General features: G+C 38.0%; 1 protein-coding gene and 1 long non-coding RNA gene across 2 annotated transcripts; one reads left to right on the top strand and one right to left on the bottom strand.

Annotated features, from left to right (window-relative positions):
• Positions 1–16,071: 16,071 nt before the first annotated feature.
• LOC121968303 lies at positions 16,072–16,621 on the bottom strand. Its single transcript, XR_006108053.1, has 3 exons — positions 16,560–16,621; positions 16,394–16,462; positions 16,072–16,276 (listed from the first exon to the last, which is right to left on the bottom strand). It is a non-coding gene; the product is annotated as an uncharacterized LOC121968303 (long non-coding RNA).
• Positions 16,622–21,078: 4,457 nt separating this feature from the next.
• Positions 21,079–83,883, top strand: LOC122056496 (proteasome activator subunit 4-like). Its single transcript, XM_042618474.1, is given in 39 exon segments — positions 21,079–21,327; positions 21,793–21,895; positions 22,019–22,131; positions 37,209–37,331; positions 37,775–37,876; positions 37,952–38,117; positions 39,072–39,188; positions 39,269–39,336; positions 39,432–39,533; positions 39,612–39,725; positions 39,727–39,781; positions 42,484–42,714; positions 42,828–42,955; positions 43,030–43,144; positions 43,241–43,459; positions 43,525–43,674; positions 43,780–43,856; positions 43,941–44,149; positions 44,352–44,568; positions 44,630–44,709; positions 44,818–44,935; positions 45,017–45,187; positions 45,863–46,031; positions 46,127–46,170; positions 46,257–46,299; positions 46,385–46,530; positions 46,719–46,813; positions 46,952–47,158; positions 47,161–47,249; positions 47,251–47,297; positions 47,299–47,776; positions 48,687–48,968; positions 49,056–49,151; positions 49,469–49,647; positions 52,823–52,904; positions 82,857–82,981; positions 83,051–83,143; positions 83,401–83,554; positions 83,648–83,883. Coding segments are annotated over 39 exon segments (5,307 nt in total). The 5' UTR covers positions 21,079–21,166; the 3' UTR covers positions 83,687–83,883.
• Positions 83,884–144,179: the final 60,296 nt, after the last annotated feature.

Here is a 144,179-nt window from a genome sequence, read left to right on the forward strand (position 1 = left end):
CTGGTGCATTTCTGAAGTTGGTTAAAAAAGGTTGATTTTTTCAGAAATATGGTACCAGTCAACTGGTGCAGATACCAGTCGACTGGTAATAGTATTTTTGAGCATATAATGTCTCTGTAAGCTCATTTTATCGAGGGCAATCGACTGGTGCCGATACTAGTCGACTGGTAACAGTGTTTTTCGACCACAGAATGCTTCTGTAAGATTGTGTCGAGGGGATCAGTTGACTGATACCAGTCTGAACTTATTTTTCAACGCTGTTCTTGACCGTGTCAACTCGTTTAGATGTATGGGATCCATGGGGGATAAATACATGAGTTTAGGGTTAGTTTGGATGATAAATTTGCAACAATTGGGATATTGTTGGAGAGTTTTTTGAATGTTAGACAAAGGGGGAGAAGTCAGATTTAGTTGGGAAAACCTTAAGTGTCTTTGCGTAGGGGGAACCTTGTGATAGATTCTTAAAAATCCTTGTGGGAAAATCCTAGCTCATTGGGGAGCTTAGGTGTAGGGGGAGCCTTGGGATAGGTTCCAATGCATTATGCATTTTGTTTCGGCGGTGTAAGTCCAAGTGTGTAGCCTTGGCAACATAAATCCATTCGGCGGTGTAAGTCTAAGTGTGTAGCATTGACAACGTAAGTCCATTCGGCGGTATAAGTCCAAGTGTGTAACCTTGGCAACGTAATGTTGGGATCTTAGATGGCTAGAGGTGGTGAATAGCCTCTTAAAAACTTAAACACAAATTTCTACAAAGAAACTTGTTAGCACAGCGGAATTAGGAAACTAAAACAAAGAGGAAACAAGCACACTAACACACGAATTTACGAGGTTCGGGGATAACTTGCCCCTACTCCTCGGCGTGTCCGTAAGGTGGACGACCCCTGATCTTCGGTAGATCGCACCCCGGATAAATTCCGGCTAAAGATCCTCCTTCTCGGTGGAGTAACCTCTCCACAAAGTCTCAAGAAATATATATGTTAAAGCACAAGAGTTACAGAGCTCGGTGGCAAAGAAGAATGAACTAACGCTTACAACCACGCGAGGATCAGTGGAAACAGAGAACTCACAGATCGCAGTTTCTCACCCGAGAGCTCAAGAACTTAGCACACCTCAACGATCAACAGAACGTTTTTCTTTTTTCACTTTCTTGCTTGTTGTTCTTCTTTCCTCTCGCTTTTTACTGCTTCTTAAGCCCCTGTTCTCTGCTGTCACGGATCGTGGTCAAACTGCACAGGATCATCGCTGCAGCCAATCCCTCTTCCTCCTTACCTGGTTCTCTGAACTCACACCAATGAAATCATAGTCTTCACTGGTGTCTTCTGAGCTCGAACCAATCACCAGGAGTCAAGCGGATCGCAGCCAGATCACACCAGTAGCCGTTGATGCTTCAAATGCACCATGCGCCGCGAATCACAGCAGAAAGGCCATTTGTCGTATTCCTCTTATGGACTTAATTTGAAATTAGGCTTGGAATGATACCTGTGATCCTGCGAACTCAAAAGCTAACAGCACAGAGGGTTATGTCACATGAATCAGGCAGATCAAATGCAGTGGAGGAATCGTAGAAACATCGAACAAATCTGATTATGTGTGGATCGGTCACCAGACCGATCAGGACATATCCTGATCAGTCCACAGCTTGTCTGATCGGTCGTGGAGACCGATCAGAGTGCAGGTGGATCGGTCTCCACGACCGATCCCCTGCCTTCTTCTCTTCGCAATATATCTCCTGATCGGTCTCCAAGACCGATCAGATTGCACTCAGTGCGCTACTGAGTGTTTCCTGATCAGTCTACAGACCGATCAGATTACACTCAGTGTGCTACTGAGTGTTTCTTGGTCACCGACCGATCCATGAAACTTAGTTTGGATCGGTCTGCCGACCGATCCATCCACACCTGGATCGGTCTGCCGACCGATCCAATGTACCATGGAATGTCCACTTAGGTCCCTCTCTGACCTAGTCCGGAGAACGAGCTACCGAGCCCTCTCCGACTTCGTCCGGTCCAGAGAACGAGCTACCGAGCCCTCTCTGACCTAGTCCGGAGAATGAGCTACCGAGCCCTCTCTGAGGCGAGCTACGAGCCCTCTCGACTTTGTCCGGGAGCGAGCGAGCCCTCTCGGACCTAGTCAGGAGAACGCAGCTACGAGCCCTCTCCGACTTCGGGTCCAGAACGAGCTACCGAGCCCTCTCTGACCTAGTCCGGAGAACGAGCTACTGAGCCCTCTCCGACTTCGTCAGGTCCAGAGAACGAGCTACCGAGCCCTCTCTGACCTAGTCCGGAGAACGAGCTACCGAGCCCTCTCCGACTTCGCGTGCCAAGTTTCCAACTTGGACTTTTCCCTTCCACTTGATCAACCTTGATCATTAATCAAACCGAGTTTAATTAACATCTGATACAAACTTAAATCCGTGTCAACATCAAAACAACAGCCAGGTCAGACTGTATCAACACGTAAGTCCATTGTTTCTTTTTAGTTTCCCTAACTTAAACGTATTGCCAAACATCAAAAAGGGGGAGCTTATTGGAGCAATCCCAATGGTACGTGTGACCATATGTTTTGGTATTTTGGCAAAGAGTTTAAGTTAAGTTTACCCTTGTTATTTGATATGTGTATGTGAGTGTGCAGGTTTGCAGGATACACATATGACTTAGCTTGATAGCTTCGGGTCTGGTGAAGGATGGAGCATTCAAGGGACCGTGGATAAGGCAGCAAGGACAAGGGTCGAGGGAAGCGACTTCGAGGCATACGCGAAGGATGACATTGGGGACGAGCCGCGGGCTTGGATGCATCCGAGGGACGAGAGCCAAAGGAAGTAGGCTTGAAGGCAAGAGGTCAAGGGTGTAAAGAAGAGTAAAGTGAGTCGTGAGGGTACGAGTGCATGAGAGATTGTACTCAGGGGAAAATCCCGTGGGGGGTTGTAGCAGTCAACGACACTGTAGCAGGAACTGTAGCAGTCGACTGGTGCATTGTAGCAGCCGACTGCTATACTGTAGCAGTCGATTGGTGCATTGTAGCAGACGACTGGTAGAGAGCCGTTGAGAGAGTCGTTGGGCTAGCACCAGTCGACTGGTGCAAGGACCAGTCGACTAGTAACGGTAAAACAGCAGAGCTATTTTCTTCCAAGCAATATAAGAACGAGCTTGGGATGGTCGGCCAAGGTGACGAAATTAGACTTGGTTAAAGCCTAATTAGTTGTCACCAAAGTGCTCAAGGTTCTCTTGTGTCCAAGTGTTCTTGGTTGGAGTTGTGGTGAGGTTTCTCTGTTGGTTGCTACTCGGAAAACCTAATGGTTCCACTGTACAAAAATTTTATACAAAGGTCTAAACCTTTTCCTAGCTACCATGTGTTCTTTTAAATTAAACTTGGATCGCCTGCAGAACTTAACACGTTTGATCCAAAGTTTAATTTATTTGTTCTTTTAGGTTTAGACTTGGATCTCTTGCGGAACTTAACACATTCAATCCAAATCACCTAGGTTATTAATTCCATTAAACATTAATTTCCAAAATTGGCTTCCAGGACTGCATGGCGAGACACATGACCTTCTTGGATATGGGAACAATAACCACCGCCTAGACAAAGCCTTTTAAGAAAAGCTAATATTTAATTTCCTTAAATAACTTTAGGTCAACCAAAAAGAACAATCAAATCACAAGGAAAAGAAAAATAAAAGCACACAACATCGAAAACTAATTCGAAATACTAAAATCGCATGCCTCTTGTATTTGGTATTTTTACAAAGAAATAAAACTAGTATGATGCGGAAATTAAATACTAGTATACATTTTCTTTTGCAAACAAAAACCTCTAGATCTTCTACCGTATTCCTCTTCTAATCCCGGACGTTGTGTGGGCAACGATCTTCCGAGACGAGAATCACCAAGGCACCTTCTTCTTCCTTCCTTCAAGTTTCGGCCAAGCATATCTTCTAAAGGATGAAGAACTTTTTTCACCAACCAAGCTCCAAGGGATGCAAGCTTTCTCTTCTTCTTCCTCAAGCTAGATCCAGCCACCTACTCCAAGCTCCAAGAGAGAAAGGATTTCGGCCACACAAAAGGAAGAGAGAAAAGGAGAAGGGCCGGCCACACCAAGGAAGAAAAGAGAAAGAAAATAGAATAGAGTCGTTAGCCCTGAAGCCTCCTCTACCCCTCTTTTATAATCCTTGGTCTTGGCAAATAAGAAAATTTAATAAAAACTTCCTTAATTCTTTTGCCATGAAAAAGAAAAATTATTTAATTAAAAATAATTTTCTTTTCTTAATAACAATGGTCGACCACCTCAAGCCCCAAATCAGGGAAAGTTTTAATTAAAACAAGAATTAAAACTTCCTAATTTGTTTCCGGAAATTTATAAAAATTTCTCCAATTATTTTAATCCCTTCATGATTGGTTAATAAAAAGGAAATTTTATAAATTAAAATCTTTCTTTTAAACATGTGGATAAAAAGAAAGTTATCTCTAAGAATTAAAATCTCTTTTAATATATAAATAAGGAAAGATATCAAATCTTTTCTTAATCTCTTGTAGAAACTTATAAAAAAGAATATTTAATTTTTAAACTCTCTTTTAAATCATGAACATGGTTAAAAAGGAAAGTTTTCTTAAAATTTAAAATCCACCTTTTAATCAACAAATAAGGAAAGATTTCAAATTTTAAACTCTCTTTTAAACATGTAATGATTTACAAATAAGGAAACTTTTTGACAAAAATTAAAACCATCCTTTTAATCTACAAATAAGGAAAGAGATTAATCTCTTCTCTTAATCTTTTGTAGAAAGCTATAAAAGGAAATTTTTAATTTTTAAACTCTCTTTTAAAACAATGATATCCACATAAGAAATAATTTTAATAAAAATCCTTTTTAATATTTTAGTGGCCGGCCACCTAAGCTTGGGACCCAAGCTTTGGCCGACCACCAACTTGGCTCATCCATTTGGTCTTGGCCGGCCCTAGCTTGGGTTCCAAGCTAGCTTGGCTGGCCCCATTGGATGGGTAAGAAGGTGGGTATGTGGTGGGTATAAATCTCTTTATACAAGAGGCTACGATAGGGACCGAGAGGAGGAATTGGTTTTGGTCTCCCGATGAAATTAAGCTTCCCGTGTTCGCCCCGAACACACAACTTAATTTCATCAATAATAATTCATTCCACTAAAGAACTATTATTGAACTACCGCACCAATCCCAAATTACATTTTGTGCTCCTTCTTATTATGAGTGTGTCAGTCTCTCTGTGTTTAAGATGTCAAATGTCCACTAATTAAATGAGTTACTGACAACTCACTTAATTAATATCTTAGTCCAAGAGTAGTACCACTCAACCTCATCGTCATGTCGGACTAAATCCACCTGCAGGATTTAACATAACAATCCTTATGAGCTCCTCTTGGGAACATTATCAACCTAGATTACTAGGACACAGTTTCCTTCTATAATCAATAACACACACTATAAGTGATATCATTTCCCAACTTATCGGGCTTATTGATTTATCGAACTAAATCTCACCCATTGATAAATTAAAGAAATAAATATCAAATATATGTGCTTGTTATTATATTAGGATTAAGAGCATACACTTCCATAATAACTGAGGTCTTTGTCCCTTTATAAAGTCAGTATAAAAGAGACGACCTCTAATGGTCCTACTCAATACACTCTAAGTGTGCTAGTGTAATTATATAGTTAAGACAAACTAATACCTAATTACACTACGATCTTCCAATGGTTTGTTCCTTTCCATCTTGATCGTGAGCTACTATTTATAATTTATAAGGTACTGATAACATGATCCTCTGTGTGTGACACCACACACCATGTTATCTACAATATAAATTAATTGAACAACTACATTTATCATAAATATAGATATTTGACCAATGTGATTCTTATTTCTAGATAAATGTTTATACAAAAAACTAGGCTTTTAGTATACATCCTAACATTCTCCCACTTATACTAAAAGACTAAGCTGCTATATCTGCTGTCATACATCTGAATCTCAACCCTTCAACATGCCCATCAAAAGCTCTTGCCTTAAGGGCCTTAGTGAAAAGATCTATAAGTCATCATCTGATGCAATCTAGGCAGCAACAACTTCTCCTCATTTATACAATTTCTCGTATTGGGTGGTACTTGTGCTCTATTGTGTTTACTTGCTTTATAGACTCATGGTTTCTTCGAGTTTGCTACTGCACCACTATTATTACAATAAATTGTAATAATCTTTGGACAAACCAGAAATCATATCTAAGTCTATCTTGAGGTTATTGAGTCATTCAACTTTTATGTCTACCTCAGAGGCTTGCCATATACTCAGCTTCTATGGTGGAGTCTAGAAAAACACCTATGCTTATCACTCTTCCATAGTTATGACTTTACCTCCTAAAGTAAACACAAAACCCCGAGGTTGACTTAATATTGTCCCTTTCCGATTGGAAGTCAAAATCCATGCAACCCACAGGGACCAAATTAACTGCCTTGTAAGCTAGCATATAATCTCTAGTGCCTTTAAGGTACTTCAATATATGCTTTACTGCAGTTCAATGTCCTTGTCCAGGGTTACTTTGATATCTGCTAACTATGCCCTTGGCAAAACAGATTTCTGATCTCGTGCATAGCATACATTAGGCTTCCGACAGCCGAAGCATAAAGAACTGCCTTCATTTCCTCTATCTCCTTTGATGTCTTCGGAGACATCTCTTTAGATAAAGCTACTCCAAGCCAAAAAGGTAAGAAACCTTTCTTGGAGTTCTGCATGCTTCAAACGAGCAAGGATTTTTTTTTCGATATATGAAGCTTGGGATAAGTAAAATATTCTTTTCTTGCGATCCCTTATTACTTTGATCCCAAGAATATATACATTCTCCCAAGTCCTTCATATCGAATTGTTTGGATAACTATACCCTTACTTCTGACAACATTTTGATATTGTTTCCAACTACCAAAAATGTTATCTACGTATAGTACAAGAAATACCACCACGTTTCCATCACACTTTTTGTATACACAAGACTTATCCAGTTACCAAATAAATCTATATGTCTGGATTACTTTGATAAACCGGATGTTCCAAGACCTTGAAACTTTGCCTCAGTCCATAGACTGATTGAGCTTGCACACAAGATACTCTTTGCCCTTTGCAATTAACCCTTCTGGTTGCTTTATATGGATGCTTTCTTCAAGACTTCCATTAAGGAATGTTGTCTTGACATCCACTTGCCAAATAGATAAAAGAATCCGGATAGACTTAAACATGGCTACCAGTGAAAAAGTTTCCTTTTTCATCAAGCCTTGCTTTGAAAGTTTCTACCTTCCTGTCTATCCATCTTTTCCTATTGTAGACTTATTTTCACCAAATGGCTTTTACACCATCTGGTGGTTCTACAAGCTTCCAGATTTTATTAGAATATATATATTCTAATTCTGTATTCATTGCTCTTTGCCAAGATGCTGCATCTTTATCTTGGAGTGCTTCATCATATGTCCGGGATCAGGCTCATGTTCATTTGGGATCAAGTCCAAAATACTCTCCCAAAACATGAATCTTTTAGGTTGTTTGACAACCCTCCCACTACGATTAGGCACTGTCTATAATTGTGTATCAATTATGATACGTGTTACAGTTTCTTGTGATATTTCATCTTATACAGTTGGTACTAGATTAGACGTGTCCTTTATTAAGAACAAATTTACTTATGGGCTTGTGATTCATTATATAGTCCTCTTCTAAAAATTAGTCATTGATGCTAACAATGACCTTCTAATTTTTAAGACTATAAATCTACTTTCATTTCTCTAGGATAACCCACAAACAAGTGAATTCCTATCCAACTTATCATTGTCTCTCTTCAGCATATGTGCTGGACTACCCGAATCCGAATATGCTTCAAAATAGGCTTACGCCTATTCAACAATTCTATATGAGTAGAGAGTTCTGACTTTGGAAGGTACTATGTTCACTTTCTTTTTCAGAGTATATCCTTAAAACAAACTTTGTAATTTTTTGAATAACTCATCATCAATCTAATTATTTCCATAAGAGTCATATACCTTCTTTCTACTACACCATTCTGTTAGGGTGTACCAGGTGCAATTAGTTGGGAGTGAATCCCTACTTTTGATAAGTAACTCCTAAATTGTCCCAAGAGGTACTTGCCACTACGATCTTACCATAGTGACTTGATACTTTTACTTTAACGTTTCTCCGCATCAGCCTTGTACTCTTTGAACTAATCAAAGCACTTAGTCTTGCGGCACATTAAGTAAATGTATTTATATCTTGAATAGTTGTCTATAAAATAGACGAAATATTTGATACTACCTCTTGTTTGGATATTCATAGGATCACACAAATCAGAATGAACCAATTCCAATATATCTTTGGCTCCATACCCCTTAGACTTAAAAGCTTTTTGGTTTTTTTTCCTTCCAAGTAAGACTCACAGGTTGAAAAGATTTCCACTACTAATGAACCCAAAAGTTCATCAGCTACCAATGAATCCTACTCAAGTTAATATAACCTAGCCTTAGATGCCAAAGATATAATTGGTTCATTTCCGAAGGTTGCTTTCTCTTTAGAAGATGTGTTACTAATTTCCATTTGTTGCATCATGGGAGTTATTGGATTTATAAATTGCCAACCAACGTAGCAGAACAGATAACTTCCCTATTTTTCTTAATAATAACTTTGTTATTAAAAGATGCAGAATATCAAGTTCTTTGAATAGTTTAGAAACTGAAAACTAGTTCTTTCTAAACTTGGTATGTAAAGACAATTACTTAAAATCCATATTTTATTCTTATCAAAGGATAAACATCTCCCACTGCAACAGCTGCCACTTTTACAGTAGTGCTCATGTGGATGGTATTTTTATTTTCATTTAGTTGTCGGATTTCCTGGAACCCTGCAATGAATTGCGGACATGATTAATGACATCTGTATCTACACTCCAGGTTCTGGTAGATAACACCACTAAACATGTTTCAACTAATGAATTAAATACACTTATATTGTTCTTAGTTCTAAGAAGACAGTCTACCTTAATGTCCAAGTCCTATTTTCAATCATTACAATTGGGACTACTAAGTCTTTTCTATAGTATAACAATTAGGGAATTGACAAACATTTTAAATCCTAAGAATCACAAAAATATTTGGTCAAGATCAATTCTTTAAAATCCCTATGAATTTTGTATGCCACGATAGTGTGGACGTATACAAAATCAAAGAGGAGATTTTATCCATTAATTTTATTATCTTGTCAACTTTTACTTTATGACGAATAAAATTAATAGTTGATCTGTCTTTGATCAAATATTTGGTCAAAACTTTTTGAATTTAAAATAACATTGATTCCTCAAACAATATTATTTAAATTCACCAACACCTCAAACACCATGAATTTTGCATGCCACGATAGTGTGGACGTATACAAAATTTAAACATTTGTAAGAGGAGGGTTTTACCCATTAATTATCTTGTCAATAAATCTTTATGACAAAATAAAATTACCTCAAACACCTTGAATTTTGTATGCCACGATAGTGTGGATGTATACAAAATCAAACATTTGTAAGAGGAGTTTTTAATTTTATTATCTTGTCATCCTATTTATTTGACAAATTAATAGTTGGTTTTCTTCGGTCACACAAATAATAGCAGTGACTCCGATGGGGAGGATACTATTAGACGTGCCTAAGTGTATACCATTACTTGACACTAAGTCCATTAATAAGATTGTGCCCCTTCCGATGGGGAAGATCACACGCTCTTAATTAACTTCCTATAGTCATCCAAAATGGAAGTTTAAGCTAGTGATCCCAAACAAGCTCATCCGATATGGAGGAAGGCACTCAGAGCCAACGCGCAAGCTTGTTGCATCACTTATAAACCAGTAATAGAGACCGTGGGATTTATTTAAAAATAAATCTCTCTCCCACTTAGTTATTTAAAGTGAGGAATTTTGACTATGCTAGCCTACTTAACATGCATACTAACAAGCACACACAGCACAGCATAAAAAATAATAAATAGAAAAACTAATTTTCAACTATTATGGCTTTTATCTATTGCTGTCCTCCGTGTGTCGCCAACCCTAGCTGCTGCCATCTTTGGCCACCGCCACCGGGTCTAGTTGTCGCATCCATCTTGCTCCTTGTTCCGCTGCGCCTCTGGTCCTCAAAAGGTTCCACGCCTTGCAAGATTCGATCCGCGACATAAATAGAAATTTACATTTTTCGATCCTATATTCCTCGAAGGAATGTACATGTATCTAGATAAAAAAAAATAAAATCCTAATAAAACTAAATACAGCTCCTGCTGTATTTTATAATACAATCATGCACACACAATAAAATGCCTTTGACATGTCCAAGGGTCCAATCACATACACAATATCTATAAGTCATAATAGTTGGATCCTACATCCACAAAGTTAGCACATCCTACTATTATCCTACCTAAATTATGTATGACATGTGCATGTCTCTTGTATTTGGTATTTTTACAAAGAAATAAAACTAGTATGATGCGGAAATTAAATACTAGTATACCTTTTCTTTTGCAAACAAAAACCTCTAGGTCTTCTACCGTATTCCTCTTCTAATCCCGGACGTTGTGTGGGTAACGATCTTCCGAGACGAGAACCACCAAGGCACCTTCTTCTTCCTTCCTTCAAGTTTCGGCCAAGCATATCTTCTAAAGGATGAAGAACTTTTTTCACCAACCAAGCTCCAAGGGATGCAAGCTTTCTCTTCTTCTTCCTCAAGCTAGATCCGGCCACCTCCTCCAAGCTCCAAGAGATAAAGGATTTCGGCCACACAAGAGGAAGAGAGAAAAGGAGAAGGGTCGGCCACACCAAGGAAGAAAAGAGAGAGAAAATAGAATAGAGTCATTAGCCCTGAAGCCTCCTCTACCCCCTCTTTTATAATCCTTGATCTTGGCAAACAAGGAAATTTAATAAAAACTTTCTTAATTCTTTTGCCATGAAAAAGAAAAATTATTTAATTAAAAATAATTTTCTTTTCTTAATAACAATGGCCGGCCACCTCAAGCCCAAAATCAAGGAAAGTTTTAATTAAAACAAGAATCAAAACTTCCTAATTTGTTTCCGGAAATTTATAAAAATTTCTCCAATTATTTTAATCCCTTCATGATTGGTTAATAAAAAGGAAATTTTATAAATTAAAATCTTTCTTTTAAACATGTGGATAAAAAGAAAGTTATCTCTAAAAATTAAAATCTCTTTTAATCTACAAATAAGGAAAGATATCAAATCTTTTCTTAATCTCTTGTAGAAACTTATAAAAAAGAATATTTAATTTTTAAACTCTCTTTTAAATCATGAACATGGTTAAAAAGGAAAGTTTTCTTAAAATTTAAAATCCACCTTTTAATCAACAAATAAGGAAAGATTTCAAATTTTAAACTCTCTTTTAAACATGTAATGATTTACAAATAAGGAAAGTTTTTGAAAAAAATTAAAACCATCCTTTTAATCTACAAATAAGGAAAGAGATTAATCTCTTCTCTTAATCTTTTGTAGAAAGCTATAAAAGGAAATTTTTAATTTTTAAACTCTCGTTTAAAACAATGATATCCACATAAGAAATAATTTTAATAAAAATCCTTTTAAATATTTTAGTGGCCGGCCACCTAAGCTTGGGACCCAAGCTTTGGCCGACCACCAACTTGGCTCATCCATTTGGCCTTGACCGGCCCTAGCTTGGGTTCCAAGCTAGCTTGGGCGGCCCCATTGGATGGGTAAGAAGGTGGGTATGTGGTGGGTATAAATCTCTATATACAAGAGGCTACGATAGGGACCGAGAGGAGGAATTGGTTTTGGTCTCCCGATGAAATTAAGCTTCCCGTGTTCGCCCCGAACACACAACTTAATTTAATCAATAATAATTCATTTCACTAAAGAACTATTATTGAACTACCGCACCAATCCCAAATTACATTTTGGGTTCCTTCTTATTATGAGTATGTCAGTCTCCCTGTGTTTAAGATGTCAAATGTCCACTAATTAAATGAGTTACTGACAATTCACTTAATTAATATCTTAGTCCAAGAGTAGTACCACTCAACCTCATCGTCATGTCGGACTAAGTCCACCTGTAGGGTTTAACATAACAATCCTTATGAGCTCCTCTTGGGGACATTATCAACCTAGATTACTAGGACACAGTTTCCTTCTATAATCAACAACACACACTATAAGTGATATCATTTCCTAACTTATCGGGCTTATTGATTTATCGAACTAAATCTCACTCATTGATAAATTAAAGAAATAAATATCAAATATATGTGCTTGTTATTATATTAAGATTAAGAGCACACACTTCCATAATAACTGAGGTCTTTGCCCCTTTATAAAGTCAGTATAAAAGAGACGACCTCTAATGGTCCTACTCAATACACTCTAAGTGTACTAGTGTAATTATATAGTTAAGACAAACTAATACCTAATTACACTACGATCTTCCAATGGTTTGTTCCTTTCCATCTTGATCGTGAGCTACTATTTATAATTTATAAGGTACTGATAACATGATCCTATGTGTGTGACACCACACACCATGTTATCTACAATATAAATTAATTGAACAACTACATTTATCATAAATATAGATATTTGACCAATGTGATTCTTATTTCTAGATAAATGTTTATACCAAAAGCTAGGCTTTTAGTATACATCCTAACATTCTCCACCCTCAAGGAGTTGCTTGAGTAGCCGGAGTTTGCCGGAGTCTAATCCACCGACGGATCAGGATCGTCCACCTTACAGACAACCATGGAGTAGGATCAAGTTATCTCCGAACCACGTTATATTGACGTGTATTGGTTTGTGTTAATTAGAGCCCTAGAGCCAATCATTTGATGATTGTTGTATGGACTCATTGTATCATATTCTTGTATATAAATAAAGGCATTTGTTTTGGTTATTATACTTACTTGTATTGGTGCCAAATAACTAAGTATAATAGCGTCCTTGAGTAGAGGGTTCTTACCTATATCACTCGGTTAGTTGAACCGATAGTGAGATGATATAGAGAACACTACTCTTAATCATTCCTAGTCAAGTATTAACATTCAGGGACAATGTTAATGCGACGAGACTAGCATGTAGGTCAGCTAGATGACTTGATCTCACAAGTCATAGATATAGAGATATCAAGTTGACACATGAGTATGCATTGGAGAATGTATACTGAATGACCCACCATGAGAAAGTATCATGGATCGTTATATGAGTGTCATATACTTTCTCATGTGGTTATTAGTTTGACTACTAGTCCTTGGACCTGAAGTTACCATGGTTCCCTACATAAGGAGTTACATACTTTGGCTTCAACAAACGTCACTCGTAACTGGGTGAACTATAAAGGCGATTACTGGGTATGTAACAAATTATGCGGAGGGATGTGAGTGATGTAGATGGGATCTATCCCTCCTATATGACAGGAGTGACATCGATATTCTTGATAGAGTGAGACCACTAAGTGCATGGTCATGCCCAAATGAGTCAATATGAAATATTGAGCTCATTTGATTGAGTGAGTCTACTTGGAGTTCAAGATTTAGATTGATTAGAGGATGACACGGTATATGCCTCATATTGATCAATCTAGATGTCAAGGATAGAAGGACAATATCATATATTGTGAGGAGTGACAATTAGTAGTCACAAGGTGATGTTGGATCTCAACATTCTTATAACTTGGGTAGTAATGATGTGTTGCTAGATATCGCTCATTACTTATGCTTCTAAATGAGTTTAGGAGCATTGCCAACGTTATAAAAACCTATAGGGTCACACACAAAGGGCAATTAGATGGAGATTATGTTCATTTGATGAACCTAAAGGATTAGGTCCATGCGATGAACCAAATTGGATTAAGGGTAAGCCAAATTAGGCTAATTGAGTTGAACTCAATTTGGTTCATGTGTTAGATGAATCTAATTTGGACTTAGATTCATTAAATTAAAATTGACTTGAACCAATGGTTAGATTAGATCAACCAAGGGAGAGAAGTGGTCAAGTTTGACTTGACTTAAGTAGGAAGATGAAGAGTCAAGTTTTGACTTGACTTTTACTTGACCAATGCCACATCATCAAGGCTTCTTCATTTGGTCAAGTTTGATTTGACCAAATGCCACCTCATGGAGGAGATCAAGAGACTTGACTCTTGATATTCCATGGGAGTTTATAAGCCTAAAGTGGCCGGCCACTTGGTAGTTACACAAGGTGAGAATTGATTCTCATTCACTCCTTCTTCCTCAAGCTCTCTCTTCTCTCCCTCTCCTCCTCCTTGCCGAGACCATCAAGGGTGCTAGCACATCCTAGTGGTTTCTCTCAATCTCTTGCTTATGTGGATACACATAGAGGAGTATCTACTTTGATACTCTCGAGATCCGGCGAACCTTGGACGAGCGGGATTACGCGAAGGGCTTTGCATCAAGGGTAACCTCTTTTCTTTTGTAGATCTGGTGTAGATCTAGGTTAGAGAAACTCAAAGTTTTACTATTTTTATAAACTTCGCACGGATCCGGTGGCATGGGGATTTCGGGGTTTTCGCAACGCAAAAAGCGATTTTTGCGGCCCGAAAAATCCAACAGTTTGCATTTCCCTTCTTTGTCTTTATCTTTTGTATTCGTATTTTAGTTTTGTATTATTCCGCTGTGCAACTAACGAATACGTAGGAAACGATTAATTTGGGGGCGTCGTCCATTCAACCCCCTTTCAAGCCGGTCGCAAGATCCCCAACACCAAGTCCTTTCTTTTAAGACTTTCAGCCACCAAGGGATTAAAGCTAGGAACACCACATCTTGTTCTTCTTTCTTCCTTGCAACTCACCGACCACAAGATGGTTGAAGCCTCTTGATGCCGCTGGCCTTATGTGAGAAAGCAAGGGGAGAATAAGAATATGAGGGGGGCGACTACAAGGAGAATAGAAGAGGAATAGAAATTGTGTAGATGATTATTTCCTCTAAGACACCATCTATCCTCTTTTATAATCCTTGATAATGGCTAAAAACGAAAGATTTTAACAATAATTAAAATCTCTCTTTTAAATTTCCATTGTAGATGACTGCAAAAGAAAGATTTAAAAAATTAAGAACCCACTTTTAAACCCATCTTGGCCGGCCCCTTGCTTGGGCACCAAGCAAGGGGTGGTCAGCCCCTTGCTTGCACTACAACAAAAATGACTTTTCGCAGCGTGCAAATTCGCTTTCCGCGGCGCACATTGCACGCTGCACAATTAAAAGCTGCTGAAAGTCTTAGATTATCCGCAGTGTGTGTTGTGCGCTGCGGATATTATTATCCGCAGCGCGCAATGCACGCCGCAGAAAATATTATCCGCAGCGATCAATGCACGCCACGAAAAATATTATTCACAGTGCACAACGCACGTCGCGGAAAATATTATCCGCAGCATGCAAAGCGCGCCGTAGAAAAAGTGATACCTAACATTTAAAAAAAAATAAAAAGATCATTGTTTTATTTTATTTTTATTTATTTTATTCATGTGTGTGAAAATTTGGTCAAAGATTCAATTAACCACACATTAATGCATAGAAACAAAATGACATAAAATATTCTCTAATATTCACCATAAAACATATTGCTTGATATATATATTTCAATTAATTACACCAGAATTGTCCAAAACCATATTTTTATTGTTTACATAATATCTTTGAATAAATATTACAAAACTTGATGACTATTAATAATCTCACGGCATCTGAATTGATTGCAACTTAAATCTCAATGGTTTCTTCACATGGAGTTTTTAAGGATTTGTTGTTGATGGAGTTAGAACCTGTGCAAAATGAGAACGGAGTTAGAACCGGTGCAAAATGAGAACCATATAAAAGTTTCATAATATTATACTAACACGAGCAAAGTTGTTCTCAATGTACTGATTGGAACAAAGTATCGACAGCTAATGATCCTGGTAGAGATTGAACAGTATTCTGATCTCCAAATGAAAACAACTAGTGATGCACAAGAACATAGGAGACAATGATACAGATTAAGCAGAAAGACTAGTTCAATAAATGGAATGAGAAACAAGAAAGAGTTTGAGCAAAATACTTGACTCATGCTTGGGCGAAGAGCTGCAGCATGGCACAAACAAGCAGCAGTGCATGCCACCATTCTCCCTGCCTCAACAGGACCGTAGTCATTGTATAAGAATGGATAGATAAGGGCATCGTATACTGCATCTTCCATTGCTATCTATAGCAAGGGTCTCACCTGAATTGAACATATCAAATAGAATTCTCACAGGATATACATATCAAGAGGTTGTTCATGCAATTTTGAAACTTAAGACTGAAATGAAGAGAAATTGATCCTCTGTTGTAGTTCTACCTCAACTTGCCACTGCAAGCACTGCACGTAGTTGATGATCTCATCGAGCATAATAGCCTTGCCTGCCACCTTTCAATTAAAAATCATATGGATTCGAAATCATTAGATCAAGAACAAGTTATTTGTAGTAAACAAACTCCAAACTACTAGGAGGAAAGTTTTTTACCTTGTTGCAACCTGGCACAAGATTTTGGAGAAGCTTCATTCTCTCACTGATCTTTTCTCTCCTGACCCGGTGAAGAAGACAGTGACATGCTCAAATTAGCAAAGGAGGGAGATAAGAAGAGCAAATCACTACAGAAAAGTGTGTTCTTTGCTTACCCTCTCGGCTAGGCTGTGGTTGTCGGTGGCTTGCCCTCTTCTTGCCATGATATGGATGTAATCCTTCGGCGGCTCAAACGGTTTGCCATCTTCTCCCAGTTCCCGGCTACCATTGATGTTCTGCTCATGCCCTCGTGCAGTTTGCATTTCTTTGTACTAGAAATTACCTCTTGTGGTAAGATAATTCTCCCTTTAATGCACCATCAACGCCCTAAATTCCAATGAAAGATCAAATCTTGGTAGGTACCTTGGGAGGATTCATGTTGGGGGAAGACAAAGGTGAGATTTTTCCTTGGCACTTTGGAGCCGCTTTCCGCTTCCTCCCATTCCTCTCGGCACCAATCATCACCAAACTATCTGACATCGGTGAAGCTCCTAGCAAAGACGAGTATGAAACCCTACCGCTAAATCTGGGCTTTTCCATTATCGCGTCAGATATTGTTACCCTTTTTCCATTGTTGGCTGACATGAGAGACTGGCTGCTCAAAACCCTAGACAGCTTTCCCGCCTCCACGATATTCCTCACGCCGAAGCAAGGGAACCTCGCGGCTTTTTCCTCGAGCCTCGGTTCGTCGGCGAACGACGTGAATTGCGAGGCCACCATTTGGTTCCCCTGTGTGGGAATGCCCTGCAATTGGTGATTCGTGGCGAGGAGAAGGTGGAGATTCGAGCGGCAAGGAGGAGCCGGAGACTCAAGCGGCGAGGGGGACAGAGAGAGGTGGCAAGGATGAGGCGGAGAATCGAGCGGCGAGGAGGCAGCGGAGACTCGAGCGGCGAGGAGGCGGCGAAGACTCGAGCGACGAGGAGGGCAGAGAGTCGCGCGAGGAAGGTGGAGAGTCGCGACAGGTTTGGGAAAGAAATAAAAGAACGAGAAATAAAAGAAAGAGAAATAAAATCGTGATTCTTGTAGTTCCATTTGCAGCGTACTACGCGCTGTTGATAATAAATGGATGATAAAAATAATGGCGTGCATTTAATGTGTGCCGTTAATATCTTTTTTTCCTTTAAATTTATGTTATTAATAGCGCACATCAATATGCACGCCGTTAATAATACTATTAATGGCATGCTTTTAATGTGCGCTGTTAATAGCATGCTGCGGAAAAGTAATTTTGTTGTAGTGTTGGACACCAAGCAAGGATGTGGCCGACCATAAGGATGACTTGGGTGGATGCGAGGCTTTATACATAGAGGCTACAACAGGGACTTAGAGGAGGAATTGGTTTTGACCTCCTGATGAGCTTAAGTTTCCTGTGTTCGACCCGAACACCCAACTCAAGTTCATCAATAATAACTCATACCACTAAAGAGTTATTATTGAACTACCGCACCAATCCCATATTACATTATGAGCTCCTTCTTATCATGAGTGCATTAATCTTCCTGTATTTAAGATATCGAATGCCCATTAATTAAATGAGTTACTAACAACTTACTTAATTAACATCTAGCTTCAAGAGTAGTACTACTCAACTTCATTGTCATGTCGGAACTAAGTCCACCTGCAGGGTTTACATGACAATCCTTATGAGCTCCTTAAGGGGGCATCATCATCCTAATAAATAGGACACATTTTCCTTCTATAATCAACAACACACTATATAAATAATATTATTTTTCAACTTATCGGGCCTATTGATTTAACGAATAAATTTCACCCTTTGATAAATTAAAGAAATAAATACTAAGTACATGTGCTTGTTATTATATCGGGATTAAGAGTACGCACATCCATAATAATAAAGGTTTTGTTCTTTTATGTAGTCAGTATAAAAGGAACAACCTCAAATGATCCTGCTCTATACACACATAGTGTACTAGTATAATTTTATAATCAAGATAAATTAATACCAAATTATACTACAATCATTCCAATAGTTTGTCCCAATCCATCTTGGTTGTGAGCTTCTATTTATAATTTATAAGGAACTGATTACATGATCTTTTGTGTGTCACCACACACCATGTTATCTACAATGTAAATTAAATGGACAACTACATTTAACTAAATGCAGACATTTGATCAATGTGATTCTTATTTCAAAATAAATATTTATACAAAAGCTAGACTTTTAGTATACATTCTAACAATCGTGATATCTTTCTCCTTGATACACCAATCTCTTCATTGTACCTCCTCTCCACTTCATCCACCATTTGCTTCGATCATCCTCCTTCACCACAAGCACCACCAAAGGGGGTAAAGGGGATTCCCTTCCTTACTTATCTCATCTTTCTCCCGACGCACACTCTCATTTCTTATCTCACTATCGACTATTCTTCTTGGAGCTTGAGGTTTCCCATCATCGGAAAGTAGTCTGACATCTCCACTTCATCTTCTCCATCCCTCATCCCACAACAAGCTCCAACTATAGCTCCATCTTTAGCCACCGAATCTCACAGTAGCTCCTCCATCCAACACCGACAACTCTCCTTCATCTGGATTTGATCATAATCTCACGAAGGGAGGTTTCAATCTCACAAACATATTTGAACAAAAAAGGAGGAAACACAACTTCTTCCATTGCCATCTTCTTCAACTGACGACATCTTTATCACACCACCACTAGAGAGGAAAGGGAATTCCCTTCCTCGTTGAACCATCCATCTCCATTCACCTGAAGCTTTTTTCAATGTGTTGATTTGATCTACTTGGTTATTGATTAATTGTAATAGAGTTTAGTTTTATATGATTATAATTTTCCCCACTTAGCTTTGATTGTAGCAAAAGATAACTATGCTCATCACAGGTGCCCTTCATAACCTATCCCTAGGTTATGTGATGGAAGATAAATCTTAGAGTCAATTTATAGTCGACAGTCAAGTAGTTACGAGGTGGAAGGAGTTTTTTCTAAAAACATGCACCCCGCACATAGCTTTGATTGAATGATGCTTAAGTTGTGTTTGATTAAAATCCTCTTTCATTTCTATTGCTTTAGTTAATGCAATTTAGAGTGTTCAATTTCTGCATTGTTAGTTAGCATTTAATTGTGTGTTATGTTGCTAGTTCATTGGATCAAAGAATGTTGGCAAATTAGTTGAGTTTAGAATGGGTTACATGTCTTTCCACGAGTCCATTTCATTTGGTCTTGACCTTAGTATAGTTACCATGTGATTAGTTGCATTGCTTTTCATTATTTGTCTTGAGCATTTACATCTCAAAATCAAACCCCATTTTGAACATCAAACCCCCAAAACCCTTATTCGTTAATAATTGATCCTAAGATTATCACTCGTGGGTTACATTCCTTATAAGAGATGATTCGAACAATTCCCTATACTATATTAGTGTAGAAGGATTGGGTAATTTGCTTAATACTGTAGTGCGTCACAAAACATGTGTTATCACCTCATGTGCGGGGGGTGTCATTCGTGATCGCACACGAGGCCGTTGTTGGTGGCCGTGTGAGGTTTCGAGGTGTCCTCCCTCGCGGGGGCATCATCGATGGTTGTGCGAGTCAACCTTGCAAATGCACAACATGTTCATAGTTGTGAGCACATTGGGAGAAAAATTGAAGAACGAAGAAAACGTTACTTTGCATCTAATTTGGACAGATGAAAATATATTAAAAATGATTCGCAAACATGCTAAGTAAATAAGATAAAGAAATATAATTCAACATTTTTGACAAAGTAAATAAGAGGAAGTTTTTCATAATAAAAATATTTTCACAATTTTTATTTCTATCCTTTCAAGTAAATCGAGGCTTAGCATTCTTTCTTTCAAAATGCTAAGTAGACCTAATTCAAGCAAGCAAAGAATTCAAAGAGCTTTGGAGGGAAAGATATTTACAATAATTGATTATTTATATATAAAGTTGGATGCAAACCTGATGATCTACCAATGAAGATGGTAAGCCACTTAGGAATGAATCACTAAGATCTAGAACATTGCTCTGGGTTATATAGTGTAATGATAAAAATACTTTCATAATGCACTATATAATTAATTTTCTCCAACGAAAAGATAACTTTAGAATGTTAACTATAGAGTGATAAACAATTCATACTTTTGGATTTACCATAATGTTGGTAATCAATAGAAGACATCTGTGGAACTGAAAACTTCCCGATCACGAATTATGACACCTTCCTTTTGTTTTTATTTAGATTGGAAGACCTATATCATTATATATTTATTTTAAAATTTAATTTTCTATTCTTAAATTTTTGAAAATAGTTTATAGATAAATATTAGGTTGTATGGCAGTTCCAATGTCTGTTTTTTTGGCATCCAGATTTCGGTCGAGTGCGTTGGCAATTAGGCCGTATGACTTACAGCTACCCGCGGCGCACCGGATCCCACACTATGCGATCCTCTTCTGTGTGTCTTGGGGAAGAAGAAAGTTCCAAGAAAGTTATATATATACTTATGTTACTCCACCTTGCTCTCCTCATCCCTAAACACAAATCCGAGCTTCGGTGAGAGCGACAGGGAGCAGAACACAGGCGATGCATCTCTACAACGCATGGCTTCCTCCGGCGGTGGCGGCCGAGACGAGGCGGGAGACGGAGTCCTTCGCGGCCGTTGTGAGATCGGTGAAGGAAACGTGGCGACAGGACGACCCCGACTCCGTTTTTGCTACCCTTAAGTGGATCGCCGTAATCGAAGTGTTAGTACTTTCCTCGTTCTTCGTTTCCAATTCCTGAGTCCTTTGCTTGGTTTGATCGGTGCTGTTGTTCAGTTCATTTTGTATTTGGTGTTGGAGCTCTAATATTCACTTTTATGAACGTTTAAGTTTCGCGAACTCGCTATGTTATGGTTGAATATGCCTATTTTTTTTAAATTTTTTTTTGCTAGTTTAGCTTCATCCTTTCTGGTTAATTATTTTCGATCCTTTCCCCCCTTCGTAGAACTTGACTGAATTTTACTTGTTGCTAATTCTGAAAATTTTAGTTTGATAAAGATTGTCGATATTGTTAATTTTTAAATTACTTCTGATGCGAACCCATCGGAGTGGATTTCAATGACTGTTTCATTTATCTTGATGAGTTAGATTACTTTATCTAATCTTGTTAATTTCAGTGCTTTGAAGTCGCGATTTTGATTGACTTTTAGCTATAACCTATCCTGACAGTTTCGTTAAAGCAAAGAGTGAAGTTTCTCCAGAAGACGTGAGGGAGCTCCTGGTGTTTGGTTTGGATTTGTTTCATTCATCCCAGAACAAACTACATGTCCAGGTGATGATGCGGATGATAATATTGAAATTTATGATTTTGAAAGGAAATGCGATTCAGTATGTTCTTGTTTAATTGGTGGCAGCAAGTGTTTCATGATTTTAGTATTGCGTTTCTCGCAATTAGGTTAGATGGGGAAATGTCTTGGTCAAGCTTTTAAAGAAGCATGGAAAGAAGCTAGAATTAAGCATTGATTGGAGACCCTTCTACGACTGTTTGACAATCACACATTTTAAGAGGTGATATAGTTTTTATAATTGATAATGTTGGGTTTTCACTCTCTGTATCTCTATATTTGTGTTTGTATATATTTCTCTCTTGTGTTAATTGTTGGAGATCAGATGACTGAACTGAGGAAACTAGAGGGAGGTGAATATCAAACATCCTGGTCATTAATAAGACTTCACAACACTCACTTATGGATTAGCTCTTAGTTCAAATAAAATACAGTGGAAATAAACTAAAATCAATCAAACCATCAATACCGAGATTTAATGTAGTTTGCTAGCCTCAGCTCCTACTCCATGATCCTTTGACGTTTCAGGTGGATCATCCTCAAACAACCACTAATCCTTTCTCCAAAGACTAAAAGAAAATTACAATGCTTGTAAGTATGTTGGGAATGTTAACCTTCAAAGTTGTTCCATCTCCTCTTATAGCTTCTGATTTGGTTATTTGCCATTGTTTATTGACGCCTAACAACAACCACCTAGCTTTTATTCATATAGTGAGGTTGACTATATGGATCCTTCTATGTTATTAGGCTCGATCCGCTACTATATCATCTATATTTAAATGTATTTTATTCTATTTTATCTTGCTAACTAAATATTTTTTGGTTTCCCTCTTCCTCTATTAATTGAGATATTTATTGGATGTATCAAGATAACATGTATTGGATGGATGTGGCTAATGTGTTAATCTATGATGATTGTAAAAAAAATATAGACTTAGGGTTGAACCTTAATGATAATCATATCTTTATAAAAAATGCTTAAGTTAATCTATATAGAGTCTTCACTCTTGTCGTTATATCCTTATATATATCCTTAATTATTTCAATATTCGCTATGCTAACACCTTTCTTTTCTAGAATTCTTTGTATAATTTTTTTTGGAATTTTGTCATAAGTTTTTCTAAATCAATAAATACCATGTGTAATTCTCATTTTTTTTCTGAGACTTCTTAATCAGTTATCGAGAAGATGTATACCTTCTATTATATATGAATCCAAATTAATTTTCAGTCACCTTGTCTCATTCCTCAATCTTATTTTTATCACTCTTTTCCATAGTTTTATTGTATGACTCATTAGCTTAATGCCCTATAATTCACATAATTTTGTACATCTTTTTTGTTTTGTATAGGGAACTAGAGTACTTATGTTCCATTGATTATACATTTTCTTCATTTTTAATATCAAATTCAATACCTTCTTCCCTAGGCACTTTCATACCTTTATTGAAATATCATTTAGTCAACTACTTTTCTATTTTACATCCTATTTAATGTTTGTTCTACTTTTGAAATTTGATTTTTGATTAAAAATTAATTTTTTCTACTCCTTTGACCTATTTAAGTTTCCTAAACTAAGTTAGTCATCTAGACCTTTATTAAAATGTTGAAGAAAATAGTTCTTTCATCATTCCTTTATTTCCTCATTGTTCACTAATGCATCTTATTTGGGTAAAATCCCTTGTTTTCCTCTCTTGTTTACCTATTTTATAGATATCCTTTCACTTTCTTTTGTATTAAACTGTCGAAAGCTTCATTTTTGGTATCCCTCACTACTTTCTTGACCTCTTCTTGGGCTACTGTATATATATTTTTTTAAGTTCTTACTTCGTACAAGTATACAAAAACCTATTGATTTTTTGTGTTTTCTACTTTTTTTTTTAAAATATTTTCTCATTCCATCATCAATATTCTTGATTTGGTGATGTTTGTCCTATTAATTCATCGAGTATACTCTTAGCCATGATTTTCAAATTTTCTTATCCCATTCGTGTTAGAGTTGTCATGCATTTTCTTAATACTTGTGTTCCTATCTTCTCCTTAAAGATACTTTATTTTTCATTCTTTAACTTTCACCACTTGATTCTAAGAGTTATGCATTCTTTCCTTCTATTGATAGCTTGAGTCACATATCTAACACCATTAACTTATGTTGGGTTTTTAAAGTTTCTCTAGTGCTTTATAGATTTTTCTATCCCTCTTTATGATTGCTTGAAAAAATTAAAGAAAAGTTTTTAAAATTGCAAAAAAATAAGTTCTTATTATATTATTATTTTTTAAATTGGAAAAAGAACTTAATGATCGCCGTGTGGTGCCTTCCACGAGGCCTCTATGTGGCTATAGGGCCTCGTGTCAGGAGTCTGCCTGGTCATGGGGCCTTGAGTGAGGAGCCTTGGCACAGGGCCTCGCACGAGGACTCCGCTTGGCCACGGGGCCTCACGTGAGGAGTCCACCTGGCAGCAGTGCCTCGCGTGAGGTGTCCGTGAGGCCTTGCTGGTTGTGTTGATGTCATATTTTTATTTGCTCAAATTCATTGGCCATCTTATGATTAGTAACAATCTCACACTCATTTTATTTTTTCATTAAAACAAAGGGATAATGAAGAAAAGTATACTAACATAAAGAATTTTATGAAGTCATTCTTCATTGCCTTCTAAATTAATAGCTTGGTTAAATGAATTTATATCAAAATTAAAGGTGATAATTACTTTATATTATACTTTTAGGTAGATGACAATTAAAGTAACTTTAGGAAATTTAATACAAAGAACTTGAGGAAGTGATCTTAGGACGTTGACCTATGGAATAGTAATTTTTTCAATCTTATTATATTTAAACACTTCTAGGGAAATTTGGCTGTAGTCATGCAAAATTAATTGTTACACCATATGATTCTTTTGATTTTATTTTTTAAAAACGAAACTAGTAAACAATACTGCTTATTTGTTTACACTTGATTGATAGTGCTACCTCTTCGAGGTGTGTTAAGTAGGTGTTGATCATACTACTATACAAGGTTTTAGATCTCGAGCTGTGTTGAAGTTTTAGAATTTCACTGAAATGGTATACGTCCATTTACATGTCATATCGCATCATGTTGGTATGATTTTAAGATATTTTATATAAATTTACGTTAGCATTTGCATTCAGATTGAACACTAATATATTTGAATTATGATATGAATTAATAAGTTGAATATTTATATTAATATTTTAAAACTTAGTATAACTTAAAAATAATTATTTCCTTGTAATTATTGTTAATTATAAGAATAATTAATTATAATACTAACTAAAGGGAATCATAATAATTCAAATTAATTAACATATGTTTTAATATACAACATAATAACAATTAATTATAAATTATACGTGAGTAATATATGTAAATAATTATACTTATAATTAAATAGTATTTGTCATTTAATTAAATACTATTAAATACATATATAATCAATTGATTCCAAATATTATATATGTATCAATTATAAATATATATGAATTAGTTAACCGTGTTAATTACATATATGTGTATCAATTAGTTAAATTGTATTAATCATATGTATATAAGCTATCTCTCTATATGCATCAATTATATTATGTATCTGTATTAATTTAATTTATTATATCTATACATTAGTTTTTTATTTAAATGATAACCCTTAAAAAAAGAAAAACACAACTTTTCTTTTCTTCATAACTGTAATTGTGTCTCAATCGTGTGATTCATTGTTCATAATCGTTAAAATGAGACTCTAGTGAGGTGCGCTATATAGAGAAAATTCTTTTCGCGACCTAGCCTCTCACTTGTTTGCATCTAAGTCCCCAATTGCTTCAAATTCGATGTTGAGCACCTCCATTATTCATTATTATCCGGCATGGTTTAAAATTTTGATTCGTACCAAAGTTTTGATCCCCGATCGAAAGATACGATTTTGGTATCGTATTGTGCCGATGAAGTTTCAATATTTTTTTTAATTTTTAAATACAAGTGTATATTAATTTTATTAATATTTGATTATTAAATATGTTCTATATTTTGATATGTTGAATTTATATTTCAATATTTTAATGTTCTAAATGGCATTCGCTTTGGCAGTCTAGGCAGAAGGCGGGTATCAACTGCACCGCCTTTGCCTTAGGCGGTGTTTTTAGGCCGTCAAAGATAAGGGCAGGCGGGCGTAGTGGATGAGGCGGTCAAGATAGTAGGTTAGGCGGTCAAAGTCAACAAAAATAAAAAAAAATCTTAGATATATTAATACACTCTCCCTTCCAAAACTTAAATAACTCTACCAACTCACCAAGTTACCCATAACCCACCTTTCGCCTATAATCACCCCCACCACCATACTGCTGCACCGCCGCTTGCTGCCCTTAGGTTAGCTTTTATATATTTCTAATAAGTTCTTGTTCTAGTTTTTGATCTTTTATTTAATTATTGAAGATTAATGGCGGAAAATAAGAAACAATCGGAGGTGAAATTGAAGTGAAAGAATAGTGATATTGTTTGCGATTATGAGGTGTTGTATTGCAAAGAAAAAAGAGATTGGATCCTATTCAAATTGTGTAAGAGGCTTATTAAGGGAGGAGTTTATCAGAAGAAACATTATATTACGGGTATTGTAGGATAAGTTGAAGCATGTCCTAAAGCATCCGATGAAGATGATAAAAAAGATAGTAAGTGCTTATCTTGAAAATAGCAAGAATAAGAAGCGATAATGGGTAGATGAACTAAAATAAGAGAGGATAGAAGTAAATATAGGTATTATGGATGAACTAAAAGAAGAGATGATAGAAGTAAATATAGGTATTAATGTAAGGATGATAATTGTTAAGTAGAGGGAGATTCTTCTAAAAAGGAGTCAAAGCATCTCAAGCCTATTGATAAATAGAAATTCACAATCAATCCAACAAAGGCAAGACAACAAAATTTAAATGATGTATTAAAGTTAAAGTTTATAAACGATGTGCATAAGTACCTTGCAAGATGGATTTATGAGGCAGAGATTTCTTTTCATGCAATTGACAATCAAAGCTTTAAACAATTTGTAGAGGCGGTTGGCCAATTCAGCTCGGGCTACAAATCTTCATATCAATATCTTCTAAGAGAGCAAGCAAGAAGTTAAAAAAAAAGAAGCTTTTTTTTAAGCAAGAAGTTGAGAGGACTAAGTTATCTCTAAAAAAGCATGAAGAAGAGTGGATGAAAAATGGATGTTCAATTATAATCGATATATGGACGAATTGTAAGAGGAGAAACATTATGAATTTATATGTTAATTGCAAACTAGACACTTTATTCCTTGGTTCTGTTAAAGAATCCATGGAGGCACACCCCAGGCTTACATTTTCGAGTTTGTGAAAAAATACATTAATAAAATTGATCCTCAACATGTTGTTTAAGTAGTGAGGGACAATGCAATAAACAATATGGTGGCGACGAAGTTGGGTTATACAACCTCAATTTTTTTTAACATCTTGTGTGCCATATAATTAACCTCATGCTTGAAGCAATTGAAAAACTATCCAAGTTTAGCGGAATACTTGAGAAAGCAAAAACCTTAAGGGCGTGTTTGGTTCAGGGTTATCATGGATAACCTTGGTTATCTGTATACGGTTATCCATGATAACCATGTTTGGTTCAAGGTTTTTTTAAATTCCGAAGTTTTTCTCAATTCCTACACGTCATCAAACGTCATCAATTTGGGCATATCACCAGGAATCAAAAAACCTCCTTCTGCCTTGGTTTTTGTCGATTCTTGAGGTTAAGCAAAAAATATTCCCAAATTAACCTTTGATCGGAGCGAGCCGAGGTCGTCGATCTAGGCGGTCTCGTATCAACAGTGAGGCAGTGTTGAGGAGGTGGAGCAGGAGCGGGCGGTGGGAGCTGAGCAAGTGGCGCGAGCGGGCATGACGGCCGGAGGTGGTAGCAGGGGGTGGGAGTGGGGGGTGGCGGCAGGCGGCGGGAGCCGGAGCGGGCGGCGGGAGTGTGAGCGGCGACGTGAGAGGGAGAGCAGGCGGTGCAAGGGGGCGGCGGGAGCGTGAGCGGCGACGTGAGAGGGAGAGCAGGCGGTGCGAGGGGGCGACGGGAGTGTGAGCGGCGGCGTGAGAGGGAGAGCAGGCATGGCGGCCGGAGGTGGCAGCAGGGGGCGGGCGAGGGGGGTGGCGGCAGGCGGTGGGAGCTGAAGCCGGCGGCGGAAGCAGGAGTAGGCGCGTGAGAGAGAAAGCAGCGACGCGAGGAAGAGGGATTTGTTTTTAACTTTGTTATTTTAATTAAAACCTTATTAAATTCAGATAAATTGAATAGATTTAATTGAAATCTAATTAAATTATCTAAAAATTTCCTAAAATAATAATAAACAATTAAAATATTATCCAATTTTATTTATATATATCATTATTAATATTAATATTATCATTATTAAACTAAGGATAATATGGTAAATATCATACTAGGTTATATACTAAAATCTCCAAACAAACAAAGTTTTATTGCATTACCTAAATTAAACCAAACAACATTAGGTTATGTTTCATTCCTCATAACCAAGGTTATGTGATTACCAGGTAATCACATAACTAAGATTATATGTGATAACTTGAACCAAACGCACCCTAATAATATTCATTTATGCATATATTAGAACTTTAGCTATTATAAGAAAATATACCAAGAAGAGGGATATTGTGAGGCCCAGGTGACTAGATTTGCTACTTCATTTTTGACCTTGGAAAGTTGCAAAGGCAAGATAGATCAATTAAGACTTATGTTTACATCCGAGAACTGAAGCAAAATAAAATTAATGAGTAATGTGAAGGGGAAAGCGACAGTAATAATGATCTCTTTTTTGGAATGATATTTCTTTGGATTTGAATGTTTTCACTCTTTTAGTAAAAGTTTTATGCTTTGTTGACGGTGACAAAAAGCTTTTTTATTAGGTTCACTTATGTTGGGATGTATACTATAAGCCTAACTTTTGTATGAACATTTGTTTTTGAGATATTTTGAAATGAGAATCATTTTGGTCAAATGTCTGCATTTTATATTTGTATATATGTCGATGCAGTTGTCCATTTAATTTATATTGTAGATAACATGGTGTGTGGTGCCACATAGAAGATCATGTTATCGGTTCCTTATAAATTATAAATAGTAGCTCACAATCAAGATGGATAGGGACAAACCATTGGAACGATTGTAGTGTAATTTGGTATTAGTTTGTCTTGACTATATAATTACACTAGTACACTATGTGTGTATTGAGCAGGACCATTTGAGGTTGTTCGATTTATACTGACTATATAAAAGAACTGAACCTCTATTATTATGGATATGCGTACTCTTAATCCCGATATAATAACAAACACATATACTTAGTATTTATTTCTTTAACTTATCAATGAGTGAGACTTATTCGTTAAATCAATAGACCCGATAAGTTAGGAGATAGTACCATTTATTTGGTGTGTTGTTAATTATAAAGAGAAATTATATCCTATTTATTTAGGTTGATGATATCCCCTTGAGGAGCTCATAAGAATTATCATGTAAACCCTGCAGGTGGACTTAGTCTGACATGATAATAAAATTGAGTGGTACTTCTCTTGGATTCAGATGTTAATTAAATGAGTTGTTAATAACTTATTTAATTAATGGACATACGATATCTTAAACATAGGGAGATTAACACACTCATGATAAATAGGAACCTATATTGTAATATGGGATTGGTGCGGTAGTTTAATAATGACCCTTTAGTGGTATGAGTTATTATTGATGAACTTGAGTTGAGTGTTCGGGTCGAACATAGGAAGCTCAAGTCCATCAGGAGGCCAAAATCAATTTCTCCTTGTTGTAGCCTCTATATATATAAAGCCTCACATCCACCCAAACCCTGCTTCTTACCCAAGCAAGGGTCCGGCCAAGCCTTGCTTGGTGCCCAAGCAAGGGGCCGACCACAATAGGAATAAAAGGGAGATTTTATTTAAAACAGAATTTTGTTAAAATTTTTCTTTTTATAGCTATTTATAATGGTTTACAAGAGAGATTTTAATTTTGTTAAAATTTTTCTTTTTTTGTAACCATCCACAATAGGAATAAAAGGGAAATTTTATTTAAAACAGAATTTTGTTAAAATATTTCCTTTTTAGCTGCCAGCAAAGATTATAAAAGAAGAGAGGGTGGTGCCTAAAAACTAACCTAAGAATCCTCTTCTATTCTCTTGTGGTCGGCACCCTTCCTCTCTTATCTTCCCCTTGCTTCTTTCCCTAGGGCCGACGACATCTTTCCCTTCCTCTTCATTAGGGCCGACACCCCTTTAGAGAAGAGTTTACTTTGTGGCCGGTTGCTTGGAGGAGAAGAAGAAGAGAAGGAGGCATCCTATTCTAGCATCTCTTGGTGGCCGAAAGTTTGGAAACAAGAAGGAGTCGGGTGGTTTAGTTTTGGTAGATCGTCACCCACACGACGCCCAAGAGGAGGAGAGGAATACAGCAGAAGATCAAGAGGAGCATACGAGGAAAGATACAACTAATTCTTATTTCGCAGCGCAATTAGTTTGTTTTTTTTGTATGGATCCTGAACACCAACAAAAGAGGCCAGTGATCTTGTGCTTCGATCAAGGTGCGCTTTGATCAATCAAGAACTTGCTTGATTGATCAAACACATGTCTGATCCAGCATGTGGGTTGCTAGGAAAGGTTATGTGCTGTACAGTGGATTTACACAGAACGAAACTTCCAACGCTAACAACTTAAACAAGCCAAGGAAGAGAATAGAAAGACTTTCAAAAAATAAGAAAATGCCACTCCTATTTTAAAGATCATTGATGAGAAGTCTTAAGAATAGACTTGATAGTCCTTTGCATTATGTCATTTGTTGAATCTGGTTTTTTTACTTCAAAGATCCAAGCATACAAAATGACACCAATGTTTTGAATGAGTTTTTGAATTATGTTGAGAGAATTTTTTCCACCGATGAGAACATGCAATCCACTATTTTTAATGATGAATTGTCGAAGAATAAGAGTAAATTTGGAAATTTTGGAAAAAATGATGGTTGAGGCATACCATGACTTTGATCCGAGTACATATTTTTCATTTATTTTTATTCACTAACATACATGTCTCTTTTACCTATTTTTGGTTTATTATTTTTTTGCCTCTTTACATTTTAAAGTTGGACGGTGGTCTAATTATGGTGGTGACACTCCAAACTTACATGGCAAGTAGTTTATCAGGTGTGAAAAAAATTAGAGTAAATTTGAAGGGACAAGTAGTAATTCATAAATTATGTTATCTATCTTTTATTTTTGTTAGTTTTTAATAATTTTTTAATTGTTAGATACATACTAAGAAGAGGAATATGCTCGACACATCAAGATTGAATAATCTTGTATATGCTAAATTCAATGTCAATCTTATGAAGAAGAAGAGTAAAAGAGAAATGGATAGAGATTTGCTTCAATTCTCTCAAGCTAGTGAAGCTCAATGTTGGTTTATTGATAGTGGTGATCAAGATAAGGTTGAGCCGAGTTCGGAACTCACTTGGAGAATGGTGGCGAAGGTCTCGGGAGCGGATGAAGAGCTACAACCAAGGAGTGCAAGGAACATCCCCATTAGAGAATTTGATGAGGATTTTAGATACATTGAAGGAGGATAATGAAGATATTGATTTTGAGTCCGATGATGAGAGAATTATGAATGTGTAGTTGATGATACATGTGTAGATGATTTATAAGATTAATTATGTTTAGTTTAGTCCATATTGGCTTATTTCCATATTGGATTAAAATTTTGAATTTTAAATTTAGGCTTTTAGTAAAAGTAATAATATTAGTTTTTTAATATTAATATTGTGAAGAGGAAGATGGTATGTGCATGTACTTAGATGACCAATAAATACTCCAGTTAGCGATGTGAAATTATGACAAACACACATATTAAACGAGGAAGAGGAAGATAAAAAAAGACTTGGTTAGTAACAGTAAAACAAGATAAACTTTATTTAAATATAGATAATGATATACTTAGAGATAAATTTTAATAATGTAAAAGGATCCATATAACAGACCCCACCTACTTGGATAAGGCTCGGTTGTTGTTGTGTATTGAGAAGAATCTTTATTAATAATCTTGTTAGTTGTATTTATATATTTATTTGTATGTTATATAAATTGTATTGTATGAATCTTAATTATGTATAAATAGGAAATAAGTGGTCATTGATGGACATGCCATCACCTACCATGATTTACAACACTGATTTTCTCACCATGTCTATTTAAGTTTTATAAAATTTATTTTAAAAAATAAGTAATTCTCAAAATTAAAAATTAAACTTAAAATACAAAATTATGTGAAAGACTTAAAGATAATTATAAAATTATTTGATGGTTTTAAATTATTTCTTGAATACATTTTTAAATTTTTAAAAATTATTTGAAATGTTCAAAAATAATATTTAAAAAGTTATATTATTTTTATTAATATTCAATTTTCAATATATATTAAAAATTTTAAATTATTTCATAAACTATATAATTTAAAATTATTTTAAATTTTAAAATATGTCTAATATTTTATAACTATTATTAATAATAATTATAACTATTTTTAATAGTTTATTTATAATTTGAAAAGGAAAAATTGTGACTGTCGTGACCTTGCTGAGGTCGCCATGGGTCGTGACACCTTTTACAACCTTGGAGGAGGGTAGCCGCAGCATCGAGACCCGGTGGAAGGCCGTCGTCACGACACCTTAACCTCAGTGGAGGGCCATTGCGGGGAAGCGACACCCTCTGCGACACTCGTTGAGGGCCATCGTGGAGTCGTAGCAACCTTCGTGCTCTCGCGGAGGGCAATCACAGTGTTGTGGCACCTTTTGTGACCTTGTGGTCTTGGTACAGTGCCGATCTTGAAATAGTAAATAAGGTTCATGTTTGGCGGTATGGCTCAACATTTTTAACATTGTTGCCTGATTCTCCTTTTCTATAAGGTTTGCTGCCTCCTCTCTCCACCTGGTGGATGACATAACAAATTTTTATTGTTTTGCCTTCTTTTATATTTCGATGAAGGAATGGAATGAGAAATTTTGGTCATGCCATCTAACATGGCTCAAAATTCAAACTATGATACTATATCTCATGTTGCTTTAGAAGATGAGTTTTCTTCTTCGATAACAAAGGTTGATTGGTTTAAGCCTTTAAGGGTTTCCTAATGAACAATATTCCTTTGTTAAAAAAGCTTGTTCATGCGATCTTGACATATTATGATAACGAAATCACAATTAATCAAAATAGGAGCTCTTTAGATAACCAAAAATAGAAGAGACAGGTAAGGAACTCCCAACTATTTTAGAGGTATTGTCTTATGGAGTGGTGTATGTTGATAATATAACATATGCATTCCTAAAAGGACTGAATTATAAGTCCATTGAAGAGTTCGCTAAGGAAAATGAAGCTAAGGCTTAGTATGATTTCACTTACTATGGCAAATTAACCACTAACAATGACAACCCAATCTAATTAATTAGAGATCTTAAGACGTTAGTTTAGTGTGGTACCAAAATCTCCTCCCTTTTTTTTTTCTTTCTTTTCTTTCTTTTTTTTTCTTTTTCTTTTGGTTTGGCCGACCCCTTGCTTGGGCACCAAACAAGGCTTGGTCGGCCCCTTTCTTGGGTAGGAAGCCAGGCTTGGCCGGCCCCTGGCTTGGGCACCAAGCAAGGATGTGTCCGACCCCTTTCTTGGGTAGGAAGCAAAATCAAAATGGGTGAATGCGAGGCTTCATAGAAGTTACAACAGGGACCGAGAGGAGGAATTGATTTTGGCCTCCTGATGGACTTGAGCTTCCTGTGTTCGACCCGAACACCCAACTCAAGTTCATCAATAATAACTCATACCACTAAAGAGTTATTATTGAACTACCGCACCAATTCCATATTACAATATGAGCTTCTTCTTATCATGAGTACGTTAATCTCCCTGTGTTTAAGATATCGAATGCCCGTTAATTAAATGAGTTACTGACAACTCAATTAACATCTAGCTCCAAGAGTAGTACCACTCAACCTTATTATCATGTCGGACTAAGTCCACCTACAGGGTTTACATGATAATCCTTATAAGCTCCTTAAGGGGACATCATCAACCTAGATTACTAGGATACAGTTTCCTTTTATAATCAACAACACATCATATAAATAATATTATTTCCCAACTTATCGGGCCTATTGATTTAACTGAATAAATCTCATCCTTTGATAGATTAAAGAAATAAATACTAAGTATATGTGGTTGTTATTATATTGAGATTAAGAGTACACACATCCATAATAACAGAGGTTTTGTTTTTTTATGCGGTCAGTATAAAAAGGAACAACCTCAAATGGTCCTGCTCTATACACACATAGTGTACTAGTGTAATTTTATAGTCAAGATAAATTAATACCAAATTACACTACAACCATTCCAATGGTTTGTCCCTATCCATCTCGGTCGTGAGCTACTATTTATAATTTATAAGAACTGATAACATGATCTTCTGTGTGGCACTACACACCATGTTATCTACAATATAAATTAAATGGACAACTGCATTTAACTAAATGCGACATTTGACCAATGTGATTCTCATTTTAAAATAAATGTTCATACAAAAAGCTAGGCCTTTAGTATTCATCCTAACAATTTTATGGTCACATAAAACACCCGACATTTTTTTCTCCATTTTAACCATCTTACTTGTATTCTATATAAGACATCTCTCCATCATTTTACAAAAATAAACCTTGCTATCAATTTTGGACAATTCATCATCTCCTATCTTAATAATTGTCTCATTATGTCTAATATTACTAAAATTAAATTTCATATATTCTGTCTTTATTCTACTAAGTCTAAAACCTTTTCCTTCTAGTGTTTTCTGCTAAGATTCTAGTTAGCATTTAGTTCTTCACGTGTTTCATCTACTAAAATAATATCATCTGTTAATAACATGCATTACGGTAATGTGTCTTGTATGTCTGCAGTGAGTTCGCCATAATTAGTGTAAGAAGATAGGGATTTAGAGTTGATCCTTGATGTAACCCTATCTTTATTAGAAATACTTAAGTTACTCCGCTTGAAGTTTTTTTACTTTAGTCGATATATTCTCATACATATCCTTAATTTGTTCATTATATGTTACGTTAATACCTCTCTTTTCTAGAATTCTCCATATAATTTTTTTGAGACTCTATCATAAGTTTTTTCTAAGTCAATGAATACCATATGTAGATCTTGTTTTTTGCTCCCAATATTTTTCAATTAATTGTCTAAGATGTATAATTTCTATTGTCGACCTTCCAGACATGCTCAAATTAATTTTCGGTCACCTTGGGTTTCTTCTTTAATCTTTTTTCTATTACTTTTTCCAAAGTTTCACGGTATAACTCATTAGTTTAATTCCCTAGTTTGCACAATTTTGTATGTCTCCCTTGTTCTTATATAAAGGAACTAGAGTACCTATTCTCTATTGATCAAATATTTTTTTCGTTTTCAATATCATGTTAAATAATTTTGTAAGCCATTTAATATCTTGTTTCCCTAGCCACTTCCATACCTCTATCGGAATATCATCTGGTCCAACGACTTTTTCATTGTACATCTCATTTAAAGTTTGTTCTACTTCTGAAGTTTGAATTTTATGATAAAAATTTAAATTTCTATGTTCATTTGACCTAATTAAATTACTTAAGTTGAGTTGATCACCTAAACCTTTATTAAAAAGTTGATGAAAATATCCCTTCCACCGCTCTTTTATTTCTCCATTATTTACTAGTACCTTATTACATTCATCTTTAATACATTTTATTTGGATATGCTCTCTTGTCCCTTTTCTCTCACTTTAGCTATTTTATAAATGTCCTTTTCCTTGTATCTAATTTTTGATATAATCGTTTAAAAGATTCATTCTTTGCTTCATTCACTACTCTCTTAGCGTTTTTCTTTGCTATTGTCTATTTTTTAAAGTTTTCCTCATTCTTACAAATATATAATTTTTTATAAGCTATTTGTTTTTCCTTCACTTTCTCATTCCACCACTAAGATTCCTTACTTAGTGGTACATGTCCTTTGACTCACCGAGTACACTCTTAGCTACTATTTTTAACTTTGATACTATCCTATTTATGTCGTATTAGAATCACCGTATTTTTCACCTAATGCTGGTACTCCTATTTTCTCCTTAAATATATTTTACTTCTCATCCTTTAACTTTCATCACTTAATTCTTGGAGTCATATATATTTTCTTTCTATTGATACTATGCTTGAGATGTATATCCAACATTACTAACTTATGTTTGGTAGTTAAGCTTTCTCAGGGATGACCTTGTAATCTTTACAAATCTATCTATCCTTCTTCCTAATTATAAGAAAGTCATCTTGCGATTTTTTATAAGATAGTCGAGTTTGTTCCTTATATGTGACACAAAGGAACTTTTTTGCAAAATAATTCTGTCTTTTAATGTATGTTGTAACTTTTTTATTGTAATGGTTTTGGTCGAGGTAGTTTTTTTTCATGGATAGAATTTCATTTAATTGAAATGAAGTTTTGGCGCAATAGTAAAGTTGTTGCCGTGTGATCTTGTGATCACAAGTTCAAGTCACGGTAAAACTGCATACAATAGATCCAATTGGTTTGATTTTTCTCCGAGACCTCATATTGGCGGGAGTTTCGTGTACCGAGCTTCATATTTAGAGATTTTTTTTTAATTGGTTTATGTATTGTAGCAACCCTGTTTTGCAGTTGTCTGACTTTATAAAATAGGATTTTGTGGTTTATTTCATTATTTTTTGTTAATGGAAAAATCTTTATTTTTATGTAAAATCTTTGTTTTTTCCCGTTCTTCTTGAGGTTCCATGGGACTTAAAATCTCAAGCATCTTGAGAGCCCCTATGTAATACTTGTTGGTTGTGAGATCTTGGGTGAGTTTGCTGCATCTTATCCACTGATAAATCTCAAGCATCTTGAGAGCCCCTATGTAATACTTGTTGGTTGTGTGATCTTGGGTGAGTTTGCTGCATCTTATCCACTGATAGGAGATAACATCTCTTTTTGAAGAGTTGTCTTGTCAACACTTCAACCAAATAATGAATTCTTGACTCTTCCATTATTGTATGTCAGTGTTTTATCTTTCTCGCTGCATTTGCAATGCTTTATTTTCTGTTCATTAGTTCTTTTTAAACTTATTTTAAATTCTTTAGTTAAAAACAACTGTTCCGTCTATACCTCCACTGTTTCTTACATTCACTTGGTTGGGTTGAGCAGAAATACTGGTCCTGAAGGATGGAGATTAAGGCAACGCCATTTTGAGATGGTGACATCTCTTGTTCGATCCTGTAGGAAGTTCTTTCCTGTAGGTGCTGCAGCTGAGATTTGGTCAGAATTTAAGTAAGTATTACATTTTTTTGAGATGAGCTTAACTTCATACATAACCTATGAGTTATGAAATTGAGAAAGTCATTGATGCTTTTGAGCTGTGAAATAAATTTGCATTCTTAGAACACGTTTGATTAAACTCATAGATACAAAAGGGAAACACCAATACTTGCTTGACTTATTTAAAGAGTTGAGAGTAACTAGAGTTGATATTGTAGGTTAATATTTTTCTGCTTTTTGTTGTCATTTTATGCTTGATTTTCATCTTCAATATCAAATATAAACTTTGTAGTTGAGCAATTTACTCAACTAGAAATTTATTCCTTGTGGATTTTATATTGGGGTTGTGAATTTAGCCTATTTATACTTCTTTCTAGTTGTATGCTTTTCAACTGCCATTTTTTCTTGCTTTTTTTTTGAAATTGAGTATTCATATTCTAGGTAACTATTTGTAGGGTGTCAATGGAAAACCCATGGCATAACTCGGCATTTGAAGGTTCAGGATTTGTGCAACTATTCCTTCCTGTTAACTTGGAGAATCAGAATTACTATACAAGGTATAATGCTTAATTTTTATTACTAAACCAATAATGTTGTCTTGCAATATTTTCAGATTTTTCCCCCTGTTGCAGCTGTTGGATTAAGGAATGCCTTGATCTTTGGGAGACATTACCAAACTGTCAGTTTTGGGATATTCAGTGGACTTCTATTCTTGCACGTTGCATAAAGACTTGCAAAGCCATTGACTGGGAACAATTTTTACCTACACTTTTTTCACGATTCTTGAACATGTTTGAGGTGCGAAATAACTAATCAGTTTGTGACGTAGATAATAGGTTTCTGAATGAAACAGAATGTTTCCTGTGAAGCTGATCAATGTTTTTTCTTTCTTCCTTTAAACTTATCAATGCTCTTCTTTCTTCCTTTTCATGTTTGCCTCATATTTTGTCTAAAATAAAGCTATGGGGCATCATAAAAAGACAGCAACACAGTAGTCAAATTATTTTGCTTCGTAGTTTTTTTGTTTGCCATGTGTATCTGGATTGGACATCGCTGAACATGTTGAGGACAACTCATTATGAGGGTGCTGTGAGTGAAGCAAATTGAATATTTGCCCTTTATTTGACTTTTAGCCAACCCCACCTAATGGGAAGGCTTGGTTGTTTTTGTTGTTGTTCTTTATTTGACTTTCTTTTACATTATCAGACAATGCAGCTGGTTTATTACTAGAAAAGATCAAGTAAAACAAAATTATTACTTGTGAGCTATGAAAACATTCAAAGATGTCGAATACATTTTATTGTTTGATGAGCTAAATCATTTAGAGTGGAAGGTATAAGGTGCAGAGGGAAGTCAAAGAAAAATCTATTTCAATAAAATAAAATTGATTTAATTAATTTAAATATTATTAGAGAAATAACTTCATGTGAAGTTCAATAAAGAATAAGATATATGTAGCCAATCTCAAATTATTAAGACAAACATGTCATGATAATGATGATACGGTAATGATGATGTGTTTGTCATATATGGAATATGGAATATATGCTCCTTTATTACGTATTTTTCTTAAACATCATCTATTGCAGCTGTTAGTTGAGAATGACTCTTATTTATTGCATTAAATTTAAGGATAATTCCTTGTGCTTATTACTTGATTTTTTTCCAGTTATTCCTGTTTTCATATTGTAGAATAACAGATGCAAACTTTGCTTCATACTCTTTCCTATATCTAATATTTCTGTGCTTAAGGTTCCTGTATCGAGTGGTAGTGGTTCATATCCCTTTCCTCTGGAAGTCCCCAGAAATATGAAGTTCTTGTTTTCTAGCAAAAGTGGCGTACTTGCTAAGGCTATTGGGAAGTCCATTGTAAGCATTTTAGAATCATTTTCTACTTTAATCCTTTTGTAGTTAACACTATCTTGTTGATGCATATATTATCACTGCAGGTATATCTCCTGAGGCCAGGTAGCCCAGCACAAGAGCACTTTGAGTGCTTAGCAAATCTTCTAGAACAGTATTGTCTATGTTATCCTAATTCTATTCTGTGTTTTATTTTTCTGAATTTTCTGTTTTATCATTTTTCTGCTGGTTAATTCTTTGATTTCCTAGATATTATCATCCTTCAAATGGAGGTCGATGGACTTACTCCTTGGAACAATTTCTTCGATACTTAGTAATTAACTTCCAGAAGCGTCTCCAACATGAGCAACGGTATGATATTCATATAAATGAAGAAAGTTATTTCAGATTGCCTTATAGAAACATTTAGCTCTAATTATTTCTTCTCAGTAACTCAAGCCAAAGTAAATCCCCTGACTTTTTCTTGGGAAAGTTGGAAAGGGCTTTGTTTGTTGAAGTGATGCTAAAACCAATAGATCGTGGTCAGTAGTATAGCAAGAATGAATCCCTCCTTAGTGCTTCCATTTGTTGCATCTAGGTGTCAGATAACCTTAGAAAGTGTGAGTAACTGTTATGATACTGCACTTAAAAAAAATGGATTACCTAATTGAGCATATAATAAGTATGCCCTTGGGCATTAGTATCATCGATAAACATTATTTCCTTTTACTTATGTGAAATTTTCTTCGTCATGTTACAGCAGAGTGAGATAATCTATCTACCTCAGTTGGTGAATCTCACAGTTTGGTGCTTCATTAAATGCCTTGCTATGAAAGAAGAATTATGGAGGAGCAACTTTTTATTCCTCATTAAATAGAAAGGTTCCTTATAAAAATAATAAAATATAAGGGATCTAATAATCCCATATTCTGAGACTTGGTGCAACATAAACTAAATTATCTAAAACAATAAAATAAAATCAATAACATTTTAAAATTTAAACCATGATCTGGTTTATTCAATTGGATTGGTGTACTTCAATTAGTTTATATTTATTTGCATCATCCTTCTTTACCTTGGTGAACCTGACTCCTAAACAAGCTGCCATCTCCACTTTGGTTGTTTTATCCAATAAGAAACAATTGCATCTTCATCTTCATTTAGGTTGTTTTATCCTATGAGTGTGGAACAATTGCATCTTCATCTTCACTTTAACTTTTAAGGACAGTTTCTTTGTGTGTGTCTTTTGCCTTTATTTTTTCTCTAGAATTCCTCTTTGTGAAGAGCCGATGTACATTCTCAATGACATTTTTATTTAGGTTGAGATGTGACAAGAAAAAAATAGTATTTTGACAAACTTTAGACTCATAACTAATTACAAAGTTAATTTGCTACACTAAATGTTTTTTCTTTCTATTGCTCTTTCACTGTAGCAAGGTTGGGTCTTGATCGAGATTGACTTCAAGGGAGTTTGTGATTCACACAAGGATGGACCACATGGAGGCATCACAAGAGATGGCCGAAGCCATTGGTCAGCTGAGTAGGCAAGAGAGATTATTTTGGTGTAGGTTCTTGGAGTGAACGATCACAAAACGGTCAAGGGGTGCATTGTGGAAGGGTCCAACACATTAATTAAGGGTATGACACATTGGTCAAGAGTGCAACAGAAGCAGTTGATCGACAATGATAAGGAATGGGTGGAGAAGAAGTGAGTGATCACTTTGTAGAGGATGCTAGCAATTGCATTAGGAGGAGGCTTTAGTGAATGTCATTTAATGAGACAAACAAACTTGTGTTGTGGCTAGTCGTGATGAATGTGGTGGTGGCGGCTTGGAGGCACTTGTTGAGACTTGGTGCCAAAGCTCAAGGTAGTGGAGGTACAAGTGAGGGTGTTGGGGTAATTGCTGATATGAGAAGTGATATTATGTTCGGGTGGTGGCGCGGGATGTGCCTTCTACTATAGGATGCCAACGAACCTTTAGTGGGTTATATAGTGTCTATCACCTGCCATTTGGTTTTCTGGTTCGTGGTCGTTGAAACAAGGGAAGAGTTGCAAACTGTGGCTAGAATCTAATGACTGGGGAGGGATATCGATGGCTACTGTTAGATGACAAACAACAAAAAGGAGAGGATAAAGGAAATATAAATAGAACAATAAATGTGAGTAAACAGGCAAGCAACGCTATAATTGAACTCAAACTTAGAATGTGTCTACATTCGCTTGACATAAAAGATAACTATCTCATACAGAGAAATATATGAATTCATGCAGTAAATGAAAATTCACAAAGAGAATTTTTCTTAAAATATTCATGCTAAAAAATTGATTTATATTGGGTTTAAGATCAGAGACTCTGACCTAAACAACATGGAAAATAAACTAACTACAATTAAGGAAAAAGATAATGATATATCTAAAAGGACTCAATCAAACTTGGAAATAGATCAACTTGCAAAAATAGAAATTGACCCAATTAAATGAAACTTCTACAGGAATTTCCTTCAACACTAAATAGGTAATTACCTACTTGGAAACCACCTTTAAAGACTTTATCCTCCCAAAGAAAAGATCTTACCAAATATATATATTTTTTAAATCTAAAATTTCCACAAATTTAATTGCCTAGCTTGCATTATATAGCTTTTAGACACAGCTGGGAGGTGGATGGGCTCATATACAGTTGAAAGAAAATCAGGGACTTTTATTTAGTAGAGAAGACAACAGTGAAGGAATCAAGGAAAATATGAGGTTCCAACTTGTGCAGCAAAAGATGGAAGATGGTATGATGAATTCAATGTTTAGTTGGTGGTTGAGCTGTGATGCCGCTTGACCCAACATGAGTGAGGTGGGATAAATTCATGTTCATCAGTCTGTGATGCTTATGGGATGCATGCCTCAGTTAAAGTCTCACAAGTAAAAAGGAACTGTTATAGAGAAGCAACATTTATTGATGACTTAACAAACCATGTAAGACAAAGGGGGAGAGTTTCTTTTGTGTAAGCCCTCCAACAATCCAGGCTTCTAAGAGTTAAAGCTTTACAAAATAGATTAAGTTATCTAGAAACAGTAAAATAGAATACTACCATTTGTGGTTTATTTTATTTGTCCTAGATTCATTTGCATCATTAGGATTGTTATTTGAATAGGAAAGTAGTTAAGGAATTGCCTATCTTTGGCACTTCATTTGGTATCATCTTCTGTTCTTGTATTTGAACAAGTTATTAACTTTGAACAAATTTTCAATGTTATATTTCACCCCATCTTTTTCTTGCATTTTTTTTAGTAATTAACTGAGTCTAATTGTTCTTTATTTTGCAACAGTTGACTGCCACCCACCAATTGAAATCTGCTGTCACATCCATGGCATTTACTAGTCGGGCACTTTTTCTTGCTTCTCTCTGTGCTTCTCAAACAGATGATGAGGTTTGTTACTATGAGTCATTGCCGGAGCTGATAGTAGTATCACTCTCCAATGCACTACTTGGCATGGATGCTAATGATCCTCCAAAAACAATGGCAACAATGCAGTTGATTGGTTCCATATTTTCCAGTGTAGGTACTTTTGTTGATTCCTTTATGTGCACATGAGTAGTAATGCTTTATTCTAACTGTAAATGAGCATGATTGGTAGTGTTTTATTCTTACTAAATTTCATTTAATTATAGATAACTATGATTTCTGGTAACAATGATGGTCATTCGTTCCTGCAAAGCATCAATTTTTCAGAATGGCTAGATGAGTTCTTTTGCCATTTGTTCTCTCTCCTTCAGCATTTGGAACAGTCTAGTGTGACGTAAGGAGTTATAGTAATTTTAGTTGGTGTTCCTTTTGGATGCCATTGTGCTGATTTATTGGTGATTCTTTCAGCAATGATGTTCCATTAAACTCAACATCATCAAGAACATTTCTTGCAGAGAGTCCATACTACTTTTGTATGCTCAAAATCTTGCTTGGAAAATTGCCAAAAACACTATCTGATCAGGTTTGAGCCATTTTTTCTTCAGAAACTATTTGAGTGCAGTAATTTGCAGTTTTCTTCTGTACTCATGCGAATTCTCACTCTTAAGATATTTTTTAGGCCTTGAGGAAAATATCCATCTTTGTGAACTCAAATATTCTTCCTGGAGCTACGACTGAAGTTGGGCTTCTTTGTTGTGCCTCTGTTTTGTCAAACTCTGAAGAGGCAGCAGTCCACCTTATTAAACCAATCTTAATGACCATATTATCCTCTTTTGAAGGTTCCCCAGTCACAGATTTTGGTGGTGAAAGAAATTTTAATGCAGCTCTAACTAGAAAGGTTTGTCTATACTTTTTATGTTAGTTTTGTTGTCATATGCACTCTCTGAATTATTGTTCATGTAGGCTATGCTTTCGCCTGCACTTGAAACAACATTGGAGTATCATCTAAAAGTTCTTGCAATAGCCATAACTTATGGAGGACCAGTGCTATTGCAGTTTCGAGATGAACTGAAGTTAGCAATTAGATGTGCATTTCAGGCCCCTTCCTGGAAGGTTTTAAAATAATAATTATAGAGAATCATTTTGTAGCCTGACAACTAATTTAATTTTTTTTATACTTTGAGGGTTGTTAAAAATGATTTAGTTGTGATATAACAGGTAAATGGAGCTGGCAATCATATCCTTTGCTCTCTTCTTGCAAGTCTGATTCTCTATTACCCTATTGACCAGTTTAAGTATGCAGGAATTTCTCCCCTTGGTATTATGGCTTATGCAGTTTTTTCTTATGGATTGCTTGCTTATTTGTTGTGGATGTGTAGGTCGTCTTCTAGTAAGCCTGTGATTTCATTTATAGAAGAATGGCTTTGTAGCAAAGTTAGCGAGAATGAAAAAGTGGTACCCCTTCCTTGGTGGCATATTCCTACTCATGATGAACTCTCCTTTGTAACTGAACTCTTGGATATTCATTTCCAATCAGCTCTTGATGATCTTTCCAAGATTTGCCATACAAAAATGGCCATGGAGGCAGGTGAGATAAACATGCCTTAACTCCTAATCATCCAGCAACAGTTTGTTTTTGTCAACCGTTGATGGCTTAAATTTGGCCTTAAATTTGAGTTCCTTGTCATGATCCCTACGAGCCATATATATATAATGTACCTTACTCATGTTCCTTGACTTGACTCTATTCTCTGTACATTATGATAATATGGCTGGTATATGTTGCACAGGGGATGAGAAGGAACATTTGAAGGTGACGCTATTGCGTATTTACTCTTCTTTGCAAGGTGTAATGTCATGCTTGCCTGATATGCACCCTTCCTGCAAGAATAGAGAAGCGAAAGTAGTTGATTTTGATAGTTTTGTTATTGCTGGGGCTGTTGGACCAAGTATTGGTAGTGCAGAAATGAGGGAGAGGGCTGCTCAGCAAATACATGCAGCATGCAGGTATGCCCATATTAGCTATGTGTATCTATCTTGACCTAATTTTCTGTTGTAATTTTGACAGATATTTACTGAAAGAATGGTCTGAAGATAGTGTACTTCTAATACTTATCATTCGTATAATAGATGCTTTAGGAAATTTTGGTAAGTGGTCAACACTATAAATAGATATCTAACAATTCCTTAATGAGAATGATATCCTACTGATATAAATGGTTTGCTATTTGTTATCTTTTCCTTTTCATAATGTAGGAAGCTTGGAATATGAAGAATGGTCAAGTCACACTCAGGCATGGAAATTGGAGTCAGTTGCTATAATTGAGCCTCCATGTAACTTCATTATATCTTCTCATGCTAGAGGGAAAAAAAGGTGCTTGCTCTTATCTATTTTTGTCTTTTTGGAATACTGAACTCAATATTATTAAGACTTTATACTACTTCATTCTTGTAGGCCAAGATGGGCACTTATTGACAAGGCATACATGCATAACACGTGGAGATCATCGCAATCCTCATATCACCGGTTTTGTACGGATGACAATATATCTCCGTCGGAGCACTTGCTCCTATTGATGGAGGATCTTCTAAATCTCTCTTTGCACAACTATGAAACTATTCGCTCGTAAGTTTTCTCTCAGATTTTCTGCTGGTTATAATTTCTTTATTTATAAAGATTTGAATGTATATTGTTTCAGTCTGCTTACTTTTATTTCTTAAAATTAATTAGTACTGCAACAACTAATGGTTGGTGTCTGGGTGCTCTCGCTGTTAAGTAATTTGGTCTGTCCACTGACTTGGGTCAAGTATAATGGGTCTTAATACCATTAACAGAAAAATGAAAAGACATTTAGTTAGCATTGGAAGAACTAAGGTTCATGACTATCATTTAGTTATAGTATTGATCATTGATCTTGCTTCCCAATGGCTATGTTACTAGGATTCGGGTACTAGTGTTTGATACAAATGTGGATGCAATTGTTCTGCACAACTATTTCTTAAAATTCTTAATCATGATCAATAGTGTTTACAAGTGTCCACCCAGTGTCTTTGTTGGAGTGTTGGTATTGAACACAAGTATGGTGGTGGTTAGATGAAGAGTACAATGTAAACCCTTACTAGTTGAAGTCCTTAAGTTTATTAGTTCATTTATTTGTGTTCAGATTATTGTATTTGTTGTGTGCTGGCACTTCTAAAATTTATCAGGAGAATGTGATTTTCTCAATTGACTGGCGATCTTGTTGATGTTAAGATAAAGCAATCAATTCAGCTAATTTTTTCATTGTTTTCTAATCTTTAGGTTTGCTGGAAGATCTCTTTCAAAAATGTTGAAGCGATGGCCATCATTAGTTTCCAAGTGTGTCCTCATACTGAGTGCAAAATTGCAGGATTCAAGAGCTCCAGAACATTTAGTACTAGGTTCTTGCTCAGTTCTTTCAACTCAAACTGTTTTCAGGCATTTGGCAGTGGTAGTGTATTCTTCTACTGTCTTGTTTATGTTGTTTGTCTTAAATACATTGCTTTAACCATGCACACTCATTCCTTCACTTATGTCTATATTTAGAATGCAGCTTCGTTCTCAGCATTTATCATTGGTCTGCTAACTAGGTTAGTTTTTATTATTATATCTTCCCCATGTTATGACTTTAACTACTGCCGTATTTGAATCTCACCTACTCTGCTTATCCATGAAGCTCCCACCATGAGTCATTGAAAGCTCAAAAAGCTATTATTGAGGTATAGGCCATTGTACAATGACTGATCATCTCATAAGTTAATGCATTTATATTTTCCCTCAAATTCAAGTTTTGCATTCTTCCAGTTGTTTGTTAAATACAACAATCATTTCTCTGGAATATCGAGAAGTTTTTTCAAGGCTTCAGATGCTGAATCAGGGGAGTTAGAAATTATCAAGTTAATATCCCAAATTAGTTCCTTGGGCTTTGAGAACACAGGCTTGCATTGGAGGTAATGGCTATGTTTTTCTTTACAAATTTATTTGATGAACATTTTTTGTGCAATGAATTGTGATTGCAATGGTTTTGTTGCCTCAAAAATTTTCTTTTGATTTTATTACTCATGTTGTCATTTACTCAGAAAATTTTGATCATATTCTCATTTCCTTTTCATTGCTGTATGTATGCTAAATGTTTCAGGTATAATTTGATGGCTAACAGAGTATTGCTGTTGCTTACTTTGGCTTCTAGAAGTGATTCACATCTATTTTTAAAAATCTTAGGGGAAACTGCAGGTCAGCAATTTGAAACTTTGTTTGCTAAAATTGATATGGTATCCTGATGAATATTGTTTACTTGGTATAATTTGAACACCAATGCTTGATATATTTTACACTTGCAATCTGTTTATATGTAAAATATTGTCACTACAGGTCATTTTCTCAGAAATTTGAAAAGTCAACTTCCGCAGTCAAGAATACTTGCAGTATCTGCCTTAAATACTTTATTGCAAGGCCCACCTCACAAAATCCCGAGTCAGGAGCTGCTACGAACTACTGGAGGAGTATTGAGTGAAATACTAATGGAGGATGGATTTTTCCATGAGATGATGAACCTTTCCCATGTCATCCTTTCAAAGCATTGTTGGTGAAAGGAGAGTCATCCTTCCAAAGCCTTGCTGATAAAGCCATCACTGTTTTCTATTTTGATTTCTTAGCTTCATGGCCAATGAACCCCAAATTGGATATCATTTTATGGAGGAGATAGTTTCTATTCAAACGATACAGGAGTGTGGAATGCCAGCTCTGAAGGCCTTTCAACACACTTTAGATGAATTTTCTAGTGCAAAAGAGAGACCAAAGCAGTGTGTCGCTGCTGAAGTGATGGCTGGTATTCTTCATTCTGATGTTAATGGCCTTTCAGAAGCATGGAATGAGTGGCTGATGGATCAACTTCACAAGATTATGGTGGCCCCCTCTGTAGAGACAATACCTGATTGGGCAGCTTGTATACGCTATGCAGTCACTGGAAAAGGGAGATATGGAAAAAGAATTCCTCTGTTGAGAAAGCAAATATTAGACTGCTTAATAGCACCTTTACCCCAAACGGCAACAACTAGTGTAGTTTCAAAAAGGTATGCTTTCCTGTCAGTTGCACTTGCTGAAATATCTCCACCCAGAATGCCCATTGGTGAATTTCACTTCCATTGCCAACTCTTGGAAGAATTATTGGAGAATATGAGTCATCCATCTGCCCAAGTATGTTATAGTTAACAGTAATACAAGGTTTTGCTCCATTATTTTTTTATTTTTTATGTGCTCTTAGCAATGGTTGTGTTTTTAATAAACTATCACCTGGTTATCTTTTTTTATTTGTTTATTCTAGCAAAACATCAACTTTTATTGTATCCTTCTAGTTGCACTATTTCTGAATATTGCTAGTAATGTCATTGCCTCGAGTTCAATGGAGAAATAAGATGTGTAGAGCTGACCACAAATGTGGCTTGATGATGGTTATCAATGGAGAAACATATGCATTTATATAAAAACAAGCATTCCTTTATTCAAATCTATTAATATAGAAATCTGCATTCCTTATGTTCTTCAAGGATCTTGGCGACATATTTTTGCGTGCACATCTTTCCAATTATCATAAGATTAGCATCTGTGCTGTCCAGCTCAGTACAAAGTTGAAACTGTATGCATTGGTACCAAGCTATTCTTTAGACAATGGTAAATTAAACCAAACCTAAATAGTTGTTCCAAAAAATATGCTTTAAAATCTATTCATATGTTAAACCTCTTTTTCTACCATGCCATCTTTCAGAAGTTGGAGCATCCACATCTAGTATTGAATAGATGGAGTTACCAGAATTCGTCAAATTTTAATAATGCTACTTAGCATGGGCAGGTTTTCTGTTAGTTGTTCGTCGGCATTGAATGGTATTTGCAAGTTAATTTTACTGATACAAAGATTCTTAATTAAGCTAGCATCAAATAATCATCGTTCTTTCTGAGATGCTTTCTGTTGTAAGATTATCTATTGTTTTGACATAATTAATTTAAATTAATATTTCATCCTTGAATGTCTCCTAAAACTTGTTGGTTGATTTTCTTTTAGATAGTACAGTTGCTGAGAATAATTTTATGAATTATATGACTGAGGCAGGTGAGGGAAGCCATAGGCGTAACACTTTCAGTCCTGTGTTCGAATTTAAGGCTTAATTCAGCATCAATGGATCCTTCCTTTAATAAGGTTGACTATGTAGAGTTGCTTGAATTGCCCCAAAAAGAAGCTTGGATAAATGTCCTAACTGAGGGGGTTTCTGAGTTGGCTGTGAATATCCTAAGCACAAATCATTGGGAAAGCATTGAGATCAATGGAGAAGAAACTTTTGAGAATGCCTCTATTAGTAAGGAAGTTAAGGCAGATATCAGAAAAATGGAGACGGTGCGTAAATTTATTTTATTGTTAGAACCATTGCTACATTCAAAATCTGCTTTGTTTATGCAAGTTATTTTCTTTGGAACTTTGCAGGTGTTCCATTTTATTATTTCATCTTTGAAATCTGGAAGATCATCTTATATGTTAGACATAATTGTCAAGCTCCTCTATCCGGTTATTTCATTACAGGTATGAGGTTGAATGTTTGACAATCCATGGATTCAATTGCTATCCCGTTGCTTCAAGATTTTAGGATTCTTTTGAATTTCAGAATCCTATTACATAGGATTAAAAAAAAAAAGGGCTGTCCATTGCACGAAACTCCCGCCATGTGGGGTCTAGGGGAAGGATCCATTGTACGCAGCCTTACCCTACTTTTTGCAAGAGGCTGTTTCTAGACTTGAACCTATTACATAGGACTATGTTAGATAAATGATTATGCTGTAATGATCTAGGATGCTTTTAGCTAGATTCATTTGAATTTTTTTTTTTTAATTCTATTGCAGGAAACATCAAACAAAGATTTGTCAGTGCTAGCTAAAGCGGCTTTTGAATTACTGAAATGGATGCCATTACCTCAAGCTTTCTTGGAAAGTGCTGTTTCCGTGGTTCTTTCTTTAGTTATTAATCCTAATTGGCGAATAAGATCGGCATCTCTTACATATCTTCGCATCTTTATGTATAGGTATAATCCTACTCTCTTAGGTTCCAAGTTATCTTCCTTTATTTAATTTGATGTCAAAATATGAATGTGTAATTATTTTGTTAATCATTTGTCTTGTTTGGTGTTATTGAACATATGATGATAGCAACATTTGAAGTGTTGGGTTGTGTTGGTCGACAGAGGTGAAATTTAGGGGGTGTTTGGTTGATGAGTTTGGGAATAAGGGAATGAAATGATAGTAAAAAATAATGTTTGGATTATGGGTTTGGAAATCACATTTTGGGAATGATTACCAGATTTATAGGAATCAACCAAACCCATATAACTTGATGGATTTCATTTTCATTCCTATTCCCATTCCACCCTACTATCAAACTCATACCCATAGTCATTCCCATCATTTAACCAAACGCCCCCTTATTGTTCTATCCACCAACTAGCATGCGATATGGTCGTACCAGCACCAAAATTGGGAAGAGAGGGAAGACGAAGTTAACAAGAAACATCCAATAAGGAGAAAAAAATAACCTTATTAATTAATCAAATAATTTTCAATGTTATAAAAATACAACTAGTCTAATTAAATATGATTGAACACCCTATTAGTTTATAAATTCAAATCGAGTTCGATTTGAATTAACATGATTTTAATCAACATATCTATTTTATAAATTTTATTTAACCATAAACTAACTTTTATATGATGATAAAATTCAAAATATTAATTTCATTTAGTTTAACTTGATATCTAAAAATTATTTAAAATAATTTAAAATATAAAAAAATTCTATTATAAAAAATTATAATTTTATCAAAAATAAAATCTTAAATTTGAAAAATTCAAATTTACGTGTATAGTAACTTGTAAGTTATTCATTCTTTCACTACTTTTTTTTGTATTTTCTCATTCCACCTCTAAGATTCTTTGTTTGATAGTGTTTGTCCTCTTGACTCAGCAAGTATGCTCTCGTCCGCCTTTTTAAAATTTGATGTCATCTTATCTCATGTCATAGTTGAGTCATCATATGCTTCTCCTAATACTTGTGCTCCATCCTCTCCTTAAAGATACTTTATTTACTATTCTTTAACTTTCACTATTTAATTATAGGAGTATGCATATTTGCCTTTTATTAATACTATACTAATCTAACACCACTGACCTATGTTGGGTGTTAACTTTTCTTTAGGGATTACCTTGCAATCTTAACAAAATTTTCCATCCCATAGTGATCATAAGAAAGTCAATTTGTGACTTGTCATCCCTACTTATGAACATAATAAATTCTTGTGCTCTCATTTGAAAACGTATTAGTTGTTGTAAGTTAATATGCTATTGTGAAATTGAATATAATTTTTTCCTTCATTTCTTAGTCCAAATTTTTTTAAGGAAGGGGAGCGTTGGTGCAACGGTAAAATTGTTGCCGACCAAAAGGTCACGGGTTCGAATTTAGAAAATAGCCTCTTGTAAAAAGCAGGGTAAGACTGTGTACAATGGATCCTTCCCCGGGACCTCGCATGGCAGGAGCTTTGTGCACCGGGCTGTTCTTTTTTTTTCTTAGTCCAAAATTATGATCCCATGCACTTTATGATATTTTTCATTTCTTAATCCTATATGCCTATTTCGATTTTCTTCTATTAAAATTATCTCATTTGTACAAATTTTTTATACTACCCCATCTAGGTCTTCTTAGATCTAATGTTTAATATCTCATTTAATCCTATTTGAAGTGCATATATGCTAATTATTTGCTACCACTTTTTTGAGAGCTATAATCCTATCTCTCAATCTAACTATTCTTAGGGATGAACTATCTATAACAATACATACTCTATTTTTCATTTTACTATTTCTTGTGTATTATAACTTAATAGATGACTTTTCTTGTATCTTTGTCTTCTCTCTTATCTATTTTGTCTCTTATAAGTACAAAAAAAGTAATTCATTTTTTTAATCAGTGTTTCTACTACCTTCGTTTCTTTGCTAATGAGCGTTCCTATTTTTCAGGTTCTAAATGTAAGACAATCTATATTCTTTTAATGTCGTTCATATCCAACATTAGGTGTGAGAATTCTTACATATTTAATATTGTATTAAATTTTCATGAAAATGTAATGGTCCTTGTCAAGATTTTGCAGTTGGACCTTGCAATACGCTCCTTTTGGAGAATAATCTAGTATTATCACAATAGTTTGATGGGTTTATATAAAACATTTTTTGTTGACATTGGCTAACAACCTACCGCAATCTACCTTTACCCGGGCTTAGCGATTGACCATAATGGAGTTGACTAGAATGTAATGTAAGAAATAAAATAATCATGTTAGACTAAAACTATTTATATTAAAGTTATTTGTAAGTGTAGCAACAACATCAATATGTTCACGAGGTGAGCCCAAGCCATGGGCAAAGGCTGTGTGGAAGACTTACCTTATGCCCAAGCATCAGATCATGCTATGACTCCTTGCATAGGGCCGCCTACGCACAAAGGATCAGCTAGAGTACGTGCCGTTCAAAACTTGTCCTCTATGCAAGCATGAGGATGAATCTTTAGATCACACCTTTTGGTGCCCCATGAGCCTTGCTCTATGGAACAAGGTGAAGACTTGGCTTCAACTACGGCATGAGATGAGCACCTTCGAGCGAATGCTAGAGGTCTTACTCTGGAGATACCGTGGCAATAGCCACTTGACTTGAGCAAGATACTTGGGCATGTCGTGCATGGTATTTTTGTTATGGCAAATGTGTACTCGCTGCCAATTTGAGGGAGATGTCCATGATGTTGAGAGGATATTTCGTAAGATTCAAACGCATGTCTATCGCTTTGTGTGCGTATAATATGTACCTTCTCATTTGATATATAAACTATTTACCTTTCTCAAAGAAAAAAAACATCAATGTGTTCACTTTTTAAAGTTTTCTTCCTATTTAGAATTACATAAACATGAGAAGAGGAAAGGGGTATGTGGGAATGGGAGTACCTAATGGTTTTGTATATTGCAGTTAATTTCTCATCATTATATATCACGCATAATCATTGTATACTCTAGTAGTGTATGGAGCTGTAGATTCTCCTTTCTCTTATGTTATTTTTTTATTCGAGGTTGAGCAGAACATTAACTGTTTCATTAGCTAGAAGATCTAAATAATAGGGGGTATCTAATTTGAGGGTTCTAATTTTTTTGTTTCTTTTTATAGACACATTTTTATCCTTTCAAGAGCACAAAGAAAAGAAATATGGGACCATATTGAAAAGCTACTTGTGGACAACCAAGTCGAGGTAAGTTTGTCTTTATTATCTAAAATTTAATTTATGTGCTATGAAGGTGTCTCTCAATAAAATGTGAATGAAAAAAGTGCATCAAAGTCCTTGTATGTCAATTTGGTTCTTTTAGTTATTTTATAGATTTTGTTCATCTAGAAAAGCCTCTCGTATTTCAATATTGTTCTTTATTTGTATTTTTATCATGGTTTAAAATCTCGAGTCATATCGGAGATGGTTTATGATCGAATTAATACGATTTCGGTATTGTATCAATATTTTGATATTTTTTAAATATGAAATATATTAATTAAAAATAGAAATTTATTATATATATATATATATATCGCGACACATCCATATGGTAAATAAATAAATAAAATTATTATATATATATTTTTAAAATAAAAATAAAAATATATATTTATATATATACATTAAATTAATGAGATAGTTTATTAGACTTTGATTAAATCTATTTAAATTATCCTATTTATAGTTAGGACCAAGACTTAAAATCTCGACCCGTGTCGAGGTTTCGGTCCTAGACCGGAACAATATGATTTCGGTATCGTATCGTGCCATTCTGATACGGTTTCAGTATTTTTTATTTATATATAGTAATTATTAGATAAATAAATTTATTGAGTATAATTTTAAAATAAGTTATATATTGATTTTATATAAGTTCTCCATTATTAAATAATTTAATATTATTATAAAAAATAATTAAATATAGTTATCTTTAAAAAAATTTGATCTATTAATAACTCAAATTAAAATTGATACATCATAATATTATAATATCATATGTTATACATTACTAATACTAAAAGGGGTGGCGTGAATCAAATTGAAGGGTTCTGGTAATATTTTGCTTAGGTAACCTTTATGGTTTTCCAATGTCTAGATTAAATAATTATATAAATTAATACAAAATAATATTTTATATATAATAATCATATAAATTAACTATTTATTTATTTAATAATTTAAATAATATATATTTAAAATAGTAAAAAAAATTAGAATATCAATTAAACATTAAAATAATAAAAAATATAAAATAATTAAAAAATATATAAGAATATAAATTTGATTTATTAGAATTTTTATAAATTTTTATATTTTTTAGAAATTTTAAATAAAATTTATAACAGTAAAAAAAATTTCAGAATATTATTTAATAAAATTTATTAATTTTTTTAAAAATTTGAATATATTTTTTATATTTTATTAGGATAATTTAATTAGGGTTTATGGATGCTTCTTTAAAATATCATACTTAAGTGGGAATTGGGAATTGCACAGAAACGCAACGCCCCACGACACGCTCGCTCAGGACCGTGACGCACCAGTTCCCGTGACAGCAACCGCGATGCACTCGCGACCCGCGGTTCCCTCCGACTGTGCCGGAGGCGTCCGGCGACACCTCCAGTGGCATCGGAGGTGTCTGGCGACACTTTCGGCGCCGCCAGAAACATCGCGTCGCGACTCCTTCGGCGCCTGTGACGCGCTATTGCGCACATGCGATTATTCCAGGTGTATTTGATGACGCGATGAAATCATCTCTGGCTTGGTGCTGATTTCGGTGTGCGGGCGGAATTATAAGTTTCGTCCGTTTTGCTCGGCTCGAAATGAAATTTTGAACCGTGGTTAAGAGTTGATTGAAATTATTAACTTAATTTTAATAATATATTTTTTTTCTTTTCTTTACATAAATTGTGCCAGTGGGCGTCCTTGCCCCCACCTTGACCCACATGCTCGCTGGCGTCGTTGCCACCATCGCGACTCGCGCACCTGTGGGTTTCCTCACCGTGACCTGTGTGCTCGTGGGCTTCCTTGCAGCAACCCACTGTTATCCCTCCGCGACTCGCGGGTGTCCTTGTCACGACTCACGTGACCGCAAGTATCCTCGCTGCTATCTGCAGAGGATCTTTAGAGGCTATGACGGTCTTCATGACATGCGGAGTTTGCAGTGGAATCGCGGTACCTCCGTGATCCTATTGCACCTCAGTGCTGGTGGAGATAAATTTCGTCCATTTCACTTAGTACGAAATGAAATTTTAAACCATGATCTTTATTATGCATCTCATTTCCAGTCTTCCTAGCTGCCAATTAACATTCTCTCTTTTTATTTCTTCCTTGGTGTAATTCTCTGGAAATGCTAGTTTCTACATTTCACGCCATACATAGAATCAATCTGATAAATAATAGAATCAATCTGATAAATAGTACTTGTTTAAGCACACGTGACCTTTAATTGACAAATTTCAACCATCAACATTAGAGCACTACATATATAGGAAATTACAACTTTCATAAACATCTAGATGAAACAATTTGATAATTGATACACCTAGGTCGGTGTGCGAGGAGTGGGCACTAGAGTTAAGCGAATTGGTATTCTTCAAACCACACCGACTACATCTGGTTTAACCTATCTCAAGTGCATAGGAGCCCCACCTAAGCGTTTAATGGTCCCAATCACTTGAGGGCTTGCAACGAAAGAGAGGCTTGAGGATAATCTTAATGGTAAGTGGGATCCAAATGTGAGTAGTAGTAACGGATAAGTAAAGGAAGGGGGGTGGGGGGTGCAGTTATGACGCAACAGTTATAACTAGTATGCTACAACAGTTACAAAAGGGGGCCAGTAGCTTGAGACAGGGGGCTAAGCCAAGATTCAGTATTCTTTTTATTTTGTTTTACTTGCATTTCTTCCACAAGGTCAGAGGGGCTTCACCAGATCACTTTGGCGCCTTCTGAGTTGTGTTAATCTTGGACTGGACATTGTCACGGAGGTTTAAGACTATTTGGAGTGTTCGATAAAGGGGTGTAGAATTCAGCCACAATATAATTGGCGTTGTTTGTGGGATGAAATTAAGTTGGCATTTCAGTTGGACTTCTAGGCTTCTAATAATGAGGCGGAGTACAAGTCTTTGCTTATCGGGCTCCAGGTGGTCCAGAGTGTAGGTGCTACTTGAGTCAGAGTTTTTATTACGATTAATAATTGAGGACTTACCAAGGGAATGAATATTTCACAATTAGGGAAGATGGGATGATAAAGTATACAGAGGCCTATAAGTTAGTCTTGCAACAAATCTCACGGGAGGACAACCATAAGGAAAATGAGCTTGTTAAGATGGCTAACTACTGACTAGATGGTCTTCATAGGATCCTTTAGTGCACAAAGCTCAATCCTCGGTAATTGAATGTACAATAAGTGGAGTCAACTAGCGAAACATGACTTGGGTTATATTGACGGGTTGAGTTATTATCTTACCATTAGGGAAGTGCTTTACCTACCGATGTAAACGCAACAGTTTCTCTTCATGGCAGGCCTAATATTTTATGTTGATAGAGGAGACACTGTTAAAGAGATATTTCGCTCGTTCTTTGCTTCGCTGCCTTGGGCCATGAAAATCATCTATGAGGATGGACATTAGCTTGGAAAGCTATTTTGGTTGGTACTTTTGGTCAATTATAATCAAGGATGTTGCCCAATTGGTGAAGACTTCCTTAACTTGTTCATAGATGTTTAGTAAGCATGTGAAGCTATTGAAAGCAGTGGTGGCCTCATGCCCTTTCGACCATAGGGCATGAATATCGTTGGATTCTTCTCGATAGCTCTCCTCTAGAGAAATGTTATGATTGTGATGGTGGATTTTTTTTTCTAAATGGATTGAAACTGAGACGATGGTCAAGATAATTGAGGATAGAGTAATTCAATTCCTATAGAAGAATATTATATGTTGCTTTGGGATTCCTCATTGATTTGTAAGTGATAGTGGGTGATAATTTTAGGGTGTTGGGAACTTAATGTTGGTGTAGCGGAAGCGGTTCAGATAGCTAGAGGGGAGGGGTGAATAGCCACCTAGGAATTAAAAATAATATTTCTCTTGCTAACAACTCAACAAGGACATACACATTAATTAATCAAAAATATAAAAGTAAGAGACTTGAATTTACTTGATTTGCAACTAGGATGTTACTAGTCCAAGACTACGAAGAGCACTACGAAAATCCCCTCCTTTGAACAAGAATTGGAGGCGGAGAAGTCCCTTCCAGCAGTTGAGTACAAGACTAAGAAAGAACTGAATGAACGTGAACTAAATAAGTGTGTTGTGTCTAACTACGAGCCTCAGTCCTCTTTTTATAGCCTTTGTCGTCGATGTGATCGTTTGCTGTCGCTTGGAAGCAGTGTGAGCGTCTGGACTAGTCGAAGTTGATCCACTTTGGCAACAGTACTCTAACGACTCTAGATGACTTCTTACATTTCGAGCACTTGGAAGTGCTTGGAAGCAATGTGAGCGCCTGGACTAGTCGAAGTTGATCCACTTTGGTAACAGTCCGCTAACGACTCTGGATGACTTTTCATATTTCGAGCACTTGGAAGTGATCCAAGTACTTGGAGTTTGCTGACGAGGATGTTATCCTGATATGTTTCGGCAACGGCTCCCGCTGATATGGCCACGACTTCCGGGCGTCCGGAAGGGATTCGGGCATTGGAGTCCGAGCGCCTGGAATCGTTAACTTGCGGAGTTGACCATTTTCTTTTCAAGTCGTCTGGGTGATTGTATCTCAAAATTGAGCTCTTATAATATCCAAGTTAGAGGGATGGATATTGCATTAACTCAAGGGAAAGAAATTGCATAATTCTAGGGGGAGTATTTTTTTTGTAATTATTGCATTTTTTGTATTTTGTCTACTTAATCTGTGTTGACTGACATCAAAAAGGGGAGGTTGTAAGTATTTGAAGTTGTTGAACCACCATTTTGATGTGAGTTCAACAAGATTAAGTTATATCTTGTAGATTTAACTTGGGTGTCTTAAGTGTACAGGTCCGAGATGGCAGAAAACGTAAGCAGTAGTGAAGGATTGCACGGGATGGAGCCAACATGTTTAGTGTATTCGAGAGACGAGACACTATGGAAGAGTACTCTAGTGGAGCGAGGACGCACAGGATATATTCGAGGGATGAGAAGTTGGGAGGAAGACTGCTCGAGGAGAAAAACGAACAGTTTTCCTCCCGGCTTCTCGTCCCTCAGATGCATCCCGTGCGTCATTCTCACTCCATTGGAGTATTTTTCCATAGTTTCTCGTCTCTCAAATGCACTAAGCCCGTCGACTCTTTCCGTGCATCCTTCATGACTGCTTGCGTCTTCTGCCATTTTGGATACTTGCGTGTTTCTCTAAGTCCGTGTACACTTAGACATGCAAGTTAAATCTACAAGGTCTAACTTAATCTCCTTGAACTCGCATCAAAATAGTCGCTACCACTTGAGTTACTTACAATATCTCACTTTTTGATGTGAGTTAACACAGATTAAGTTAAAGACTAAAATGCAATAATTACAACAAAAAAAAATCATAGAGTTATGCAATTTCTTTCCCTAGAGTTATGCAATTTTTTTCCCTATAACGTAAATAATATCTCCCTTTGAACATATCAAAAAAAAAAAAAAAAAATCGGGGTTAAAAAAATGACATGAACAATGAAAAATTCTAAAATATTTACCAGATATAGAGCACAATATTTTCTACTATAGAAAATTAATTTTATAGAAAATTCATGTTAATTAATTTTTTATTATCAATAAATAGGATTTACTTTGGACAATTATTAAAAAATATTAAAACATTCAAAAATTTTGAAATTTTAGTAATTATAGTGAATATGTTAATTTCACATAGAAATAATTTCCGTAAAAATTTTGTACCGATTATTCGAAAAAAATGATTCACTCATGCATATCAAGTCAATCATATTAAAAAAAAAATACTTTTTTCTTAGTTGACAAAAAAACAAATTCTAAATGATTGAAATAGATTTAGGCATCCATAATTAATTCTTGCTTACGGGATTTATCAAATATTTTTATGGATCTAATATTTTGATACTTATCTAATTGAGCCCTTAGCATTTTGAAAATTAAATTTTGATCCTTCTTTTCTAATTTCTGTTCTTTGATTGTTTAATAATTTTAAATTATTTAAGACAATTGAAAATATTTCTAAATCTACTTTAAGGCTTTCTACTTGTTCCCTTAATTGTTTATTTTAATTTTTAAGATTTTCAAAATCTTCTTTTCGCAAGAATTACCCAATTTATTTTCTAAGTCTAATTTAATCTTTTTCAATTCTATGCACTTTTTCTAACTTTGCATAAGGAACTAGAAAACATTTTTATTGCATCGTAAAATTAATCTGCGGGTAGATTACGTACCTTACTGATTTAGATTCGTCGATTGAGGCTCCTATACTGTTGCTTTCTCCCGATGAACTGTATCTTGCATCTTGATGAGTCGACATCATTGCAAGTCTTGCTATTTGGTCTGACTCCAAATTTGCTGAGTCATCCCACATTTTTAGATTCTTGTATTTGACTTATATAGGCTTCTTGGCCTTGCGATTTTCTTTATTCTCTTTCTTGAGTTTGAGGCAGTTGTTTTTGATGCGACGATTCTCATCACAATTGAAGCACCTTACTTTTCTTTTTCTCCTTTCTTCTTAGCTATATCCGAAGGCCTATTTCTTATCAAACTTGTTAGATTTAAAAAAATTTATCTTTCTTACCAGATAAGCTTCGTCCAAAGATATGTCTGATTCCGATTCACTCTTCTTTGCTTTTAGAGTGATGTTGTGGTTCATCGTTCATGTTTTTTTCATACTTGCACATCTAGATGCGTATAATTTTATAGTTGAAAAGAATTCTTCTAAACTATTTACCTTGAGAATTTTTTGATATATAGTAAGAGTCTACTATTGATATTCATTCTTAAGTTCTTGGAAATGCATTGAGTGTAGATTTGAGCATGTCTCGGTTTGTGATTATTTCTCTGAGGTTGCTGAGGTGGGTGAGGATTTCTTTCAACTTCGCATGTAATTGTGCAACCTTCTTACCTTTTCCAGTCAGAGGTTGCTGAGTTGATTTCTGAACAGATCTTGTCTTGCTAGTTTTGCCTTCGAGGTGTCTTCATGAAGTTCCAAGAAAATTTTCCAAAGATCTTTGACAGAATTGTAGGCGTTAATCTGGTTGAGTTCTTATACTGGTAGTACGCTTAGCAGGTGAAACTCAGCCTTATCATTAGTCGTGATCTCGTCTCGTTGATTTTTGATCCATAGTTGTTCCTTCATTTCTTCATCATCCTTGTTCTTGGTTACTTCAAAACCATGTTTTATACAAAGCATAATATCAAAATCAATTTTTAAAAAAAAATCTCTATTTTCTTTTTCTATATTATGAACTCGCTCTCGAACTTAGGTAGATGGATGTTTGATTCGTTTATTTTCTTGATCCCCTCTTATTGCAGTCAACGATTAGTCTTTCTAGCAGTTCGAGCTCTGATACCAAGTGTTGGTGTAGCGGAAATGGTTCGAATAGCGAGAGGGGAGGGGTGAATAGGACCTACAAATTTAAAACGATATTTCCCTTGCTAACAACTTAGCAAGGACATACATATTAATTAATAAAAAACATAAAAGTAGGAGATTCGAATTACTTGGTTTGCAATTAGGATGGTGCTTGTCCAAGACTATAAAGAGCACTATGAAAATCTCCTTCGAACATGAGTCGGAGGTGGAGAAGCCCCTTACAACATTTGAGTACAAGACTAAGAAAGATTGAATGAACGTGAACTAAACAAGTGTTTTGTGTCTAACTACAAGCCTTAGCTCTTTTTTTATAGCCTCCGTCGGCGATGTGATGTTTACAGACATGGCACCTTCCAGATACCTATGCTTGGACTCGTCGAAGTTGATCCACTCTGGTAATGGTCCGCTAATGGGCTCTGGATGACTTCTCGCATTTCGGGCACTTGCGTCTATTGACATGGACGCCATCCTGATATGTTTTGACAACAACTCCTGTTGACATGGTCACAACTTCCGAGCGAGTCTGCCACTTGTTTAATTGAAAGGTTGTACCCCATTCGGGTTGGTATTATGCAAAGCTTGATCGACTGGAGAGGTGGGGACACTAACTCCTAAATAAGAGGGATCATTGTAGGTAAACTAAAAGCTGAGTGGTGAAGCTCATTATTTTCAAGATGTTGAAGGAAAACCCTCACGAGACTATGAAACACTCCACCTTCGACCTTTTTTTAGTTAGTAGTTAATTTAAGCTCGTTTTTTACTCAGTCGATAGTGTTGGATCGTAGACATTTGATAGAGAGGGGGTGAATATCGAAAAATGTTCAAACAGGAGTAAGCGCAGCGGAAAAGTAAAACAATGCTAACACAATTCACTTTACTTGGTTCAGAGTCTGTGTCGACTCCTACTCCAAGGCCCGCGGTCGTTGACCGCTTTCAGTGGGCAATCACTATCAATTCGAATATTACAGAGTTTAAGTACAAGAATTGACAGATAACAAAAATACTGACAATAGAATGAAAACAAAACCAGCATCGAATCGGAAAGTTTTTCGTGGCGTTGCGAGAGCACAGAGGAGCAGATCTTGGATTCTGAGTTGTTGTTGAAGCTCCACCCCTGCCCCTTCTTTTATATGTGGCTCGGGGCGCCCCGGATCCCTTCTGGGCGCCCTGGTGAGATGTGATAGGTCCAACCAGCGAGCTCCACGTGGCGAGGACGCGTTCAGGATAAAAGTTGCCTCCCGGGAGCCCGGATCCCTTCCGGGCGCCCGGATCCCTTCCGGGCGCCCGGATCCCTTCCGGGCGCCCGGACCACCTTTTTCCAGGGAACACCTTTCCTGCAAAAGAAGGTTAGTCCGAGGCAAATAGATAATGTATATCCGCAAAACAAAGTGTTAGCAAAGTTTATAAGTTCAATATAAAAGAAGTATGACTTAGATTCCGTCTTTCCGAGACCGGAATTTAGTCACGATCTCGACTTAGATATCCGAAATGGATCTAAGCCGGATCGACGCCTAATGTTCCCTTCTCGGAACGCATCCTCACAGTCACTCCCTTCCAGTGACTTACCTTTACTCACCTGCCAGACGTCCGGTCAGCCCTTCGACCCGTCTGGACTTCTCGCCAGCTATCCGATCAGCCCGTCGACCTAGCTGGACTTCTCGCCAAGCGTCCGGTCAGCCCGTCGACCCGCTTGGACTTCGTGCGAGACATCCGGTCAGCCCGTCGACCTGTTTGGACTTAGCCTGCACACTTGATCAGAGTGTTAGATAACGACAAATCTAACTTAACCTGATTTGTCTTTCATCCAAACCTGAGTCAGACCGTTAGTGCTAACCGTACCAACAATCTCCCCTTTTTTGATGGAATGACAACCTGGTTAAGTTAGTGAAAAATATGCGAGTAAAAATCAGCATGAAGTTTAAGTAGATTTAAGTTAGTTTTGGTATTGGTTTTTCACTTTGACATTTTGTTTCTCTAACTTAACCACCTATCCCTCCCCCTTTGGTATTCATCAAACAAGGACAAAAGTTAAACACTCAAAAATACAGAATACAGACAAAGTTAAAATGTAAGGAATGATGTCAAGTTAACTTAGGGGAGTTTAGACTTTTGAAGACTTGTTTAAAACATTAGCTTTAACTTTTAGAAAATAGCTAAGTTTTGAAAGAGTAGCTAATTTTTTAAAGATTATTTTTGCAAAATTAATTAAATTTTCAAAAAAATGACTTTGTAAAATTAAAGAGAATTTTCTAATCAGAAATTTGAAAAGCAAATTTTCCAGTATAAGTGTATAAATTTCAAATATTAGGATCAAGTTTTAAATTTTCAAAATACGTTTCAATTTTGAGGTATCTTTCAAACATAAGTTTTCAGAGTCAAAATTTTACGGCTAAGTTTTCAAAATTAGATTTATCAAGAAAATTTTCAAACATAAGTTTTAATTTTGAAACACTTTTCAAATTTGAAAAATCAAAAATTTCAAGGCTGAGTTTTAAAAGATATTTACTTTTCAAAATTGATTAAAATTAAGTTTACAATAAATTCAAAATTTTTGTTTATAAAATCTAATAAAAGCTAGTTTATAAGTTTTCAAGATTTAAGAATTTAAAAGCTAAGTTTGAAAAAAAAATTTCTTTTTAATACTGATTAAGTTTGTAAAAATTTAAAATTTGAAAATCGAAATTCAATCAAAAAAATTTTTTTTAGAGAAGATAATATGTTTAAAGTGGAGAAAATAATTTTGGTGTTAAGTGTTGATTTAATCCTCCCCCTAAACCTGACATCTAAAATAGTTGTCTAACCAATTAGGTACTTACTGACTATCAGAAGATAGCAGCTTTCACTTGGTTAGTCAAGTTAAGTTTATTGTAATCAGTTAGCGGTTGACTAAACTGAATAACTTAACTTGATTAATATATGTTTGGTATTTAACGCCCAGACTTATTTTGATGCACTAACATAAGCATCTTAAGTTCAGGCAATAGGCTTATACATCTCACCCCTTTCTATGTATGTCAATCACAAGCAAAGTAAACTTAGGATGTTGGTGAGATGCTCAAATACTAGTCCTAGGGGAACATGATTTCTAAGAGGATTTTTCTAGTCTAAGGCTAAAATTATTTTGAAATTCTAAAAGTAGGAAAATTTTAAAAAAAAAAATAATTTTAACTTAGAATTTAAAACAATCATTTTAAAACAGTTTTGAATTTTGAAAATCCTAAGCTATTAAACAGATCCCTAATTTTCTACGCAGATTACTGAATTCACTTTCAGGAAGTGGTTTTGTGAATATGTCAGCTAAATTGGACTTGGACTCAATGTATTTGAGTTCAATGCCCCCTTTAGTGACATGATTCCTGATAAAGTGATGCCTAATTTCAATGTGTTTAGTTCTGAAATGATGCACTGGATTTTTTGTTAGGTTAATTGAGCTGATGTTATCAATTAAGACTTTGACATTTGTAAGGTTCAAGTTAAAATCTTTTAGGGTGTGCATCATCCATAATAATTGTGCAACACACTCTCCTATTGCTATATATTCTGATTCAGTTGTGGATAAGACAACACAGTGTTGTTTTCTACTAAACCAGCTGACAAGTGACGGACCCAGTAATTGACATCCGTCACTTGTGCTTTTGCGGTCTAATTTGCATCCAGCGTAATCTGAGTCAGAGTACCCTATTAATTCAAACTTATTAGTCCTAGGATATCAAATACCTATATTTGTTGTTCCTTTAAGGTATCTAAAGATTCTTTTGACTTGAGTCAAATGAGATTCTTTAGCACATGTTTGGTATCTAGCACACATACTGATTGCAAATAAGATATCTGATCGACTTGCAGTTAAGTATAGTAGGCTACCTATGACACTCCTATAGTGTTTTAGATCAACTGGTTTTCCACTGGGGTCATCATCTAGGATTGTGTTTACTGCCATAGGTGTTTTTATTTCTTTGGTGTTTTCCATTCCAAATTTTTTAAGTAATTCCTTAGTATATTTTTGTTGATAAATGTAGTTACCTTCATTTGTCTATTTGATTTGTAATCCTAAAAAGTAGGTTAATTTGCCTACCAGATTCATTTCAAACTTGTGTTCCATTAAACTTGTAAATTCATCTAAAAATTCTGAATTCGTTGAACTAAAGATTATATCATCTACGTAAATTTGTGCTATAAAAATATCTTCTTTTATTAATTTGACAAATAAGGTTGGGTCAATTTGACCTTGGTTAAACCCTTTAGAGATTAGGTAGGAAGTTAGTCTTTCATACCAAGCCCTAGGTGCTTGCTTAAGTCCATATAAGACTTTCTTCAATTTATAGACATAATCAGGGTGTTTTAGACTCTCAAACTCAGGTGGTTGTCTTATATAGACTTCTTCCTTTATTAGTCCATTTAGGAATAGTGACTTAATATCCATTTGGTATAGTCTAAACTCTTTGTGTACTGCATAACTTAGTAACATCCTAATGGACTCTAGTCTAGCCACTGGGGCATATGTTACATCATAGTCAAGTCCTTCTACTTGACTGAACCCCTTAGCAACTAGCCTAGCTTTATTTCTAGTAATTTCTCCAGTTTCACTTAATTTGTTTCTAAATACCAATTTTGTTTCTATTATTTTCTTATTCTTGGGTGGTGGTACCAAGTCCCAAACTTCATTACGCTCAAATTGAGCTAATTCTTCTTGCATAGCTATGACCCAGTCTGGGTCAAGTAGTGATTTGGCTATGGTTTTGGGTTCAATTTTTGAGATTAAAGATATTTAACTTCGATTTCTAAAGGCTGATCTAGTTTGAACCCTAAGTTCTGGGTCACCAATTATTTGATCAATTGGGTGATTTGGGTTGACTCTTATAGTTCTAGGGGGTTGACTCTCCTGAGGTTGTTCTTCTTCTTCATTACTTAGAATTTGGTTGGTTCCTTCAGAGTTATTATTTTCTTGAACAAATTCAATTGGTTGAAGTTGTGTTTGCTCTAGGGTTTGTTTGGATTCTTCAAATTTCACATTAGTGGTTTCTTCAATTCTTAAGGTAACCTTATTATAAACCCTTTAACCTCTACTATTTACCTAAGAAAATTCTCTTTTCAACTTTAGAGGTGAATTTTCCTAAGTGTTCTCTTGTGTTTAAGATAAAAGCTGGGCACCCAAATACTTTAAAGTATTTTATATTAGGTTGTTTATTATAATAAACTTCGAAAAATGTTTTGTTATGGATTTTATTTAGTGTTGTTCGGTTTTGTACATAGCAAGCTGTACTAACAGCTTCTGTCCAAAAATATTTAGGTAAGTTGTATTCATTTAACATCGTTCTAGAGGCTTCAAGTAAGGTTCTATTTTTTCTTTCTACAATCCCATTTTGCTTGGGGGTTTTAGGGCACGAAAATTCGTAATGGTAGCCATTTTCAAGATAAAATTTATTAAAGTTATGATTTTTAAATTCTCCCCCATTATCACTTCTAATTCAGGTCTTTTTCATTTTCAACTTGTTTACAGAAGTTTGTAAACATGTCAAAAGTTTTATCCTTATTTTTTTAAAAATTTTACCCAAGTGAACCTAGAATAATCATCTATTATTACTAGACAGTATAAGCTTTAATTTATTGATTTGACTCCATGAGAGTCAAATAGGTCTAAGTGTAATAGTTCTAATATTGAGTTGGTTTGTGATTGATTAGTTGGTTTGTGGGTGGATTTTGTTTGTTTACCTTGTTGACAAGCATTATATATGGTTGAATCTAAGTTAAGTAATTTTGGTAGACCTCTAACTAATCCATTTAGTTTGCTTATATTTCTAAAATTTGTGTGTGACATTCTTCTATGCCATAACCAGGTTTCTTCTTTTTGTGTTAAATGACACTTAATTGAAGAAGTGATTAAGTTGATTGCATAAATGTTGTCTTTTCTAAACCCTTTTAGGCTTATGTTAGGGTTGTCTAGGTGTTTGATTAAGTATTCTATAGATAAAAACCTAACCTTATACCTAGTATCACACAATTAACTGATACTTAAAAGATTATACTTGAAATTTTCAACAAGTAAAACATTTGTAATAATAAAGTCAATTTTCAGTTCGATGTTACCTATACCAATTACCTTGAGTTTGCCGTTGTTACCAAAGGCAACTGTTCCTAGGCTTTTGTATGTGAGTTGAGTGAATTTTGTGTGATCTCCAGTCATATGTTTGGAGCAACCACTATCCAAAATCCACTTAGTTTCCTACAACAGGTAGGAATTGGAGTTAGTCTAACTATTTGGATTTATAGTAAGTTTAATTAAAAAAAATTAAGTTTGATTTAAGTTAAAAAAAATTTAATTTTTAAAATAATTTTTTTTTAAAAGTAAAAAAATTAAGTTTAAAATAAATTTTTAAGTTAAAAAAATAAATTTTAAAAAAATTTAATTTTTTTTTTAAGTTTAAAATAATTTTTTTAAGTTAAAAATAATTAAGTTTTAATTTAAAAAATTATTTTTAAGAAAAATTTAAGTTTTATTTTTTAAGTTAAAAAAAATTTAAGTTTTAATTTTTAAAATAAATTTTAAGTTAAAAAAAATTTAAGTTTAAAAAAAAAATAATGATTAATTTTAGTTTTAGTTTCAATTTAATTTAATTTAATTTAATTTAATTTAATTTTATTTTAATTTATCTTAATTTCATTTTAATTTTAATTTTAATTTTAATTTAACTTAATTTTAATGTCCTATTGCGTGGAGTCCGTTTAGAATATCCTTGATTCTTGCGTGAAGTTGGCTGCCAATTCTCCTTCCTGCATTTTTATGTTAAATATTCTATTTAGAAGCAAGTCTCTCTTTGTTACCTTAGCGTCGCTCGTTCCTTCGTGCAGCTTGATCAGTTTGCCCCACAGCTCTTTAGCATTTTTATGTGGTCCGACCCGGTTCAGTTCTTCTTTAGTTAATCTGCACTGTAAGGTGTTGATTGCCTTGTTCTCTGTTGATGCCTTCTTCTTTAAGTCTGTTGTCCAATCTTCTGGATCTAGTAGATTCTCGGAACTGTCTACTGGTATTTTGTAGGGTCTTGTGACGCTCAGCCACTGGTCGAATTCTGTCTTGAGATACACTTCCATTCGCTTCTTCCAGTACGGGAAATCATCCCCTTTGAAAAGGGGAGGTCGCACTGTGCTAAAGCCCACGATCTGCGACATTTTTAATCTGCACACAAAAAAAATATAGAGAGGTTCCAAGACTTGGTCTTGGATTAGTAGTGCGGGAAGAATTAAATAAAAATAACTAAATTGGTGTTGCACCAATTTAAATTTAATTACGACCGAAAGAAATTGAAATCCGAAAAAAAAATTAAAAAGCAAATCACTCACTTGTCTGATTGGTGGTTGCACCAAATCAGAGTGGTACTTGCTCTAATACCACTTGTTGGATCGTAGACGTTCGACAAAGGGGGGGGGTGAATATCGAAAAATGTTCGAATAGGAGTAAGCGCAACGGAAAAGTAAAAAATGCTAACACAATTCACTTTACTTGGTTCGGAGCCTGTGTCGACTCCTACTCCAAGGCCCATGGTCGTTGACCGCTTTCGGTGGGCAATCACTATCAATTCGAATATTACAGAGTTTAAGTACAATAATTGATAGATAACGAAAATACCGACAATAGAATGAAAACAAAACGAGCACTGAGTCGGAAAGCTTTTTGTGGCGTCGCGAGAGCAGAGAGGAGCAGATCTTGGATTCTGAGTTGTTGTTGAAGCTCCACCCCTGCCCCTTCTTTTATATGTGGCTCGGGGCGCCCCGGATCCCTTCCGGGCGCCCTGGTGAGACGTGGCAGGTCCAACCTGCGAGCTCCACGTGGCGACGACGCGTTCAGGATAAAAGTTGTCTCCCGGGCGTCCGGACCTCCGGGCGCCCGAACCACCTTTTTCCAGGGAACATCTTTCCTGCAAAACAAGATTAGTCCGAGGCAAATAGATGATGTATATCCTGCAAAAACAAAGGGTTAGCACAGTTTATAAGTTCAATATAAAAGAAGTATGACTTAGATTTTGTCTTTCCGAGACCGGAATTTAGTCACGATCTCGACTTAGATATCCGAAATGGGTCTAAGCCGGATCGACGCCTAATGTTCCCTTCCCGGGAACGTGTCCTCATAGTCACTCCCTTCCAGTGACTTACCTTTACTTACCTGCCGGACGTCCGGTCAGCCCTTCGACCCGTCTGGACTTCTCGCCAGCTATCCGGTCAGCCCGTTGACTTAGCTGGACTTCTCGCCAAGCGTCCGGTCAGCCCGTCGACCCGCTTGGACTTCTCGCCAGCTATCCGGTCAGCCCGTCGACCTAGCTGGACTTCTCGCCTAGCGTCCGGTCAGCTAGTCGACCCGTTTGGACTTCGTGCCAGACATCCGGTCAGCCCGTCGACCTGTCTGGACTTAGCCTGCACACTTTATTAGAGTGTTAGATAACGACAAACCTAACTTAACCTGATTTATCATTCATCAAAATTTGAGTTAGACCGTTAGTGCTAACCGCACCAACAGATAGTTAATTTCAGTACTATGTAGTTTTCTTTCTCAATCTATAATGATAGAGCAATGACAATATTTTATATTACTTTGATTTCCATAGAAAAATTATCTATGCATTTGCGTCTTCATTCAACCTCCTATTTAAACCTTTGTCTTCGTGCCGTGATGGATTTTATTTCTTTCGATCTATGCATTGATCAAGCAATTTCTTAGGATTTCTGGGACAATTGAGCCCTCCTTATGCTGGTCTCTGTTCTAATTTGTGCCGAGATGGATTTTGTTTCTCTCAGTCTCTATGTTGGTCGAGCAATTTTCTCGGTTTGCCGATCGAGCCTCTTGGTCTCTATTCTAGGATGAATATTATTTTTCTATGTTGTGTTAGTTGAGCCATCTTAGTCTTTATGTTGGGATGAATTTTATTTCCCTAGGTCTCTGCACTAGTCGAATAATTTCTCTCGTTCTTTATGTCAGTTGAGCTCTCCTAGTCTCTGTTTATTTCTCTTGTCTTTGCACGTGTTCTAAACGACGGTTGGGGCGACTGTCTAGGCAGGCAACGAACCTCAATTGCACTGCTTTTATGGAAAACAGTGTTTTAGGTGGTTTAAATTAGGTTAATAAATCTTGATGCCTTAGGTAATTTCAAAACAACTCACACCTCCTTCCGCCTCGAACCACCGCAGCTACTGCCCCATCATTGCTGTCACCCGTCGCCGCTGACGCCACCATCGTTGTTGTTGCTGCCATCGCCTGTTGAGGTTGAGCTTTTGCATTTTTCGATTTCGACACCAAACAAACGAAAAACCTGGCTTCTCGGTTTAGGCATTTCATATTCGCCGCTTCGGATGTGTCCGGGCCTGGGCGATGCTTTCAGGCCCTTTGTCGGGCTTGGCCAATGCCTCTGGGCCTATCGTCGGGCTTCGGCAATGCATCCGGGCTAGTGCGATGAGTCATCCGTCCAAAGTTGAGACGCCGAAGCGAACAAAGAGGTTTTTTTGATTTTTTTAACTTCACATAGGATTTAATCGAATAATTTAATATTAATAATTATAATAAACTCCTTAGGTATGTTTGGAATAATTTTATTAGGCTTTATTAAACTCTAATAAAATTATCCTATATATATATATATATATATATTAAATTTTTTTTTAAAAAATATATAGATTAACTTTTTTATTTTTAGTTAATATATTTTATAGTAAATTTCTGTTCTAACTTTTTATTTTTTTATTTAATTACTAAAGAGAAGGGAAGTCTTGGTATAACGGTAAAGTTGTTGCTTTGTGACCAAAAGGTTATAGGTTCAAATCTTTGAAATAACCTCTTGCAAAATCTAGGGTAACGCTGCGTACAATGGATCTTTCCTCGGGATCCTGCATGACGGGAGCTTTGTGCATGCTGCCTTCTATTTAATTATTGAAGATTAATGATAGAAAATGAGAAATATCGGAGATGGAGTTGAAGTGAAAGTCTACTAATATTGTTTGAGATTATGTGGTGTTGTATTGCAAAGGAAAAAGTGATTGGATCACATGCAAATGGTGTAAGACTTATTAAGGGAGGAGTTTATCGGATGAAACTTTATATTGCGAGTATTATAGGACAAGTTGAAGCATGCCCTAAAACATCCGATGAAGATAAAAAAGTATAAGAGTTTATCTTAAAAATAACAAGAATAAGAAAAGATAAAGGGTGGAAGAACTAAAAGAAGAGAGGGTAGAAGTAAATATAGGTGTTGATGTAAGGATGAAGATTGTCAAGTTGAGGGAGATTCTTCTAAAAAGAAGTCAAAACACCTCGGACCTATTGATAATTGTACATCAACAATCGATCCAATAAGGCAAGATAACAAAACATAAGTGATGCATTGAAGTTAAGTTTACAAATGATGTGCATAAGTACCTTGCAAGATGGATTTATGAGGTGGGTGTTCTTTTTTATGCAATTAACAATCAAAGTTTTCAACAATTTGTAAAGGCAGTTAGCCAATTTGGCCCGGGTTACAAACCTTCAAATTAATATCTTCTAAGAGAGCCACTTTTGTAGTAAGAAGTTGAGAGGATCAAATTATCTCTACAATAATATGAAGAAGAATGGATGAAAAATGGATGTTCAATTATGATTGATACATAGACAGATCGCAAATGGAGAAACATTATGAATTTGTGTTACTTGCAAACTAGATATTTCATTCCTTCGTTCTATTGATGAATACATGCAGGTTACACAACCTTAAATTTTTTGAATCTCTTGTGCGACTTATACAATCAACCTCATGCTTAAAGCAATTGGAAAGCTACCTAAGTTTACTAGAATGCTTGAGAAAGAAAAGACTAACAATATTCATTTATGTATAAAACTTTCGCTATTATGAGGAAATATACCAAGAAGAGGGATATTGTCAGACCCGTGGTGACTAGATTTGCTACTTCATTTTTGACTTTGGAAAGTCTCAAAGGCAAGAAAGATCAATTGAGACTTATGTTTACATCCGAGAAGTAGAGCAACACAAAATTAAGGAGTACTGTGAAGGGGAAAATGGCGAAGGCGATGATAATAAGTTTCTCTTTTTGGAATGACATTTCGTTGACTTCGAATGTTTTCATCCCTTTAGTGAAAGTTTTACGCCTTGTTGATAGTGACAAAAAGCTCTCAATGGCCTTTTTATTGGATGCACTTAAACAAGCCAAGAAAGATATTAGAAAGACTTTTAAAAAGAAGAAAATGTCACTCTTATTTTGAAGATTATTGATGAGAAGTCTAGGGGTAGACTTAATAGTCCTTTGCATTATGTCGTTTATTGAATCTGATTTTTTTACTTCAAAGATCTAAGCATGCAAAATGACACCAATGTTATGAATGCATTCTTGAATTGTGTTAAGAGAATTTTTTCCAACGACAAGGACATGCAATCCAACATTTCTAATGATGAATTGTTGAAGTATAAGAGTAAATCTGAAAACTTTGGAAGAAAAATGACGATCACGACATATGAGAAGGTGGATGTGTACCATGACTTTAATCCGGGTATATCTTTTTCTTTTATTTTTTTTTCACCAACATACATGCCTCTTTTACTTATTTTTGGGTTTATTATTTTTTTTATCTCTTTACTTTTTAAGTTGGATAGTGGTTTAATTATGGTGGTGACACTCCAAACTTACAAAAATGACAATAAAATTTCTGTGTTTGACAAATAGTTCATCGGAGTGTGAAAAATATTGGAGCTAATTTGAAGGGGTAAATAACAATTCATAAATTATATTATCTATTTTTTCTTTTTATTAGTTTTTAATAATTTTCTAATTGTTTAGATACATGCTAAGAAAAGGAATAGACTCGAGACAACAAGATTGAATGATCTTGTATATATCAAATTCAACCCCAATCCTATGAAGAAGAGTAAAAGAGAAATGGGTGGAGATTTGCTTATAATCCTCGCAAATTAGTGAAGCTCAAGGTTGGCTTGTTGATGGTGGTGATGATGATGAGGTCGATCAGGGTTCGGGACTCACTTGAAGAATGATAGTAGAGGCATCGGGAGCGGATGAAGTGCTACAACTAAGGAGCAACGTAAGGAGCATCCCCATTAGAGAACTTGATGGGGATTTAGATACATTGGAGGAGTATGAAGATGTTGATTTTGAGTTTGATGATGAGAGGATTATGGAGGTAGTTGATGGTGCATGTGTAGATGATTTAAAAGATTAGTTATGTTTAATCTAGTTGTTGTGGGCTTGTTGAAATTTGGATTTAAACTTTGCATTTTAAACTTGGACTTTTGGTAGAAGTGATGATATTACTTGTTTAGTATTAATATGGTGATGAATTTTTATTATTTTATTAGTTGTATTTATATATTTATTTGCACCGTATTGTATTGTATGAAGTTTATTTATGTATAAACATCATAAAAAATGTTGATTATTTATAATATTATATATAAAAAATAGTAAAAAAAATTCAACTGCTATGCGACCAAGGTGGTAGGCTGTCATTGACCGCCTTGCCACTGTCTACTGCCATTTACAACGCTGGTCTCTACATTGGTCAAGTAATTTCTCTCGATCTATACGTCAGTCGAGTCCTCTTGGATTTTGTCTCAGTGTCTGCATTGGTTGAGCAATTTTCCTGGTCTCTATGCTGATCAAGCCCTCTTGGTCTCTATGCTGGGATGAATATTATTTCTTTATGTTTTTGTGTTAATTGAGACCTCCTAGTCTTTGTATTGGGATGTGCTAATTGAATAATTTCTCTTGTTCTTTTTGTCAGTCCAACTCTCCTTGTCCCTATGCCGGGATGAATTTTATTTCTCTCATCTCTGCATTGGTCAAGTAATTTCTCTTGGTCTCTCCGTCAGTCGATGTCACGCTCCGAGGGAGTCCGTGTCAGAGGAAATTTCGGTAGTATCTCCCCTGTACGGGTGACAATATGGAACTCATCTACATAGCCCTCAAAGGTCACAAACCTCGGCCAACATGGCCGAAACATATACAATAAAATATTTAAACAATCATGCAGTTTATAATAAATCAGCCTCCGGCTGACTACACAACAATTCTCAACCACTTAGTTTAATAAACCTATACCACTAAAGGAAAACACAACCCACAACGACTAATCATCGCAGCGGAAAAACAAAGGTAGTAGACCAAAACTCGATATAAAAATCCTCAAGTACAACCACACATCATAAGTATGTAGTTCACTAACAAGGAAACACAAATCCGAATATATATAAAACCACCTCGACACCTAGTGGGGACTAGCGACTGGAACCTCCTAACGGCTTCAACCTGAAATAGAAAATATATCAACGGGGTGAGTCTAACACTCAGCGGATACCAAGCTGATATGCATAGTAGGAAATAACTAATAGTAACAATTACGCGTACAATCTCCTAGAATAATAATGGAAAATGCAAAATCGACGGAAATGGGAGAAACTGTACTCACCAGGACCTCCTATCAGAATAATAAGGTCGTCAGACCAAAAATGTCATATCTCCTGTATGCATGTCAATCATATGCATCCACTAAATATGCAATAAATAAAGTGCAGCAAACACAAGCAATAAATGAAATCATGCATATGATGGAAATGATATGTCTTGGTCATCCTTGACGCTAGTCAGCCATTTCACACACGATGGTGAGACCGAGTGGGTAGGGCTGTGACAACTGTGCACTCTGCCATCATTCACACACGATGGTGAGACCGAGTGGGTAGGGCTGTGACAACTGTGCACTCTGCCATCACTGCTCCTGAGTGACCGAGTGGACAGGATCCTGTTAGAGTACACCTATTCTTCTACCTCAAATCATAAGTGGAGGAGCTCAATGCTCCCATCTCCCTGAGACCAGTCCAGAGGAGGGATCCCGGTCCTGCTACCATGCTGCGTCAAACTACCCATGAGTGGACCAGCGGAGCACTGACAGAGCAACCTGCTGCAACACACCTTGCCTGAATAAAAACCACTAAACCATGAGTGGTTGTGTGTGCAGATCCATGTAACTGGCAATGTCCTCAACAATAATGGAGCCGACAATCGCTCAGCATGCAATCATACGAGATGATGCATGATATTAAGCATGAAAATCCTGACCATATCTACCTCCATAAAACTTGTACCAAAAATAAATAGCTCAAATAAAAAGATCTAGGTACACGTATCAGATATGGTAAATGTCTAGTCCGGTATATCATAAGACATGGTATGTCACTACCTCTATGAGCATAAATAATCAAGAGGGTGATGGATGCAAAACAGGTAATAAATAAGCATGCTGAAGGAATTAAGCAATGACATACCGATGCAGATATAATATAATTATTAAATGATAATATCAAATGATAATATCTAAAAGATAAATCAAGGTACCTACCTCAAAAGGAGATCGTGACCTAGGGCATTAGCCGAAATAGGGAAAATCTCGGAGAGCTTTGCAGTGGGTCAAGCTTCGACGATTGGATGAGAAGAGGAGGTGGCCAGATCGGCGCTGGCGCGATGGGGGACCGAGAGCAGAGGTGGCCGACAATCATACGGTGTCGTCGGGAGGGAAGGGTCGGGGCAGATTCGAGAGGAAGGGGAAAACTCTGAAGTGCCCGGATTCCCCTCGTCCTCTAGCTTTTGTTCGCGAAGAAGAGAAAATGACGCGATATTACGCCGTTAATGGAGAAGCCGAAGAGATCGGGGAAGGAAGGAAGCGGTGTGGATGGATAGGGCATGGCGTAGAAGGAAAAAAAAAGGAAAAAAAAAGAAAGATTTAAAAAAAAATCGAACATTTCCTCGTTCAAATAAGGTAGCTTAAATAGACTTTCCCCTAACCCAATAATTTATCCCTTTAACCTACGCCATACGAGCTCCGAAAAATTTCCAAAAAATTTCTAAATTTTTTTGAAAATTCCTTTAAGGTTATATTTAGGTGTCGTATTTTACATTCTCCCCCACTAATAAAAATTTGGTCCCCAAATTTTTGTTATTTACCATCAACAAGTACTAGCTATAGTTAAACAGTATAAATGCTGAACGGAAATTAACCCACATACTTCAAGTGAAAAGATAGGGGTATTGAGCTCGAATCGTATCCTCGAGCTCACAAGTAGTCTCCTTGTCAGAATGATACTGCCATCCGACTTTAATCAGCCGAATTGTCTTGTTTCGCAACTGACGCTCTTTGTGGTCCAGAATTCGTACCGGAACCTCCTCGTAGGTAACGTCAGGCTGGATGAGAACTGATATATCTGACACAACATGTGCTAGGTTGAGTACGTATCTCCTCAGCATGGACATATGGAACACATCATGAATGCCTGCCAGAGCCGGTGATAACGTCAGACGATAAGCTACTACTCCAATTCTCTCCAAGATCTGGAAAGACCCAATGTATCGTGGAACTAGCTTACCTCGGAAGCCAAATCTCTTCACCCCTTTTGTGAGTGAAACTCTCAGGAATACATGGTCGTTAGTAGAAAACTCCAGGGGTCTACGTCTCCGATCAGTATAACTCTTCTGGCGTTCCTGCGCCTCTGACATCCTCAGTCTGATAGTGCGGACCAACTCCGCCTCCTGCTAAGCTCTCTGCGGTCCTAGCAGTTGGGCCTCCCTAACCTCCTCCCAGAGGGTGGGTGTCCGACAAGACCTATCATACAACGCTTCAAACGGTGCCTTCTAGATAGCTGAATGATAGCTGTTGTTGTAGGCGAACTCCACTAATGGCAAGTGGTCCTCCCAGCTGCCTCCAAATTTCATAATGCAAGACCTCAGCAAATCCTCTAAAGTCTGGATAGTCCGCTCTGACTGTCCATCTGTCTGCGGATGGAATACTTTACTGAAACGGAGTTATGTGTCCAAGGCCTGCTGCAGACTCTGCCAGAATCGAGACGTGAACCGTGGGTCTCTATCCGATATAATGCTCAAAGGAACACCATGCAATCTGATGATCTCTCGACAATACAGCTCTGCCAATCGATCCAGAGAATTCGTCTTCCGGATCGCTAAGAAGTGTGCAGATTTGGTTAATCGGTCAATGATTAACCAAATCACGTCATGGCCTCGTCGTGTCCTAGGTAATCTCACCATAAAATCCATGATAATGTGCTCCCATTTCCACTCTGGAATAGGAATCTTCTGAAATAATCCGGCAGGTCTCTGGTGCTCTGCCTTCACCTGCTGACAGACTAGACATCTAGCTACAAACTCCACGATGTCTTTCTTCATACCGTTCCACCAGTAGGAATGCCTCAAGTCTCGATACATGCGGGTCCCGTCTGGGTGGATAGAAAATCGAGAGCGATGAGCCTCCTGAAGTAGCTCCTGTAAGACCGGGTGAGATCGAGGTACGCATAATCTGCCTCTGAAATAAATAATGCCCTAGTCATCTCAGGTGAACTCGGTCTACTGCCTGGAAGCTATCTAGCTGCTAATGAACTGTAAGCACTAATCATCGGTCTGGGCCTCTCGGATCCTCATCCTGATCGACGACTGAGCAACAATGGTAACTAGAATACCTTGCTCTGTCCGTCCCTACTCCTCAAGGCCCAACTCGGAGAAACCCTGAATCAAGTCTGTGACCACAACTCGGTGGCACGCTAAAGTCCCTCTGGACTTCCGGCTATGTGCATCGACAACCACATTAGCCTTTCCCGGGTGGTGGCTAATAGTACAGTCATAATCCTTCAGGAACTCCATCCATCTCCTTTGTCGGAGATTGAGTTCTTTCTGAGTGAAAAGATATTTGAGACTCTTATGATCAGTGAGAATCTCAAATGTAATACGATGATATCGCCAAATCTTCAAAGCAAAGATGATGGCGGCCAACTCCAGATCATGTACTGGGTAGTTCTTCTTATGCTCCTTCAACTGACGAGAAGCATAAGAGACTACTCTGTCGTGCTGCATCAAAACAGCGCCCAAACCCTGTAGAGAAGCGTCGGTGTAGAGCACGAATCTGTCCTCTCCAGAGGGCAAAACTAGAACTGGTGCCGACACTAATCTCCGCTTCAGCTCCTGGAAGCTGGTCTCACAAGTTTCTGACCAAGTGAATTTCACGTCTTTCCTGGTCAGGTGTGTCAGTGGCATAGCTATGCGAGAGAAATCTTCGACGAACCGTCTATAATATCCAGCTAGTCCCAGTAAATACTTGCACTGATTTTGGCTGCTCCCAGTTGATGATAGATTCGATCTTTTGAGGGTCTACGGAAATACCTCGGCTAGACACCACGTGTCCAGAAAATCGACTAAGGATAACCAAAAAGCACACTTGCTAAACTTTGCATACAGTCGATGTCATCCAAGAGTCTCCAAGACTATGCGAAGATGCTATGCATGTTCTTCCTCGGAACACGAGTAGATCAAAATGTCATCGATGAAGACAATAACGAACTGATCTAAATACTTCAGAAAGATGCGGTTCATCGAATCCATAAATACCGTTGGAGCATTGGTAATCCCAAATGACATTATCAAAAATTCATAATGTCCGTATCTGGTGTGGAATGTTGTCTTCTGAACATCAGAATCTTTGACTCTCAGTTGATGACATCCGGATCGCAGATCAATCCTAGAATACACTGATGTACCCCTGAGTTGATCAAACAAATCCTCAATCCGTGATACGGGGTACTTATTTCTGACGGTCACTGCATTCAGTTGTATATAATCGATGCATAACCTCATAGTAACATCCTTTTTCTTGACGAACAATACCGGAGAACTCCACGGAGATACACTAGGGCAAATAAATCCCCTGTCCAATAACTTATGGAGTCGGACCTTTAACTCGTCCAACTCTTTCGGTGCCATATGGTAAGGAGCTTTCGTTGCTGGCGCGGTCCCCGGAATCAGTTCAATAGCAAACTCCACTTGTCTTTGGAGAGGCAACCCTGGTAGCTCATCTGGAAATACATCCGGATATTCTCGGACCACTGGAACGTCTGAGAGCTGAGAACTACTACTGGCGTCAGTATTAATTAATGACAAAAGAAATCCCTGACAACTATGCAATAACAGCTTTTGAGCCTGAAGCGCAGAAATGGTCGATATACCGTCGTCTATGATGCTAGTGAAATCCCACGAGGGTTGGTTCGGAGGTTGGAATGTGACCACCCTTGTTTGACAATCAACCGTGGCATGATATGCTGATAGCCAATCCATGCCAAGTATAATGTCGAACTCCACCATTTTCAGTATCAATAAATCTACGAGTATATGGGTGCCGAAGTCCAATGGACATCCTCTGACCTCCTGAGTGACGTCCAATGCATCACCGGACGGTAGGGTGACGGTCAATCGCTGCGGTCTAAGGATAGGTAGTCTACCAATCTCGCTCATAAATGCACGAGAAGTCTCATCAGGTTTTTGAATACGACAATTATAACTAATAAGATTGGTCAATATAGATGTTTTGAGATCTAGCTAACATTCTATACAACTTTATCATATAGGTTTACTAGATTAAATCAATCTTACTCTATTAAGCAATATTACAATACAATTAATTAGTTAATCAATTAGCATGTTAAGAAGAGTTTAATTTATAGTTTTTATTATTTTTTTAATTTAATTTAATTTTATTTATTTTATTTTATTTTTTTCATTTTTCCTCCAAAAGTAAAAGGCTGTCATCTAGTTTCATTCTCAAGGTGACTCATTCCGTCCTATTTTTCTATTGGATAACATATTCCCCTAATGTTGATATTTGTTCCTAGAACAGAAGAAAATAATAACCTAAACTACATTTTTTCTGCAAACTAAATCCATCGACAATGTCAAGCTATGCAAATATGTTCACTTAGTTGATCCAGATAATAGTGAACTCTTGTTACCAAATCAGTATCTACCACAGCCACAGACATAGGAAAAGATAATATAATATGTTATCTTGCGTGGACGTCTTGCACCACGTCTCGGCACGGGAACACATGTATTACGCTTCATATCTATTAAATTATTATTCAGGTATTAATACAGTACTAAAATTATAAAATAAATCATTTTACTTATTTGTCGTCTGGAGATGTTCCGTCGCTGTCATGTCCTCAAATATGACCTTTCCTTGACGAGGTCAAATAATAGCTCGGAAATCCGAAACATAAAAAAAATAACGAAAATCCGTATAAATCCGAAAATACCCAGATTGACTCGTAAAATCTGGGCTCTGATGCATCGTAAACCCGCTCTGATACTAAATAAATTGTCACGCCCCGAGGGAATCCTTGCTAGCGGAAATTTCGACAGCATCTCTCCTATACGGGTGACAATATGGAACTCATCTACATAGCCCTCAGGGCTCACAAACCTCGGCCAACACGGTCAGAATATATACAATAAAATACTTAAACAACCACGCAGTTTATAATAAATCAGCCTCCGACTGATTACACAACAATTCACAACCATGCAGTTTAATAAACCTATACCACTACTTAAGGAAAACAAAACCCACAATGGAAAACCATCACAGCGGAAAAACAAAACTAGTAGACCTAAACTCGATATAAAAATCTTCAAGTACAACCACACATCATAAGTATGTAGTTCACTAACAAGGAAACACAAATCCGAATATATATAAAACCACCTCGACACCTAGTGGGGACTAGCGACTGGAACCTCCTGACGGCTTCAACCTGAAATAGAATATATATCAACGGGGTGAGTCCAACACTCAGCGGATACCAAGCTGATATGCATAGTAGAAAATAACCAATAGGAACAATTATGCGTACAGTCTCCTAGAATAATAATCAAAAATGCAAAATTGAAGGAAATGGGAGAAGCTGCACTCTCCGGGACCTGCTATCAGAATAATAAGGTGGTCAGACCGAAAATGTCATATCTCCTGTATGCTTGTCAATCATATGCATCCACCAAATATGCATTAAACAAAGTGCAACAAACATAAGCAATAAATGAAATCATGCATATGATGCAAATGACATGTCCTGGTCATCCTTGACGCCAGTTAGCCATATCACACACGATGGTAAGACCGAGTGGGTAGGGTTGTGACAACTGTGCACTCTGCCATCACTGCTCCTGAGTGACCGAGTTGACAGGATGTTATCGGAGTATACCTATCCTCCTACCCCAAATCATAAGTGGGGGAGCTCAATGCTCTCATCTCACTCAAGCCAGTTCAGAGGAGGGATCCTGGTCCTGCTACCACGCTACGCCACGCTACCCATGAGTGGACCAGCGGAGCACTGACAGAGCAACCTGCTGCAACACACCCTGCCTGAATAAAACCACTAATCCATGAGTGGTTGTGTGTGCAGATCCATATAACTGGCGATGTGCTCAACAATAATAGAGCCGACAATCACTCAGCATGCAATCATGCGAGATGGTGCATGATACTAAATATGAAAATCCTGACCATATCTACCTCTATAAAACATGTACCAAAAATAAACGACTCAAATAAGAAAATCTAGGTACACGTATCAGATATGGTAAATGTCTAGTCCGGTATATCATAAGGCATGGTATGTCACTATTTCTATGAGCATAAATAATCAAGAGGGTGATGGATGCAAAACAGGTAATAAATAAGCATGCTGAAGGAATTAAGTAATGACATACCGATGCAGATATAACATAATTATTACCACTCATTAAAATTCACTATGCATATCAAATGACAATATCTAAAAGATAAGTCAAGGTAGCCGCCTCGAAAGAAGATCGTGACCAGAAATCCTACGTCGAGACGGCCATTTCGAATCAACGTCTTGCATATGCATAGTATAGCTAAATTTTATTATCAACAAAATAGCTAAACAAAATAGTTACCATGTTTAATTTCATCTAGTAACATATCGCCACTACAATGAATTATGATAAATCCCAACTATTGTACAACTAAATTCAATTTAGCTTATCCAATAATTACAACCAAACTTACCCTAATCCGTTTGCTTTTGAATTAACCCATTTCCAGAAAACCCCTTACTATCGGGAAGATGGACGGAACAACACTGCCAGCCAAAACTATGAAAATAGAGAGATCCATCAAGCACTAAAAGTCTTAAAACCTAAACATAGCTTTAGATTTCGGATATACCAAGACTAATCCAAAAAAAAACTCACCCAAATCCGATCGCTACTGTGGTGGTTAGATGAAGATCCCCAGTCCAACTATGAGGAAGGGAAGCTCTCTGCTTCGGATCTGTGTCTTCCTCGTGGCCGGCGAACAGGAGGAAAGTCCAACACCGGTCCTAGGGTAGACAAGTAGTCAAAGGTGTGGCGCCCAGGTGCTGTGACAAGGACGGCGGTTAGCTGATGCTAGGTGGTACCAAATGATTGAGCGTCGGTGATTTGCCGCGAGGTGGTGGCCGCGGTGAATGGCTAGGGGTTTCTCGCGGCGACGGCAAGGAGTTAGGAGAGAGGTCGCGCCCGACAGTAGTGCTCACGGTAGCCGGCGCAACGACAGCGGCGACATCGGGTGGTGGCGTTAGGCGGCAGTGGTTGATTTGGGCCTAGGGCATTAGTCGAAATAGGGCAAATCTCGGAGAGCTCTGCAGTGGGTCAAGCTTCGACGATTGGATGAGAAGAGGAGGTGGGCAGATCGGCGTTGGCGCGATGGGGGACCGAGAGCAGAGGTGGCCGACAATCGTACGGTGTCGTTGGGAGAGAAGGGTTGGGGCAGCATCGAGAGGAAGGGGAAAACTCTGAAGTGCCCGGATTCCCCTCGTCCTCTGGCTTTTGTTCGCGGAGAAGAGAAAACGACGCGAAATTGCGCTGTCAATAGAGAAGCCGAAGAGATCGGGGAAGGAAGCGACGTGGATGGCTAGGGCACGACGTCTAAGGAAAAAAAAAAAGAAAAGAAAAGAAAGATTTAAAAAATATCAAACATTTTCTCATTCAAATAGGGTAGTTTAAACATACTTTCCCTTAGTCTAATAATTTAGCCCTTAACCTACGTCATATGAGCTCCGAAAAATTCTCAAAAAATTTCTAAAAATTTCTGAAAATTCCCTTAAGGTTATATTTATGTACCGTATTTTACAGTTGAACCCTTTGTACTGGTCATGTCCAAGTGGCTTAATCCACCTTGAGTGCGTAGGAGCCCTAACCCGAGTGTTTGAAGCGCTCGAACCTGAGAGCCTGAGCTTGAGAACCTATGGGCCTGGGCCCGAACACACTTGAGGACCTGAGCATTGGAAGACAAGCTGGAGGATATTATCTAGAACGGTAGGTGAGACCCGATGTGAGTAGGAGCATCAATAGATAAGTGTAAAAGGGTACATAATTCAACCACAGAAATAATCATTCCTAAAGTTGGACAAGAGATTTTAAGTTCTATTGTAAATAGAGAAAAGCAACCTGGCCTTGTTGCACTCTTGTACCATATTGATTCCATCATAATCTTTGCCTGAGTATTTTCAATTGGTGCAAAGTTTGAGGTAGTACCCGATGTAGGACAGTCATTATCTGTCAGTTTGGCGTTGGAATTAACCCTTACGACATTTTAGTGGCAGAGATGCTGCACAACCTGCATTAGATCCAATCTACTCTTATCTTTTGTGAAGCATTTTAACTTTTCTTTCTTTCCGCCCTTCTGTTTGTAAAGGATTGTCTTTATCTCTACACAAACAGGTTAGAGAACATGCTGCAGGTGTTCTTGCAGGACTAATGAAGGGTGGAGATGAGCACTTATCTAAGGCTTTTCGGGAAAGATCATATGCAGATGCTACAGTAGTCATCATGAAGCGAAAGCTAAGGTTTAATTGATTCATTTTATATATTTTGTATTTATTTGACACAGATGAAGTGACTTTTTTGTATTGTAGAAATTCTCGCTCTGATCAATCTATAGCTTCTACACATGGTGCTGTTCTTGCATTGACTGCATCAGTGTTATCAGTTCCTTATGACATGCCAAGGTAATAATATACCGTTACAGCTTTTAGTTATGCATTCTCCATCATCATCATCATCATCATCATCATACATATATATATATATATATATATATATATATGTTGGAGCTTTCTATGTAAATTTGTGACCCTTTTTCTCCTTTCTCTTATATTTTCTGTACAAGTAACCAGACTAAGTAACAATGGATGTCCATGCTATAGTAGTCTTAGAATATTAAACACAACGTATTGTACACTCATATCTGAATCAATACTACTAGCTGGCTTCCGGATCACTTAACACTACTAGCCAAATTTATCGGTGAACCATCACCCATCAAATCCACCGTGACAAAAGCAGTTGCAGAGTTTCGGAGAACCCATGCAGATACTTGGAACATTCACAAGGCTGCATTTAGTGAAGAACAACTCGAGGCAAACCATTCTACTCTCCATTTCCTATTAAGAGATAAAGTTTGTTCTATATTGTTTGCAAATTCTCATTCTTAATTGGGAGTGCACCTGCAGGTTCTTGCGGACACTACCACTTCTTCATACTTTGCCTGATATGTTAACGTGGGAGACAAACGTTGACTGGGAAATGAGACATTCGTCTTTATTGTCATTTAATTGTAATAAAAATAAAAGTATTTATTGCCCCTATTCTAAACTATTATTCGTTTAAGATTTATGTGATTGAATTATTCTGTATTTCTTATGCACTCATAAAAATCCCGTCTATTGTATTCGCTTTTTCTTCAAAATCATTAGGAATAAAAGGAATATGTATACTTGTGATCAAGTAAATTTTCCTTTCGTATTTATTATTTTTACTTGGTTCGGAGCCTTCGACGACTCTTACTCCAAGATTCAAGCATTTTGAACCTTTCTGACGGGCAATCCACTAATAATCATAAAATTAGTTACAAGATAAGGAAAGTGTAATAACCCTATACTTCTTAAAATGATAGGAATTTATTACCCAAAACGTGAAGATGGAGATCTGGATTGAGCTTGAGTGTTGGAGTTGGTATGATTGTAGCAATTAGGTGTAGTAGCGTTGTAATAGAGCAGTAGAACGACAACGTCGTAATAGAATGGTTGTGTTTTGAAGTTATCTTAAGTTTATGGCTGAATCCTCCTTATAATGATCGTTGATGGAGCTTCCAACCTCAACCAAGTAGCCTCCAACATCAAATTTGATTAGATGTATAATTGTCGCATTTTATCTTCTTAAAGGCATCTCCAATCTACTCTGAGGCGCCTCCAGCCGTTGAAACTTCATCTGCAAGAGTTATCTACAAAGAGGCGCCTTCAGCCATCTAAGATGCCTCCAGTTAGCTTCGAGGTACCTCAAACATTATTTATTCATACATTAGTCCAAATAACAAAAGGTAACCTGTAAAGCAGAGTAAGCAAAGTTAGCATATTAAAAATAATATAACATTTTTAATTAGATCTTGTCTTACCAAAACTAGAATATAGACATGATCTCAAGTTAGACTTCCAAAATGGATATAAGTTGAACTTTTACCTATAGCCCCGCTAGGGCTCATCCTCACTGTATCTCTAGAAGAAATCAAGCTCAGACCGTGTGAAACCATACTACTGTGTGGTCTAGCCCATGGTAAAGTTTTGGCCATATGAACTCACACGATCGTGCCACACTCTAGAAGAGAAGAAGACCACGACCGTGTGAATCCACACACTCGTGTGGACTCTGTAACGACCACACTTCTTACTATACTATACTACTCTCTAAAGATGACCGTTACTTAACTACTAACTCTACTTAACCGGTATGATCGAAACCATGAGGAGTCTTTCGGCAGAGTCTCCCCTGTACCGGTGATCATAAACTGAGATACATAAAATATATACTTCAGCCACAGGCGGCTGGAACATGTATCAAACACTCATGCAGTTTAATAAGTGTCAAACACTAAAATAACTACTTATTACACAGAGACTCATCACAGCATGCAATCTAAGACACGAATAAACTAAATAAAACAAGGAATAAAAATACAATCCCAAATGACATAAATCATAAAGTACAACTCAACTATTTCTTATCCACTAAACATGAAAACTCAAAACTTCCCAAATCTCTCCATAGTTCTGGCATCACACACATCCATCACGCATCCTCCTTGTCGCCTTCCTCTTTACACTTTAACTTTTCCTTTATCTGCAGTAGGAGGAAAATAAATCTATAAGCGAAATGCTTAGTAAGTACTAAACTATCTCACAAAAACTCAAAATTGCATAAGATGCAAAGGATGCTGAAACTGAAATGCTAAAAAGAAAAGCTAAACATGCTCATCTAATAGCAAAGCACTAAAATAATCTGCATACTGGAAATAAAGCTAATCATGCTCAATAAACTCATAAGGAAAGCAAATGGAAACTAATACTGTATGCTTAGAATTATAAGAGCTAAACTTTGCTAGTTCTAAACATAGGTGATACTTGTTTCATTTACTTATAGCCTTATACTTGAAATTAAGATTTAACTTTCTTCTTCTCTTTCTTGGACCCAGGCTTAGTACCAAAATGCGCGCTCTCTAATAGAGACTGAGGTAGCGAGCCTCCAGTCCTATGAGGGTAAAGACCTCGGTCTTACTAGGGCCAATACATCGGAATTGGTCACCTGGATTTGTTTAACTACAACCTCGAAAGTCGGGTACTAGCCTCTTACTTTAATTTACTTGTTATCTTTTCTAATTAGACCTTGGTTTTTTCTCTACTTATAATTTCTCATAATCCTCTAAAAAGATTTAATAAGGCACATAATCATTCCACTAAAATACATGACTGTTCATCTCAAGAAATAGCACCAAAAATTAAACTGATATGCTAACATAAAGTTAGCAAGGAAAAAAAACTAAACTGCTGTTCACGGTATGTATGCTATTCATGCTTATAGTAGTGACAGGAAGATTACAAAATTACATTCTGAAACTACAACAGAAATATTTAAACTGCCTACTCATTCTATTAAGTTTCCATGCTTCAAGGAACACCTTTAAATCCTACAGCACGTATTCATTCATGTTTATACTACCATAATCATCATGTTTATACTACCATAATCAGCAAGTATCAGAAATTCTCAAAATTGCATGTGTATAGAAATCACGAAATAAGCTAAAAGCTACTCATGCTCCTAGGAAACAGCAAGAACTCAACACTGTAATGTCAAAGACGAAGTAGTTCATCAGCAAAGAACTTAAGGTGGCATGCTTTAAGAGGCTTGTGGAAGTAAGGCACCTCCAATTTCTTACCGAACACAGTGAAAGTCAAGTACATAAACATGCTGTGAAACTCAAACAATTACAACTACTTAACATGTTGTGAAAGTAAGCAAAATCCCAAAGGGAATCTAAACTACACCCATGAACTAAGGCCCCTTTTCATGCTCAGAACTATCAAGAGAACATCCACACTGGAAAAAAAAACAACTACTTGAATCATGCTGTGCCTATTCTGTATAATCCTAGGATTTGGACTTTGGATCAAACCAAGTTCTTTGAAACATGCTATGGCAGAAACAACAAGAGGAAAATAAATCTCGGAAGTTTCCCTTAATCCCTAAATTCTGCACACATGATCCAAACAAGAGAAAACTATATCCCTATCACAATAAATTCGGCACAACAAAGAACAAAAACCTAAAGTTCGGAGCAACTCCTACCACAGGTGAGTAGTACTTACTCTTGTTCTTGCACTTACAACCGACGGAATGGGTTCAAGGGTTCGTAGAAGCTTCAAATCTCGGCGGCTTCTTTGTGTTTCTGAGCTCCCCTCGTCGAGGTGGTCACGCACGGGTGAAGACCAGCCGGAAAAATCCTTTCGCCAGCGTCGGAGAGGAACCCTAGCGCCGTCGCCTCGTGCTGTGTTTTTCGCCCGTACAGCCGTCGCACGCGAAGGAGAGGAGAAACGGGATTAGGGTTCGGGAAAAAGAAAACCTAAACCTTTTCTTATTACTAGGGTTTTTATTAATTACTATACCTTAAATATTTGTCGCTCTTTCCTTATTCAGCAACAGTCGCGTGAACACTTGGTTGGCTGCGTTCTACTTAAAGCTCGGCTCGTGGGTTCAAATCTCGGTTACAACCCTTTTCTTCCTATTATTTCCTGTTATTAACTTCTACTACTTATATAGATTTTGTTCTCTATATATGTTCACAAAAAGGTCGTGGAACAGTTGGCTGGCTGGATTCGGTTAAGGCTTGGTTCAGGTCCGAGGTCCACGGTTCAAATCTCGGCTTTGATATTTTTTGTCGAAACTTTTTTCGTTTTGTAAAAATACCAAACGACCTCAGAAAATTTCATAAAAATACTCTAAAAATTCCTATATATCTCTAGAATATTTCTATAACATTTCTAAATATTTTTAAGGACTTTTGGAACTTAAAACAAGGAAATTTGGGTCGTTACAATCCCCCATACCTTATAAAAAGTTCGTCCTCGAACTTAGAATAGTTCTGGATATTTTTGTCTCATACTGTCCTCACGCTCCCAAGTGACTTCCTCGTACTTCTTTATTCCTTAGTCTCTTAACTTCTCTAGTCCACTATCTATGTAGGTCTGCTCTCATAGCTAAGATCCTCTTGGATCTGCACTATCTGAGGCTGAATCACTTGACTAGGGTCGTGAATACACTTCTTTAGCATAGAGACATGAAATACATTATGTATTGCTGACATGTCCTGTGGTAAGTCCAACTTGTAAGCTACTTTCCCAATCCTTTCTGTGATCAGGTAAGGTTCTACATAACGAGGACTTAATTTGCCCTTCTTGCCAAATCTCATCACTCCCTTCATCGGAGCAACCTTGAGAAAGACTGAATCCCCTACTTGGAATTCAAGTGGCCTACGGCGTGTGTCAGCATAACTCTTCTGTCTACTCTGGGCAGTCTCAATCCTCTGTCTGATCTTTTGGATAGCCTGAGTAGTTTCTTCTATCATCTCAGTCTGAATGCCCAACTCTACTTCCATTTCTCTTCTTTCACCTGCTTCTTGCCAGCAAATGGGTGATCTGTACTTCCTACCATACAACGCCTCATAAGGTGCCATCTTGATGGTGGCTTGATAGCTATTGTTGTAGGCAAACTCAGCTAAGCATAGATACTTGCCCCAACTTCCCTTGAAATCTAATGCACAAGCTCTGAGCATATCTTCTAGAATCTGATTTACTCGCTTTGTCTGTCCATCAGTCTGAGGATGGAAGGCTGTGCTGAACTTAAGTTTGGTGCCTAGTGCAGTCTGAACACACTCCCAAAAGTGAGAGGTGAAGCGCCCATCTCTATCAGACACAATAGATTTAGGAACTCCGTGAAGTCTGATCACTTGACGTACATTTGTGCCAACTGCTCTATAGAGTGGGATACCTTGATGGCTAGAAAATGAGCAGACTTAGTCAATCTGTCCACTATTACTCAGATTGCATCATATCCATTTGTAGTTCTTGGAAGACCTGTTATGAAGTCCATGGATATATCTTCCCACTTCCACTCTGGTATTGGAAGAGGTTGTAACATTCCTCCTGGTCTCTGGTGTTCTGCTTTGACTCTCTGGCATGTCAGGCAGGTACTGACATATTTTGCAACATCTCTTTTGAGTCCAGACCACCAGAATCTCTGTTTCACGTCTTGGTACATCTTGGTAGAACCAGGATGCATGGAGTAAGGTGTACTATGTGCTTCTTCTAGAATCTTCCTCCTTAATTCCTCATCATTGGGAACACAAAAACGGTTCCCCTGATAAAGAACTCCACTGTCTGATACTCGAAACTTTGTATCTTCTTCTTGTATCCCCTGCTTGAGAAGAGAGAAGAGAGAGAAGTTTGGTGAGCTAACATTTGGTGAGCTGCTAGAGAAGAGAGAAGTTTCTGGGTCTTCTTCCTTGGCACTCCCGTGAATTCAAAAGGTGGTTCACCCTTTGGACTGAAGTTTACTTTCCTTCTGCGATAGTCTACTGAAGCACTATACTTGCTGAGGAAATCCATACCAAAAATGATATCGAAATCTTGCATGGCGATGACTACCAGGCTAACATATAGTTCTCGGTCTGTAATTCTGACCGGTACAGCTCGAAACCACTGATTGGACTCCATGACTTCCTCAGAAGGTAGGGTCGTCAAGAATTTGGAGTTCATACTCTCTGTAGGCACCTGTAATTTACTGGTAAAGGATATTGATACAAAAGAATGGGTCGCCCCAGTATCAAATAGTACAGTAGCTAAATGCTGAAAAATAACTACTTGACCTATTACAACCGTGGAGGCACTAGCAGCTTCCTCCTTGGTGAGGGAGAATACTTTGGCACTATCAAAGGCTGGAACTGGTGGAACTTCCAACCTTCCCTGACTGATATAGGGTCCCTCTAATGCTGCTTCCATGTGACATAACTGTGCAGGCTTGCCTCCATATTGCACTGGCTGTGGCTGAGGTGCTTTGAGCTTGTTAGGACATTCTTTAGTCATGTGTCCTTCCTGACCACAGGAATAATATCCAGTCTTACCCAAAAGACAGACTCCTGGATGTGTTCTCCCACATTTGGGATAGGGAGGGAACTTGGTCTGCTTGTTTGCTGGTTCTCCCTTCTGGTTACTTCCTGAGTTCCACTGCTTTCTTTTACTACCCTTGCCTTTCCAGTTCTGTTTACTTAACTGGGATTTCTGACTCCCCACTGTCTTGTCCTTTATCTTCACTGACTTGTGCTGCGCTCGTTGTGCTATGATGTCATTCAGGTAGTGCTTAGCAATTAATGCCCTACTGATCAACTCTTCACCAGTCTGGGGCCGGTGAGCTCCACTACTCACATTCAGTGCTATCTGTGGTCTCAGCATTCTGAGCATCAGTCTGACTCGCTCCTTCTCTGTACTTACTAGCTCTGGGCAGAGACGAGCTAGTCTGTTGAACTTCTTGACTGCTTCTTCCACTGTTAGGTCACCTTGTTTGAACTCTATAAATTCCTCATAGTGCTTGTTAGTGATCTGTAGGTGGAAGTACTCTTCATAAAACTCTAACTGGAAATCAGCCCAGCTCATCTGATTGGCGGCCCTCTTGGTCTTTATCCTCTCCCACCACATACGAGCATCTCCTGACAGGCAGAAAGAGGCGCACTTGACCTTCTCGACTTCTGGCCAGTCAAGAAGCTCCATTGTGCTCTTCAGTGTTTTGAACAAAGCCTGGGCATCCCAGGGCTCAGTAGTGCTTGAGAAGCTTTCTGGTTTCAATTTCAGCCATTGTATGAGGTAAGCTTCTTGTCTCTGGGGTGCTGTGACGACTCCCAGGGTAGCTGGTGGAACCTCGGTTACCACTGGAGTCTCCACAGTTACTGTTGGAGGAGTGGGAGGAACTAGTTGCTGATTTGCCATCAGATTGGCAATCACTTGTTGCTGCTCTGCTACCTGTTTCTGGAGTTGAGCAACAACTTCAAAGAGATTGGGCTCAGTTGCTCTGGGCACTTCGTTCTCCTGAGCTGGTTCCTCAATACGGGGGTGCCCTCTTCTTGCCATCTAATTATGCAAGGAGACAAAAAGGCTTGAAATCTTCTCTATCCTTTCTAAACATACTTATGTATATGAATAAAAGAGAAACAAAACTTCTATCTTACTAAAGCGCATATAAGCAATTACTCCATACTGCAAATAATAAAGAAAGCATAAAAGGAAAAACTTAAATACTTTCTTACTTGAAGACGACAAGGTTGATGCTGATGTGTGTGATGCTAGAGAATGGGAATTGCTCTGATACCAACTGTAACGACCACTCTTCTTACTATACTATACTACTCTCTAAGGATGACCGTTACTTAACTACTAACTCTACTTAACCGGTATGATTGAAACCATGAGGAGTCATTTTCGAAAAATTTCGGCAGATTCTCCCCTATACCGGTGACCATAAATTGAGATACATAAAATATATACTTCAGCCACAGGCGGCTGGAACATGTATCAAACACTCATGCAGTTTAATAAGTGTCAAACACTAAAATAACTACTTATTACACAGAGACTCATCACAGCATGCAATCTAAGACACGAATAAACTCAATAAAACAAGGAATAAAAATACAATCCCAAATGACATAAACCATAAAGTACAACTCAACTATTTCTTATCCACTAAACATGAAAACTCAAAACTTCCTAGATCTCTCCATAGTCCTGGCATCACACACATCCATCACACATCCTCCTTGTCGCCTTCCTCTTTACACTTTAACTTTTCCTTTATCTGCAGTAGGAGGAAAATAAATCTATAATCGAAATGCTTAGTAAGTACTAAACTATCTCACAAAAACTCAAAAGTGCATAAGATGCAAAGGATACTGAAACTGAAATGCTAAAAAGAAAAGCTAAACATGCTCATCTAATAGCAAAGCAATAAAATAATCTGCATACTCATAATATACAAGAATAAATCTGCATACTGAAAATAAAGCTAATCATGCTCGATAAACTCATAAGGAAAGCAAATGAAAACTAATACTGTATGCTTAGAATTATAAGAGCTAAACTTTGCTAGTTCTAAACATAGGTGATACTTGTTTCATTTACTTATAGCCTTATACTTGAAATTAAGATTTAACTTTCTTCTTCTCTTTCTTGGGCTCAGGCTTAGTACCAAAATGCGCGCTCTCTAATAGAGACTGAGGTAGCGAGCCTCCAGTCCTATGAGGGTAAAGACCTCGGTCTCACCAGGGCCAAGACCTCGGAATTGGTCACCTGGATTTGTTTAACGACAACCTCGGAAGTCGGGTACTAGCCTCTTACTTTAATTTACTTGTTATCTTTTCTAATTAGACCTTGGTCTTTTCTCTACTCATAATTTCTCATAATCCTCTAAAAAGGTTTAATAGGGTACATAATCATTCCACTAAGATACATGGCAGTTCATCTCAAGAAATAGCACCAAAAACTAAACTGATATGCTAACATAAAGTTAGTAAGGAAAAAAAAACTAAACTGTTGTTCACGGTATGTATGCTATTCATGCTTACAGTAGTAACAAGAAGATTACAAAATTACATTCTGAAACTACAACAGAAATATCTAAACTGCCTACTCATGCTATTAAGTTTCCATGCTTCAAGGAACACCTTTAAAACCTACAACACGTATTCATCCATGTTTATACTACCATAATCAGCAAGTATCAGAAATTCTCAAAATTGCATGTGTATAGAAATCACGAAATAAGCTAAAAGCTACTCATGCTCCTGGGAAACAGCAAGAACTCAACACTGTAATGTCAAAGACGAAGCAGTTCATTAGCAAAGAACTTAAGGTGGCATGCTTTAAGAGGCTTGTGGAAGTAAGGCACCTCCAATTTCTTACCGAACACAGTGAAAGTCAAGTACATAAACATGCTGTGAAACTCAAACAATTACAACTACTTAACATGCTGTGAAAGTAAGCAAAATCCCAAAGGGAATCTAAACTATACCCATGAACTAAGGCCCCTTTTCATGCTCAGAACTATCAAGAGAACATCCACACTGGAAAAAAAAACAACTACTTGAATCATGCTGTGCCTATTCTGTATAATCCTAGGGTTTGGACTTTGGATCAAACCAAGTTCTTTGAAACATGCTACGGTAGAAACAACAAGAGGAAAACAAATCTCGGAAGTTTCCCTTAATCCCTAAATTCTGCACACATGATCCAAACAAGAGAAAACTATATCCCTATCACAATAAATTCGGCACAACAAAGAACGAAAACCTAAAGTTCGGAGCAACTCCTACCACATGTGAGTAGTACTTACTCTTGTTCTTGCACTTACAACCGACGGAATGGGTTCAAGGGTTCGGAGAAGCTTCAAATCTTGACGGCTTCTTTGTGTTTCCGAGCTCCCCTCGTCGAGGTGGTCACACACGGGTGAAGACCAGCCGGAAAAATCCTTTCACCGGCGCCGAAGAGGAACCTTAGCGCCGTTGCCTCATGCTGTGTTTTCCGCCCGCACAGCCGTCGCACGCTAAGGAGAGGAGAAACGAGATTAGGGTTCGAGAAAAAGAAAACCTAAACCTTTTCTTATAACTAGGGTTTTTATTAATTACTATACCTTAAATATTTGTCGCTCTTTCCTTATTCAGCAACAGCCGCGTGAACACTTGGTTGGCTGCGATCTACTTAAAGCTCGGCTCGTGGGTTCAAATCTCGGCTGCAACCCTTTTCTTCCTATTATTTCCTGTTATTAACTTCTACTATTTATATAGATTTTGTTCTCTATATGTTCAAAAAAAGGTCGCGGAACAGTTGGCTGGCTGGATTCGGTTAAGGCTCGGTTCAGGTCCGAGGTCCACGGTTCAAATCTACGCTTGGACATTTTTTGTCGAAACTTCTTTCGTTTTGTAAAAATATCAAACGACCTTAGAAAATTTCATAAAAATACTCTAAAAATTCCTAAAAATCTCTAGAATATTTCTATGGCATTTCTAAATATTTTTAAGGACTTTTGAAACTTAAAACAAGGAAATTTGGGTCGTTACAGACTCTCCAGAGCAGAAGCAGACCATCATTGTGTGAATCCACACGGCCGTGTGAATCCACATGGTCGTGTGGGCTTTCCAGAGAGCAAGAAGAACACAGCTGTGTGACTCCACATGGCCGTGTGAGATTTTCAGTGGACAAGAAGACTATGGCCATGTGAATCAACATGGTTGTGCCACTGGACTAGACTATGGTTGTGTGGATCCACACGGACATGGCACGGGCTGTGCCAGGCCCGCACCCAAGCCTATTTAAGGGGGGTTTCTCCCCTTTATGGGAATCTTTGGCTGGGGCTCTTCCCCATTCCTTGGAGAAGGGTTCTCCCCCTTAGAGAAACCCTAGATCTTCGATCTTCACTGATCTATCCACCTCCAGAGTAAGGGTGCAAGCAAGAAGACTGGCAATGCATAGATAAGTATTCCTCTCTTTTTTATCTTGTGTTTAGGGTTGTAGGATGCTTAATTTCATGTCTTTTGTTTGTAAATCCTTTTCAATGGAATATATCTCCAGATCTAGAGTGTAGGAAGTAGTTATGATATGATGTGATGTATGAACTATGTATTTGGATATTTTCCTATGCAATGAAGTATTTATATCATGTTCTACGTGTGTTGTGCCTTGTATGTGTTTAATGAAATGTATGTAAGGTCGATTCATGTAGATGTAGGTTTTTGATCAAGAGGAAGAGCCTTGAATTGTAAGACCATGGGACCTTGTGACATAAGGTATCCCTTACTTTCTACGGCATTCCCTTGAAATGGGGATCACTTCTTTACTAGGGAGATTAATTCGAGCTTGGAGGGTTCTTCCAAATTAATGTTAGAAAGTAATTTGTATAATCTAGCAACGCATGACTGGGGGGCCCTGTGATAGAGGATAACCATTTAACCAGACTTCCTAAGTTACATTTTCTACTTAATTGCATTAATCTATCGTTAGGAAGTAAATCAGATAACTCTAGGAACGTATGACCGGGGGTCCCTATGACAGAGGGTAAATCTTTAACCGGACTTTGTAGAGTTTCTTCTTTACTTAATGACATTAGAACTTGGATAGACTCTCTGATGCGACTTCCATGGGGTTGTACTGAACTCAAGTTAGAAGCCCTACACAAGTATAAGCATGAAGTTAGGTAGATGAATAATACATAGGGACATTAACTAGAATCATAATGAGATCGAAATCCTAGCATCTATCATCCATCGCCTTCCAAGATCATCTCTTATTCATTCTCTCTCTCTCTCTATTCTCTCTTTCCTCATTTTTCTCTAAACCTTCTATTCCTTCTTCTCAACCTCTCTTCTAGCGTTCGTGAACAAACTTTTAATTGTCTAGATAATTCACCATATGAAGTTAGCTAGTGATTAATCAATAGTCCTTGTGGGTTCAATATCTTTTGTATTGCTGATGACATAACTGTGTACTTGCGATTCGTAACAAGTTTTTTGCGCCATTGCCGGAGATTGTTTTCGATTAACATTAGTTTATTAGCATTTGAGTTACTCTAGATTTTTTTTTCTTTTTCTTTTATATTTTATATTTTATTTTCTATTTTCATTATGCATTTTCCTTCTTGTCTTTAATTATATATTTTTAGTTTTTCTTATAATTTTTTTAGATACCATGAGCATTAATATGTCATGCAGGCCTTGATAGAATTTTTGACACCCTTGAGTGCAATAGCAAAATCTCCCATAATAAAAATTATGATTCAAAAGATGATTAATTTGACTATAGTATGTGTGGTAGCACGTCTCATCCAACTGCTATTTGTCATTTCTTCCAAAAAGCTACTAGCTCTTCCATGGAACTTCAGTACTTATTCTAACCTCAACATTAAAATATATATGAGCATGTTCCTTACTTATGGCTATAACTGGGGAGATTATCAAATTAAGGACCCTCAACCCCAGTTAATTCCAGAGCAGAGTGTGCAGTCACTATCCTAGTAGCAGATCCTTATGTCACTAACTTTAGAAGTGTAGGGACATCGTCCCAAGAATTTGCTTTTAAAACTAGTGACGTGGTGGATAAAAGTGTAGGGACATTGTCTCAAGAATCACCTCCTTTGATCACACAATCAATTGAGACTATGAAATTTGTAAGAATGAAATTGGTTGATGATAAATGTGTAGAGACTTGTGAAATGGAAGCAAAAGCCCAAGAATCACCACTTTCAGAGGTACCACCACTTGTGCCACTCCCCGAGAGTAAGGTTGTCCAACAAAAATTAAATAGTACCTCCCCTGTAGTAGTGACAAATGAAACATATATATAATGCCACAAGACTACTCACATGCTATCAACAACTCACACAGCTGGATATAAACAAAACCACGCAATTTATAAATAACCCACATGGCTGGAAGTAAACACAACCACGCAGTTGATAAAAACCCACACGATTGAAACAAAACACAGCGGAAGTCACAAAATAACGATCACAAAATAACGATCACAAAATAACTAACTGTGAGCCGGCCTGACTTGACACAATAACAAACCAAAATACATGAAACCACAAGACTAAACTCCAAATCCACATCGAGTTATTACAATACCAAGTTCACAAATTTAAAGCACAAACAAAGCAGTAAACAAAACAAAAAAATATCTTCGAATGTGACATGGGACCGGTAGTCAGGATCCTCTAAGTGTCCTTATATCATCTACCTATTTCCTAGTGAAAGAAAACCAGATCAAGGGGTGGTGAGTGCTGGGACTCAGCGGGTAATAGACAGATAATGCATGAGCATAAAAATAAATCTAGAGAGCCAAAGGTGTACAACCTCATAGGAAAAAGTAACATGAACTATAGTGTAATCATAATAAATATCCATACTTGAACCCATATACTAAGCTAGTAATAGAAGGTCAGGGGTAGTGTGGAACTGTAATAGTATTGTTCATAACTACTAGGGTATTATGTGAGGTATATACATACTACTAGTAAGTAAGCTAGTGTCGATCCGCATACAACATGTATATAACTCAACATATGTAAGCATATCACATGGTTACAACAAAAGAACTGCATAAGTAAGCAATCAACAGCATAAGTAAGTAAAATAATAAAAGCGTATGCATAGATGATCACCTTGCCCACCCCTCTGTACCACAACCCCTGTATGATCGAGAGGCCAGATAAATGATAACTATATAACACTCCAGCCGCCACTACTCTCAAGTAATCGAGTGGATAATTTGCATAGTAGCTAACTAACTATGTAGCATAGGGTCCCTGCTGCTCGTATCTCCAGCCGCCACTACCCATGAGTTGTAGGATCGAAAAGAACGCTAGAGGGGGGGGGTTGAATAGCGATCATCGAAAATTCAATTTAAAATAGATACGCAGTGGAAGAATAAGAAACAATGCTAACACGACCAAGTTTTTACTTGGTTTAGAGCCTTCGACGACTCCTACTCCAAGGCCCGCACTCATCGAGTGCTTTCGTTGGGCAATCCACTAATAATTCAAAATGATTACAAATTGTAAGTATAAGAACTATATATAAAAATTATCGACAATAAAAAACTAACTAAAGTTGAAGTCCAGTTGTCGGTGAAGTGCAGCAGCATTGTGGGAGCCTTTTTCGGAGCAACGAACAGAAGAGAAAGTCATTGCAATTTTTTGTTCTGAAGCTCCAGGTCGAAGGCCTTTAAATAGGTCCATTCCAGGCACCTGAAACCACTCTGGGCACCTGAACCAACTCAGCCAATCAATGCACTCCACGTAAGCTTGTGGATCAATTTTTGGGTTTGGGCGCCTGGACCGAGTCTGGGCTCCTAGATTGCCTGGATGCCCATGGCCTTGCCCAAGCGAGCCTGGTTCGGGCGCCCGGACTAGCTCCGGGCGCATGTACCTCTTTTCTTCAGCCTTTCCACCTACAAGAACAGGTTAGTCTAGGCAATCAAAAATATATTTTATCCTACAAAATAGAGTTAGCACAACATAATAGATTATGAGTAGTAATTAGATTCTATCTTCCTAAGATTAGGATCTAGTCAAGGTCTCAGATTAGGTTTCCTAAATGGATCTAAGCTGGATCGACACCTATAGTTCCCTCAACAGGGAACATGCCCTTACTAGATTTCTCCTCTAGTTGCTTACCTTTACTTACCACTTGTAGTTTTCGACTTACCTCTGACCCACTAGGTCTTTCCACTAGTTGTTAGGTCCGCATACCCAACTGGACTTCGGTTGGTTGTCAGATCCCGCGGACCAGCCGGACTTCCCGCCAGATATCGGGCCTTGTGGACCATCTGGACTTCACTCTAGCTATCGGGTCTTGTGGACCTAGCTGGATTTTAGCTTGATGTCAGGTCCTTCAGATCAGTTAACTCCTGCACACTTAGTAGAAGGGTTAGACAAACAATCCATCTAACTTTAATCTATTTATCATACATCAAAACTAGACTGTTAGTACAACTTGCACCAATAATCTCCCCCTTTTTGATATAATGATAACCTGGGTTAAAGTTAGAAAAAATATAATAAAACAATAAAGTATGATGTTTAAAGTGTTTTAAATTTAGTTCAATTTTCTAACTTAAACCACTATCCTCCCCCTTTGGTATTTCTAAAAAAAATAAAGACAAAATGCATAAAAAATAAGTAAGAAAATATTACAAGTTGAGATCTTGAAGCAAGTTACAAAGAATTATGGCAATGTAAGGAATTTTGAATACTAATTACTTTAAAATAACTTTGTAACAAGACAAAGGTTTTGGTTCATTTGAGGGAGGAATAAATATTTTAAGAAATTTTGCAAGTAAGATTTTGAATATTTTAAAAATAATAACTTTTCAAAATATGGTAAAGCTGTTTTTCAAAATGATTTTAAAAAATTCAAAGTTTTCTAAGTAAGACTTTCAAAAGAGAGAAATGTCTAAGTAATATTTTTAAAGGAAGTTTAAAGAAAAACTTCTAAGGAGTTATGTATATAAGAGCGTTGTTGAAGTAAAGCTTTGTAAAAACTTCTTAAAAACATTTCAAAATGGAATAACTTTTCAAAACATTCTAAAAATAATTTTCAAGACATTTGACTAAAGTTTTTCAAAGTAAGTTTGTCAAGATTTTTTAAATAAATAAATTACATTTTTATTCAAAAATCCAAAGTACTTTAAAAAAATATAACTATGCAAGGCTAATTTCGAAAGTACTTCCAAAAAAAGAGAAAAATTTTCAAAGTAAGAGAGATGTTTTAAAGAAAAAAACATAGAGAGATCATTTTTAGAAATCATTTTTAACTTATATAAATAAATTCTCCCCCTTAATCTGATAACATAGTAGATCAATCATTATGTAATAAGCAATAGTAAGTCAAATCACTAAAGTGAAACTGGCTAAATAGAAATGGAATTCTAGTAACTAAAATGAAAGTAAAGTCACATCAAGTCAATATGTACAAGTAAAAAAAACAATCAAGGACTGTACTACTGCGAAGATGAGGAAGATGGACTAGCGTGATCCACTTGTGGCGTCGGGCAGTGGATCAAAGCCAGGGCATGACTAAATAGAGGATTCGGGTGCTCGACTTCTGATGATCTCTTGGTATCTGCGACCAAGAGAGGGGAGATCGGGTGGCGTAGCAAGATCGAGAGATGGGAGAGGGCAGCGTCGAGTGGAGATGGTAGAGGGAGAGGGAATCAAGAGAAGAAGGCGTTGGCGCACATTCATACCTAGGTTAATTAATCAACTTAGGTTAAATCAAGTAAACACTAAGTTAATTCCCCAATCAACTCCCACTTAATTGATTTTCCAAACAAGCTTTCTCTAAGCCCAATAACTTTATCCCTTAAAACATGTCATATGACCTCTATTTAACTCCTAAAAAAATTCTTAGAAAATTCTAATAAGGTTATTACTCTAATAACACTTATTATTGAATTAATAGTATCTTACAACTTGAGCTAGAGCTAGAGCCACTACAAGATCCAGAAGTAGTTAGATCCACATGTTTAGAACTTTCAGGTATCTCTCAATAAAGCAAGGTTAGTATTTCTTGTAATCTTTGAAAAACTTCATAGAGGTACCTATGATTGATTTTGTTGGTTGTGATTCCATTTTTGATAAATGCTTAGCTAAACTTGATATGGTTATAATTCTTACTTATTTAATGTGTGTGAGGGAGGTTTGCTTTCACTATGGGTGTGTAGGTTTTCATGAGGCTGAAATTTGAAAGCTCACATTGAACTATCTCCGACCGATAGAAAGGACTCTTAAGGAGACAAAGATGAAGAGAGCGGTGATATAGTACATTGCTCTTATAACAATAACTCTCTTCATAATAAATTGGGCAATTGGAAGAAAAGTCTGGAAGTATTCTACTCTGGCTAGAGCCCAGTTTCGATGAACCAAATAAGGGGTCAAACTAATAACCTTAAACAAGTGCTTCTTGGGAGGCAACACAAGTTCAATCTTTCTTTCATTTTAGTTTTAGTTTCTTTCTAGTTTCTTTACTTCATTCATAATAACTCTAATCCCTTTACTTAATTTTTCTTGTCTATTTCTTTCTATAGAATTCAAAGTTGTGGAGGAATGTGAGCATAAGATAGAGGAATATCTTCAGAATATGAATGTTTCAACCATTTAGAGCTTATCACTTGGTAACTTCTCTAACTTCAAAAATCTCCTCCATATTCCATATCTAGTTTTCATTGGGATAATGAAAAGTTTAAGTCTGGGGGATGTGTTGACTTGTAGTTTAGTATTTACACATTTCTTTTTGCATAATAAAATTTTTACTAGTTGCATCATCATCATATCATGATTGTTTGTTCTTTAGTACAAAATACCAGTACACTTGTTCTAGATTTCATGTTGTTTATTGGTTACTTATGGTGCTAGTATGTTTAGTGATCTATCTTTCCTGACTTTGATAGCATGAAGTGAGCAATATTTTTACTATGAGAGTTTAAGTACTTTGATAGCCTTATTTTATAATCTCTATACACTATGCCTAATTTTGATGATTGATAACTCTAAAAGTAATCATGATTCATAGAATTGGACTAGTACTTGTGTTCTATGGTGATCTCTTAATTACATTTTGGTTATTGGATGATCTTAGATCATGGCAACTCACTTGGAAAAATCAAAATCTTAGTATTTGTGTTAGTGCTACACCTTTAAAACACTAAAACAAAGAAAAAAAAGGAAACATAAGAAAAAAAGTATATAAATAAGGGATAAAAAATAATTGTCGTGAGTGAAAACTAATAATTTACCCCTTTGAGACTGAGTTAGGTTATTGGGGAAATAAATATTATGTTTATCTTGATTCTATGTAGTCTTTTGAGGCCTTGTGCAGTTTTAGAGATATGAACCATGTGTGTAGCATGTAAGTGCCTATCACCAGAAGCATAAGGAATATAGTTTATGATGACTTGACTAGGCTTAGGGATTGATACTTGATAAATTTATGTCACTATTGCACTAAGCACGGAGAACTATTACTAAGGTCATACTCAAATAACTTTTGTATCTTGCTCACCAATGAAATCATTTGATATAATTAGATCGACTTGCTAGAGATTATAATGCACTATTTAATCACATGAGTTTAGATGCAGTTTTTGCTTGAGGACAAGCAAAGGTTTAAGTCTGGGGGTGTGATGTGCGTAGATTATATACACTTTTATGCATATTTTGATGCACATTTACTTGTATTTTATTAGCATAATCTATGTTTATTGCACCCTATTTCATTATAATGTTGTACTTCCGTTATATTCTATTTGAAGATCTGGTCTTTGCTTGTTTTGATTGACAAGACACCGTTTGGAGCAAAAATGGAACAAAAATGCACATGAGAGCAACTCTAAAAGAAATCAAGCTCAGGCCATGTAAAACCATACGACCGTGTGGTCTTACCTGTGGCAAAGCAAGTATCAGCCGTGTGAACTCACATGACCATGCCACACTCCAGAAGAGAAGAAGACCACAACCATGTGAATCCACACGACCATGTGAATCCACACGGCCGTGTGGACTCTCTAGAGCAAAAGTAGACCACGGCCGTGTTGACTTTCTAGAGAGTAAGAAGAGTACGACCGTGTGAATCCACATGGCCGTGTTGACTTTCTAGAGAGTAAGAAGAGTACAACCGTGTGATTCCGTATGGCCGTGTGAGATTTCCAGTGGACAAGAAAACTATGGTCGTGTAAATCCACAAGGTCGTACCACTGGACTAAAATGTAGCCGTGTGGATCCACATGGCCATGACACGGTCCATGCCATGCGCGTGTCCAGCCCTATTTAAGGGGTTTTTTCTCCCCTTTTTTGGAATCTTTGGCTTGGGGCTCTGTAACGACCCACCTTCTACTACTAGGCTGTAAGGCGAATCGTCACAATAATGCTAAACCATACTGTGCGGAAAGCTGGGCTAATTAAAATTTTACTCTACTAATGACCGATACCACTGATAAGAAAGGTCCAAAGACCTTCTCTGCTGGTGCACATATGCTACAGAGGGGAACCTGAATGCCCCAACTGAGCTAGGGGCTAGAACTAACTTCCCAACTACCTGCCGGCCTGCTGATCGATCTACGGATCGATCAAAGCTGGGGAAGCTCCTGCTCCCAACCGGATCGGTCGGCTGACCGGTCCAGCAGAGGCTGGATCGGTCGGCAAGACCGATCCAGGCGGGTCTGGATCGGTCTGCAGACCGATCCAGGCACCTGGAGACGCTGGGATCGCTACTGTATCGCGCTAGATCGGTCGGCTGACCGATCCAGGAGGATACAGTAGCCTACTGTATCTGTCTGGATCGGTCGACTGACCGATCCAGTGACACGGCCAGGCCCTGATTGGTCGGGAGACCGATCAGAGCCTGATTTCACCCGGGGACTCGGATTTCAGCACTTTGGCGTGCCAAAACCCCACTTAACACCTAACTAATGCATCACAACTATTCTAACAACATATAATAACATTCCAACGATATAAACTAGTAATCTCACTTAATATAGGCATAGTTTAGGAATTCATGGCAACACATAACTAAAAGTGCCTAGAACATAGAAACCAAAACCAATAAATAAAATGCTAAAGTAAATGCTAAAGAGTCTAATGCTCAATTTGCTACGTCCCCTAAGGACCTTTGATTCCAGTTCCTGCCACACACACCATCTTTGCATTGCCCTCCAGCTTCCTCTGTTAGTCCATCTTTCCTTTACCTTTATTTGCAGTATAAGGAAAAGTAGAATCTGTAAGCTTAAAGCTTAGTAAGAAACCATCTACCTCACAAAATCATGCATTCGATGCAATATGTTTTTAAATCATGCTATTTGAAAATATGCGCTGAACTTGCTAAGACATGGCATACTGAAATTGTAAGGCATAACATATAAGCATGGCATAAGCACTGAATCATGGCAAAGCAACCAAATAAACACTGAACTGAATATAGGCTAAACTAACTGAAACTAAATCTGTAACTGGAAACAAACTCAACTAGCATAATGGATTTTAAGTTTTGAAATCTAATACATAATAAGTGAAAATACATAATCATGCTGTTTGGGCCCGGCAACTGTACTTGCTGTGCGCGCATCCCTACTAGACCCGGGGTTGCAAGTCCCGAATTTAGCAGGGTTGTCTAGGCTATCTGAACCTAGGGACGACTGTGGGAGTCCAACCCAATGGATATCTAATCCAGTACAGTGCCACTGAAAATAAAGTACTGATATCTATAGCTAACTGGTATAACATGCTGTTTCTAGGTTATCTGAACCTAGAGCTAGGTTATCTAAACCTAGAGGCGACTGTGGGAGCCCACCCATTGGACCGTAGTCCCATATAGTTAAAATAAACTGATTTACTGTTTTAAACGCTTCTAATGCATTTAATTGTACTATTAAAATGCCTAAGTTGTATTTTTACTGATCTAGTTATTTTGTCGAGCACTTAGTGTGCCCCAACTCTCCTCTTTATTAGGGAGATCACCTTTAGGCACTCGACAACGTCTACAACCCCAACTGAAGAGGGTAAGCATGTCCGGCCCATCTAAAGGTGCTCAACTAAAATCCCTAAATCTAAGGGGAGGGTTAAAACACCCTACATGTCAACAAAATCTGCATATTACTAATCTACTGCATAGAAAATCCAAACGGAGCTATTATACTGCAGGTGAGGGGTTTCTTACCTCTGGATCGTAATTTCTTACGATTTTATTCGCTAGAGTTCCGGTGGAGGTGATCCTCTCGACGATCCGATCACGTCTTCGCGTTCCTCTCCCGGAGAAGAACCTCTTTCGTGTTGGAGTCGTCGCCGGAAGGTGAACCGATGGACCTTGGGCTTGGTGTGCCGTGCGTGAGGAAGAGGAGAAGAAGAGGGGCGCCGGCGTGAGGGTTTGAGAGGAGAAGGTGCCGAATCAAAATAAAATAACCCAACTCCAACTTAAGTTTATTATTTATATTAAGTGGTTCAATGAACCCAACTCTAATATAAATATATTTGGTTCTCCTTTCTTTCAGCACGGCCCTGCTGGGTTCACTGGTTACTAATCTTATCCGTAAACCATAGGTCTCGGGTTCGATTCCCGCCTAAGCTATTTTACGGTTCTACTTATTTTTGCTACTTCCGATACTCCGATTTTTCCGGAAAAATATCTAAAAATTCCAGAAAAATCATAGAATAATTCTAAAATAGTTTTGAGAATTTTTACAATCCCCATACCTTATAAAAGTTTGTCCTCAAACTTAGAACAATTCTGGGTACTTCTATCCAAGTCGCCTCCTCTGCTGTGTGATTTTGCCAAGACTTTGACTAATGGTACTTCCTTGTTAGTAATTTCTTTACTACTCGGTCTATTATCCGAATAGGCCGACTATCATCACGGACCTGTACCAACTGGGGCTCAATCACTTGGGTGGTGTCTGGGATATGCTTCTTCAGCATGGAGACATGAAATACGTTGTGGACGGCTGACATCTCCTGTGGTAGCTCTAGCTCATATGCTACCTTGCCCACTCTCTTCGTGATAAGGTATGGTCCCACATATCTGGGAGCTAGCTTGCCCTTCTTCCCAAAACGCATGACTCCCTTTATGGGAGCTACTCTGAGGAAAACTGTATCCCCAACTGAAAACTCTAGGGGTCTGCGTCGTGTATCTGTGCTGTCTCTATCCTCTGGCGGATCTGCTAGATGGCTGCTGTGGTATCTGCCACTAGATCTGTCTGAAGCTCTAGTTCCTTCTGTTCCCCACTCTCATACCAACAGATTGGTGATCTGCACCTCCGCCCATAGAGTGCCTCATAAGGTGCCATGCCGATAGTGGCCTGATAACTGCTGTTGTATGCAAATTCTGCTAGGCTCAGATATTTGCACCAACTTCCCTTGAAGTCTAGGGCACACGCTCGGAGCATATCTTCGAGTACCTGATTTATTCGCTCCGTCTGACCATCTGTCTGAGGATGGAATGCTGTGCTGAACTTTTACGAACGTGTTACGATTCCGATAATCGAATGATTTAGCCTCAAATGATATTCACTCCACCTGTAGTCGCGATCTCCTGGAGATACAACTGAGCTAGCTTCTCCATGGAGTAGGATATCTTGATAGCTAAAAAGTGGGCTGATTTAGTCAACCTGTCGACTATTACCCAGATGGCATCAAAACCATTCGTGGTTCTGGGTAGCCCCCACTATGAAGTCCATCGAGCTATCCTCCCACTTCCATTCTGGAATCTGTATAGGTGCAGAACTCCTCCTGGTCGCCGATGTTCCCTCTGACATGTGAGGCAGATGCTAACATATCTGGCGATGTCTCGCTTCATCCCGGCCACCAAAACGTTTCTTGGTCTTGATACATTTTGGTGGAGCTGGATGCATCGATAGGGCGTCCTGTGAGCCTCATCTAAAATCTCTCGTAGCTCCTCCTGATCCGGAATACGTAGTCTATCACCAAAATACAACACCCGCTATCGGACACTCTGAATTCTCTACTTTCTGATTCTTGTTTGATTTTCTGAATTTCAGGGTCCCGATCCCGAGCTGATCGAATATCACCAAGCAAGGTAGACTCTAAGGTCATAGTAGAGAGCTGTCCGACAATGAGTTCGAGACCAAAATCCACGATCTCCTTCTGTAGGGGTGGTGACATGGCTGCTAGAGATAATAAGGTAGCGCTGATTTTTACGCTAAGTGCATCTGCTACCCTATTGGCTTTCCCTCGGTGGTAGAGGATGTCTATGTCATAATCTTTGACCAGCTCTAGCCACTACGCTGTCGCAAGATCCTTCCGAGTGAAGAAGTACTTCAGACTCGATGATCTGTATACACTCTGCACCGAGCTCCATACAAGTAATGTCTCCAAATTTTGAGAGCGAACACCATCGCTGCAAGCTCAAGATCATGAGTAGGGTAGTTCTTCTCATAATCCTTGAGTTGTCTGGAGGTATAGGCGATTACCTTGCCATCTTGCATCAGGACCGCTCCTAATCCCAATTTAGAGGCGCCACTATATATATCGAAGCTGTCTGCGTTCTCGATAGGTGTACTAGTCAATCTCCTCTTGAGTTAGCCGTTCTCATGATCCTCTCCTTTGGAATTTCTTGTTCTTCTGGTGAGAGCTTTCGGTGGGAGGCTATTCGAGAAGTCCTCTACAAACTTTCTGTAATATCCTGCCCCTGATCTCGCTGGCGTTCTTAGGTCTCCTCCAGTTACTCACTGCTTCTATCTTGCTGGGATCTACCATAATACCATCCTTTGAGATGACGTGACCCAGGAAGGACACCTGATTTAGCCAAAACTCACATTTCGTGAACTTGGCGTATAGCTGGTTCTGCTGAAGGGTCTGCAATACTAGTTTCAGGTGCTCTGAGTGTTCTTCCTGAGTTCCTGAGTAGATAAGAATGTCATCGATAAACACGATCACAAACTTATCTAAATACTCCCTGAATACCCTGTTCATAAGGTCCATGAATGTAGCTGGAGCATTTGTCACGCCAAAAGGCATGACTACGAACTCGTAATGTCCGTATCTGGTCCTGAATGCTGTCTTTGGTATATCACCCTCCTTGACTCGACTTGGTGATATCCACGATCCGAGGTCAATTTTGAGAACACCGCTCCCTTTAATCGGTCGAACAGTCATCTATTCGGGAAGAGGATACCGTTCTTGATCGTGACTGATTCAGTGCTGTAGTCTATACATAGCCACATGCTTCCATCCTTCTTCTTCACGAATAGCACAGTGCTCCCATGGTGAGTGACTAGGCGATGAAGCCCTTGTCAAGTAGCTCCTGTAGCTGCTCATGAAGTTCCTTGATTCTGCTGGAGCCATGCGGTAGGCGCTTTGGAAATAGGATTGGTGCTGGGGAAGAGCTCTATCTCAAATTCAATCTCCATGCTGGTGCTAGGCCCGATAACTCTTCAGGAAAGACTGCTGGTCAAACCTCTGCTAGCTGTTGGTCCTCGTCCCGGCTGGTAGTGACTACATGTGCTAGGTACCGTACATCCCGAATCCATCAACTTCGTGCCTTCATGAGAGAAATTTTACGCTTTTCTCTTTGGTTCTCCGATGTACTCGAGCTGTAGCTTCAGGGTGGAATACGACTTTCTGTTTACGACACTCTATGGAAGCACCGTATCCGATCGGAAGTCCATTCCAAGGATGACATCGTAGTCGGTCATTTCAGCAGGATCAGACAAAAAGTTCCTGTCTGCTATAATGGCCGGCACTGCTCTGAGCCAATGCGTCGATGCCATGACCTCTCCCGAAGGTAGTGCCGTCAGAATACCTCTGGGGGTATTCCTAATTTCTCGGAGAACATCCCGGCTATATATGAATGGGTTGCCCGATTCAAATAGAACAGTAGCACTATCTTGAAAATGCTAATCGACTGTGACGACCGAAGCATTTGCTCGTCCTCTCGGTGAGTGAGTAGATCCTCGCGATTCGCCATAGTGGAGGGGCTTCTAATCGTACGCGATGAGTGGACCTTCCAGGCGGCTCGCATCGATGTAATTGAGGGCCGCTGCATCGGATCTCTGTGCCGAGGAAGACCGGTCTTGTTCGGGCCTCTTGGCCATGTGCCCTTCTTGTCCACATTCAAAGCATCCTCGTGTGCCCTTGCGACAAACCCACGGGTGGAATCTCCCACAAGTGGCACACTTTGGATAACCGGGTCGCTTGCTAGATGGCCCTCCTTTTGAGTCACTCCCGATTTGCGCTTGCTTGGAGTTCCTTTCCAGTTAGAGCTGTGGCCTCGTTGTTTTTGAGTGTGAGAGTTTCCTTGGCCCTTGGACTCGAGGAGACTTGCTTCTGCTGCCTCATGCTGTTCGGTAATGCTCTGTGGTCAAGGCACTACTCACTAACGTGGTTTGTGGCCTATGTATGCCACCCGCCACGTTCACTGCTATCTCTGGCCTCGGCATCTTGAGCATCAACCTGATCCGTTCCTTTTCCGTGCTGACTAGCTCTGGCATAGATGAGCCAACTGTTGAATTTCTTCACGGCTTCCTCAATCGAGAGGTTGACGAAACTCGGTGAACTCGTCATAGTGGCGGTTTGTAACCCGATATGAAAGAACTCCTCAAAGAATTCCTTCTAAGTCAGCCCATGTCATCCGGTTCACTGGGCGCCGTTCGATTCTTTCCCACCACATGCGTGCGTCTCCTGTCAGGCGAAGGAGGCACACTTCACCTTTTCCAGAAGCTCCATCGTGCTCTCCAGTGTTTTGAACCATGCTTGGGCATCCCATGGTTCACTAGTGCCGAGAAGTTCTCTGGCGCTACCACTGGATCGATAGGCTTCCTTTCTTGGCTCATTCTTTGGACCGCCAGTCTTGAATCTTGCCGTGTTGGCGCCAGAGAGGTGCTGGGGAACCTCTAAGACTTCGGAGTCGCCGATTCGGGGTGGTGGGGGTATTCGCTGATTAGCCTTTAAGGTGGCTATCTCCTGTTGCTGTAACTGAGCCACTAGTGCCGTAAGGTCTGGAGGAGGCACTGAACTGCCTGCCTCTTGCTGGGGCTCAGTAGCTAGTGCCCTCCTAGCTGGGCGTCCTCGTGCCATTTCTAAAGACATAGAGAACATAGGTATAACTAACACTATCACAGTTATCTAACTACTGATATCATGTTTAAACTATCACATACTAACAAGCAGTAGGTATATAAACATGAACTGTAATAATAAACAAGAAGCATAAATAAAGTAGAGGTGTTCTTACTTGGAAGCTGCAGGTACAATGCTGATGTGTGTGTAGGAAGTATGGAACACTGCTCTGATACCACTCTGTAACGACCCACCTTCTACTACTAGGCTGTAAGGCGAATCGTCACAATAATGCTAAACCATACTGTGCGGAAAGCTGGGCTAATTAAAATTTTACTCTACTAATGACCGATACCACTGATAAGAAAGGTCCAAAGACCTTCTCTGCTGGTGCACATATGCTACAGAGGGGAACCTGAATGCCCCAACTGAGCTAGGGGCTAGAACTAACTTCCCAACTACCTGTCGGCCTGCTGATCGATCTACGGATCGATCAAAGCTGGGGAAGCTCCTGCTCCCAACCGGATCGGTCGGCTGACCGATCCAGGCGGGTCTGGATCGGTCTGCAGACCGATCCAGGCACCTGGAGACGCTGGGATCGCTACTGTATCGCGCTGGATCGGTCGGCTGACCGATCCAGGAGGATACAGTAGCCTACTGTATCTGTCTGGATCGGTCGGCTGACCGATCCAGTGACACGGCCAGGCCCTGATCGGTCGGGAGACCGATCAGAGCCTGATTTCACCCGGGGACTCGGATTTCAGCACTTTGGCGTGCCAAAACCCCACTTAACACCTAACTAATGCATCACAACTATTCTAACAACATATAATAACATTCCAACGACATAAACTAGTAATCTCACTTAATATAGGCATAGTTTAGGAATTCATGGCAACACATAACTAAAAGTGCCTAGAACATAGAAACCAAAATCAATAAATAAAATGCTAAAGTAAATGCTAAAGAGTCTAATGCTCAATTTGCTACGTCCCCTAAGGACCTTTGATTCCAGTTCCTGCCACACACACCATCTTTGCATTGCCCTCCAGCTTCCTCTGTTAGTCCATCTTTCCTTTACCTTTATCTGCAGTATAAGGAAAAGTAGAATCTGTAAGCTTAAAGCTTAGTAAGAAACCATCTACCTCACAAAATCATGCATTCGATGCAATATGTTTTTAAATCATGCTATTTGAAAACATGCGCTGAACTTGCTAAGACATGGCATACTGAAATTGTAAGGCATAACATATAAGCATGGCATAAGCACTGAATCATGGCAAAGCAACCAAATAAACACTGAACTGAATATAGGCTAAACTAACTGAAACTAAATCTGTAACTGGAAACAAACTCAACTAGCATAATGGATTTTGAGTTTTGAAATCTAATACATAATAAGTGAAAATACATAATCATGCTGTTTGGGCCCGGCAACTGTACTTGCTGTGCGCGCATCCCTACTAGACCCGGGGTTGCAAGTCCCGAATTTAGCAGGGTTGTCTAGGCTATCTGAACTTAGGGATGACTGTGGGAGTCCAACCCAATGGATATCTAATCCAGTACAGTGCCACTGAAAATAAAGTACTGATATCTATAGCTAACTGGTATAACATGCTGTTTCTAGGTTATCTGAACCTAGAGCTAGGTTATCTGAACCTAGAGGCGACTGTGGGAGCCCACCCATTGGACCGTAGTCCCATATAGTTAAAATAAACTGATTTACTGTTTTAAACGCTTCTAATGCATTTAATTGTACTATTAAAATGCCTAAGTTGCATTTTTACTGATCTAGTTATTTTGTCGAGCACTTAGTGTGCCCCAACTCTCCTCTTTATTAGGGAGATCACCTTTAGGCACCCGACAACGTCTACAACCCCAACTGAAGAGGGTAAGCGTGTCCGGCCCATCTAAAGGTGCTCAACTAAAATCCCTAAATCTAAGAGGAGGGTTAAAACACCCTACATGTCAACAAAATCTGCATATTACTAATCTACTGCATAGAAAATCCAAACGGAGCTATTATACTGCAGGTGAGGGGTTTCTTACCTCTTGATCGTAATTTCTTACGATTCTATTCGCTAGAGTTCCGGTGGAGGTGATCCTCTCGACGATCCGATCACGTCTTCGCGTTCCTCTCCCGGAGAAGAACCTCTTTCGTGTTGGAGTCGTCGCCGGAAGGTGAACCGATGGACCTTGGGCTTGGTGTGCCGTGCGTGAGGAAGAGGAGAAGAAGAGGGGCGCCGGCGTGAGGGTTTGAGAGGAGAAGGTGCCGAATCAAAATAAAATAACCCAACTCCAACTTAAGTTTATTATTTATATTAAGTGGTTCAATGAACCCAACTCTAATATAAATATATTTGGTTCTCCTTTCTTTCAGCACGGCCCTGCTGGGTTCACCGGTTACTAATCTTATCCGTAAACCATAGGTCTCGGGTTCGATTCCCGCCTAAGCTATTTTACGGTTCTACTTATTTTTGCTACTTCCGATACTCCGATTTTTCCGGAAAAATATCTAAAAATTCTAGAAAAATCATAGAATAATTCTAAAATAGTTTTGAGAATTTTCGGGCGTTACAGGCTCACCCCTATTCCTTGGAGAAGGGTTCTCCCCCTTGGGGGAACCCTAGATCTTCCATCTTCACTGATCTATCCATCTTCGAAGCAAGGATTGCAAGCAAGAAGACCGACGATGCATAGATAAACATTCCTCTCTTTTCTATCTTGTGTTTAGGGTTGTAGGATGCTTAATTTCATGTCCTTTGTTTGTAAATCCTTTGCAATGGAGTAGATCTCTAGATTTAGGATGTAGGAAGTAGTTATGATGTAATGTAATGTAATGTATGAATTATATATTTGAACATTTTCCAATGCAATGAAGTGTTTATATCATATTCTATGTGTGTTGTGCCTTGTATGTGTTTTGACGAAATATATGTGAGGTCGATTCATGTAGATGCAGGGTTTTAATCACCATAAAGAGGAAGAGCCTTGGATTGTAAGACCATGGGACCTTGTGACAGAAGGTATCCCTTACTTTCTATGGCATTCCCTTGAAACAGGGATCAATTCTTTAATAGGAAATTAATTAGAGTTTGGAGGGTTCTCCTAAATTAATGTTAGAAAGTAATTTGTGTAATCTAAGAACATATGACCAGTGGGGTCCTGTGACAGAGGGTAACTCTTTAATCAGACTTCCTAAGTTACCTCATTTACTTAATTGCATTAATCTACCATTAGGAAGTAAATCAGATAACTCTAGGAACGTATAACCGGGGGCCCTATGATAGAGGGTAACTCTTTAACCGGACATTCTAGAGTTGCTTCTTTACTTAATGGCTTTAGAACTTGGGTAGACTCTCCAATGCGACTTCTGCGGGGTTGTACCAAACTCTAGTTAGAAGCCCTACACGAGTATAAGCATGGAGTTAGGTAGATGATCAATGCATAGGGAAATTAATTAGCATCATAACAAAATTGAAATCCTAGCATCTATCATCCATCCCCTTCCAAGATCACCTCTTATTCCTTCCCTCTCTCTATTCTCTCTTTCCTCCTTTTTCTCTAAACCTTCTCTTCCTTCTTCTCAACCTCTCTTCTAGCATTCTTGAACCAACCTTTAATTGTCTAGATAATTCACCATGTGAAGTTAATTAGTGCTTAATCAACAGTCCCTGTAGGTTCGATATCTTTTGTATTACTGACAATATAACCATACACTTGTGGTTCATAACATAAGACACATTAGTCCAAATAACAAAAGGTAACTTGTAAAGTAGAGTTAGCACATTAAAAATAATATAATATTTTTAATTAGATCCTATCTTACCAAAACTAGAATCTAGTCTTGGTCTCAAGTTAGACTTCCAAAATGGATATAAGCTGAACTAGCGCCTATAGCCCCATTGGGGCTCATCCTCACTGAATCTCTCTCCTCTAGTGCTTATCTCACTTACCATTTGTAGACTTACTTGACTCTGATCTCATTGACCGACCAAGTTTTCCTGATAGATGCCTTATTTGGACATTATCTAGTTGTCAGGTCCTACATATCCAACTGGACTTCCTATCAGATATCAACCTATCTAGGCTTCCTGCTAGTTATCAAGTTTTCTAGACCTAACTGGACTTTAGCTTGGTGTCAGGTCCTATCAAGTCTTTTAGTGATGTACACTTAATAAATATATTAGAATATATAACATCAAATTTTAACTTTTTATCATACATCAAAATCTGAGTTTGATTATTAATGCTAACTGTAACAACACTTTAACTGGATAATTCACTAATAGTATACAGGTTATAGAGAGATATAAAGCATATTCATCATAGTAGTATTTTGATGTCATAATAGCATTTTAGAGTAGCTCAAAAGTCATTTGATCATAGAAGAATTGTTGTAGAAGGATGTTGGTTGAGGCTACTTTTATAGGCTATTCTAGGTGCTTGGATCCCTTCCAAGTACCTCTATAAAGGCTTATTCAATCCACCTTCTTTGCCAACTTATCCACTTCTAGGCACATAGACTACTCTTAGGCGCTTGGACCGTTAATGTGGAGACACTTCATTGAAGTTTTATCTTGGTCAAGTCTATCCTATCCCAAGTGCCTGGATCCCTTCCAAATGCGTGGATGCTAAAGTGTGCTGATCAATCAGAAGTTACCACCTCATCTTGCCACGAGCTGGGGGTGGTTAGGGTGCCTATATCCTTTTTAGGCACCTGGATCAGCTTAGGGCACCTAGATCCCTTTCAAGCGCCTGGATTAGCATTTCTAGGCTTTAATTCCTTCCTCACAGAGTTGGTACAGAAAATAAATAGTATGAAAATAAAATAGTTTGATAGTTTTTGGACTATCTAGTCCTGACTTTCAAATTTCATTAAAATCCTAGGTCGGATTGATGCCTAATTTTCCCTCAAAGGGGAACGCGTCTTCACCTACTCCTTCCTCTCAAGAGAGTTTACCTGTTACCAAAGATCCGATCCTCCTTACCTGTTTAGACTTTTGCTCTACATCTGATCTTGACCTTTGGAACTTCTTGCTAGACATTCGATCCTTAACCTGCCTAGACTTCTGCTAGTGTCTATGACCCCCAGGGCTTCCTGCCTAGTGTCCTCGACCCCTAGGACTTTTGCTCTATGTCATCGATCTACCAAAACTTTTATCTAGTCCACTCGACTAGGACATCCTTACCCAGTCCACTCGACCAGGGCTTCTTTGCCCAACCCACTCGACTAGGACTTCTTTGCCTAGCCTCAAGTGGGACTTTCCTGCACACTAGTCATTAGATCACAAATAAGTCTTAACTTTGAACCATTGCCAATATCAAAACCATGTTCAATTATCTGGTGCTCCCAACACTAACACTCGTTGGTTCTTCATTGAACTAGAGCTTATCAAGACATCCCTTTATGTCGTTCAAAGACTTATCAACCTACATCCCAAAGTTGTGGCATCTTTCATCTTATATACCAAGGTTTGTGCTTTCCTAAGCATTGGGTCAAGGTTCTTTTCTTCCATCTCATCGATTTAGACTTTCCTTCTTTCTTTCTTAAATTTATTGTGGGTTCTTAGATATCTTCTCCTTGGGTTCACATCACTTTCTCTAATCCTTTTCTCCCTCTATATCATCATTAAAAAAAATTATTCTAACTTGACAATTATTCCTCCTTCCTCTAATATCAAAATGTGAATTTCAGGATATAAGGATAAATAATTGTATAAATAAAATGAAATATATCTATTTTGAGTTTTCAATTAAACTTAAAATTGATCATTATTTGAAATACAACCTAGTCAATCTTGAAAATTTTGTTTAAAAATGTCCACAAATTATGAAATTATGACCAAGTACCACAAAAAATAATTTAATAAATTTTAAATTATAATGTAGAAATGATATATTTTCTAGAAAAATAACTTTCATAAAACTAAAATTTTGGTTGAGAATGTACAAAATCAAATAAATTTAATTTCTAACATTGATATCGAATCAACCATCTATTCATTGATGAGAGTGCTACGAAAGTGCTAATGATCGCTAGAGGGGAAGGGAGGTGAGCAGCATACCTGCAAATAAAATTCTTTCTTTTTCTTGCTATTTCCTTAGCAAGGCTATACACATATTAAGATAAAAAAGATGGACACAGTTATTTACTTGGTTCATAACTCTTAGGGTGCTACATGCAAGGCCTATGTACAAGTTGTTTATCCACTACTCTTCTCCTCTTCGGTAAGGTGTTGTAAAACATTTTTCAAACTATGGTTTAAAACAGTTTTCAAAATACTTGTAGGTAAATTTGTAAAACATACATTTTGAAAAAGTAGCAAAATTTTTTGCAAGAAAAATATCTTGTCAAATAACTTTAAATAACTTTTGAAAGTGATTTTGTAACAAAAACTTTTAAAAATAGCTTGTCAAATTTGGTAGTATTAGCCCTAGTACCAATTAGGAGATGATTGTAAAGGGCTCTTTTTGTATCATATTTCATTATCATAAACTAAACTAGCAAGCATTGGACTTGAGTTTTAGGTTTTCAGTTTGTGTCGATTTGTTTTATAGTTATGATAGACTTGGTTATAGTTTTTCTTTGATTTAATTTTGTTTTTATTTAATTTAGGTTTATGTTGATTTATTCCATAGTTATGATAGATTGAGTTTAGGTTGAATTTATTTAATTTAGGTTTATTATATTTAATTTTATTCTTTTGGTTTAAAGCATTAATTTTTGGAATTGAGGGTGAGTTATTTGATTTATTTTGCTTTATGTAGTGAATGTTATTTTTTTGGTACATAGTATATGTTAAATTTTACTTGCATGGTTAAGAACACTTTCAGAAACCAGACCTTAGTTTAATTTTTATTTTGAGTGATTAAAGATATAAATGTTTTATTAGTTGAGCTAGACTCGTATCCAAGTCCAGATTTGCTCTTTGTAATCCAAGTATCATATCAAGGTATTTGGATCAAGTTGTGAATTTTTCTAGTAGTTATTTTAGTTCAACTATTTCTCCTTTTAAATTGAAATTCTCCTTTTCAAGTGTTGCAACTTGAGTTGGAGTTTTAGCTTGAATCAGCTCGGTCGTTGAGATTGATTTTAATTGTTCATTAAGTGTTTTATTTTCTAAATTTAGTTCATTTACTTTATTTTCATACAAGATTAATCTCTTATGTAGACAAGAAATTATTTAAAAAAAATTCTTGCTTAAAGTAAATTGTACCTCATCGGAACCTTAAGAAATAAGTGCGGACTCATGGTTCGATTCGAGTTCAGACCCGTCTTCCGATTCACTTTCCGATCTTGGTCCATATGCCATCAGCGCGAGGTAGTTGGTCTGTTTTGGTTCATCGCTATCTGATTCATCCTCAGACGATTCATCCCACGTTTCTTTGAGGACTTTCTTTTTCTTTATATTTAGGTAGTCCTTCTTATAATATCCCTTCTTGTTGCATCCAAAACACGTGACGTTCGTCTTGTTGTTGCTAGAGTTGATCTTCTACAGGTCCCTTTTAGTGAAGTTCTTCTTTCTCCTGGTGAACGTCTTTCTTACCAGGTTCACCAGGTGTTCTTTATCGTCTAAGTCTTGGTTAGAATTAACTTCAGGTTCTAGTTTGGTTCTGGCTTTTTTCTTTTGATGTTCCTGTAATAAAAGCAATACCTTTCTTAGGTTTGGAAATAGTTTGTTCGTGTAGCGCTAATTCACAAAAAAGTTCATTTTACTTTAATTTGGATAAGTTCATCGAAATCTTATAGGCATCCACGATGGATGCCCACAGTGCATTTCGAGGAAATGCATTTAGAGTGCACTTTATAAGATTTCAGTTCTCCATCTGGTGGCCGATTGTGTGAAGTCCATTGAGCATATCTTTTATCCTCACATGTAGTTGACTAGCATTCTCACCTTCCTATATTTTTATATTAAATAATTTATTTAAATATGGATCTCTTTTCATTACCTTTGCGTCATCAGTTCCTTCGTGAGTTCTACGAGCTTGTCCCATAGCTCATTAGCATTTTCATGTAGGCCGACGCGGTTCAGCTCCTCCTTTGTTAACCCGCACTGGATTGTATTGAGGGCCTTGAAGTCGATCTAGGTCTTCTTCTTCATTTCTGGATTCCAATTCTTCGGGTCCATTGGAATTCTAATGTTGTCAACTGGGACCTTGTACCGCTTGGTGATGTTGAACCATTGGTCAAACTCAGTCTTTAGGTACATCTCCATCTACTTTGTTCAGTATGGGAAATCATCCCCGTTGAAGAGTGGTGGATGAACGGTGTTGTATCCCTCGTTTTGGACCATGAACCTTGCTGAAAAAGAACACTAGAGGGAGGTACCAAGACTTGGTCTTGGATTAGCAGTGCTTGAGAAATAAAAGAACTATAGACGACTCGAGTGGTGTTACACCAACTTCGAGTAAAGTCGTACGAAAAAGATTTATTTGAAAAGGTAAATTTTACCAATTCAAATAAGTTTTGAAAATCTGAAATCCAAAATAAAATTATTCCCCCGGCTTGATTGGTGGTTGTACCAATTTAGAGCAGAACCTCACTCTAATACCACTTGTTGGATTGAGTCATACGTAAGAGGGGGTTGAATCACGTGATTTTGAAAAACTTATCTTTTCTTTTTAATACTAAGATCAAAGTACGCAGCAGAAAACTAAGTTAGACAATGAAGCAGAAAAGACACACAAGGAAGTACGCAAACACAGTCAGTTTACTTAGTTCGGAGCCTGCGACGACTCCTACTCTAAGAGACCCAGGCCCCGTGGACCTATCATGGGTAATTCAATAAATACCTCTTTCGGTACCTCCGGAAGAGGTTATCAAATACAAGATAAAAGTAGGATAGTGTAACAATCTGTACTTTCTTTTTGCAAGTATAATAGGTAAATAGTAAATAAAAAATTTGTTACCAACACTTTAGAAGATAGGAAACTGAATAGGCTCATGTGTTTGTGTTGGTCTACCGACAGCGGTCGGATATCATGGGGTAGTAGTGCAGCAGTAGCAGATCGTGTTGGTTGCTATACGGAATATCATACCGGTTCCCCTGTACAAAAATTTTGTACAAGTCCTGAACCTTTACTAACAACCTATTGTGTTCTTTAGAAATTAAATTAGGGATCGCAAATGGAACTTAACATTATTGATTCCAAATTTAACTTATCTGTTCTTATAGGTTTAGATTTGGATCGCAAACGATACTTAACATTATTGATCCAAATCCACCCATGCTACAAATTCAATTAAATATTTATTTCAGTGATCGACTTCCAGGTTAAACATGGCGAGCCACTAGGCCTTCTTGGATATGGGAGCAACCACCACTTCCTAGACAAAGCCTTTCAACAAAATTTAATATTTAATTTCCTTATAGTAACTCTAGGTTTAACCACAAAGAACAATCGAATCACAAGATTGAAAAACAAAGAAACACAAATTCGAAACAAATCTGAAACCTAGAATCACTAGCCTCTTGTGTTTGGTATTTCAAAATCCATACAAAGAAAACTAGTATGATGCGGAATAGAATTACTAGTTATAGCTTTCTTTGTAAGCAACAACCTCTTGATCTTCAATCGTATTCCTCTTCTTATCTTGAACGTTGTGTGGGCAACGATCTACCGAGATGAGAACCACCAAGACAACTTCCTTCTTGTAAGTTTCGGCCACCAACCTTCAAGCTCTAAGGGATGCAAGAGCAAAGCCTCTTTTCTCTCCTTCTCTAAGCAAAATCCGGCCACCACAAGAACCCCTAGAGATGATGTGGTTCGACCACAAGAAGAAGAGAAGAAAGGATGATTAGGGTCGGCCACACCAAGGAAGAAAAGAGAGAGGAATAATAGAAGAGTTGTTATGAGGTGAGGCACCTCTATTTATATTCCTTGGTCTTGGCAAATAAGGAAATTTAATTATAATTAAAATTTCCTTATTTTCCTTGTCATTGGTTAATAAGGAAAATTTAATTAAAATTACTTTTAACCCTTTATCATGGCCGACCCCTTCAATTGCTCCATATAAGGCAAGTTTTAAACACAAAATTAAAACTTCCTTATTTGTTTCCGGAAATTTTTAAAATAAAAATTTCTCTATTAATTTTCCCTTCATGGTTGGTTATAAAAGGAAATTTTATAAATTAAAATCTCTCTATTAAAACATGTGGATGATTTCCAAAAGCAAAGTTATCTTTAAAATTAAAATCTTCCTCTCAATCTACAAATAAGGAAAGATATCAAATCTTTTCTTAATCTTTTGTAGAAACTATAATAGGAAAGATTTAATTTTAAAACTTTCTTTTAAATAAGATGGTTACAAAAAAGGAAAGTTTTATCAAAAATTAAAATCTTCCTTTTAACTACAAATAAGGAAAGATATCAAACCTTTCACTTAATCTTTTGTAGAAAGCTATAAAAGGAAAGTTTTAAATTTTAAACTCTCTTTTAAAACCATGGTATCCACATAAGAAAAGATTTTAAAAATAATTTTTTTTTATTTTAATATGGCCAGCCACACCAAGCTTGGACTCCAAGCTAGGGCCGACCACCTCTACTTGGCTCAACCTTTTGCTTGGCCGGCCTAAGCTTGGACTCCAAGCTTGCTTGGCAGGCCACCTAAGGTTGGGTAAGAAAGTGGGTATAGGTGGGTATAACACTTTATAAATAAGAGGCTACGATAGGGACCGAGAGGAGGAATTGGTTTTGGTCTCCCGATGAAATTAAGCTTCCCGTGTTCGCCCTGAACACCCAACTTAATTTCATCAATAATAATTTATACCACTAAAGAATTATTATTGAACTACCGCACCAATCCCAAATTACATTTTGGGCTTCTTCTTATTATGAGTGTGTTAATCTCCCTGTTTTTAAGATGTTGAATGCCCACTAATTAAATGAGTTATTGACAACTCACTTTAATTAATATCTTAGTCCAAGAGTAGTACCACTCAACCTTATTGTCGTGTCGTAATAAGTCCACCTGCAGGTTTTAACATGACAATCCTTATGAGCTCCTCTTGGGGTCATTCTCAACCTAGATTATTAGGATACATTTTCATTCTATAATCAACAACACACCATATAAATAATACAATTTCCCAACTTATCGGGCCTATTGATTTATCGAACTAAATCGCATCCTTTGATAAATTAAAGAAATGAATATTAAGTATATGTGCTTGTTATTATATCATGATTAAGAGCACACATTTCCATAATAACAAAGGTCTTGTTCTTTTATTCAGTCAGTATAAAAAGAACTTACTTTAAATGGTCCAGCTCAACACACTCTGAGTGTACTAGTATAATTTTATTGTTAAGATAAACTAATACCAAATTACACTACGAATATTCCTATGGTTTGTTCCTATCCATCTTAGTCGTGAGCAACTGTTTATAACTTATAAAGAACTGATAACATGATCTTCTGTGTGTGACACCACACACCATGTTATCTACAATATAAATTAATTGAATAACTACACTTAGCATATAAATGTAAACATTTGACCAATGTGATTCTTTTATTTCAAAAATAAATGTTTACAAAAAACTAGGCTTTTAGTATACACTCTAACAATCTCCCACTTATACTAAAAGACTATGCTATCATAAATGCTGCCATACATCTGATTCCCATTCCTTCAACATGCCGATCGAAAGCTTTCGCTGGAAGGGCCTTAGTGAAAGGATCTACCAAGTTATCCGCTGATGCAATCTTGGTGACAACAACTTCTCCTCGCTTTACGATGTCTCGTATCAGGTGGTACTTGCGCTCTATGTGTTTACTCGCCTTATGGGCTCATGGTTCCTTCGAGTTTGCAACTGCACCGCTATTATCACAATAAATTGTGATGATTTTGAGAAAACCAGGAATCACATCTAAGTCCATTAGAAAGTTCCTAAGTCATACAACTTATTTGGCTGTCTCAGAGGCTGCCACATACTCAGCTTCCATGGTTGAGTCCCAAACGCATTTCTGCTTAACACTCCTCCATGCAATGACTCCACCTCCTAAAGTAAACACATAGCCTGATGTAGACTTACTATTACCCATATCTGATTGGAAGTCTGAATCCGTGTAATCCACAGGGAGCATATCATCTGCTTGGTAAACTAGCATATAGTCTCTAGTCCTTCTCAGGTACTTCAATATATGCTTTACAGCAGTCCAATGTCCTTGTCCAGGGTTACTTTGATATTTGCTAACCATGTCCACAACAAAATAGATATCCGGTCTCGTACATAGCATTGTATACATTAGGCTTCCCACAGTCGAAGCATAAGGAACTGCCTTCATGCCCTCTAACTCCTTTGATGTCTTCGGAGACATCTCTTTAGATAAAGCTACTCCATGCTGAAAAGGTAAGAAACCTTTCTTGGAGTTTTACATGCTAAAATGAGCAAGTATTGTATCTATGTATGAAGCTTGAGATAGACACAACATCCTTTTCTTGCGATCCCTTATGACTTTGATCCCAAGAATGTGTGCACATTCTCCTAAGTTCTTCAAATCGAATTGCTTGGACAACCATACCCTTACGTCCGATAACACTTTGACATTGTTGCCAATTAACAAAATGTCAACTACGTATAGTACAAGAAATACCATCACATTTCTGTTACATTTCTTGTATACACAAGACTCATCCGGACACTGAATAAATCCATATGACTGGATTACTTCATTAAACCAGATGTTCAAAGATCTTGAAGCTTGCTTCAGTCATTAAATGGACCGATTGAGCTTGCACACTAGATGCACTTTGTTGGACCCCGTGGTAGTTTTGATGTGATCAACCAAGTTGGTTAGGTCCTGCTGTGTTTGATCCCTGTGTCTGAGTGTGCAGGAGCTTAGGAACACAGGAAGTCGAGCGGAAGACACAGCTAGCGAGAAGGACGACACGGGAAGGGAGTCGACGGGCTCGATGCGTCCGAAGGACGAGAGAGCTGTGGAAGAGTACTCCGGTGGGCGTGAAGAGTGTGCACGGCGTTCGAGGGACGTTAAGCCGGGATGGAAGGCTGCTCGAGGAGAAGGCCGGGAATTGAGTTCGGGTGAGCCCTATTCCGGTTGGCCGCAATCACCCAAAAGAACGGAGCGTCGGAAGCTGAAGAAACCAAGCTGGAAATTAGGCTACCAGCTTGGAGGCGCCCTTGAAGGCGCCCTGGAAGGCGCCTTCAACCCTGTTGAAGGTGCCCTCAATAGGTCAATTTTGACCGTTTGCGTGCGGATAAAGTTTTATCCGCTGACCGAGCTGGAGGTGCCTTGAACCTTGTTGGACGCGCCTTGGACCCTCGGGATAGACTTTCCAGGAGCTATAAAAAGGCCCCTGGAGCTAGGAATTTAACAATAACTCAAGCAATCAATCTGTAAGCAATTCCTAGCAGTAGTTCTGAGTAATTAGAGTGTAAAAGGCTTCTCCGCCTTCAAAGAAGGAGAATTTTCTTAGTGCGCTTTTCACTGCCCTGGATTAACAACCCTCTTGGTTGTAACCAGGTTAAACTTCTGTTTCTACTTTTATTTTCTGTCTTTATTATTTTACTACTACATTTAATTCTGAGTTGAAATCCGAGGAGGGTAGTTTCATTTTTATTTTCAGAAGCAATTCATCCATTCTTGCCGGCCTTCGGTGCACCAACAAGTGGTATCAGAGACTGATCGCCTCAGAAAGACTAACTGCCAACTGAAGCACTATTATCAAGACGATGGCCGGAGCGAACATTCATCCCCCGAAGTTCGACGGAGACTTCGCCACATGGAAGCACAAAATGGAGGTATTTTTTAAAACTGAATTTGACATTCTGTTAATAATGAAATATGGCTATGCAGTTCCGAAAGATAAGGAGGAAAATACCTAGACGAAATAGGAGCAAACAGATTTCGTCGCCAACGGAAAGGCTGAGTTCCACCTACTCAGCGTTCTACCGCCGCAGGAGGTAAATCGAATCGGAAGCTACGACTTAGCGAAAGATCTCTGGGAAAAATTCCTGGAGCTTCACGAAAGTACTTCCGAAGCGAAGCTAGCGAAGCGCGACATCCTCCGGAACTAGTTAACGAACCTCCGGATGAACCAAGGTGAGAAGGTAGCGCAACTCCAAGCGAGAATCAAGGAGCTGATAACGCAACTAACGAACCTTTGAGAAGAGGTAACCAACCGTGATTCTATTCGATACACGCTCAATGCCTTCCCTGAGAACTCCAGAGTGGGCCTCCTTAGTAGATGCGTACTACATCTCTAAGGACCTCGAGGTAAGTACGTTAGAACAATTATTTTTGACTTTTGAACTTCACGAATCTCGAGTTTCAGAGCCAAATGGAGTAGAGAAGACCAGTCAGAACATAGCTCTAAAGGCAAAAGTAAACGGTTCTGACTCCGAAGCCTCAGTCGACGAATCCGAAGCGGCACTACTAGTAAGACGCTTCAATAAGTTTTTCAGTTCTAATAAATTTAAATCGCAGAGGCATCATCGAAAGAAGAGGACGATTCGTTGCTACAACTGCAACGAAGATGGGCACATTAAGGAGGACTGCCCAAAATTGAAGAGAAAGGAGAAAAAAAAGGAAAAGCCAAAATACAAGAAACCAGAACCCTCCAAGCACAAGAATCTGAAGGCTACTTGGTCAGATTCGTCAACCTCTGAGTTGGACATCGAAGAATTCTCAGGGTTAGCGCTATTGGCGAACCATCATCTGGAAGAAGACTCAAGCTCAGAGATGAGCATCAATGAAGGGGGAGGAACATCAGAAGAAGAAAGCAGCAGTGAAGGGGGAGCGTCACCAGATCAGGTAAGTAAGGTACGCAATCTAACCCCGTCTTAGTCATTTCGATTTATTAAATCGCTTTCTAGAGAATTAGATAAATTAGAAAAAGAAAATGAAAATTTGAAATCAGAAAATGAAAATTTAAAATTAGAAATTGAAAAATGAAAAATGAAAAATGATGCATGCTTAAAGAAATTTCCAAAGTCAAAAATTAGAATTTATGGTAAATTAAATTGGTATATAAGGAAGCAACAAGGTCAACTTAGGAAAATACCAATAAACTATATACCCCCTAGATTTTTGAATAATTCTATAGGAAGGAACCTCTATTGAGTTCCAAAATCTGTGCTTAATTAATTTTTCAAAAATTAAAAGCTTACAGTGAGAAAATTAAACATTAAAATTCTTTATGGAAGGATTGTCTAAGGAAGTGATTGTTGCACCAATAACCAAGAAGGCCTAGTGCCTCGCCACGACCTGGAAGCTAAAATATTGAAAGAAAATGTTTAATTAACTTTATGAAAAAGCATTAAACAAGAATTAAATAATGCTATGAAAGTTTATCAAATATTTGTTAAAATAATAAAAAATTCCGTAGAAATTTTTTAAAAATTATAACTTAATTTTTTGGGTTAGAAATTTTATTCTGGAAAATTCTAAAAGTTCATTCTGTTGACTTAGAATTTTTTTTTTTTGGGAACATTTAAACATTTACTTAGGATTTTTTTACTTAGGATTTTTTTACTTAGAATTTCTTTTTGAAAAATTTATTTTAACTTAGCAATTTTTTCAAAACTTCATTTTTAACTTAGAAACTTTTCAAACACTTCAATCTTACTTGAAAATTCTTAAGACCCCATATTTGCTGTGATCAAAGGGGGAGAGAAAAGTAAAAGTTTAGGGGGAGTTAGAGAAAACTTAATTTTTTTTAAAAAAAGTGTTGCAATTTTACTAATTGCAAAAATTATTCTTAACTTGTTAGTTTAGTAATTTTTTTTTTTAAATTACTGTTTATGTCTATTTTTAACCCTAACTTGAACTTGGTTTGTTGCACATCAAAAAGGGGGAGATTGTTGGACCTCGTGGTAGTTTTGATGTGATCAACCAAGTTGGTTAGGTCCTGCTGTGTTTGATCCCTGTGTCTGAGTGTGCAGGAGCTTAGGAACACAGGAAGTCAAGCGGAAGACGCAGCTAGTGAGAAGGACGACACGGGAAGGGAACTGACGGGCTCGGTACGTCCGAAGGACGAGAGAGCTGCGAAAGAATACTCCGGTGGGCGTGAAGAGCGTGTACGACGTTTGAGGGACGTTAAGCCGGGACAGAAGGCTGCTCGAGGAGAAGGCCGGGAATTGGGTTCGGGTGAGCCCTATTCCAGTTGGCCGCAATCACTCTAAATTACGGAGCGTCGGAAGCTGAAGAAACCAAGCCGGAAATTAGGCTACCAGCTTGGAGGCGCCCTTGAAGGCGCCCTGGAAGGCGCCCTTGAAGGCGCCCTCAACAGGTCAGTTTTGACTGTTTGCGTGCGAATAAAGTTTTATCCGCTGACCGTGCTGGAGGCACCTTGAACCTTGTTGGAGGCGCCTTAGACCCTCTGGATAGACTTTCCAGGAGCTATAAAAAGGCCCCTGGAGCTAGGAATTTAACAATAACTCAAGCAATCAATCTGTAAGCAATTCCTAGCAGTAGTTCTAAGTAATTAGAGTGTAAAAGGCTTCTCCGCCTTCCGGGAAGGAGAATTTTCTTAGTGCGCTTTTCACTGCCCTAGATTAACAACCCTCTTGGTTGTAACCAGGTTAAACTTGTTGGTGCAGTGAGCACCAGATGATCGAACCTGAGTTTTGTTTATGGCAAAGGGCTCAAAGTTAAGTGGTGGTGTTATCTAACAAAGTTCATGGAGCTTGCAGGAAAGTCCTAAGTGATACTTAGGCAAAAGTCCTAGCTGCGGTTAGGCAGGTCAAAACCCTAGGGGGTGGTAACCCTAGGTCATAGGGGGTGGTAACCCTATGCGGAAAGTCTTGGCAGGTCGATGGCTTCAGGCAAAAGTCCTAGGGGGTGGTAACCCTAGGTGAAAAGTCCTGGTGTTGCGAACCAGGTGAAAGTCTGGACTAGCCGGGAAGCGGATGTCCAGTAGAAAGTCCGGAAGCATCGAGTGCTGAGCAAAAGTACAGTCGATCTGGAGGATCGCACTGGCAACAGGTAAATCTCCTGAGTGGAGTAGGTGAGGACGCGTTCCCCGTAGAGGGAACAATAGGCGTCGGGTCGACCTAGGGTTTTCGGTTGGAAACCTGAAGTCAGACCCGGACAGTTTGAATGCTGTCAAAACTTTTATCATTCATTATGTTTCTATGCTAACTTTGTTTTGCAGGGTATGTGTTTGGGACTAACACATTTTGCAGGAACAAAGGAGCAAGTTACAACTCGGATGAACAGTGTCCGAGGCGCCTCGGCGCCTCGGGTGCGAACCAGGAAAAGCCAGCGCAGAAGGTTGGAGGCGCCTTAGATGAAGTTCAAGGCGCCTTGGGTCGAAGGTTGAAGGCGCCTTGGGTAGGCTGAAGGCGCCTTGAACTGGATGAAGTTCGACCAAGTCTGTGCTGATCTCCGCGGCTGACTCGGCTGTTCAAGGCGCCTTGAACACCCTTTATAAGGGGTTTCGACCAGCAGCTCTGTACAAGAACTTCCAAGCAATCTTTCTGCTACAAGCTGCTCACGAGACGATCCCGAAGTGCTGCTACGAGACACCGACGACCCGGAGCTCCGAAATCTTCAGATTACGATATTGTCGTCGGTATAACTGTACTTTTTCATTATACTTAACTGTAATACTTGTACTCTTGTCGAGCTTATAGTTGTTGCCCACGGAAAGCGATCAAGGATCGCGGGCCTTCGAGTAGGAGTCATCACAGGCTCCGAACGAAGTAAATTCTCTTGTCTTTCTATGTGTTTGTTTACTTTCCGCTGCGTTACTTCTCCGATAGTTTTTACGATTCCGATAATAGAACGATTTTAGCCATGAGCGCTATTCACCCCCCCCCCCTCTAGCGCGTCTCGATCCAACAATTGGTATCAGAGCGGGGTTGCTTTGAACTGGTGCAACCACTATTCAAGCATTTTTCGTGGCTTTGTCGTGTGTATAGGGTAAAAATAAAACCACGCTTTCGCTTTTTCCCTCCAAAATTATTTTCAAAAATTCATTTTCATCCTTTCACGGTTTATTAGTATTGATAAAATATTGAATTTGGCAAAATTTGAAATAATATTTTTAAAAATATTTTTAATAATATTTTATTATTTTTTTCAAAACTTGAACTTCTATTTCTATCCTTCCATACAACACTGCTAATCCAGGATCAAGTCTGCTTTTTTTTTTGTGGGCAAGGTTCTTTTAAATGGCCCTCCAAGAAGGCTTTAGCACTTCTCGCCCCCCGCTCTTCTCCGGCGAAGACTTTACCTATTGGAAGAACCGGATGATCTACCATCTCAAGACGCAAGTCGAGATGTGGATCATCATCCAGACCGGTCTCGAGCTACCACTTGACGGCGCTGGAGAACTCGTTTCATGCACTAACTGGGATACCAGCATAAGAAAGAAGGTCGAAGCTGATGCCAAAGCAACCTGTATGCTGCAATGCGGGTTGACAAAAGAAGAACTGAATAGAGTCGGACCATTTTCAAGTGCGAAGGAGCTGTGGAACAAACTAATCGAGCTGCACGAGGGCACGTCAGACGCTAAAGTAAGTAAGCGTGATTTAATTTTAAATAAATTATATAATATTAAAATGCAGGAAGGTGAGACGGCGAACCAGCTTCACGCACGCATCCGGGACCTACTCAACGGGCTTCATGCGATCGGCCAAAAGGTGGAAAACCGCGACGTAATAAGGTACGCGCTAAGTGCTTTTCCGAGGAACACTTTGTGGGCATCCATGGTTGATGCTTACAAAGTTTCCAAGGATTTATCCTCAATAAAACTAGATGAATTGTTTTCTGAATTAGAATTGCATGAGCAGACTAATGCACGCCCGGTCGAGAAAGGTGTTGCTTTGGTTGCAGGTACTAGCAGAACGCGTGAACCGACGTCAAGGCGCAAATCTAAAATATCAGAGGACGAAGACGATGAATCAGACGCAGAAGACGAAGATGAAGTTATTTCCAAGTTGATAAAACTCGTACGGAAGATGTGCAAGTCGAAGAAGGCAACTCAAATGAACACAAAGGACAGATCAGATGTCACCTGCTACGGCTGTAACCAAAAAGGTCACTACAAGCCAGATTGCCCAAACAAGAAGAAAAGAAGAAAGGCATTGAAAGCAACCTGGTCCGAGTCGTCAGACGAATCCGAGACTGACAAGGAAGAAGAACCAACGAGCTTTCTCGCATTACCGGCGCAGGCTAACCTAATTGACGAAATCGAGTCCGAACTCGAGTCCGAAGGCGAGAACGAGTCAGAAACAGAGTCCGAGCGAAGCCACGGATCCGCATCCGTTTCCGAAGGCCCGATCCCCACTGTAAGTTCTTTTCTCGCCGAAACTCAAATAGATGACTTAAGAAATTTAGTTCCTTATTTGCTTAAAAAATTGGCTAAATCCAACATCCGGGTTAAGTCGCTCCAAAAGGAAGTAATAGTCCTTAAGGAAGCGACTGACTCGAGTTCTTTAACTGAGTCAGTTCAAGTTGGAAGTTCAACTCAAGTCCAACAACTTGAGGAAGAAAATTCCAATTTGAAAACTCAAATTAAAGAACTCAAGGATACGTTAGAACGCTTTACATTGGGTTCCAAGAATTTGGATCTGATTCTTGGAAAACAGCGTGCCGTTTACAACAAATCCGGACTTGGATTCAAGCCCAAAACTAAATATAGATCATATCTGTCGTTGGTAGATAGAAATAAAAGGAACATAATTCAAGCATGGGTCCCCAAGTCCAACCTCGTTAATCAAATTGGACTTGGACAATATTGGGTCCCCAAGGATCAGGTCCACTACCTCGATAGATCATATCGAGGCTATGATCCAGGGGGAGCAAGAAGGAAAACAATTTTAATAAATTAAATTCAAAATTCATAAATCTAAAATTCACAATTAAATTAAAATTCAAAAATTAAAATCCGAAATTTAATTAAAATTCAAAATTTGAAATTAAAATTCAAATTCAAATTACAAATTCAAAATTCGAATTCAAAATTAAATTCAAAATTTAAAATTCAATAGAAGGAGGATCCAGAATAGCTGGTTAAATTACCCGACTGGGTAACCGAACTTAATCTACCCGAAATGGGTAAACAAGAGTAGACTACCCGGCAGGGTAATTAAGGTTAGATAAAATAGGCTAGGTTTAACTTTACTAACAGTACTGGTGAAGTTTTTGGATGATAGTACGTTAGGGAAGCTTGGGCATCGCATGTCTAGGAAGATATGGCTTCGACCTGGTGCATTTGGCCAAGTGGAACTGACCAAAGCTACCCTTAAATGGATCCTAACTAGTTAGACCAAGTTTTAGTATTAAGTTCAATGGGTAAGACTATTTGGAAAACCTCGAAGGCATGGTTACTTTAATGAGTTCCTTGTGACTCACCATAGCCCAGAAGTTTATCCAAAGAATGCTTACTTGTTGAACCCAAAGCTAAACCTGAATCTAACACAAAGTTAAACCAACCCCTTAAATTGAACCACAATTCATCTCACCACAATTATAGGATTACCTGATTGAAAATTTAGATCGGGTGAGATGACTAAGAAATTAAAACTAAAATTAACTTAAATCAAGTTAATTCAAACTTAATTTCAAAACTATTTTAAAACTTAATTTCAAAACTATTTTAAAACTTAATTTCAAAATTATTTTAGAAAATCAATTTCAAAATTATTTAAAAATCATTTCAAAAATCTTTTAAAACTTAATTTCAAAATCATTTCAAAAATCTTTTGAAAATTAATTTCAAAATTATTTTAGAAAATCAATTTCAAAATTATTTAAAAATCATTTCAAAAATCTTTTGAAAATCAATTTCAAAATTATTTAAAAATCATTTCAAAAATCTTTTGAAAATCAATTTCAAAATTATTTAAAAATCATTTCAAAAATCTTTTAAAACTTAATTTCAAAATCATTTCAAAAATCTTTTGAAAATTAATTTCAAAATTATTTTAGAAAATCAATGTTAAACTTCATTTCAAAATTATTTGAAAAATCTTTGAAAAACTTATTTAAAAATTATTTGAAAAATTTATTTAAATAAAAAATCATTTTAAACTTAATTTCAAAATCCTTTGAAAAATCTTTGAAAAACTTATTTAAAAATGATTTGAAAAATCTTTGAAAAACTTATTTAAAAATCCTTTGAAAATTCATTTCAAAAATCTTTGAAAATTCTTTTCAAAATCTTTTAAAATTAATTCAATTACTGTCAAAATATTAATTTAAAAGGATTTAAAAATATTTAATTATCAAATTCTGATTACTAAAGTGATTGCTAAAGTTAACTCTAATTAATTTTCAATAAATTCTCAAAAGTTTAGCATTTTCTCATTTGGAACTTAAATTTTCAATATTTTCAAATAATCTCATCTCAAACTCATTCATAAGCTGCACATGTTTGATAAACTAGAATGGATGAGCTGGAATTAGGATAATATAAAGTTCTTCTTATGCTTGTACTCTAAGACCCTAAGAATTTAATTTGGCATTAATTAAGGGGGAATGAACAGAGTCATGCTAGTACTTTAAGGCTAAACAAATTCCTTTAGGGCTCTGATACCCAATCAAGTTAAATAAATTTGACTCATGCTTGAAATTGAGCAACAATTTTTGACTCATGCTTGGACACCTAAACTCAAAGAAGTTATTAAGGCATTAACTTAAAATTTAAATTATCTATGCAACAATTCTTTTCAAACACCTTATGAATTGAGCTAAGTACTTCACCTAAATTTTTTTTAAGTCTGAGTACTTAACTATGCTACCCTTTAGGGGGAGCTTAAATTAACTAGACTATTTCTCTCTTCTTAATTCTTTTTGATTTATGTCAAAGGGGGAGAGAAAAGTCAAAGTTAAGAAATCAAGAATGAAAGGGGGAGCATAAACTTTAAATTTTATTTATGCATTGATGCTTCTGGTTAACTTTCATTACTTATTCCTTTATTTAAAAATTATGTTTTACTTAACTTTGAACCAAGATTGCCATAATCAAAAAGGGGGAGATTGTTGGTGCAGTGAGCACCAGATGATCGAACCTGAGTTTTGTTTATGGCAAAGGGCTCAAAGTTAAGTGGTGGTGTTATCTAACAAAGTTCATGGAGCTTGCAGGAAAGTCCTAAGTGATATTTAGGCAAAAGTCCTAGCTGCGGTTAGGCAGGTGAAAACCCTAGGGGGTGGTAACCCTAGGTCATAGGGGGTGGTAACCCTATGCGGAAAGTCTTGGTAGGTCGATGGCTTCAGGCAAAAGTCCTAGGGGGTGGTAACCCTAGGTGAAAAGTCCTGGTGTTGTGAACCAGGTGAAAGTCTGGACTAGCCGGGAAGCGGATGTCCAGCAGAAAGTCCGGAAGCGTCGAGTGCTGAGCAAAAGTCCAGTTCCGAGGATCGACCGGCAATGTAAATCTCCGAGTGGAGTAGGTGAGGACGCTGTCCCGTAGGGAACAATAGGCGTCAAGTCGACCTAGGGTTTCCGGTTGGAAACCAGACAGTTCGAATGCTGTCAAAACTTTTATCATTCATTATGTTTCATGCTAACTTTTTTGCGGTATGTGTTTGGGACTAACACATTTTGCAGAAACAAAGGAGCAAATTACAATGAACAGTGTCCGAGGCGCATCCATGGAGCTTGGAGGCGCCTCAAAGGAAAAGCCAGCAGAAGGTTGGAGGCGCCTTAGATGAAGTTCAAGGCGCCTTGGTCAAGGTTGAAGGCGCCTTGATAGGTGAAGGTGCCTTGAATCGATGAAGTTCACCAAGTCTCGGCCGATCTCCGTCGATTTACTGTTCAAGGCGCCTTGTGAACAGAGAAGGCGCCTTGAACACCCTTTATAAGGGGTTTCGACCAGCAGCTCTGTACAAGAACTTCCAAGCAATCTTTCTGCTACAAGCTGCTCACGAGACGATCCCGAAGTGCTGCTACGAGACACCGACGACCCGGAGCTCCGAAATCTTCAGATTACGATATTATCGTCGGTATAACTGTACTTTTTCATTATACTTAACTGTAATACTTGTACTCTTGTCGAGCTTATAGTTGTTGCCCACGGAAAGCGATCAAGGATCGCGGGCCTTCGAGTAGGAGTCGTCACAGGCTCCGAACGAAGTAAATTCTCTTGTCTTTCTGTGTGTTTGTTTACTTTCCGCTGCGTTACTTCTCCGATAGTTTTTACGATTCCGATAATAGAATGATTTTAGCCACGAGCGCTATTCATCCCCCCTCTAGCGCGTCTCGATCCAACAAAACTTCTATTTCTGCTTTTATTTTCTGTCTTTATTATTTTACTACTGCATTTAATTCAGAGTTGAAATCTGAGTAGGGTAGTTTCATTTTTGTTTTCAGAAGCAATTCACCCCCTCTCGTCGGCCTTCGCTGCACCAACAAGTGATATCAGAGCCTGATCACCTCAGAAGGACTAACCGCCAACTGAAGCACTACGATCAAGACGATGGCCGGAGCGAACATTCATCCCCCGAAGTTCGACGGAGACTTTGCCACATGGAAGCGCAAAATGGAGGTATTTTTTAAAACCGAATTTGACATTATGTTAATAATGAAATATGGCTATGCAGTTCCGAAAGATAAGGAGGAAAATACCTGGACGAAAAAGGAGCAAACAGATTTCGTCGCCAACGGAAAGGCTGATTTCCACCTACTCAGCGTTTTACCAAGCAGGAGATAAATCGGATCGGAAGCTACAACTCAGCGAAAGATCTCTGGGAAAAATTCCTAGAGCTTCACGAAGGTACTTCCGAAGCGAAGCTAGCGAAGCGCGACATCCTCCGGAACCAGTTAACGAATCTCCGGATGAACTAAGGCGAGAAGGTAGAGCAACTCCAATCGAGAATCAAGGAGCTGATAACGCAACTAACGAACCTTGGAGAAGAGGTAACCAACCGGGATTCTATCCGATACGTGCTCAATGCCTTCCCGAGAACTCCAGAGTGGGCCTCCTTAGTAGATGAGTACTACATCTCTAAGGACCTCGAGGTAAGTACGTTAGAACAATTATTTTTGACTTTTGAACTTCACGAATCTCGAGTTTCAGAGCCAAATGGAGTAGAGAAGACCAGTCAGAACATAGCTCTAAAGGCAATAGTAAACAGTTCTGACTCCGAAGCCTCAGTCGATGAATCCGAAGCGACACTACTGGTAAGACGCTTCAATAAGTTTTTCAGTTCTAATAAATTTAAATCGTAGAGGCATCATCGAAAGAAGAGGACGGTTCGTTGCTACAACTGCAACAAAGAAGGGCACATCAAGGAGGACTGCCCAAAATTGAAGAGAAAGGAGAAAGAAATGGAAAAGTCAAAATACAAGAAACCAGAACCCTCCAAGCACAAGAATCTGAAGGCTAGTTGGTTAGATTCATCAACCTCTGAGTCGGACATCGAAGAATTCTCAGGGTTAGCGCTATTGGCGAACCATCAACCGGAAGAAGACTCAAGCTCAGATATGAGCATCGATGAAGGGGGAGGAACATCAGAAGAAGAAAGTGGCAGTGAAGGGGGAGCGTCACCAAATCAGGTAAGTAAGGTACGCAATCTAACCCCGTCTCAGTCATTTCGATTTATTAAATCGCTTTCTAGAGAATTAGATAAATTAGAAAAAGAAAATAAAAATTTAAAATCAGAAAATGAAAATTTAAAATTAGAAATTGAAAAATAAAAAATGATGCATGCTTAAAGAAATTTCCAAAGTCAAAAATTAGAATTTATGGTAAATTAAATTGGTATATAAGGAAGCATCAAGGTCAACTTAGGAAAATACCAAGAAACTATATACCCCCTAGATTTTTGAATAATTCTGTAGGCAGGAACCTCTATTGGGTTCCAAAATCTGTGCTTAATTAATTTTTCAAAAATTAAAAGCTTACAGTGAGAAAATTAAACATTGAAATTCTTTATGGAAGCATTGTCTAAGGAAGTGGTTGTTGCTCCAATAACCAAGAAGGCCTAGTGCCTCGCCACGACCTGGAAGCTAAAATATTGAAAGAAAATGTTTAATTAACTTTCTAAAAATGCATTAAACAAGAATTAAATAATACTTTGAATGTTTATCAAATATTTGTTAAAATAATCAAAAATTCCTTAGAAATTTTTTAAAAATTCTAACTTAATTTTTTGGGTTAGAAATTTTCTTCTGGAAAATTCTAAAAGTTCATTCACTTGACTTAGAATTTTTTTTTTTTTGGGGAACATTTGAACATTTACTTAAGATTTTTTTACTTAGAATTTTTTTTTGAAAATTTTATTTTAACTTAGCAATTTTTTCAAAACTTCATTTTTAACTTAGAAAATTTTCAAACACTTCAATCTTACTTGAAAATTCTTAAGACCCCATTTTTGCTGTGATCAAAGGGGGAGAGAAAAGTAAAAGTTTAGGGGGAGTTAGAGAAAACTTAATTTTTTTTAAAAAAAGTGTTGCAATTTTACTAATTGCAAAAATTATTCCTAACTTGTTAGTTTAGTAATTTTTTCTTTAAAATTACTTTTTATGTCTATTTTTAACCCTAACTTGAACTTGGGTTGATGCACATCAAAAAGGGGGAGATTGTTGGACCCCGTGGTAGTTTTGATGTGATCAACCAAGTTGGTTAGGTCCTGCTGTGTTTGATCCCTGTGTCTGAGTGTGCAGGAGCTTAGGAACACAAGAAGTCGAGCGGAAGACGCAGCTAGCGAGAAGGACGGCACGGGAAGGGAGCCGACGGGCTCGGTGCGTCCGAAGGACGAGAGAGCGGCGGAAGAATACTCCGGTGGGCAAGAAGAGCGTGCACGGGGTTCGAGGGACGTTAAGCCGGGACGGAAGGCTGCTCGAGGAGAAGGCCGAGAATTGGGTTCGGGTGAGCCCTATTCTGGTTGACCGCAATCACTCTAAAGAACGGAGCGTCGGAAGCTGAAGAAACCAAGCTGGAAATTAGGCTACCAGCTTGGAGGCGCCCTTGAAGGCGCCTTGGAAGGCGCCCTTGAAGGCGCCTTCAACCCTGTTGAAGCGCCCTCAACTGGTCAGTTTTGACCGTTTGCGTGCGGATAAAGTTTTATCCGCTGACCTAGCTGGAGGGGCCTTAAACCTTGTTGGAGGCGCCTTAGACCCTCGGGATAGACTTTCCAGGAGCTATAAAAAGGCCCCTGGAGCTAGGAATTTAACAATAACTCAAGCAATCAATCTGTAAGCAATTCCTAGCAGTAGTTCTGAGTAATTAGAGTGTAAAAGGCTTCTCCACCTTCAGAGAAGAAGAATTTTCTTAGTGCGCTTTTCACTGCCCTGGATAAACAACCCTCTTGGTTGTAACCAGGTTAAACTTCTATTTCTACTTTTATTTTCTGTCTTTATTATTTTACTACTGCATTTAATTCTGAGTTGAAATTCGAGGAGGGTAGTTTCATTTTTGTTTTCAGAAGTAATTCACCCCCTCTTGCCGGCCTTCGTTGCACCAACAAGTGGTATCAGAGCCTGATCGCCTCAGAAGGACTAACCTCCAATTGAAGCACTACGATCAAGACGATGGCATGAGCGAACATTCATCCCCCGAAGTTCGACGGAGACTTCGCCACATGGAAGCGCAAAATGGAGGTATTTTTTAAAACCGAATTTTACATTCTGTTAATAATGAAATATGGCTATGCAGATCCGAAAGATAAGGAGGAAAATACCTGGACGAAAAAGGAGCAAACAGATTTCGTCGCCAACGGAAAGGCTGAGTTCCACCTACTCAGCGTTCTACCGCCGCAAGAGGTAAATCGGATCGGAAGCTACGACTCAGCGAAAGATCTCTAGGAAAAATTCCTGGAGCTTCACGAAGGTACTTCCGAAGCGAAGCTAGCGAAGCGCGACATCCTCCGGAACCAGTTAACGAACCTCCGGATGAACCAAGGTGAGAAGGTAGCGCAACTCCAAGCGAGAATCAAGGAGCTGATAACGCAACTAACGAACCTTGGAGAAGAGGTAACCAACTGGGATTCTATCTGATACGCGCTCAATGCCTTCCCGAGAACTCCAGAGTGGGCCTCCTTAGTAGATGCGTACTACATCTCTAAGGACCTCGAGGTAAGTACGTTAGAACAATTATTTTCGACTTTTGAACTTCACGAATCTCGAGTTTCAGAGCCAAATGGAGTAGAGAAGACCAGTCAGAACATAGCTCTAAAGGAAAAAGTAAATGGTTCTGACTCCGAAGCCTCAGTCGACGAATCCGAAGCGGCACTACTGGTAAGACGCTTCAATAACTTTTTCAGTTCTAATAAATTTAAATCGCAGAGGCATCATCGAAAGAAGAGGACGGTTCGTTGCTACAACTGCAACGAAGAAGGGCACATCAAGGAGGACTGCCCAAAATTGCAGAGAAAGGAGAAAGAAAAGGAAAAGCTAAAATACAAGAAACCAGAACCCTCCAAGCACAAGAATCTGAAGGCTAGTTGGTTAGATTCATCAACCTCTGAGTCGGACATCGAAGAATTCTCAGGGTTAGCGCTATTGGCGAACCATCAACCGGAAGAAGACTCAAGCTCAGAGATGAGCATCGATGAAGGGGGAGGAACATCAGAAGAAGAAAGCAGCAGTCAAGGGGGAGCGTCACCAGATCAGGTAAGTAAGGTATACAATCTAACCCCGTCTCAGTCATTTCGATTTATTAAATCGCTTTCTAGAGAATTAGATAAATTAGAAAAAGAAAATGAAAATTTGAAATCAGAAAATGAAAATTTAAAATTAGAAATTGAAAAATGAAAAATGATGCATGCTTAAAGAAATTTCCAAAGTCAAAAATTAGAATTTATGGTAAATTAAATTGGTATAAAAGGAAGCATCAAGGTCAACTTAGGAAAATACCAAGAAACTATATAACCCCTAGATTTTTGAATAATTCTGTAGGAAGGAACCTCTATTGGGTTCCAAAATCTGTGCTTAATTAATTTTTCAAAAATTAAAAGCTTACAGTGAGAAAATTAAACATTGAAATTCTTTATGGAAGCATTGTCTAAGAAAGTGGTTGTTGCTCCAATAACTAAGAAGGCCTAGTGCCTCGCCATGACCTGGATGCTAAAATATTGAAAAAAAATATTTAATTAACTTTCTGAAAAAGCATTAAACAAGAATTAAATAATGCTTTGAAAGTTTCTCAAATATTTGTTAAAATAATCAAAAATTCCGTAGAAATTTTTTAAAAATTCTAACTTAATTTTTTGGGTTAGAAATTTTCTTTTGGAAAATTCTAAAAGTTCATTCACTTGACTTAGAATTTTTTTTTTGGAGAACATTTGAACATTTACTTAGGATTTTTTTATTTAGAATTTTTTTTTGAAAATTTTATTTTAACTTAGCAATTTTTTCAAAACTTCATTTTTAACTTAGAAAATTTTCAAACACTTCAATCTTACTTAAAAATTCTTAAGACCCCATTTTTACTGTGATCAAAGGGGGAGAGAAAAGTACAAGTTTAGGGGGAGTTAGAGAAAACTTAATTTTTTTAAAAAAAAGTGTTGCAATTTTACTAATTGCAAAAATTATTCTTAACTTGTTAGTTTAGTAATTTTTTCTTTAAAATTACTATTTATGTCTATTTTTAACCCTAACTTGAACTTAGGTTGATGCACATCAAAAAGGGGGAGATTGTTGGACCCCGTGGTAGTTTTGATGTGATCAACCAAGTTGGTTAGGTCCTGTTGTGTTTGATCCCTGTGTCTGAGTGTGCAGGAGCTTAGGAACACAAGAAGTCGAGCGGAAGACGCAGCTAGTGAGAAGGAGGCACGGGAAGGGAGCCCACGGGCTCGGTGCGTCCAAAGGACGAGAGAGCTGCGGAAGAGTACTTCGGTGGGCGTGAAGAGCGTGCGCGGCATTCGAGGGACGTTAAGCCTGTAACGCCCGAAAATTCTCAAACTTGCATTAGAATTATTCTATGATTTTTCTGGAATTTTTAGATATTTTCCCGGAATTTTCCGAGTAGCGGAAGTAGCAAAAATAATTAGAACCACAAAATAGCTTAGGCGGGAATCGAACCCGAGACCTATGGCTTACGGGTAAGTCTAGTAACCGGTGAACCCAGCATGGCCGTGCTGAAAGAAAGAGGAACCAATTATATTTATATTAGAGATAGGTTCAATAATCCACTTAATATAAATTAATTACTTAAGTTGGGTTTGGTTTAATTTGGTTCGGCAGCCCTCTCCTCACAAAACCTCACGCCACCTTCTCCTCTCAAACCCTCATGCCGGCGCCCCTCTTCCTCCTCCTTCTCACGGCACACCAAGCCCCAAGGGCCAAGGGAACTTCTTCCGGCGAGATCTTCGATACGAGGACGTTCCCCTTCGCGAGAAGAACATGTAGACGCGAGCGGATCGTCGAGAAGATCATCTCCACCGGAGTTCTAGCGAATAGAATCGTAAGAAATTACGAATAGGAGGTAAGAAACCCCTCACCTGCAGTATAATTGCTCTCGCTTGTTAGTTTTGGCGTTAGTTCAGTAGTTCTACAGTTTTCAGTTTTAGGGTGTGCTTTTAGAGGCCACCAAGCATTCGGTAAAATGCCCAGGTCAGGAGGATGCACCAGTAGGCGTCCTAACAGCATGTAAAATGTATTAGGAACATTTTATTCAGCTTATTATCAGTTATTACAGCTATATGGATTAGATATCCATTGGGTGGGCTCCCACAGTAGCCTCTAGGTTCAGATAACCTAGCTCTAGGTTTAGATAACCTAGAACAACAAAGTAAAATAAAACAGTATTCAGTATTTTACTTTTATTCAGTTGGCACTGTACTTGGATCAGATATCCATGGGCTGGACTCCCACAGTCGTCCCTAGGTTCAGATAACCTAGTAACCCTGCTGGATTCGGAACTTGCAATCCCGGGTCTCGTAGGGATGTGCGGGGCCCCAGCAGTATGTTAGTATTTTCATCTATTATTATTATATATAGTTTTTCCAAATATGTAATCAGTGAAGGAAACACTAACTTAGTTCAGTTCTAGTTAATTATCTCAGTTAAGTTTCATGATTTGAGTTCATGACCAGCTAGATGTATATGTATGATCAGTTCAGTATTCGTGCTTAGTTTCAGATATAGTATGCTATGCTCAGCTTGTTTGTATGCCATGAACAGTTCAGTACATGTTTGTATGCCATGCCATGTTGCCATGCTCAGTTCAGTTTTCAAACAGCATGTTTTAAAAACATAATCGCATCGTTGCATGTTTTTTGTGAGGTAGATGGTTTCTTACTAAGCTCTTTAGCTTACAGGTACTTTTCTTATACTGCAGATACAGGTAAAAGAAAAGTGGACTAGCGGAGGCTGGAGGACAATGCTATGGAGGTGTGTGCGTGCAAGGGGTTTGGAATAAAGATCCTAGGGTCTAAACAGCTTAATTCCAGCATTTACGTTGTTAGTTTACTTATGGTTTAGTCCTTAACTTGTTAAATGTTTTAACCCAGTAAAACTATGCACTATTCAGTTTGTCCAGATTAGGACGCATGTAGGTTAATGTTAGAATGCTTTTCATGTATCTAGAACCTATGTCTGTGAGTTGTGGCACGTTCCAGTGCCTGAAAGTTCTGAAATCAGGAACTCTGATTTCATATCAGAGTTGGATCGGTCTGCCGACCGATCCGTTGTAGTATCAGGGTCCTAGATCGGTCAGCCGACCGATCCAGAGGCATATAGTATGCTATTGTATGCTATCTGATCGATCGTCCGACCGATCCAGCATCGAACAGAGGGCATCCCAGCGTCTCCAGGTGCCTGGATCGGTCTGCAGACCGATCCAGAAACACCTGGATCGGTCATGCCGACCGATCCAGCCTCTGCTGGATCGGTCCGCAGATCGATCCAGCAGGGCACAGAATCGTAGTAAGTTTGATCGATCCGTGGATCGATCAATAGCTAGCTGGGAAGTTAGATTGAGTTCCTAGCTCAAATGGGAGGTCAAGTTTCCTACTTAGCACATGTACACCAACCGGAAAGGGCCTTGAATCCTTCCTTATAACAGCATGGGCGTACCAGTTGTCAGTTTAATAGAGTCAACTAGCGAAATTTTATTTTACCCAGTTTTCCGCACAGTACGACATAGTAGCTTCAGTAGTTAATGTAGCGATCCAGCTCACAGCCTAGTACCCAGGAGTTGGGTCATTACAGAGTGGTATCAGAGCGGTGTTCCATACTTCCTATACACACATCAGCATTGTTCCTACAGCTTCCAAGTAAGAACATCTCTCACCCAGTTTTGTTTTCAGCTTTCATATCAGTTATATATGCTTTCATGTTTTCTCTCATGTTGGTAGTTAATTAATTGATGTTTACAGTGATAGTATTTAACATGTTACCAGTAGTTAACTATAACATGATAGCCTAGTTATATATATGTGTTCTCTGCTATTTAGAAAATGGTACGAGGACGTCCAGCTAAGAAAGCATCAGCGGCTGAGCCCCAGCATGAGGCAGGTAGTTCAGTGCCTCCCCCAGACCTTACAGCATTAGAGGCTAACCAGCAGACAACTCCCCCAGTCACTCCAGTACCAAATCTCACGACTCCAGTAATCACAGAGGTTGTACCAGCTCAGCCGGCAGTACCAGTCCCAGTAGCCCCAGTAGCAGGGGCTAAGAGAGAAGCTTACCTTATCCAGTGGCAGAGAATTAAGTCCGAGAACTTCTCAGGCACCAGCGAACCATGGAATGCTCTGCATGGTTTAAAACACCGGAAAGCACGATGTAGCTTCTAGACCGCCATAGTACGAAAGTGAAGTGTGCCTCCTTCGCTTAACAGAGACGACGGTGGGAGCGGATGAAATCGAGTGGCCAGTAAATCAGATGACATGGGCTAACTTCGAGAAAGAATTCTTCGAGGAATTCTTTCACATGCAAGTCACGAACCGACACTATGGACGAGTTTACGTAGTTTCGGTGGCAACCTATCGCTTGTGAAGGCGTGAAGAAATTCAACAGTTGGCCTGTCGTGTCCGTAACTAGTCACCGTAGAAGGAACGGCACGGTTGATATCAAGATGCTCACTGTAGATCGCAATGAATGTGGCCGGTGGTTCATAGGCCACAAACCACGGAGGAGCTAGTGAGTAGTGCTCGATCACCGAGCACTATCAGCACAGCATCACCCAACAGGCAGGTTCTCACAGAGCCCAAGGGACAAGCTGGCTCGGTACTCAGCAGAAACAGGGACATAGCTCCAACTGGAAGGGGAAACGCAAGGCAAGCGGTGACCCAAAAGAGGACCACCTGGAAAACATTCCAGACATCCCAAGTGTGCTACTTGTGGAAACATCATCCAGGAGTTTGCCGCAAGGGTACACGAGGTTGTTTTGAATGTGGACAGGGAAGGACACATGGCTAGCAAGGTTCGAACAAGAATAGCCTTCCTCGGCCGATATAGTATGGAGCTCAGCCAGCAGCTACACCAGATGTATGTCGCCTTAGATGGTCCATGATCACCGTAAGGCATTAGAAGCCCCACACTATCCCGAATGCCGTGATTTTCTCACCCACGCAGAGGACGTAGCAAATGCCTCGACAGTTGTCACAGTGTCGATCAGATTTTACAAAGATAATGCAACTGTCTTATTCGACATCGGGCAACCCACTCTTATGTATCCAGGGCATTTAACGAGAAATTAGCAACACCTCCAGAGGTACTCAATAGTCAGTTTTTGACAACACTACCCTCAGGAGACATTATGGCATCTACGCACTGGCTCAGAGCAGTGCCAGTCATTATAGCAGACAGAGAACTTTTGGTGATCCGATAGTGCTAGGAATGACCGACTACGATGTCATCTTTGGAATGGATTTTCTGATCAGATACGGCGCTTCTATAGAGTGCCATAAACAGAAGGTCATATTCCAACCTGAAGCAGGAGTACAGTTTGAGTACATGGGAAAACCAAAGAGAAAAGCCGGAGGTTTCTCTCGAAAGCACAGCAGCTATTGGATTCAGGATGCATGGGATTTTTAGCAAATGTAGTCCACACCAGCCAGACAAGAACCAACAGCTATCAGAGGTTCGAGTCATTTGTGACTACCCAGCAGTCTTCCTGGAAGAGCTACCAGGCTTAGCACCAGACAGGGAGATTGAATTTGAGATAGAGCTCATTCCCGGCACAAATCCAATTTCCAAGGCACCGTACCACATGGCTCCAGCTGAACTGAAGGAACTTCAGGAGCAATTACAGGAGCTTCTTGACAAGGGTTTCATACGCCCTAGTCACTCACCATGGGGAGCACCTGTGTTGTTCGTGAAGAAGAAGGATGGAAGCATGCGCCTATGCATAGACTACCGTGCCTTGAACCAGGTCACAATTAAAAACAGGTACCCTCTCCCCAGGATAGATGACCTGTTTGATCAGCTAAAGGGAGCCACAGTGTTCTCTAAAATTGACCTTAGATCAGGATATCACCAGGTTAGAGTCAAGAAAGGTGATATACCTAAAACAACTTTCAGGACCAGATACGGACATTATGAGTTTGTAGTCATGCCTTTCGGCGTAACAAATGCTCCAGCTACTTTCATGGACCTCATGAACAGAGTATTCAGAGAATACTTAGACAAGTTTGTCATCGTGTTCATCGATGACATTCTTATCTATTCAGGCACTCAGGAGGACCATGCAGAGCATCTGAAGACAGTTTTGCAGATCCTTCAGCAAAATTCACGAAATGTGAATTTTGGCTAGACCAGGTAGCCTTTCTTGGTCACATCATCTCCAAGGATGGTGTTATGGTAGATCCCAGCAAGATAGAAGCAGTAAGTAACTGGAAGAGACCCAGGAACGCCAGTGAAATCAGAAGCTTTCTGGGATTAGCAGGCTACTACAGGAAATTCGTAGAGGACTTCTCCAGGATAGCCTCCCCACTGACAGCTCTCACCAGGAAGAACAAGAAATTTCAGTGGATAGAGGACTGCGAGAACAGCTTCAGCGAACTAAAACGGAGATTGACCAGTGCTCCTATTTTAGCTATACCAGAAACCACAGACAGCTTCGACATCTACAGTGACGCCTCTAAATTGGGATTAGGAGCAGTACTGATGCAGCAGGGCAAGGTGATCGCCTATGCCTCCAGACAACTCAAGGATTATGAGAGGAACTATCCTACTCACGACCTTGAGCTTGCAGCAGTGGTGTTCGCTCTCAAGATTTGGAGACATTATTTGTACGGAGCTCAGTGCAGAGTGTATACAGATCATCAAAGTCTGAAGTATTTCTTTACTCGACAGCGCAGATGGTTAGAGCTGGTCAAGGATTATGACATAGATATCCTCTACCATCAAGGGAAAGTTAATAAGGTAGCAGACGCACTCAGCAGGAAGTCCAGTGCTACCTTATTATCTTTAGCAGCTATGTCACCACCCCTAAGGAAGGAGATTACAGCTTTTAGACTCGAGCTTATAGTCGGGCAGCTTTCCACTATGTCCTTAGCATCTACATTGCTTGATGATATCCAGACAGCTCAGGAGCAGGATCCTGAAATCCAGAAAATCAAGCAAGGGTTAGCAGAATCAGAAAGTGGAGAGTTCAGAGTGTCCGCCAGTGGGGTAGTGTACTGTGGTGACAGACTTTGTGTTCCAGATCAGGAGGAACTACGAAAACATATTCTAGACGAGGCTCACAGGACTCCCTATGCGATGCATCCTGGTTCCACCAAAATGTATCAGGATCTAAAGAAACGATTTTGGTGGCCTGGGATGAAGCGAGATATCGCCAGATACGTCAGCATCTGTCTAACCTGTCAGAGGGTTAAGGCAGAACATCAGCGACCAGGAGGAGTTCTGCAGCCGATCCAGATTCCAGAATGGAAGTGGGAGGATATCTCTATGGACTTCATAGTGGGATTACCCAGAACCACGAATGGTTTTGATGCCATCTGGGTAATAGTCGACAGGTTGACTAAATCAACCCACTTCTTAGCTATCAGAATATCCTATTCCATGGAGCAGCTAGCTCAGTTGTATCTCAAGGAGATTGTCAGGCTGCATGGAGTCCCATGAACCATTATATCAGACAGAGACAACAGATTTACATCACACTTCTGGAAGTGTGTACAGTCAGCTATGGGCACCCAATTAAAATTCAGCACAGCCTTCCATCCTCAAACAGATGGTCAGACAGAGCGAGTAAATCAAGTACTAGAAGATATGCTCCGGGCTTGTGCCCTAGATTTCAAGGGAAGTTGGTGCAAATATCTGAGTCTAGCAGAATTTGCATACAACAACAGTTATCAGGCCACTATCGGCATGACACCTTATGAGGCACTCTATGGGCGGAGGTGCAGATCACCAATCTGCTGGTATGAGAGTGGTGAACAGAAGGAACTAGAGCTTCAGACAGATCTAGTAGCAGATACCATAGCAGCCATACAGCAGATTCGCCAGAGGATAGAGACAGCACAGAGCAGTCAGAAGAGCTATGCTGATACACGACGCAGACCCCTAGAGTTTTCAGTTGGGGATACAGTTTTCCTCAGAGTAGCTCCCATGAAGGGAGTCATGCATTTTGGGAAGAAGGGCAAGCTAGCTCCCAGATATGTGGGACCATACCTTATCATGAAGAGAGTGGGCAAGGTAGCATATGAGCTAGAGCTACCTCAGGAGATGTCAGCTGTCCACAACG

The sequence above is a fragment of the Zingiber officinale genome, chromosome 3B (assembly GCF_018446385.1).
Source record: "Zingiber officinale cultivar Zhangliang chromosome 3B, Zo_v1.1, whole genome shotgun sequence".
Classification (NCBI taxonomy): domain Eukaryota; kingdom Viridiplantae; phylum Streptophyta; class Magnoliopsida; order Zingiberales; family Zingiberaceae; genus Zingiber; species Zingiber officinale.